This window comes from Rhamphochromis sp. 'chilingali' (genome assembly GCF_963969265.1).
Source record: "Rhamphochromis sp. 'chilingali' genome assembly, chromosome: 21".
In the NCBI taxonomy this organism is placed as follows: Eukaryota; Metazoa; Chordata; class Actinopteri; order Cichliformes; family Cichlidae; genus Rhamphochromis; species Rhamphochromis sp. 'chilingali'.
In genome coordinates this window covers 21,059,367-21,181,262 of record NC_137949.1, presented here as the reverse complement: position 1 = coordinate 21,181,262, position 121,896 = coordinate 21,059,367, and the positions used below count along the sequence as shown (strand labels likewise).

General features: G+C 40.3%; 1 protein-coding gene across 1 annotated transcript; it reads right to left on the bottom strand.

Annotated features, from left to right (window-relative positions):
- Positions 1–214: 214 nt before the first annotated feature.
- On the bottom strand, positions 215–95,468 carry grin3ba (glutamate receptor, ionotropic, N-methyl-D-aspartate 3Ba). Its single transcript, XM_080871410.1, has 12 exons — positions 94,676–95,468; positions 46,271–46,971; positions 39,807–40,303; positions 38,459–38,730; positions 37,607–37,843; positions 31,201–31,347; positions 29,782–29,927; positions 26,878–26,993; positions 6,757–6,908; positions 5,375–5,539; positions 4,032–4,099; positions 215–3,251 (listed from the first exon to the last, which is right to left on the bottom strand). Exons 1-12 carry the CDS (start codon positions 95,207–95,209, stop codon positions 2,297–2,299), a joined length of 3,990 nt encoding a protein of 1,329 aa, XP_080727536.1. The 5' UTR covers positions 95,210–95,468; the 3' UTR covers positions 215–2,296.
- Positions 95,469–121,896: the final 26,428 nt, after the last annotated feature.

Sequence of the window (121,896 nt, the reverse complement as noted above, 5' to 3'; positions counted from 1 at the left end):
ATCTGTAAAAAGCATTAAATAATAAAAACAGTTAAATACGGCTGACTAAGTTCAAATCCATTAAAGCAACTTGCTTACAGTGTTTACTGCTGTTTCCTGTCCTTAAATAATAAGAAAAGCTCGACATTTTTTGCTATCCTTTGTTTCCATTCAAAATATGAAATAATGCCAGAAAAATAAGTATATAAATGTTTATTTCAAAACATGAGGATGACCATTTATGGTAAAATTCAATAATATGCCCTATATAATTTTTATGACGGGTAACTTTAAAAGTATTTCTTTAAATATCCAGTACAACAAGCTCTTTCTCAATAAAGATTTAAAATGGTTTTTTTTCCTCATAGACACCATGGGATGTGAACACAACCACTTCACACCACACCAGATTTTGAAAAATTTAAATGTACATCAGTACCATCATCAGCCATGTTAACTTTCACTGCTATCAATTTTTTCTTAAACTTGCTGTCACATCCCCAGTGCTTGCTTAAAGAACTGAGAGACACACAAGACTGACTATCCCAATACAGTTAGGTTTCGTTACATTGTATAGTGCTGGAGCGAGTTCGTAAAACCTTAGTTCCCAGATCCTCTGCTCTCCATGAGAACTGCATGGCAATATTCAGTTTCTGTCTGCCATTGTTTCTTCAGAAGTTAATTGCTTAAATTCATCTGTTTGTCATTTTGCTGGAATAAAACCTGAATCCACACACTCGCCAGTGTCCATAGCCGCAGGAAGCAGGGATTCAGTGCCATCCAGTGGTGGACTGAGTAACTGAAAGCGAGTCCCACATGCAGCCAGTTTCTGAAGAACCTCAGATCTTCGTAGCTCCCAATGGCTGATTTAAAGCATGGAACTTAATTTACGTTATAGAAAAAAAGTGGAGAAGAAAATGTGTAAAAGCATACATCTATTTCAAAGATATGTTAAAAAGATGAAATCTCACCTATCAGATCTGCAGGTACTGAGTAAATTGCAATCCACACTCAGTGTTTTTTACATGATTGTTTTAGTAATGAAAAATAGTGGATACATTTATTCCAAACCCATACCCCAGACACACTATTCAGAAAATTAAAGGGGTTTTTGATTTAGTATTGCACTTTTATAAAGGTGGTGTAGTCACGTGAGGCAGCTTATAAAAAAAGATGCTAAAAACTCAGCAGAGGCTGAGATGAACAGCTCTAGCATTGGCCAAACTAGAAAAACACAACACTAGAACCCGCATTGTCCTGACTGCATCTTTTTAATAGACCTTCCGTGGCCTTAAGAGCTAATATTTGTGGTACAAGCTTTGCTGAAGCTGAAATCCCTTATGTCTTTTAATCACTGGGTCAGGGGAAAGTCACTTTTTTATAACTAAACTTTTCAGGATAGTTGGGTTTAATGGCTTTAAACTATTTCACTCTGCAGACTTTCAAATTATTGCAAATTCAAAAACAGTTTGTTTTTTTAAAGTTACTAGCAGAGGAGAATTACCATCTCACAAAGTGACGTATTGTAACAGGAGAGAAGCATATAAAAATATCCAAAAAGAGTATTTGACTCGTTGGGTATATCTACTGCAGAACAACATAAGCAAAGATGCAAAGCGTCAATGCACGTAAGGCTTGCTTCAGTTTCATGGGATCTGGATTGTTGCCCCAAAAGAAAATTGTTTTGGGATTGTGCAACACTTTTATTTTCATCATTCATAATTTTAGGAAATTATTATATTGGTTAATTGAAATATGCTAATTTGTTTCTTTTTCTTATCCTATGTATTGGATGTGTATGTGGATTCATTCAATTTAGTTAACGTTAATTGTGATTTTTCTGTGCTTTTGCAATTATCCATATGTGCTTGTAGGCCTTTTCAGCCAGCACAACACACCACATTTTTGATTTATTATAGTTCCTACAGCGATTCCTCATGTGACCTACTGTTTTCCACAGTAAGCACCGTGGTTTCTGGATTCCCATTTCAGTTTGTCGGATCTGGTATGTCGGGATATTAATGGGGTTATGTTCTGCTTTTTATTTAAATATTACATTGCTTAATTAATATTTCATGGATGACATCAGCTCTTCACTTGCAGAAAAATATTTTTAGTTGCATTTTTAAGTAAGTGTGGAAATAATTCTCAGCATGAAAATTATTAGGTTGCAGTAAGTAACATTGTGAGTAAACACGTACTGTTATAGTTCAGCAAACGCCACATAAATGTAACCCATACCAATAAAGCCATCTTCCCGCGGCTATGCAAGCAATACCTCACTAACCCTGTTGCAGTCCTACAGGTCAGGAGTTAATCAAGTCTCACTGCTTACAGTCGACTGGTTAGCATTTGTCCTCTCCAAAGTGTTCAGTGCACGTGATAGGTTAGCCTTCTGTCTGTCCAGGCTAGAAGTATTCCGTGTTTGGATAGTTGTATTTCCAGCACCTTGTTGGTTGGCTCGACTTCGCTCCAAACTAGTGGACGTGCGCGACTGGACAGTCCTTTCTCCTGTCAAAGTATTAACAGGGCGCACTTGGTTGGCTCTGCCTCTGTCCAAACTGTTAACTGTGTTTAACTGGCTGCTTCTCCCATGCTCCACAGTCCCAGGCCCACCTGACTGGTTAGCCCGCCCAGTCTGCTGATTATTCAGGGTTTGCAGCTGGCTGGTCCTGTCTCTCTCAGGGAGCCTGGGCTGAGTGGAGCTACTTCTGTCTGTATTAATAGTTTGTATCCTCTGTCTGTCCCTGTCCCTATCAAGACTAGTATCCCTGCGTACCAGTCCACTCCTCTCTCTCTCCAGACTGCTCTGGATCTCAGCTCTCCTAGCCAGAGCCTCTCTCAGCTGGGTGCGGAATATCTCGATCTTTGCTTGCAACTCCTGGAGCTCCCCTTCCCATAAGCTCGTCTGAGCACCTCTGGTTCCCATGGGAGACAGCACCAAACCTGTGGAAGCCAGAGTCGAGACAGGGCCCCCGTTGACATGGAGGCTAATCTGTGGAGGAGAAGTAAAACTCCCCAGGTTGCCAAGCCCCAACCCTCCGAGGCCAAGTCCAGGACGGCCAACCATCCCAGGCCTGCCGCGCACTGAGGCGGTGTGTGTGCGCAGGCGGTAGCTGTGAAGCGTTTCAAGGTCAAAGTGCACACGTTTCTCCTTGGGTTCATTGGATGGTGAGGAGTTGCCCGTGTCCCCAGCTGACGTGGGAGGGGATGGTGGAGGAGGCTGATGCTGTTTCCTGTGTAGGGTGCAGTTCTCCGAGATACAAGAGGGGCTGGTGAAAGAGAGAAAGATCACAGCAAAGGGAATACACAGAATCAGATATGCTGTACTGCAATGCAAGGACGTTTATATATAATGTAGGATAATTATACCCAGTAAACCAAATGTAGAGTGTAGTGATATTAACTGACTAAACACTACATCTTTTGTCTCAATTATAATTTATCTGTTAGGGCTTCTTTTTTAAATTAAATAAAAGATTTAAACCCATTACAGGACTTTCACAAAAAAAATATCTCCTTCACAATTAATTTTGTTATCAAGTCATAGAAATGTAATAATCTGCCACAGTAGCACGAAGGGTCTAACCTGCTTCTAATATGATTATTTAAGAAAAAAAATAGTTTGACGTTTGGGCAAAATATGCTTATTCATTTTCTAGCAGAGGGTTAGATGATGAGATTGATAAGACTCTAGACTGTACATATGAAATTGTCAGCAGCTGCCAAGCTCAGATTAAACAAGATATAACGGCTTTAATTACTGAGCTTTGCTGAGAGGTGCTGGTAAGTAGATTTTATTGTCCATTTCCAGTCTTTATGGCTTTATTTTTAGCTTGCTGCTTCATATTATTGTTATTAACCAACTTAAAGCAAGAAAACAAATAAACATTTGCCTCCCAAAAACAAAAAGTCACGCTCTCTTTTTTTATTTTTATGAAGTAAAATAATCAGTTTTTGCGCTTCCAACAACAAAGTGACATCTGTTAAACACACAAACAGAAGAAAATAGACAACATAGTGGTGCATTAATCACTTAGTGAATTCATTACTTTTGATCAAGGCCGGCCATTTCCTTTCCAACATCCTCATATGTGGTGTGCAGGGCTCTGTGAATTTTCTGCAAGCAGAGAAGATGATTAGTAACATGGAATCTGTTAAGACACCATCAGATTTGAAATAAATCAGGAGAGATGAATTTGCAAGGGTTATTATTCTATCCAGCTGCAGAGAACATCTGTGACAGCCGTTCCTGCTATAGTGCACTTTTGAATAATTTACTCTAATAATTGCAATTCAGTGAGAGACGGTTCCTTTCTGCTTAAAGTTAACGCGTCAGTTGCTTGAGGCCTTTTTCATTTAAGTATCAAAATGCTTAGGTTAGCATGATCAAAAAAACAACTTTAAAGTGTGACTATGCTTTAATATTTCCTGCGGGAAATGAGGCTTATTCTAAAGATAAGAATAATATTGAGGGTCTGACACAGATGCCAACGCCTCATAGCGGAGCTTCTTTTGTGATGAATGCTAGAGGCTGCCCACGAGTGGTTGCCCTTTTAGAGAGATGTAGCAAACGAATATGAGCAATATGAGCAGTCTTGATATTTACACTGCTAGTTCCATTATTCACTCAAAAAATGTTGCCACTGGCACCTCATTTGGTAATGGCCAGAGCCTCATAAAAAAAACAAAATATGACCTTTAAATATTCAATTTGTTGTTTCTTTGGTGGATGTTGTCATAAACACACATTTGCTGTCAGAAACTTCCTGCAATTCACATTTATACACTGACTTTGTGAAGAAAATATAACATATTTGAATTTTATGTAAAATAACGAATATTTAAAATTATTTTGCAGATGAAATCTGTATAAATAGCTTCATATAACGATCTGTCTCTTCATCTGTCTGAGAAAAGGCTAAACAAACAAAGGCACGAATGCATAATGTGTCTTTATAAATCAATTAATAAAACACTGCCAGTGGTAAGATTTATTAACTTTTTACTTACAAATTGACTATTCAAGAACCTAATTTGTATTAATTAATGTAATTAACTTAATGGAAAGACATGTTTAATTGAATATGTCTGCTATCACAGACAATTCAGCTTTAGGAACATTTAGTCTAATTGTTGACTTTTTAATTTGTAACCAGTAGAGGGCGTTGGTTATCTGCAAGAAAAGTGTGAGCTCCAGGGGGTAAGGATGTCTCACCAACAGCAATATACATATGAGCACACATGCATATAGCCTTTGACTGTGCTCCTATGCGTGTCTTTGGTGTGCACGAGAGATCATGTGAGTTTTAAATGTCTGAGCATAACTCTTTGTGCTCAAGTGCATGGCATGTCTTGCTAGCATGAAAGATGGTGTGGCCTTATGTTTACTCACCTGGCTGGTGTGCAGCCAGTACTGAAGTGTGTGGCTACGCCGGAGGCGAGGGATGACCAGGTGATAGAAAGTGTGTTCACCTGCCAAGGTCAGCAAGGCTCCACCTACCCCCATGCATAACAACACGAACAGGCCTGAGAAATGCTGGATTCCCATCTGTAGAGTCTGAGGGGGCGGTGACAGAAAGAGAGCATGAAAGAGAGAGAGTGAGGGAGAAGTTGGGGGAGTGACACAGATTACTGAAGACTTAAGCCGACAGAGAGGAAAATACAGAGATTGATGATTTATATTTACATAATTACCATTTAGGCCACTTTTTGTAAACGAGCACTTGATATTCTGCTGTTGTGTATCTAGTTTGGCCGTGTAAGCCCATAAGAATATTAGTCAAGAGAAGAGGACAACAGCGTAAAAGACATTTTTGGAAAGAAAAGGGTGCAGAGCAGCGCGGCAGCAGAGAAAACGGGGGAGGCATAAAAGAGAGTAATAGGAAGAAACAGCAGTTAGTACAGAGATGGTAAAAAGAGACGATGGTTAATTGAAGAGCAGCTTTTCCCTATTTGATTTGCCTAAACCCACCCTGACATAATGTCTATCTCGTATGAGGCATTCATCGGCCTGGAGGAAGTGGAAGAGGCAGGGACAAGAGCAATGCTCTCTAATCATGTTTCCTCCACCCGACTCATTTCTGCACTGTCTCCGATGGCAATTAGCCCCATGCTGACACCACAAATTCATCAGTGACAACACTGACCTCCTTTTGCTCCTAATCCAGAGGGCAGGTTCACACCAACGCCTACATTGTTAGAAAGTAGCCAGCTCTCTGCGCTTCAAATGGGATGAACAGTAATAGCTTTCCGATGCAGGGTGAAGTTAAGGTTTTCGTTTCACTGGAGAAACCTATGACTGCATAATTGCATTTGTTGCTATATTATGGTTTAACTTTGAAGTGGGATTTAAAAGAGATGGCCAAAGGGAGTTGAATAGCTTCTCGATTCGCAAACAAGAGATGTAGATACGGACATTTTGCTCTGTCTAGAGATTTCCAGTCCTTTAAAAGGAGTGCAAGTAAAAGGGAGGGCAAGAACTCAGAGTACTGTAGCACCCACACGATACAAATAAGAATCGACACTCAGACAGTGCGTGCCTGTAACTCTGGTTAAGGTCAGTTTATGTGATTGTATGTCTTTGTTTGTTTGTGTGTGTGTGTGTGTGTGTGTGTGTGTGAAATTGTCTGTCAGTGTATGTGTGCCTAGCTGGCAGGCAATCCAGTCTGTGTCCCAAAGGGAGACTCATTTATAGAAGTACAGCAGCAGAAGGCTTTGCTTAACACACAACACACGTACACAATTCATGAACACACACTCCCACGGATGACTTACCTCAGTGACTGCAAAGACTCTCTTTCCGCAGGGTACAACCTTATACCATTTGTCGTGTAGCATGTCCATGAAACCGTCAGACTTGTAGCGACTGACGAACTCTGACACATTACGGGTTAGAGGAGAACCCTGGGGAAGGCCAATACCATAGCCTGAAAGAGGACACAGACACAGATGTAAATACGTGTGCTAAAGGTAACCAACCTGAGAGCTACAGTCATGCCTCAGGAAGATAGTGTCTAACTCGGTGTTTTTTTTTTTGCAGTAAAACCAAAGTCAGACAGTTGCACTTTGCCAAAGGGCAGATGGCCTCTGGAAAAAGAAGATTTACGGTTTACAGTCTTCAGATTGAATCATAAATAAACTATGTTTTCTGGCAAAGTATTTCCACCTATAGAGTGCAAATACAGTGTCCCAAGATTCACCTGGACAACAGCTCTGTATAAAAGTGGAAACCCCCCCCAGCTAAAGCTGTTGGAGGTTGTATTACAGAACACACAGTGGATCAACTTTAAGTATTGCGTTGTTTGAAGCTTCTTTCGATATTACCCAAGAAGTTTATAACTACAAACTCTAATCAGATCTAAAGCATAGAAAAGATTAGATGTTATTCCCAGAGGTATAGCAATAGGTGATCAAGACACACAACCAAGTGGTCTTTCATGACCCGTGTGACCTTCAGGAAAATGTAGCAGTCGTTCTTCATTAGTCTTTCCTTTTTAAAGTTCCCATTCAATTAATTTTCCCTACTAGTGCTTGTTTTAGATGCAGAAAGAGCTGCCAACCATCAGGGTTTCAAATAATTATTCTTAAATGTTCTAATTTAATATCATCCCCGCTGAGACACGATTTAGTCTTTTCTACTCTTTTATGTTTGTTTGGTTTCAGACTTCAGGGTCAGAGTGTAACAAGCTGGCAGCTCTGTCTGATATCAGTCTGCTTCTGTGTCTTGAGTTTGGGGAAGAAAATTGCTTAAATGCGCATAGATGATTAATGATTTTATCTCAGTAACTTAGATGTGTTTCAGAAAGATTTCCGCATATGTTCAAAACTTCCTGTGATTTCGAAACATGTCAAACGCATCAGTGATGAGCTTATGGAGCGAGAATCGAGGCTGATTTAAGATAAAATTATTTTCTTCTTATTCTGAGAGTAGTTAGTAAACTGGGAACAACCTTTCTAAACTCTCAGCAGTGCCTTAGAACTTGGTTTTCAGACATTTTGAGAAAGAAAAAACATCCTCGTGTTGGAACTCTTCCTCCTTTTCCCATCTGGCGGAGCTGTATTAACTCATAATTCATAATCATATTTTGGTGGATTTAACAAATACCCAGCCTTATTAGAGGCTTCTTCAATGAGTAATGTTGTGGTGTTTCTTTCTTTTCATGTTTTTATCAGGAGGATGAATGCACGTGTTCTGTCCCCTTCTTTGCTGCTGAAATAAATATACCTGTGTGACATGGTATGAGATTTTTCTATGTAACAAAGTGGTTCTGGTGACAAACCCTAACAACATGAGAGTGGAAAGGAAAGAAATTTAAGATTATATCTCCACAGTCTACTTTACTTGCTTACACAGTCTTCATCAGTCTTGTAAGTCGAAAGCTACGTTGCTGGAGAGAAAATGTGCTTCTCGCCAACATAACTCAGAATGGAGTTTGCAGCTGTTTGGAAAGTCAGTTTTAGAAACATGTATGATTCTTGAATTTTTAATTCTATTTATGATAATGAAAATAGTTAGGTCTGCCTCTTGAGACCTTATAAGGCATTCTAGACAAATTGTATATGTCACATCTGATACTCATTTCCATTCCAAATGCTCCAACTCCACCCCATTCTCTGTGAGTCAGGCCATTTTAAGGCTGATATCAAATAGTCTGATCCCAGCTTAAGGAATGGAGTGGGATCAAATCTGACTCCACCCTTTAGAGTTCCTTCAGTGGCAAGTATGCAAATATACATATTTTACCTGACTGCTTCTTATGTTGGTTAGATTCCCTTTGGTTACAGTCACATGGCAGTGCTCAGACCGTGGTGATGAATTATTGTCTTGTAAATTACTTTTATGTAAATGAAATTCTCTTTATGAGGTCTTGGTCCAACACAACATCTTGGACTTCTGGTTCTGCTGTGAGGAGTAAATGTAGTAGATGTGAAAATGTCAAAATTAACTTCTTGTGTTATTATTCTTCACTTGTGCATCAAACTCCCTTCTCTTGCCCCTCTAAATGAATGTTAATGGTGTCTTTTTTCCATTTCATTTCTGCTTTAGCCTTTTCTCCCTTAAATTTCACTACATTGTGCTCCACTGTAGAAATAAGATTTATAACACTATAGCATATTACTTTAGAGGTTTTTATAGGTTTTACGCCATTTGCATATCCTGTTTGAAATATATTTTAAAGTGAGCACAATCTTTCTAAATCTGGAACTAGACTTACAGATTCTGTAAAAAATAAAACACCTTCCTCTCACCAAGCCTCACCAGAGCTACTAGCTGCAAAACACTTTTCAAAGCCTGATGCTGATCATCCACTCTGGGCTCACTTCACATTCACACCCTCCAGTTACAGATACAAGACCTTATTTTGTTGAAAGGCCAAACAAAGGTTGGTTCCACTCCATGTGCACAGGAAATTGATACCATACTGATATTATAGCCCTTTTATGAATCCCGTTCTTCTGGTGACACTAAAAAAGAAAGAAAGCTACCTTAGCTGCTCCCTTATTCACGAGGGGTCGCCACAGCGGGTAGCTCTGATGATAGTGTTCCTTTCTAATTATGTAAGTGTAGCTTTCTGTCGGAGGTAGTTATCGCATCACTTTCTTGACAGTATTAATAAGTACTTTTCACTTTCACATCATGGATGGTGAAGAAAAAACATCTTGAAGTGAAAAAAATACAGAATAAATAAAAGTATGTCTTTTTTTTTATCTGATTAAATATACAAAATGTCAAAATCAGGTATAGTTTTAGACTGTTTTTTCATACACTTCTGTGGAAGACTCTTAAGTCATCCTTCATGTCTTTATATTTTGCTAACAAGGAGCCAGAATATATATTTTTAAACTGGTGTAGAACATATTTCTTCAGGTTTTCTTTGACTCATTTTCACTCCAACCCTTGTATCTGGATATTTTCAGATGAATTTTGTTTGATTGTTAAGCCACTTAACACTGACTTACAAATCATTCAAGCATAAAAGGAAATTGGACAAATGGAGGACAAAAAAGGGGGTAACTACAACACATGAATACTATCTGAAAGTCATTTCCTCAAGAAATAGGAAAAATTCCAGTAAAGAACTGACTGATGCATCTGGTTAATCAGTTGATCCATGTACTGTCTGTAAAAGCCTCTCCAGAAATGGTCTCAGTGGAAGGGAGGCTGTGAAGAAGACATTCTTAAGAAATGGAAACAGGGAAAAAAGAAATTTGAAATCTCTGGTTTAGATCATTGTCAATATGATTGCAGGAGGTCAGGAAAGAGGTAAAACATGGAGCAGCTTCCGTTATGATTTGGGGTAAAATTTCAGCCAGTGGCAAGGCTGTGGGAAGTAGGGGTGCTGGGGATGCATCATGCCAAATGCAAAAAATAGATACATAAAGGTTTCGACTGCTGTGTCTTAAGATACCTTATAGTTGGAAGATACTATGAGGTTTCTAGTACACTTCACCCCCAGCTGTGCTCATGCACACACACGCATGAGTGTGCATAACACCCTCAATTCCAAGGACTTTTCCACAGCTCTGGCCAGTGGAGATCTTGTCAAAACTGATGGAATTATGAACAAAAAAAAGTTCAGTCAGATTTTGATCCATCATGCACTAGTATCTGAAAAGAACTTGACTGGCAACGGCTTAATTTTTTCAGCATGTCAATGATCTCACTGTCATTGCAGTAAAAGCATACCTGGCTAGAAAAACACATAATGGAACACTATCAGTCATAGACTGGCCTCCTTAGAGCCCAGCCCTCAACAGTATTAAAGCAGCGTGGGATCATCTTGACAGAGAATAAAAAAAAAAAGGCAGCTGACATCCAAAGAAGAGCGTGAATGTCCTTCAAGAAGCCTGGGGAACTATTCCTGAGGACTACCTAAAGATATGACAAGCTGGCCTGAGAGAGTTCACGCTGTGTTGAAGAAGAAAGGTGGTCATACCAAATACTGACATCCAAGCTCATAAGAATTGCGCCAACTCTGTTTCTGCCTTATATACTGATATACTATGTTTCCACGTATTTTTGCACACTTCATCACCATTTCTTTTTCCCTAGCAAAATCATAAGAATTGAGGGGTAGTCTGAGACCTTTGTATAGTACAAATCTTTTGCCCATTACATGCTATATACTGATGCAGTCATTGTTATGTTCCAGAATGCTGCCAAAACAAAGTTGAAATGTTCTGTAGAATATGAAAACAATAGATGCAATCATTTGCAAATAATTTGCACCTTATCTTTAGTTAATTTAGTTTCAAATATTGTTTCAAATATTGAAACAAAAGAAATTCATTTTGTTCATTTTATTTAATAAAAAAAGAAGAAGCTAATTTTAAATTTGACAGTACCAACATTCATGTACGCTGATGCTGGTGGAGTCCAAAGGTGATCCTCAGCCACACCATGTTTTCATGTCTATGAATTGTAAATTGTTTGGGGTGAATGACTCACCGAATGGTTGGTCTGCACCATAGTCTGCCTCTGCCATTTGAATCCATCTGCTCAGTGGTCATTCATCACCCAGTGATTTCCACGTCAGAATGGTGCCTGTTTTAAATGCAGTGCTGCCTCAGAGTTCGAAGATCACGGCCATTCATTACTAGTTTCAGCCTTATCCCTTTCAGCCTTATTTCTGGATTCTCTGAATTTTTAAATACTATTTACCACAGATGCCAAAATCCTATTTTGTCAAGTATTTTCCCATGCACCGTTTCAATAGTCATGTCCTAGATAGAATAGAAAGTAATATCCTCTGTTTTTCTTTTTATGCCAAATCATCTTAATTATCTAATTAAAGTTACTGTGTGTAAAAATGTCACCACTAGATGTCAATAGATTGCAGATTGGTGTTAACTGAGTTCTGTTTTCTTACCTTGCCCAATTCGAGTGCATTATCCCAGCTATGGTGGCTCCTATTAGGACAAACTTAGACTGTGCACAGACTGTACGGCATAAGAGCTGGGCTGAGACTAGCCAGTGTATTTGTACTGCTGTCTGGACCGAATCTGGATCAACCCTAGATTTGTTCCTTGACTGTGCAGGCTGTCTATCCTCTGTTTACGTCAGCTGCCAATGCCGGATGAGAAGCATCCACCTTTATTTACTCTGTTGGAAACTGTAAAACCTTGTGACAGGAGTCCAGTACGAGTCCAATATGAGTCAGAGACGCTCATTCTGACCGATGACAAGGATACTGAGGTGAACTGAGGATATGCTGAACTTTTCTGTCAGTAAGACTGCTGTTCTTGCTGCTCGTAGCTACTGTTAGTGGACTTTTTGGACACTCAAACCTAATATTAGCTGGCATAATGCTAGCTTAAAACCAGCTGTTGTTGTATAGCCAGCTCTTGTCATCTGTCCAGAAATGGTTGCATGTCTAATCTGCTCTTCTTTGCCTTTGGTGTACTATTTATAAGGGTGGTCTCTAGCCACATTAAGTTAAAAAGAAAAGACTTATTCCATCAAATACGATTAGTTGGAAGGGACATGTCCTTTTTGGCTGCTGCGTTTAAATTTAATGAGGAAAATGGTGGCTTCCACAAACCCGTGCCTGCTCCTATTATATGTGTTTTTTAATAGTTTATTTAATAAGATAAGATAAGATAAGACTTTATTGATCCCACGCCTGGAAAATTTTTGCGTTAGCTCAGCTCAGGTACAGATATCAGAAGGAAAATACAAAAAATACAAATAAAATACAAACAAATAAAAATAAGTAAGATAATACACTATATACAACGGTAGCATACACAGTATGTGATTATGGATATGGTTGTGGAAATATCCAAGACATAAACTATATAGCTTAACATAACTATTCTACCACTACTATTCCTATGCATAGACATGTACATGCACACGCACATGTACACACTTGAGACAGCATCAGTTTGTTGGGAGATGTAATTACACACTAATCTAAGTATATTTGTGAGCATAATATCTTTTTTCCTATTAAATAACCTAAATAAAAATTACTAACTGCACCTTTAAATGGTTGTAAGCTACTCCATTAAATGTGTTTTTTTTTTTTTTTGCATAAACACAAATTATTCTGTTTTTTATTACCCTCTTACTACTTCCTGAGGTTTAATGTGATTTGTTGTGTTTGTACAATTTTTAATGACTGCATGATTGTAGTTATATTAATTCTTTTACACATCCTCGCGGCTTTGTTTTTTTAGACAAACCAAGGGGTGTACAGTACAGTTCAACTAGAGTTAAATGTCACAGATGTGAAACTGATAGCTTAAAAGGTCTATCTAATTATGCAGCCAGTAATGCAAATCATTATTGTAGTGCATTAAATATTAATCTGTTTTTTATTTATAGAAATTGTTTCTTCTTCATCATCATCAATTGTTTGGTAATGCCTTAGAAGTTTCCCCTTTTGCTTAAAACACCAGCAGCAGCAGTTGGAATAATGAGAGCAGACAAAGCAATAAAATACAGAGTAGTTACGGCAATAAAATTATATAACTCTAATATTTTTAATTAAGTCACACATTTAAGTACAATCTTCCACCAGTGTTTATTGCTTTAATTTCTATAGCAGCACATTCAAGTGTTGTTTAATAGCTGGAGAGGATTGCCTCTCTGCCCTTCACAACTTACTCAAAAGGGATCTGTTTTGCATTACGACCACTATTTCTACAGGTGAAAAGTGAAAGAAATGTGTTCCTCAGCTTTGACTCAAAAGAGAAGACCCTCTTTAAAATTTATTGCTATACCAAACCTCCAGGGATTGTTTGTTTCATTTCATCTGTACTGCAGTCACAGACACAGTCATACCAACAGGGGTTTTGTGTGTGTCTCTCTGTGTGTGTGTGGCTGGCTCAGACTTGGCAGCTGTTTGTCAGTGTGTTTATGTGTGTGTATGTGTGTTATGGGGCTGTCAAGGTGTATGAGCCCGATGGGGGTTGTGGACAGAAACAGAGAATAGCGAAGGTTCACGTAGCTGTCACACTCTGCTTCCTACATGACAAAGACTGCCAAAGCCTCCATCCCTTTGCTCTTTCCTTCCTTTACCGACCCTTCCTTTCTCATTCTTCTTCCTTTCGTCTTCTCTTCCCCCCTCATCCTTTCTCTTTCCCCATCCAATGTCTTTTCTCTCCCACCATTGCCGCTGGTCTCTTCCTCTGTTAGTCCACTCTTTATCTCTGTCATCCCTTCGCTTTCGTTCAATTTCTGCTTCAGTTCATTCTTCTCTTTATCTCTCGGCTCCTCTCCCGAGTCCACTGCTTTGTCTCTGTATGTCTCGCTCCTCATGCTTTTTTTTTTCTTTCAAGCAGACAGAGAGCATTTTTCTGTCATCAGCATATCTCCATCCACAATTCTTTAGAGCACTCAGTCAAATACTGAAATGCAAGTGGGCAGTCACTTGTCATTTGTTTTGATTCTTTCCCCCAGACGTTCGCATTTTCACTGTCACTCAAATCCCCCCACACACTCAAAGACACACCGGTGCCCGTCGAGTTTTACTTAAAAGCACTGGGTTTGTAAAAAGCTCAGCTTATTTCAAAAACACAGATGATCTGTTCAAACTTTACAGTTAAATGCACTTTTTACAAAAAATGTAATATTGGGTTCATGTTCCCCTAAGCACACCAGCTTATTAGTGAGTATGGGTTGTATTAAGTCACTTTCATGGCTCATTGCCTACATTCATTGCTGTTATTGAGGTTTGACTATTTGCAGGTGTTTTACTCTTACATTGGTTACTGTTTGAAAAGTAAAGCACATATTTTTTTGTGCACAGGTGGGTTTTCTTGCTACTTTGTAGGTGTAGTTTTTCCAATTGTGTGAAAGCTACTAAGAAGGAAATTTAAAGTACAGTTGGAGGAATATTATAAATAAGGATGGGTATCGTTTAGGTTTTATCCGATACCGGTGCCAAATCGGTACTTTTGAAACGGTGCCGGTGCTCAAACGGTGCTCAAACCGGTGCTTAAAGAATGGAGAACACAAAATTGGTCCAAAACCCTCTCATATTCAGCTGGTTTTGTAAAAAGATAACAATGTTAGCCTTTTCTGCAGCTATGGGGCATATATGGTATCACTCTTAGCTGGAAGCAGTGCTTAAACAATGGAAAAAATACAAACTTTGTCCAAAAACCTCTCATGTTTAGCTGTTTCCCTCTTTTTCTTTGGTCATTTTAGCCTTTTTGGCCAGGGTGAAGGGAGTATCTGCCATCAAACAAGAAGACAGCCGCATGTAGCTATGATGGTGTTTGCTAGTTCACCTTACATGCATTAATGTAATAACGTGGTTAGCCTACTCAACATAAATTACACACGAACAACATTAAGCTACTCACGCAGAGAAGAACGGCTGCTGCTGCCATCAAATACGGCGCATTTCTCGGCTTTTAAAAAAAAAAAACGCTATGCGTCGCCAGGTGTTTCATCGGATTCTTGGTGTTACTTCCTTTGACAGTATCAGCTTGTAAGGAAGAGGACTCCCTTACTGCATTTATTTATATTGTATTGTCTGTATAGCACTTTAGAGCACACCTTTCACTTTATTAAAAGCACCTTATCAAGCACTTTATGTAGCATTGCACTTTAAGCATGGATTTGCACACAAGAAGTTTAAATATTTATTGACTATTTATTGGGAATTTTAAAATCAGTTGGTAGCCTTGTTTCAGATCCTGCACAGCTGCTCCTCATCAAGGAATGTGGTGGTTGTCTGTCAGGAGAGAAGAATGGTGATTGAGATTGTGATTAAGGTTTACCAATAAGGAAAACTAAGGCAAGTGTGTGTGTGAAATCTAGGGATAAAAGTGGTGCAAATAAGTGTTTGTAAGTTAATGATTACTCACCTTTCTTGCCTGTGTCCTCTTCAAGGTGTTTGGGCAAATGTTTCCCCGGGGGTCCAGACACCATTTAAAGGTTCCGGGAGAGTCCATTGGTAAAGAGAGTGTGGTGAATCTTTTTGTGCTTGGGTTTCTGGGTTTTTATAATATTGGGTTTTGTGTAACATTAAAGTGTGAAATATTTATTAATATGTAAATGTGAAGATGTATTTATGTATTTATTTATTCTTATTGATATATTGTATACTGTGGTGGAAGGTTGGGATTTAAGAATTTACCTGAGAGTGGAATAATGGTTAAGTCTGTGACAGCTGAACATATTTAAGGCTGCCAGTTGTCATTAGAGGTGGATTTTTTGTGCTGTGAAGAAGCTCGACAAGTTAATTGTTGTAAGGAGAGCCATATAGCAAATAAATACTTTGTTCCACTACACTTGCCTTGGTCTGTCTCACTGTGTTTCCAGCCGCGAAGGGCTGCCCTGTTACAAGTGGTGTCAGGAGTGTGTCACTCATGCCACAGTGAGAAGATGATGACAAGAGGTGGAAGAAAGCCAGGCCAAGAGGAGCAGCCTGATGAAGGAGTTGGAGCTTCATCTGAGCTAGAGGCCATGGCAGCAACAAGCCCTGAGGACAAATTGGAGGAGTTAACAGGGTTGGTGAAATCTCTTATGCGGTCTCAAGCAGCCAGAGACCAAAAGTGGGAGAAGGATTTGTCACGTCAGGAGCAAAGGTGGAAAGGCATGCAGCATCAATTTCAGCAAATCCAGCTACAAGTTAACGCTGTAACTGATAAGCCTGACCCACCAGAGGCGCCAGCGCCCCCTACAACATCTGAAGAACAACAACTTGGATTCAATGGTGAAGACATTCCAGTGGACAGTGGGTCCAGGTCTTTAATTGAACCAAAACTTTTTCCTCTGTCACCAGAAGATGACATTGAACATTTTCTGACTACGTTTGAAAGAATGGCAAATGTGTGTCGATGGCCCAGAGATGAGTGGGCTATTCGTCTTGTTCCCCTGTTGACAGGTAGAGCCCGCACAGCCTACATTCTTATGGATTTAACAGACTCTGAGAATTATGATAAGGTGAAAGAGGCAATTCTGGCAAAATATGAGACACCTACAGACGCCGCTTCAGATCTCTGAAAGTTGAGCCAGGTGAGACGCCACGTGAACTTTATGTAAGATTGAAAGACCTGTTTTCAAGATGGATTAAACCTGAAAAATCAACTGTAGAAGAAATATCTGAGCAGATAATTCTGGAGCAGTTTTTGAGAATGGTTAATCCAGAGCTGGAGACTTGGATACGTGAGCATGACCCGAAGACTGCAAAGGAAGCAGCTAGCCTCGCAGAGGTTTTCACTTCAGCCAGAAAAGGAAGCAAGAGCACCTACTTCAGCCAGGAGACCCACTACGCCCAACCAAGTAAGTCCATTGGGGGTGAACAGGGTTCTGGTCAAGTTCAGGCTAGAAATCTTTCTAGTTCTAGGCAGCTCCCTTCTCATAGACCTCACAATGTGAAGAAATCCTTTAAGTCTTCAGTTCAGGATATTAAATGTTATCACTGTCATAACTTTGGCCATACACAACAATTTTGCCCTGCCCTTAAGTCAAAACCATCTCTTTTGTGTGCAGTTCCAAGACCAGCCACAGAGCCAGTAGGAAAGAAAGCTTGTACTGTCCCTGTTTTAATTAATAGGCGTAAAGAGGAAGCTTTGCTTGACTCTGGGTGCTTTCAGACTCTTGTACACTCTAGCATAATTTCAGGAGAAAAGCTAAGTGGGGTTGGGGCTACAATAAGTTGTGTGCATGGAGACGAACACAGGTACCCCACTGCTGAGGTTTACCTGACCGTAGGAGGTCAAACCTACTTGTTAGTGGTAGCTGTTGTTCCTAGTTTGCCATATTCAGTGATACTTGGTAATGACATCTCCACTCTTTTTGATCTAATACATCAGTCAGATTATGACCCTCAAGTGAGTGCTGAGAAAGACATTCAAGGCTTAAGTGATGAATCTGGAAGCTCACTTCCTCTAGATATGACAGTTGAACCATTTAAACCCTGTCATGTAGTCACAAGAGCACAAAGTGCAAAGGAAATGATGCAAGAACTACCCTTTTTTGAGGAGTCTCTCGAAACGGAGCCAGGGAAGATTAGGAAGTCTAGGGCTCAGAAAAGAAGAGAAAAGTTCAAAGGCTCAGGGGAAAAAGGTACAGCATTGTTCCCTGAGCCAAATAACCAACTTGAGTTTGATGTTCCCTCAGATTTAGGTGCACTCCAAAGAAGCGACCCTACTCTAAAACCCTGGTTTGAGAAGGTAACAGAGGTAGAGGGGTCTAGTCAAGGTCAGGTAAGCTGTCTTGCAGACACTGTTTACTTGATTAAAGGAGGCATCTTGTACCAGAGAAAGGGGAAGTGCGAAGCTGTAGCACTCCCACAACAGTTTAGGAACAAAGTTATGGATTTGGGTCATTCAATTCCATGGGCAGGTCATATGGCTTTTCACAAAACACTGAATAGGATCGGCAGTCGTTTTGTTTGGCCAGGGATGTATGTCCAGGTTTCTGAGTTTTGCCGTTCCTGTGAAAAATGTCAGTTGACCTCAGGCAAAGGAGTAGCGCGAGCCCAGTTGCAACCATTGCCAATTATTGAAACACCATTTGAGAGGCTAGGCATGGATATCGTGGGCCCTTTAGAGAGGAGCTCCACCGGTCATCGCTACATATTAGTCATATGTGACTATGCAACACGGTTTCCTGAGGCCTTCCCACTCAGATCAATTAAAGCTAGTCACATTGCTAATTGTCTTCTGCAGCTTTTCTCTAGGGTAGGCATACCAAGAGAAATTCTGACGGATTGTGGAACGAACTTTCTATCCAAGTTGTTGCAGCAGGTTTATAAGCTGTTAGGGATAAAGGGACTTAAGACCACCCCTTATCACCCTCAAACGGATGGGCTAGTGGAGAGATACAACCAGACTCTCAAAAGTATGCTGCGCAAGTTTGTCTCTGACACAGGTGCTGATTGGGATCAATGGCTGCCCTACCTTCTGTTCGCCTACCGGGAGGTCCCGCAGGTTTCCACTGGCTTCTCGCCTTTTGAACTTTTATACGGTCGCCAAGTGAGAGGCCCCCTGGATCTGCTTAAGGACTGCTGGGAGGAATCCAAAGCAGAGGGCGAAAAAATTGCAGCCTACGTCATCACCTTGAGAGAGAGGTTGGAGAAAATGGCATCATTGATGCAAGACAACATGAAAGCTGCACAAAAACATCAAAAGACTTTGTATGATCACAAGGCCAGGGATAGGGTCTTCCTTCCAGGTCAGAAAGTACTGTTATTGCTTCCCACCAGCGATAACAAGTTGCTGACAAAATGGCATGGACCATACGAGATCGTCAGACAAGTGAGTAAAGTCACTTATGAGCTGAATATGCCAGAAAGGGTTAAAAAATATCAGACATTTCACGTGAACTTGTTGAAGGAATTCCACAGCCGACAAGAGCCGGTCTATCAGTTACTGGTGTGTTCAGTTGAGGATGAGGAGGTGACTGAGAAGTTCCTTCCAGCTAACATTCAAGTTTGTGCTTCAGTTGACCTCTCTCATTTGTCTCCTACTGAGCAGGCTGATATAAAACCACGCGTGGACCCACAGCTCTTTCGAGAAACACCAGGCTTTACATCACTGGTTCAGCACAAGATACGGGTGAAGGAGGATGCACCCGTTCGACAAAAGAGTTACAGAATTCCTGAACGGTTGGTGCCAGTGCTACAGAAAGAAATAAAACTGATGTTGGACCTGGGAATCATTGAGGTGTCAAGCAGTGAGTGGTGCAGCCCGATTGTTTTGGTACCAAAGAAAGATGACACCCTGAGATTCTGTATTGATTTCAGATATTTGAATGCAGTATCCAAGTTTGATCCCTACCCAATGCCCAGGGTGGATGACCTGCTGGAGAGAGTTGGATCAGCAACGTACATTACAACACTTGATTTGTGTAAAGGATACTGGCAAGTGGCTTTGGCACCAGAAGCGAGAGAGCTGACAGCCTTCAAAACTCCTTTTGGTATGTACCAATTTAAAGTCATGCCATTTGGGCTTCAAGGTGCACCAGCGACATTCCAACGATTAATGGACCATGTACTGAGAGATGTGTCAGCATTCTCTGCAGCATATCTGGATGACGTGGTGGTGTACAGCCAGTCCTGGGAAGAGCATGTCATTCACCTACAGAAGGTGCTACACTCCATCAGAATGGCTGGACTGACTATCAATCCCAAGAAGTGCTCCATAGCCAAGAGAGAAGTGGAGTACTTGGGCTTTGTAGTTTGCTCTGGGAAGATAAAGCCACAGGTTGGAAAGATTGAAGCAATTCAGTCCTTCCCAGTTCCGACAACAAAAAGGAAGGAGAGAGGTTTTCTGGGTCTAGTAGGCTGGTACCGGAAATTCATACCTTCTTTTGCAGAGCGATCCACTGTACTTAATAACCTAACAAAAGGCTCAGCCCCTAACAAAGTGCGTTGGACGGAAGACTGTGAGCGAGCATTCAGAGACCTCAAGGAAGCAGTTTGCACACATCCAGTTCTACACAGTCCAGACTTCAACAAGCCATTCATCTTGCAAACTGATGCTTCGGGAGTTGGCCTTGGTGCTGTCCTTCAGCAAGAGGTGGATGGTGAAAGAAGGCCTGTGGTGTTTCTGAGTCGGAAACTACTCGACAGGGAGACGAGGTATTCGACGGTGGAGAAAGAGTGCTTGGCCATGAAATGGGCTATTGAGGCCTTGAGGTATTATCTTCTGGGACGTCACTTCACTCTGGAGACTGATCATCGTGCCCTCCAGTGGTTGAACCGCATGAGGGATGCGAATGCCCGCATTGCAGGATGGTACCTGTCTCTGCAGCCTTATGACTTTACGGTCCAGTATAGGCCGGGGAAGTCAAATGTGGTTGCTGATTGTTTATCTAGGATGACAGAGGACTGAAGCACTTCGTGCTTAAGAGAGGGAGGAGGAAATGTAAGGAAGAGGACTCCCTTACTGCATTTATTTATATTGTATTGTCTGTATAGCACTTTAGAGCACACCTTTCACTTTATTAAAAGCACCTTATCAAGCACTTTATGTAGCATTGCACTTTAAGCATGGATTTGCACACAAGAAGTTTAAATATTTATTGACTATTTATTGGGAATTTTAAAATCAGTTGGTAGCCTTGTTTCAGATCCTGCACAGCTGCTCCTCATCAAGGAATGTGGTGGTTGTCTGTCAGGAGAGAAGAATGGTGATTGAGATTGTGATTAAGGTTTACCAATAAGGAAAACTAAGGCAAATGTGTGTGTGAAATCTAGGGATAAAAGTGGTGCAAATAAGTGTTTGTAAGTTAATGATTACTCACCTTTCTTGCCTGTGTCCTCTTCAAGGTGTTTGGGCAAATGTTTCCCCAGGGGTCCAGACACCATTTAAAGGTTCCGGGAGAGTCCATTGGTAAAGAGAGTGTGGTGAATCTTTTTGTGCTTGGGTTTCTGGGTTTTTATAATATTGGGTTTAGTGTAACATTAAAGTGTGAAATATTTATTAATATGTAAATGTGAAGATGTATTTATGTATTTATTTATTCTTATTGATATATTGTATACTGTGGTGGAAGGTTGGGATTTAAGAATTTACCTGAGAGTGGAATAATGGTTAAGTCTGTGACAGCTGAACATATTTAAGGCTGCCAGTTGTCATTAGAGGTGGATTTTTTGTGCTGTGAAGAAGCTCGACAAGTTAATTGTTGTAAGGAGAGCCATATAGCAAATAAATACTTTGTTCCACTACACTTGCCTTGGTCTGTCTCACTGTGTTTCCAGCCGCGAAGGGCTGCCCTGTTACACAGCTTAAAGCACTTGTTGCAGGCTGCTGATTTTGCATATTTTGCTGTGAAGTACAGCCAGACTTTTGACCGCTTCGCCTTGGGCATTTTTAATCTATAGCTCTGCATAAGAGAACGTACGTACCTGGCCCCGCCTACTGTCCTCAGAAACGTAAAATGATTGGCTAGAAGTGTATCACAGCTCAGGAAAAAAAAGCACCGAAATAAAGCACCGAAATGTGCGCTGCTTTTCGGTCTGGTTACTACCGTTTATGTCAGAACCGGTGCCATCATGGCACCGGACACCGGTACCCATCCCTAATTATAAAATATATATCAAGGTGAAGTAATAGATGATCCAAATGAGTAAAATAGAGAAAAACTGTGACCAAGGTGCTAAAGTTGAAGCTTCCAAACAATAGCCAATGTCATGGTGCCTACAGCCATCATTTATATAAAGTCTAAGAACGCAACCTAAAATTTCACTGAAGAAAAACAAATGGATTTGCTGTAAATTTGACTTGTGTTACATTAAACATCAAAGAGCATGCTCCCTATTTCATGTTTTTTTTTAATGTACTTTTACTTCAGTTTTTTGGAGATACAGTAATTTAATAAAAAAGTTTTAAATACGCCCTACTCTCCAAGCAAAACGTGAAATGTGCACTCTCTAAATAAACGTATAACCTTGTGTAACCCTGCATGAGTTAGGCAGTTACAAACTCAGGTGCTTCTGTGAGAGTGGTTGCATCAATTTAGTTTCAGCAGCATCTCCTAGGCAACATAAATAGCATGTGTTATCCCACCAACCTCTTAAAATATGAGAAAAATCCTGTTTGGTGCATGGATATGTGACCTTCAAGTGACACTTTCACTTTCAGCTTTAATCTGTAATTTTGTTTCTTCAAATTGGTAAGAGATGTGCAGGTAAAAGCAGCAGGGGCAATTTTTAAAAGAAACAACCAGCACATTTCGAACTTCAGCTATTTCTGTATTTAACTCGATTTTAAATAGCTAACTGAGAAAACAGGTTTTCAGACACTTTAAATATTGCTGGTTTTCAAAGTCTGAGGTCATGTTTCTCTGCTGGAAAAGGGGTTCTGGTGAGAGAAGCAGAAAGGGGAGTTCAACTATCCTGGGATCTTATTCATGAGTGATGGGAAGGTGGAATGTGAGGTGGACCAGCGGATTAATCCAGCATCTTTGTGGTTGTTTTGGGACTGTTGTAGTAAAGAGAAGGCTGAGCTAAGAGGTGAAGCTTTCAATTTACCAGTCCATCTAGATTTCAGACCTCACTGATGGTCATGAGATCTGGGTAATGAGTTTCCTCTGAAGGGTGTATGAGTTCAAAGATAGGCTGGGGAGCTTGAAGTAGAACTGCTGCTCCTCTGTGTTAAAAGGAGCCAGTTGAAGCCGTTTAGGCATCTGGTTAGGATGCCTCCTGGGTGCCTCCCTCTGCAGTGTTTCTGCACATATCCAAGTGGGATGAGATCCCAGGGTAGACCCACAACCCACAGGATAGATTATATATCTCATCTGGATTGGGAGGAATGCTCCAGGAGGAAATGGAAAGTGTTGCTGGGGAGAAGGACATTAGGAATATCCTGCTTAGCCTGCTCCAACCACAACTCAACTTTTGATAAGTAGAAGATGATGAATGGATGTTTGCTGAAGCTTCTGCTTATTTATACCTGTTGATCTCATGGTGTGTGCGAGTTTTTATTTCACTGAATTCCAACGTAAAAAATATTTTTTGTTATTGACTGGGGCTAGGAGGCATGAATTTCTAGCTTTTGAAAGAGGGCAAAACTGGATTCAATCAAATATTAATCTTTTCAGGTTGGATAAAAGATTCTTAAGGTTTGTGTCTATGTGTGAACAAGATCCACAGTTATAGGGTTGGATCAAATATATATTCATGATTATTTTTCTTGATTAATCTCTTCTTCAATAACACCCCCCCCCCCCCCCCCCAAAAAAAAAAAAACAAACAAACAAAAAAAAAAAAAAACCCTGTTAAGCTAGTCCTCTAAATATTTCAGAAGATGACATCTTTAATCTAAAAACTGCTGTCACATAAAATAAGACATCAAGCTGAATTATTATTAATTAATCACAACAGTTGCCCATTTCTACTAATCACGTAATCAAGTCAGTAATGCTTAATTTTGTTTCAGACTCTGCCACATTTCTGCACGCACGCGCACATGTCACACACAACTACAGACAAAAAAACGTGTCTGTACGTCACTCTCGTCAGACGTGAGCTGCCCGACCAACAATACTTTCACCCCGCCAACAGGATCCTTTGCCATCCTCGTTTTGATCTTCAGACGTGCTTTGTTCTGCTTGACTGAGCTTGTGCAGACCACTTATGCACGCAGGGACACATGCTCCGCATGCACACCAACCCCATACACACACATGCGTGCGGGCAGCTAGTGGCTGCGTGTTCAGTGGCAATATTATTAATGGGGTGTGTCTAGGCTGTCGTAAACATCTCCCAACAGCACTCAGCGAAAACAGACGCACGGCGACACCCCCGCATCTCCCTCCACTTAAGCAGCCTGAAGATTTCAGCAGAGCACCTTGCCTGGAGCGACTCCACAGTCCCAGTTCCAGCATCTCTCTGTATCTCCTGACCACAAACTGCTCTATAAATCCCGCTTGCATCCACATACAGACAAAATAACACTTCCTCTCTTTCTTTGCTCCATTCTTCCACTCTGTGTCCTTTCTTCCCCTCCCTTATTCCATCTGCTTGGGGTGAAGGTTTGTCTTGATTAGGAGACTCTGTTTGCTGCCTCTTTTATCACTAGCTGTGCAGAAAGGAGCAAACTGGCAGTGGGCAAATGAAAGCCCTCTATCTCCTTCTTATGCTCAACTCCCACCTCACTCACTGGCCCCCGATTTCTTTACTTTTGTTGTTCTTACTTACTTTTTAAAATCTTTTATTCCGTCTCGTGTTTTTTTTCTGTTCTCCCTCTTATTTGTTTTACTTGTCTCATGTTTCCTGTCTGTGTAATTTCCTGTTCTTTCTTTATTTAGCCCCATCCTACTCTCCCTCACTCCTGCAAAATAGCTACTCGAACAAGTGTAGATTCTTTGCATGACTTATTTGTGTAGACGGTGAATCAAGTAGTCATCAAACTGACACGCTCTACATATCAATGAGACCTGCTTTCCCTTCTTCACATTCATGAGTAATGGCTCAGCGCTGTCCCTGGGCTCATTTTGTACAATGCAATGAAGAAAGCACTAGATAATCTCCAGTGAACAAGGACTGTAGAGGAAGTAGGGAACGTGGGAGTGGGGTCTTTCTGAGGTGACACTTTGATTGACAGAGAAATAGTATCAAAGATAGTGTCTGGTCCCAGGTGGCACCCGTACTAGCTTCTATTTATCGTCTGTGTTTCTGTTTGTGCCTGTATCAGTGATATGAGGAGAAAAGAAGTCTGATATGAATCAAATACACAAATGCATGCACCAGCACACAAACGCACACCTACAGTAATATGCGTGGACATAAATAAACATATGTGGTCATGCGTGAGCTCCCAGCGCCAATTCTATCCTAGTAAAGAAAAACCTCCTGGTGACTAAGCTACAATGGGTTAGAGGTTAAATGTTTGATATATCCAATAAATGTGTTGCGCTAGCAGAAATTTCACTTCAAAGTCACCTTCAGAATGTGTATATGTGCAGACGGCATGTGACTAGAATACTGTAAAACTTGCTATAATAGCTAGAATGCTTTATTTATCTCGGCGAACGGCAGAACCTGAGATTTATTGGCGCTGGGACATAATTTCTTTCGGCAGGTCGTCAGCAGCGTTTATTTCTAAAAGTGTTATAATTTACTCCTGTGTGTGCGTATGTGTGTGTGTGTGTGCACATCACTGCAACTCCTACTACTGCTACAGTACTGCAACTTCTTATGTTGCAACTTTTTCCAGTATATGGGGCCATAATAATCACGTAAAGTAATCAGTTACTTGGCCAAAAAACATGAGTTATTGTTGATATAAATGATCAATGGCTACAGCACACAGTGTAATTTGTCTTGTATTAAAGCCTCCAGAAAAGAGTGATATAAGCCCTTTAGACTTTTTTGCAAATAGGGGCAATGCTGTTTACCTTGTAAACAGATATATTATATATTTCTTTGCATACATAAATCTTATTTACAATATTTAAAAGCTTCTATTATTGTTATATTTCTTCTTTTCCAACAGTACCTCAGTGACACGTGCAGAAGGAAAATGCCGGAAAGAAGGAAAAAAATTCAGATTTAGCTGCACATGTTTTCCGTGCACGTCTCTGAAAATATTATGGTTTTTGGGGCAGAAAAATAAAGTGTACCAAGAAAAGAATCACGCACACACATCAGTGCCAGACTCTCAGATATAAGCATGCGTAAGCCCACATATTCATGGAGCAGTGTGCAAGAACTTGAATCTGATATCCCCCTGTGGGGGTCATTAGCTATTTTCTGATTGGCAGTGGATTTTTTTTACATGTTTTTTAAATGTTCTTGGAATGTCTGAGCATCAAAGTCCAAAGTGTTCTGACTGGGCAGTCTTGTTAATAATAGATGGTTGAATACTTTTACCCTGGAGCGTTATAAGTACACACAGTGAATCACCGTGTTATTCTGTCAGTCATGTTGTTTCCTTAGCTACTACATGACTGACTACAGCATTTGAAATGAATCTGTATATATCTATATCTATATGGGTCTCCCATTGCCTTAAATTCACTTTGACCTGCCTTGAACAGTCAACTTGACCAGTGATAGCATAGCAAGGAGGAATGAGCCTTTAAAAATGCATGCATTAGCTAGGACTCTATCCTCACAGCACTGACTCTGGAGAGCAGGATCATGTGGCCCACACCTCATGTGTGGCCTTCCACACATATCCTGTGGATATATACTATAAGCAGTCAAAGAGCTAGACTAGCAAAGGTCAGTAGAAATTTTTAATATATCCCCCAACCCTGAGTTAAAGTCCTGACCTGAATTATTGTTTCAGTGGACCTCTAAGTGTGTGACTACATGAATAAATGTTACTGTTTTATAGAGTTTTGGGGTGTGCATGTGTATGCATGAGTGCTTTTCAACGCCTTTCAAGTTGTTTTTTAAAAAACTGGCTTCAAACAACAACCACGGGCCCTCACAAGTGATAAAAACAAGTGTGTGTGTGTGTGTGTGCTAGTGTCTGTACCTTCAATAGCAAATGGCTTTCCCACAGTAAGCAGTTTGCAGTCTGCATCGATAGAGACCTCATAGTCCAACAGGGCTTTATCCATGATGAATGCATCCAGGGCAGGAGGATCTGTCCTTCACCACCAACAACACACACACGCACACACACACATCACAAGAAGTGAGAGAGTAACATTAATTGAAGACGATTAATCTTCGGTTTTACAAATCAGATTCTGTTTCCACACAATTCCTAAATCTCCAGACCTGCTCAGGAACCTTGGATTTAGGGCTGTTATGCCACTGTGTCATTTATACAGGGGATACGATTAACTGCATTCTAATACACTATGTAAACACATACATCATTACCTAAACCAACATCCTCTGTCGCGGACTGATAAGGCATTATACACACTGCTGAAGACTTTCCTACTCTGGCAATATCGATCCAATTGACCCTTAATTATAGACTGTTCCTCTGTGTGCAGCCTGTGCTGCTGACCATGGTTGGCAGAGGATTAGTTCCAGGAAATAAGGCTCAACAGACAGGGTCTGAATGATAGACCTACACACAGATATGTATATACGTTCGATGCAGAGACTTTCAAAGTGATAATAATGAACAAATAAACTCAGATTTGAAAGGCATAAAGAAGACGTGTACAAATATAGTCAGTCCAATGGAAAAATAGACAAGACTGATCAAATTACCTGAAACTTGTTGTTATTCAGGACATTTACCACTAAACACAGGCTGACTTTACAAAGTCTTTGCAGTGCTGGGAAGAAGGAAAGTCTGTTTTTCTCTGTCTAGACCTGTCAAATACTATGCACAGGGAGAAAAGTGAGGATAGAGAGTTCTTTTGGGACTAAAGAGAGTTGGAAGCTACCCGATGCACGGCCTTGGAATAAGAGTTGTGTGTGTGTGTGTATTTGAGCATGCCTATAAATATATAGGCATGAGAGTGAGCAGGTACAACTGTAAGCTCTAAGCTTGTGTATGTGCACACGTGTGCCCAATTTCCTCTGAGCTTATATGTTTGTGTGCACCTGCATGTGTATCGTGCCTCTCCAGGAGAAGGCTTGGGATTTTTCTTCTTTAAGATTTGACTGCAGTATTGGGGTCAGTAGTTCTGCCAACACAGTATTTTACAGCCTTACTCCAGTTCTCTGCACTGCTGTGACTTCGACTTCTGCTTTGCCTCACACGCAAACAAATGCCGCCTTCATCTTTTCTGTTCTCATCCTCTTTCTCTGAACAAGCGCTTTCTATCTTCCCACTTGAATCACAAAGTCAGCACATGCACCATCTCAGTAGCTCTGCTGGTGCTCTCTGGAGTAGGCATTGTGTCTGAGAAGTGTGTGCGTCGTTGTGGTTGTGCTTGGTACAGTACATGGGCAGGATAAAATTATTATTATTATTATTTTTTTACTATTTTTGTACCCTGTGAATCCAGTCTAGTGTTTTTGATGTGAAGTTTAAGGGGTCCAACGTGGTAAAACGATCTGATTTTACATAAAATAAAATGATAAAGTAAAATGTAAAAACCTGCCTCAAAACAGAATCTTGTGCCCAAACATTTAATCTTTCTGTCATAAGCCCTTTTCTTTATTCAACAGCAAAACTATGAGCGATGAGATGCCACAAAAACTAAATGCGAATACTAAAAGTATTGCCACTCTCATCCTCGATTGCTGGTAATCTGATGGAGAAGCTAAATCCAGAAGACCGCTGAAGGCAAAACAGTTTAGGCTGCCAGAAACCAAAGTGGGTTCATCCTCAACTGCTTAAGGAAAGCCAGCTGGTACGGAAATAACAGATTTGCTAGATGTGGAGGAGTGAAGGACATGTAAAATAAATAAAAAAGTAAATATACAAAAGCAACATAATTTGTGAATAACTAATATAATGAATGACGAGTGTGAACATAGTCTAATTAACTGGTTATTCAGAATGATTATTTCTTGGATTCCTCTGTATGACCTTTTTTCAGCCTTCAGATCATCTTTATAACTTCTGTAATGAGGTTCATTTATTTCATCCACATCCTTTGCATGAACCTTATGAACAGAACTACTTTCTGTCACACTGACTTTTTTTTTACGGTTTTCCATTCATTTTTATTTTCCCCATCACTTAAATTTGTTTTTTAAGTGCAATTTGTTGTAGCTCTTTCTTTTCATTTTCAATGATTTATGCAAAGCATTTTCAATTTCCTTTGTAAATTAAATGCGATACAAAAATAAACTTGTCTTCTGTGCTTGCTTTCATCTGCTTTCTGTCCCCATTCGACATCAGAGTGAATAATTTTTTCTCAGCACTCCCTACATCAGCCTGCCCCTGACCCTTATTCATCCCTCATTAAAAAAAAGTCTAATTATTTCTTTCTTTATAAACTACAAGGACTAATGAAATATAATTTATGTGTTTTTACCTCGGTTACACCTTATGCTGAATTGTGTCTAGATAAGGAAAAGCTCATGATTATGCATGGTTTAAATACATGCGGCTAGAGCACTGAGCACTTCTTCATATTTCTGTCGCATGCACTTGCAAAACAGTGTGTTCTCTTAATAAGAAAACGCTGATAAATGGGTTGCACACAACAGCACTGCAGGTGTAAAGAAAGCAGAAATCATCCCCAAAGCAAAACTTACATTAAGCTTGTAGCTTGTTCTTCATAATAATTCAAAATAAATATTTAAGAGAGAGAACGAGTAACATGCAAATTGTTGGTGCAATTAGTAGAACTGTTTTGCACAATGTGCATAGAAAATAAGTCCACTGAATATAGAAAGCCACAAATACGAGATGTGAACGTGACTAGATTTTTTTTTTTAGGTTAGCAGGAAAGGAAAAGGGTAAAAATGGTTATTTTCAATATTTCAGACAGTGTCCATGGATTTGATTGTTTCTTACTTTAACATGTGTACACCTTCTGGAGTGGTGGGTTGGTTGAAGCGTCTCATGTAGTCGTGCATCTCCGGGAAACTTTTCTTCATGTAATCCTCAGCACTGCTCTCCCTCACTGTACCAAAACGGAAGCCCAGGGACGGATGGTGCAGCTGTGGAGATGGAATAGGAAGGCATGAGTATAAGAGAGGGTGGATATGTAATTTAAGTGATGAATTCAGGTGATATCATCCTATTTAGGAGTTTAGATAAGGTGCTCCCTTATTCCCAAGGCGTTGCTACAGGAGATGGATCTCCGCATTTGATTTGATATCAATTTTTATACCGGATGTCCGTGCTGATGCAACTCTGCAACCCTCACATTTATCCAGGCTTGAGACCAGAAATAGCGTTGGACATCCTGAGCCTGGGTTTTTGTCTCCTTTAGGTCTTGAACCCAGGATCTTTCAGATGCTAAAATAAGTAAAAAATGTACTTGAGCTGATTTTCTTGACTACAGTTTTGATTTAAGTATTTATTTACTTTGATTCCTCTCTTGAATAAGCCCCTTGCTCCACCAGGCGCCACATTTTGCTCTGATTTCAGGGCTGAACAACAAGTTTCCTTGAAGGATGGGAAACAGTGTATATACCAGGCTTTAAGGTATGTTTTCTCATATTGGTGAGTATGTGAGAAGTGCTACCCAGTCAGCAGTGACATCTATATTAAAGCCCAGCAATTTTAAAGGAGGCAGTGCACACAATGGATCAACTGCCATGGGTGTGTTTCTTGCACAAAACACAACAAACAACACACCACTGCATCCATTTAAATAATGGGTTTACTGCATTTTGCTGGGGCAGAACACAGCCCTATTGTCGGCAGTGGGTCTCCAGTGGGAGTGGAAGAAAGTATTTTTCCCTTATTAAAATTAAGTCTTGGTTGGATAGTTTGTTATATAGATATTGTGCATATTCAAGACCTGAATACAATAAATTCTGCATAACTTTAATTGTCTGTTTTAATTTACCCTTGCCATTAGCGGTATAGTTTGGGCGGGAAGCTTTTAAAGTTATTGTTTGATTTATGTACCGTTTTAACTGTGGGCTGGGAACCTGCCTCAGTGAATTTCCTTTGATAGGCTTTCTTCGATGCATATTGATGTTTGGAAACAACAACAATTTTGGTTCTCCAAAACTCCCAGCTCCCATTTTGATCATCTTTAGCCCAAGAGAGGGCAGCTATCACGATGGGGCACATATTAAATTCACAGTACTCCTGAACTCCCTACAGAGTTTAGGGAAATGGAAAGCAATAAGCCTTCACAAATATTTCACTGTCTTCTCATTAGTTCATCCTTGTGTAAGATTATTATGTGTGTGAATATATGTGTAGCACGCTAACATTTCTGGAGTGGCATGTTTGTGACCTCGAAAGTGGTCTAACCTTGTCATCGTGAATTCCGGAAACCTGCTCGAACGTCTTCTCCCCCACCATTACTGCAGCAAGGTTGGCCGTATAGCTGGACAGCACCAGTAAACAGAAGATAGCCCAAAGGTTCATCAAGAAGCGTCCTGTCCAGCATTTAGGGGTCTGTAGAGTGGAGACGTATGACAGGTGAAACTTGAGTTTGGCTTACCTTTGACAGAAACTAGGTTTGAAAACATATATGTGAGAAAGGACAAAAGCAAAAAAAAGAAAAAGTGTTTAAAAAGGTCCTTTCAAATGTGTCCCAGCTTCAGATATGTACCCTCTTCATCCAGTTCTGCTCCCCAAGGAAAGGCAATCCCATTTATTAAAACAGAGCAAAAGAACATCTAATGCAAAACACAAAATCTAACAAAATGTGACTGTTAGTGTGACACGTCAAAAATATCTCTCCGTGAAATTGGCTGCTTCGGGGAATGAATCCACCTGAACACTGTGATCATTTATTTATTCCACCAATTAAAATCCACTTAAAAGAAGAAAAGAGATGAATTTCCAGTGTTGTAAGGGCTCGGGATTAATGAGATATTAATTATACAAACAAGGTTGTAACCCATTATAAAGGTTTTTGAAGTGTTTCAGAACTCTTTGCACAATTAATTGGGGAATTCAAAAGGGAGAAACAGAGAATGGCGTGCACAATACAAGCATAAATTGTTGTCGTTCTATTTGTTGTGAGCTTTTTGTTCTATAAGCCTGTCGCACTAATAATAACGGCAGAGTTACAAGTGGAAATTTTGACTGAGGAGCATCTTAAATAATTTTTTTTAACATTATCATTACCCTTATGCCCTCGAATTGCAGTGTAGCAGTGACAATCTTAAAACATGGATTCAGAGAGTCACAGTTTCATGTTTAACAAACCTAAGGAACCACTGCCATTAACCTGCAGTGTGGAGCCAACGGTCAGGACAAAGTTTTATCAGTCCTTAGCCACACGTAATTAGCTGCTTAATAACTTGGTCAAAACTCATGTTGTCTAGATACTCTCAATTCACTTCACAGCTCAGGATGAAAGTCTTAACAGCATGGTGGTACGCTCCTTTCTTTCTTCTTGTTGTTTCCACTGCTGCACATGTGCATGGAGCAGCACAAAATAAATGCATTGCTCAGTAAATTATGGTACTCAAACTAACACTACTAGTAGCTACTGTTAGTGCAGTAAGGGGTTCACAACTAGTTTTAACTCATCTACTGTATATGCTTCTTTTGTGTTCTTTGCTAAGTTTAGCTCTGACTGAGCTAAAGTAAACAGAGCTGTCACAAGAGCTTCAGGGATTATATTTTTTTTAAGTTCTGTTATTCTTTTCTTCCCCTGACACAACAGAGCTGGATTTTCATTCTTTGCACTTTTCATGGTAGTCAAACAACATGACACCAGAGAGATACTGCACATGTACAGGTGCAAATTGATTGTCATAGTCCACAAATGTGCGTGACTGGTCTCTTTGATAAAGAGTGACTGTTGTGATCGAGACAATTACAAAGTACCATCCTGAAATAAATCTCATTTGTCAAGCATATGATGGAGCGAGACATTTGAAACGCCAGTATGCATTGTTTATTCACTGTCATGTGCACAAGTTTAACGTAGCCCTGCCTCAGGGAACAAACAGTTTTAAGAAATTAAAATCTCTTTTTGCCTGTCGTTACAGCTTTCACAACTTTTTCAGCTATTCAGATAAAAAGACAGTGCTATTCACTGAGGCGGACAATAATACCCGAGAAGATGGTGGAACATAAGAAACCTGGCTGTGCAAGCCGTACATGAGGTTTGAGATAATAAAGAATATTGCTTTTAACACCATGTGTTATCATTAGGCCTGGATGGGATCTTGCCCTGAAATAAAAGTGGAATGACTTTGATTTCATTTTCATGCCTGAGGTTTTTTAAACCAGGTCATTCGTGTGTATGCCCACTTTTACAAGCTGCCGGATGAGCTGCTGGAGACGTTCATAAGAAATGAACTGACCGCTGCTTTAACTGAAGTGTGCAAGCTGCTGAGGCTGATGCTCACCATTCCTATTACAAGCACATCTGCAGAGAGGTCTTCTCCCTGCCTGAAAAGGATTAAAGTCTACCTAGAAACACCTGTGGACAGGAGAGACTTGGCAACTTGGCAACAAGTTCAATGAAACCTTTTGATTTCATTGACAGAGTTGCTGAGAAAAGTGAAAGATAGGAGAATGCCCTTCATCAAAAAGTAGAGGTGAGGAACTACACATACTTACATGGCCTGTCAGATCTCTGTTCCAATATTGTGAGTTTGCTTGCTAGCAATCCACTTTGGTTGTGAATGGTGAGCTTTTTAAAATGCAACTGCATTTGTAAACTGAACACCTTTTAAGATTTTCTGTTGCCCCCATGAGGCCAAGCTAGCAGCCTTTTGCAGCCATTGCTGACAGATTGGGAATGTAACACAGGTTGTAAAAAAATAACTAAGAAATAACATATATTGTGTGAACTTGGACAAAAGCATTCTTCTAACTGCTAAAAATGCAGCTTTCACTGACATTTTAGCAGTACTGGCTAGAAAGCTAATTGCGCTAACATTGGCCCCGCGGGATGGCTGACTTCTGTGATGTTTCTAGCTGACTGGTTTTAAAACATGAATCATTTAAAGGAGCTGTAACTGAAAGTGAACTTGATGGATACAAAAATGATACTATGGACAACTTGTGATTTTATTATTAGCCTAAATAATAAGGCTAAAGCTGTATTTCCTAGGCAAAACTTTACTACAATCCTGCAAGTTAATAATGCACAGATAAAATAAACCCCTGTTCAATTTAAAGGTCTAGTATCACTTAAAAGCGACTGCTAATTCATTCTAAAAGCAACAGTTCATCATCTAACACACTTGTTTCCAATCTCAAATGGCTTTTAAGGTTAGATATGTTGACAAGAACATTGCTATCTCGGTTATTTTTACCTGGGGTTGCCTGAGTGTAAAATCAAAAGGAAATGAAGAGCAAAACAGAGCATCTAATGTTACTCTAAACCCTGATAACAATGGCAGCTTCATATAGTACAATACAGTGATATCCTTGTTGTGAAACACAACCACACAGATTAATGGTTCTTGTGCTTGGCCTGCGGAAGTGATGCTCAGTTATTGCCAGAGGTGGGACCAAGTCATTGTTTTGCAAGTCTCAAGCAAGTCTCAAGTCTTTATCCTCAAGTCTCAAGTCAAGTCTCAAGTAATGTCAGGCAAGTCAGGGTCGAGTCTCAAGTCACTGGTGTAAAAGTCCGAGTCAAGTCACAAGTCTGAAACTTTGAATTTCAAGTCCTTTCGAGTCTTTAAAAAAAACAAACGAAAAAATAATGTTGCAGTTATATGCTAAATGTAAATATTAGACCATGTAATTTTAAAATCTGTGTTTTTCTCAACACATACAAAATAGTGAACTTAGAAAATATACACAAATTGTGAAATTGCACCTCTTTAAAATGCAGCTCAATTAAACTTAGCTCCAAGAATAATTTTCACCGACAGTTCTGAGATAAGCTGCATGTTATTCTTGGATGCGGTTGTAGGACCAGCTTTAAAATCGCATGACAAAAATATCATACACATTAAAAAAAACTGCATCACCAACGTAGCCTGGAAAACATTTGCTAGTTAGATGAAGTCAGCTATCTCATCTTAGCATATTTATATGCATATTTATAATTATACGGTTCTTGTGAGTGCATACACTCATGAAGTTTAGTAACTTCCGGTCACTGCAACAAGCCCAGGTACAGTTTACCGACGGATGGGTGCAGGACCTTGAAATGCACCGTGTAGAACGAAAGACCATCGTACGTATCATAAGTTTACCAGTCTCACAAATCGTCTTCATAAATACACATTCGTTAACCGTTTATTAATATAACCTTTGAGCTCAATGGTAATTAATTAGTAGTGGAAATAATTTCTGGTAGCATCACAGAAATGTAGCAGTGACAATAATATTGTATGCTGTAATCGTACTGGGCAATTAGTGATACAAAAAACCTGTTTTATCCTGTGAATAAAAGTATGTGTTTTTGTCAGTGTACCATAATAACAGAAGCGAAACGCAATATTGTGTCAGGACAATTCACTATTTATGCACAATAAATAAAGGAGCATAGCGCGACAATTTCTGTTCAGCGCCAGACTTGCTTGTAACCTATATCACCAATTATGTTAAGAAAAATGACGTATTAACTACAACAGCAGACTGACCTTTGTGTAAATGCTTGGAGCAGACTAACCTGTGAGCTGGAGTGTTCTAGGACGTTATATTTGATCTTTGAATGGCTGCAATCCAGTCGCCTCTTTGTTACTTCGGAAACATGGCTCGAACAATTTCTCTTCAACGACGTAATCCGATAACAACCGATCTCTTTACCCGTCGGCTTCCCGTGGCTGTCATGCGACCGGCTATTGCAGTTAATAATACAACAGCTTCTTGACATTTTTGTGTTTCTTTTTATCGCTGTGTGACTGATTTTAATTGAAAGCCTGCGTGCGCTAGTACCGCTTGCCACGAGTTCCCAGAATCCTTTGCGGTTCTACCCGTGAATGACGTCACATTTTCAATCTCCATATAATATGCATGTTAAATTTTATATTTGGGGTAAAATATCAAGTCTTTTCAAGTAAACCGGTTCAAGTCCAATTCAAGTCCCAAGTCATTGGTGTAAAAGTCCAAGTCAAGTCACAAGTCTTAGAACATTTTTTCAAGTCAAGTCTAAAGTCATAAAATTAATGACTCGAGTCTGACTCGAGTCCAAGTCATGTGACTCGAGTCCACACCTCTGGTTATTGCTATCTGTAGTAGTCAGGTATGTTGAGGATAACAGCTTATGTTAGAAGAGGAAAACCTAAATATATTCCTTAAGCATTTGTATTGCAGAAAGACAAAAAAACAGACAAAAATTTTCAGTTGGTTTCCTTGTCTTGACATTCGCCTGATCATTAAAGTCAAGTTGTAAAACTCAACCCAGCAGTAAAGGTTTAGCAATCAATTTATTTCCCCCTTTCTTTCCCATAGCCTGAGTAAACCTGACGACTTGGCTGTGACCCAGCACACAGAGGTTCAGAGAGTTGCTCAAGGACATTTTAACAGGTCACAGGGCTGCTAATGAACACAACCTGTTAACTGACACATCGCCAATGCGATGATCAAACCTGTGACCTTTCAGTAATGGGAAGGTCTTACTAATCACTTGACCGTTCTTTCACTTAAGTTGTTTTCTCAGTTTGCTTTAAGGGTAAAATGTGGTTTTGTATTTATTTAAATATTATGAGCGGCAATCTCACTATAAGGACAGGAATAATTTAAGGAAAAGATGTTACTGCACGGAAACTTGAAAAGCAAGCAAGTTATCTTAATGATTGATTCTGGAACAATGTGAGGCTATATAAAACAAAGACTGCAGAAGACAGAGTCGTTATTCACTGGCAAATACATTGAGATTGTGTTTGTGCACCAGTGTGACTGTGGGTGTCACACGATCTGTTAAATCTGACAAGGTTTTGAAAAATGCTGTTACTCCAAAGGTACATTTAATATTTGTAATTTACATTTTCATACCAAACAAATGTCATGAAAATAAGTTGTCTTTTTTTTTTTAAATCTCTGAAGTAACAGACATTGTTTTTCAAGTTGCTTTCAAGTTATTAGATAAATTTGCCTCAGTCTGAGGATTTGACTTCCATTTATCTTTCGCAATTCTGTTTCTCCCTGATATTAACCTATGTCGCCATGTTTCAACTTTGCCTGCTCGCATGCCCCCCCTCCTTTACATCATCCCCTTTCTGCCCACCTCCACGTCACTGTCAATCTGTTGCTTTTCTCATCCCTGCTTACCCACTTACCCTTTCAACCCCATCTCACCATCCCTCTGTCAGCCTTCCTAATACCGTCTTTTTGAAACCTATTTCCTGATTCGCCTTCTCACCTTCCTATCCCCCTCACTGGCCCTCTTCTCCGTGCCTTCTTGTTTTTAACTTTGGGTCTGATTGCGTTGGGGAGCTAACCTCAACTTGCTCCCATTTTCACCACCTTCATCGAACCCCATCATCCTCACCATAACTCCTTCACTCTCTGTCACTCACTTACCCTTTCACCTTTCTGTCCCTGTATGCGCATTATCCTCCCTGTACCTTTCTACTTCATCACTGCCTACCTTCTTAACCTATCCACTATCAATCTTTTCTTCTCCCTAGCCATCTCCATCATTTTTCTCTCTAGCACCCTCTTTCAACTTTCCTTTGCCATTGACAATAAGCATCCCATAAAGCATCCCCTCCCCCTCTTCTTTGCAATGACTTTTCCTCGCCCTGCCCCACATGATGCCAATTAATCACAGAGAGAAGAGCTTTGTTACCTTGGTGGCGACAGTGCGTCCAAACAGTATGGCGTAGCAGAGATTAAGAGCAGAGGAGTAGGAGAATACACGTAGTCTGTTCCGGCCATGGGGTGTCATGCCAAAGGGGCTGTTCCACTCATACAAGGTGAGGAAGAGCGCTGTGAGATGCAGCGTGACAAAAATACCCACCCACATGGACCAGTGGAGGGGCCACATGAAGGCTCCAATGGGAGCTGCAGTGTCCCGGCTACGGACCTGTTGGATCAAATGCAAACACAAGAAGCAGACTTGAGACCGTTGATTGCCATGCATTGTTTGTATAAACTTCTGTTAATGACTCCTCGGCAAATTAGTTTAAAAAGAAATGCACACATTGTTTTTTATTCCGTGCTATTTATTATTCAGCCAGGAGAAGAAATCACTTTTTAAAATGATGAATATCTCATTTTCAAATGGAGCCGTATTGTCAGATCATATCATGCGTTGCAGATTGTCAGCTATAGAGGGAAATGCTAACCAATCAAAGAATAGCTACAGCATGTTTGAGGACTCTGTCTCTCAAATGCCTCTTAGACTCATTACACACTCTTAAACTGCATCCAAGTTCAGTAATTAACATACATGCTCAACTAATGATCTCCCGCTCCTTACTACAATACCAAGGTGAGGGGGCTTAGGGTGAACAATAAGTAGCTGCAGGCCAAATGATTAAATCATACCGGCAGAGGCATAAAAAGTCAAAGTAACACTGAGGACTGCAGTGCTTTAACTTAAAACAGAGCACATTTTTAGGACATGCCATGAATTCTACAGTCGTAAAAAATCAAGTTTAAACCTCCAACAATTAATGATGACTTCAAGCAGTTGTACCAGAATGCCCAGGCTGGTGGAGTAGAAGGGTGAGGTGAAATCTATAACTCTGCTCCTGGCAGAGTTAATAGAGAAAGAGGCGACGGCCATATCGGCGGTTCCGCTCAGCAGATCTCCTACCAGTCCCGTCCAGCGTCCTGTCCCACTGAGCGCCCCATACTTTCCATCTCCCACAATATATAAGTCGAATGTGAAGCCCATATCTTCTGCCAGCTTTTCCAACAAGTCAATGCAGTACCCATAGCAGCACTTTCTCAGGTCCTCTGGTAGTTCTGAGAGGAAAGAAATGATGATGGTGTGATATCCATCCGGACATTCATATGCATGATTTGGATGTGGTTGCACATATGGGAATTGCCTACAAACAACCATAGCTGAAGGAAAATGTTGATAGATTCTTACATTACACTTCAGCTTTGGCATTTTTTATGACCTGGCATGGACTACATTTATTCACATTAAGTACTTGGATAAAAAAAAAATTAACAACCCTGAAACTCATTAAAGAAAAGTAGAGCTGGCAAGATGTAATGGAGCTGCTCAATATGAATTTTTAAGTTCTTGCCATGTTTGCCATTTTAACTGCTCTGGCAAACATTTTCCTTGCAATATCGCTTAATCAACATCAGCAGCGTCCCCGTTGCTCTTGCTTGGCTTCTGGACCTCTTTTACAAATGAACCATCATGAATTTTATTTTCAATATTTTGTAAGTTATGTTATGTAAAGGTGTAAATACCCCTCTGCATTGAAACGATTAATCCTATCAATGGCAACCGAATAAATTCACAGTACACGTCAACATTTAGTACCTGCATCATCGTGAAAAAAATTTACATTTTCCTATAGCTTCCATATGCAATCGGCTGATTAAAGTTAAAGAAAGTCAGGTTGACTGTTATTACTATGCTGTGGACTGGATGTATAGCTGCAGATAATCTCATGTGTGAAAGAAAGATCGTAGTAGTACATCTTTGACAAGATACTCTTGATCTCTTATTGATTGAATTCCTATATGCTCTTCATTCATGAAAGATGTAGCTGGTGAGTGTAGCCCTTGACCCTGACCCTGTTATATTTTCAACTAAACTGACCTGGTGCAATCCCTTATTGATTCTACCTCAAATTTCCATATGTGCTCTAGAGACATGGCCAGCCAAATACAGCAACACTGAAACTGAAAGGAAAAGATCTGAGGGTTTATGTAAGCAAAGCTTGGAGAGGCCATAAATTAGAAGTCATAGATGCTCACAGTACAAGTTAAAATGTTTCTGACAAGTATTACACTTCTACAGTATAATGGTTCTATAATGACAGTATTCTATGGACAAATGGCAAAATAACACTCACCTGTGCCATCCCAGTCTACTGTTGTAGTATTTGAGTTGTGAAGCTGGTTAAAAAGGCCATGTATTATACTAGACTGGTTAGTTTTGGGGTCCAGACAAAGCTGTCCAGCTGGACACAATCCATCCTCGTCCACCTCCCGTGTGAAGACAAATGGGTGTTCCACCAGGGTCACAACCCTGAGGCGGTGCCCTTCAACCGAAAGTCCCGGCCTCCAGCGACCTCCAAAGTTGCCGTCACCCTGGCCATCCCCTCCCCTCACCCCGGCTCCAAGACCTTGTCCCTGGCTGGTCATGAACCCTCCCACCAGTCCCAGAATGCCACCCTCCAACTCCAGTCGACCTCGGGTCCACTGGCCTACAGTAACCCAAGCAGGCTGCCCCAGAGCACCTCTCTTCAGACTCCATACATGAAACAATTGGGAGGACAGAATCCGAGAAACACCAGCATCGACCTGGATCAGGCCTGTGGCCCCGGTGAAGGAAGTGTTGGAGAGAAACCTCGAGGGACAGAGGACAAAGAACAAATAATAAGTGGAAGCCAACAAAATATAGAAAATAAACTTGACATCCACCTTAAAAAAGTACAGCCTGCAATATTATACAGATGACACTAAACATAGTCTATGAAAAAAGGCTTATGAAAAAAGGAAAATGGGGCTAATGCAAGAAAAAAGTTACAGTGTGGTTGCAGAGCTTAAGCAAGTCTGGTCTCTAATGGGTAATTGCATCTTCTAGAGAGTCATAATTAAAAGTTAATGCAGTGCAGTGAGGGTCTTCTCCTCCTATCTGCCAGTCCATACAGACAGTCATTGCTATTCGGCTCACTCGTCTCCACACATTAGGAGGAGCAATCCCCATTCGCACATAAATCTCTCCTGGCCTCTTGAACCACGCAGGGATTTTTTTGCACATGTCTTAGCAGTCGATCACGTGGACATCATCAAGCCATACGAGCTCTGTTTGATCATAAGGGATTGTCATGAGGTCATTGTAAATCATAGGGGTGGTTGTTTAAATGTTAAAGTATGCAGGGACCACTTCAGTATGGGTGTTGAACCGTGCCGGGACTGTTGATGATGTCTGGGTCAAGGCTAGAAATGGCAAGTTTTCCTTCCATATAATAGAAACGGGTGGTTGAGCCGGAGTCCTTTCTTAGAACAGAAAACAGGTTTATCCTCTTGCGCTTAGTTCCCTCCCCCATCTTTTCTTCTTTTCTCACTCTCATCACTAGGTTATATGCATGCATTAGCTTAGATTGTGGCAGCTGAGAATATTCTTCATTAAATATGGAATATCCAAAGGATAATGAAAAGGCTAAATTTATCTTGTGGGCCATTAACCTGTCCTCCAAGTTTAGCCTTTACTAAAGCCTGTCTGCCCCACACAGCGACTGATATAAAAATGTGAATATATGTAAGGTATTATGTATTCCGCTTTAGTTCCTTGCCCTATATCCTCTCATTGTGATTTACTATAACATCAACATAATTGTAAAGAACTTGATTAAAAATGCTTCTGATTGGAAGCCATCCCCGTTCCCTTTCACATTAACTTATGTTTCCTCATCGGCAGCTCCCTTCTGTCTCTGTGGCCATAAAGCGAAAGTGCTAGCCTTGCCTTGAGCTGAAATCACTCATGGTAATAGCACGGCTGAATCATCATATCCAATAGACAGCAGATTCATCAAGCCAACCAACTCCAGACTCTTAGTCTAAGCTGGCCAAAGAAAGAAAAAAAAAAAATAGCCACACTGTAAGCTTTACATCTTTTATCCAAGGAGAAAAGTGCAAGGTCTCAAAGGGTCCTCTCCCACTGTTTGTGACACGTTTGGATTCATGCCCAGAGATAAGAGGTGAGATAGGAGTGTGACATAATATAGGGATAAGAGCAGTGGTGTAAAAAAATGTACTGCACACTTTAAAGCTGCACCACCTTTTAGTTATGGGTCCTGCGGATTGTTTTTGTAGCATCAGGCCAGAGGCTGTATTTAAAGGATGACTCTGGATTTCACAGCAGGTTGATAAGTCACCCAGCTATGTCAGAGAGGGATGGCTTCCTTCCCTAACACCTGGCCCAGGTTTACGCACTCAGAGTAAATGTCAGTGGTGTGGTCGGTAAATGATGACTCTATAAGACTGTCCCAAGCATGCGTCTCAATCTCTTGTCAGTCCACCTCCTTCAGTTTGGAGGAAAGTTTACTCCCTTCGTCTTTTTCTGCCTGTCTGTCGGGAATGATACAAGGCCTGCTTGTTTCATTGGTTTTAATCTCTTCGGGGGAGATGGAATCAGCGTGGCAGCTTGTGTCGAGTGAGATGGCACTGACTGGCAGATTTCACTCTGATAACAACAACCCGCTATCTTTTTTCCTCCTTTTTCTCCTCCCTCACATCCTATTCCACACAAGTGTGTCCTTCTTTTCCTTTGTTTTTACTTCTATTTTTCTTTAGCTGTATCCTACTTCCTCTCTTTTATCTATCTGTTTGTCTTTGACCACATTCTCCCTTCTCTCTAATGTACTTTTGGGAATAAGCACCTAGGGATTCTGTGATTCTGGACATTCTGAAGAGCAACATCAAAAGTGGCTAGTTTCTCATATTTTTATCTTCATTGCTTTGAAAGAGTAATTTTGTAACTTTTATTTTTGTAACCTCTCATCCTCTCATACCTTCTTTACTTGCTAATATCTCAAGACATCCTCCCTCCCTCCCTGCTTTCCTCACTCTGTCCCCAGGGCATTGAGCTGTTAATTGCCTTTTCCATGTGGAAGTCTCTCACTTCCTCCAGCTTTGTTAAGGCTCTCCGGAGAACTGCCGTGTCTGGCTGTTGGAGGCGAGGGATAAGAATCAGGGAGAACAAGTGCATGAGTTTGAATAGTGCAATAGAACAACCCCTTTTATCAGTCTTTCACTGGCCATGAACAAAGGTCACTGAGACTATTTTGTGGAGAACTCTATTGTAAATAGTTTAATCTGATAGGCTAGACCATGTGCCAATTGGTTGCCCACGAAAAGATTGCATTTTTCCCTAGAGTCCTGATGAAGTTTGAGTCATTTAAAAATGTCTTATTTTCTTTTCTTCTTTAAATAAAAAAACAAAGCAAAACTTATATCTTCATAGAAATAGGCTTAAGTTGAACTGATAAAATATATACCTTGGATGCAGTCTTAGTTTAGCATGCACAATACTTCATTAATTGTCTCTAAAATATAGTGTAATAAAGAGTTGCTTGAAATGATATTCATTTGGCACATGGGGAAAAACTAAAGTGTTACGCAAAGTAAAATTTTGACTTGATACAAATTTAAGATTAACAACCATGGTGTTAAAATTCATACAGTCGTAAAAGAGGAGAAAAACAATACAACATAATTCAGCCAATAAACCAATAACATATAAAACACAACTTATAGAAAATCAAAGATTTACTAAATAGCCGTTACTAGTCATGATGTGATTGTTTGGTGTGATATTAAGATGAAAATAATGTTGTAGTCCCCTGGGAGGCCTGTCTGTCCCTTACAGCATTCTGCTGTGTGTTTTTATATGCTGGTATCCTTTTACTACATTGGCAGTGTGTTTGGGATTATAGCCATCCCGAAAGATGAAGCGGTTACCAATCAGATTCTTTCCAGATGGTATTACATAGATCAAAATCTGACTGCACTTTTTTGCATTCATCAATTTCATTTCATCAACGCCACCCACCCAAAAAAAACCTGTACCACTGGCTAAAACACTGGCCCAAATCATGACAGAGTGTTATACAGATGGCCGTAGACACTCTTCTTACGTATATGTTGATGATTATTTGAACCAAAGTTTCACATTTATATTCATCACTCCTTAAAGAACTGTTTCAGTCCAGTTCTTGTATAATTTGTCATACCTCAGCCTTTTTTCTTCCCGTTTTCATTCCTTACAAATTGCTGCTTGAAAGCCAGTCAGACAATTTCTAATGAGGTTTCTGATAAACAGTAGATGGATCATGTGAAAGGCTAGATGCATCTCTCTGGTCCCGTGCCAGGTCTTTGCTGTATGTCTTCCTATTTTAAGGATATTTTTAGTCCTGCCACTTCTTCTTTTATCCTCCATTTGTCCATTTTATTCTAATTTTTTTAAGGGCCCACTATGCAGGGATATGCCAAGTTTCCAGCTAATAGCTCTTTGGAAATCACCTTGATGGTGAAAATGTAATTTTACACCTGTCAATCCGTACTATTTTTGCCAGTTTTTTGTAACTTCAACTGAATGAATAATTGATAGGCCAGCGATAAGTGATTCAAGAGTGAAAATGAGTGAAAAACCTTGAAGACATTCAGCAGCCATTCAGAACTTTTGCACTTAACAAAAACTGATGAGTTAAAGTCTGGCTCCTTGGAAACAAAATATCAAGAAATGAGAGGCGGCTAAGGAATTTTGCATAATACTTTACAACATATTAAAAATATAGATATGATAATATCATAAACGGTCCATCAAAAGCCGGTTAGGGTTATAAACTCTCTTTCCAGTTTACCTCTTCAGTCTCTTCTATTTCAGTAACAGCCTTGCACTAAGTAGGACTACACTACAGCCTCAGCTTATCAGCGCATTTCATGCCTGACTAAAGTAAAGTGACTACCACTGTTGCATGTTTTCTGTCTCTGCAGCTTCTCTGTCACACATCGCCTGAGTCATTTAAAGCTAGTCTGTTAAACTGCACTAACATCTGCATGGTTGCTGGCTTGATCGAGTCGCTACAGTTTGGTGCTCTTAAATTCAAACTTTGTATACATACTGGCCCCTGCTTTCATCAGCGGCATTTGTTTGTAGTGATTTAGGCAAGTAATTTATCAAAATGTTTGCCCTATTATCATTATTGTGAGTTGTTTTGGCCACAATAACCATGAAGTGAAAAATCTATCGTGGCGGCGCTACTCTGAACCTAATTAACTTGTTTCAAACTCTAATAATGGATGTTCAATAACACAACTTCCACAAAAGCCTGTGGCCCTCCATGCCCCATGGTTCTGAGATCCCAGTGCTCAACTAAACTGCTTTGCGGACAGAGTGCTGTGAGAATCCAGCTTGTGATTATGTGGCTGTTGTCTGTGATCACTCTCAGCTGGCAGGCACCACGTGGGCTCAATATTTGCTGTGGACCCAGCTCCTACCACAAATCCTTCCCTCACCAGTATCACATGACTTGGATGCATGCTGTTTTATCCATTGTACCCTTTGAAGTATATCCATGTCAACTGTTAGAGAAAAATATTTAACTTTGCAGTGAGTTTATTGCAGCAGGCTTCAGTGCATCATGCACTATCAGCCACATATTGCTCAAGAGGATTTCTAGAGTATGCGAGTGTGATAGGTTTTTGCACTCCATGTCCGAATGCGAGGATTTACGTTTTTCTGCTTCAAATGAAAATGTTTAAGGTTTAATGTGTATTTCAATCAGTTTTTTCCCCCCATGTGTCAGTGGTTATCATCGTAGACCACACCTTGTCAGACCCGTGAAAGCTGTCAGAAGCCTTTTTTTGAAAGCTGCAGGAGTTGGAGCAACAGCAAACAGAAACACACAAAACCCCTCTGGTGTCAGTCTGCCAATCTGTATGCCATAAAGACCTCCTCCCCACCTCCAGTATGACAGTGCTATTCAGAAATTACCACCCCCATGGTGCAAAGGACAGACAAGGGCAGCAACCAGAGCATACAGTACCACAAGTGGAGCCAGTAACTCCTCACAAAAATGTCAAAATGTCACTCAGAAAGCTAACGGCCTAGCATGTATTTAGTGATGTGACCAGCGAATTTTAAATGCAGTTTTTCACTGTCTTCTATGAATCATTCGGTTATTTAAATAGTAAAACTATGTGCAAAAATTCAGAAACCCAGGAGTCATTTAAGATGAACCTGTAGCTGCAGGGAAGTATAGAGTGTAGACTGTAGAGAGTATAAAGCTAGTCTTATGCCATTTGAAACAATACATTTTATTTTTAGAGGAGGTATTACTATCATCTCTAAACTAAACCATAAAACTCTGGAGTTGATCTCAGTGCATCAACATTGACAGAGAGTGGGGTTTAATGATGATCAAGTAACACTAGGCACTAATTCTAGACTTTGCTAAACAACCAAATTGAGATTAAAGTAAAAGTGAAAGCTTATAGCCAGCATCAGCATCATCAAATCAACCCATACCCCCGACTGTTATCTGTAAGGGTGCCTATAGCAACAAACTACACTGCATAGGACTAATAAGAATTACCAGTTCCTGCACTGTCAGTCTGTATACCAAAAAAATATATACTTGCTGTCTCTGTCGTGTGTACTCACTAGTCAGATCAAAGCTGCCAAATAGAGTAATTTGTTACAAAAAACCCTATATAGCTAAATATTATTAGAGGTGAACAAAGACATTATTTTAGCCATTTTTATGTGAAGTAACCCTTTAATTAGTTGGTGTATCCTGTACATTCTTACCTGGCTAGATATTGTCCAGAAGAGGGCTGTTCATGTCGGTTTGGTTTGTCATAGCAATTTACCATGTTCTGAGTGAGTGCCAAATCTGGCCTCACCATGGTTGCTGCAGTGACCGCCCGGCCAATCAGCTGCAAAGCATCCCGTATATAGAAGCTTATTGGCTTGCGGCCGACCTCCCCATAGGCTAACAGTCCAAGAGGACCTCCTAAAGTGTGCAGCGAATCTGGAGACAAGGGATATCCCATGATCCACTGCAGTGCTGGTAGTGATGGTGCGAGACGCTGAGCAGCCCGAAGGACGGAGGATAGACACTCGGGGTCGGATCCCAGGAGGAGAACAGACGAAACAGGTGAGGGGGAGCGCAGGAAACGGGTGGAGATGATCTTCAAAGCCTCTTCTTCCATCTGCTCCTCCCTTCTCTCCTCACTGCTCCCCCCTCTTCTATCTCTGCTCCCTGTGATGCGAGTCAGGTTGATTATGTCCCACAAATGCCAGGTTGAACCACTGTACTTCTGAAGGTGGGTCAGTAAGCCATCACCGCCTTCGTCCCAGCCTGGGCAGATTACAGCTGCTCCTCCCCAGCTGTCCCCCCGACTTCCTCTATCCCTATCCCCACCATCTCCCCCCTGCAAAACTGCAAGGAGCAAACTTCCCAGGGTTGATGGAGGCACACGGGCTGACATCTGCAGGTGAAATCGGTTCTGTGACAGAGGATAGGAGTAAATAAGAAGAGTTGAAAGAACCAAAAGAAAAAAGTAGATCAGTGAAAGAGTTAGGAGAAAAAATACAAAAATATAAAAACAGAACAAATAACAAAAAGAGAAAGAAGATAAGAGAGGAAATAAAAAGCAAGATCAGACCAGAGATTAATAGATATCACCAAAACTAAACACCTCTGGGCTGAATAACATAAAATCACATTAAACGTAGCTTTTGTATGCACCAGAGCTCTGCAAAACAATTCCTGATGCGGCAGTAATTTACAGCAACACAGATCAGAAACAATCAGTCACATTTGTTCATTATCTCTCACTCTGAATGAGAAGAGTCGCACTGATACAAACAAGGAGTCAATGATTCGCATCTAATCTGCAACATCACAGTTGGCTTGGCAAGACAACAGTAGCATCCACAGTTCATCCAGAAGCCCACATTTCCAAACCCCACTGAAAACACTAGCTTGTTTCATACTGTTCCAAAATGGATAACACTGTTGTCCTTGAATGCAGCTCACAGATGGACCTTCCCCTTCCTTCCTTTGGGGTTTCTATCCATTTTTCATCCTATCAGTGCTCCAGGCAAGGTTGAGGGGGGAGACTGCTTTTATATAAAGAGCTCAAAGTTTAGCTTAACATGACCTGAAGTTTGCTTTGAATGGCTCCACCCAAATGAATAGAAGAACATCCTCTGGCACAAATGCATACACATTTTCAGGATCTTTGTAACATATATCCAGAAAGACGTCTGTGCACTATAAAATAAAACACACACAGAAGTTACCTAATTGAATCTGTATACTATTAATCTACGAGCTTATGTCCAGAAACACTTGTGGAAAGCACACACATGCCTGTATATCTGAAGATAAGCTATCTGAACACAGATGTAACCCACACTGAGACACATTTATTCAAGTGGAAATATCCCACCCAGGAGTACAGAGTAAACAGCGCAACCCTCTGCTGAAAGTCCTTGAGTCTCTTAAGAGAGTCAGAGAAAAAATATTTGAAGTCTGGAGAGACATGGATGAATTAATGCCGTATGTTTGTCTTCCCGGAAAGGCCCAGGTGTGTGCAAGGGGACAACTGAAGATAGGTCTTCTCGTTTGAACTCCGCAGGGGAGCTAGAAATGTGGGGGTATCTGGTAAGTGGGGGTTGTTGGCGAGATGGTAATGGATGACAGAGACTAATAGAGATGGGAAGGTAGTGCCTACAGGTGCAAGTTTTATTCAGTGTATTTCTGATAGGAATAAAACTAATATTATGCATATACAGAAAATGTGACGATAGAAGATCAACAGAGCGCCTCAAGGCGGCTGGAGGAATTAGTATGTAAATCTATATCTGCTCTCATCCTAAATTCCTCTGAGTACGATCTATCTAAGCTAGCGCTTAAATATTAATATTCGACTAAATGTATGGTTATGTTATGATTCCTGTCCTGAAAAAATTGTCAGAGGCTACAAAAATCGGAACAGACTGAGTCTGCATAATGGAGAAAAAGCTGTAAATTATGTTCCTTGTCTACATAGCTTGTTAGAAAACGAGAGACGAATTGTTGCTGCATTTATCACTGTCAGATTAATTGTGATAATGTTCATCTGCGGGATATCTCACTGCTGCGTCAGCTGTTTTGTACCAGCATTATTTTTTTTCCTAGCACAATCATAGATAGCTTGTTTGACTTTTAAAGAGATTCTTTTACAATTTCAATTACATTTAAGGCATTTAGCCTGCGCTCACGATCAATTTACAGGGAGCACGACAGCAGAACTACTTCAAGGGTGAGGACGTGAGAATAATAGCAAAAGCTCAGCAAGGCGTTAAAGAAGTTGTGTTTGTAGTTGCTGGTGTTAGAAGAGAAAGCAAATTAGAGAACTCGGAAGAGGCAGACATGGGGGCCGTGATGTGATTCTGGAGAGATAAGGCGATATGAGCCATTTCGAGAGGACGTGAGTTCCAGCCCATAAGATAAGGAAGCACTCTGCTGTTTTGGCTTGAGAGGGAAGACTTCTGAAAATGTTTTGTAGGAAGTCGAATGTGTGATCCACACAAGTGGACCCAGTGAGAAAGTTCTTAAAAAAAAGAAAAGAAAAAGCACATCAGTAAGGCTTATTCTGGTTATTAATATAATCCTTTCTTGTCTGCATTTGAATGTTTCATCACAATTGTGGTATTAGAGTAAAAGAGACATGTTTTTGATGTGCGTATTGGTGCAAAGGTGATGTAATGTAACATGAAACAACATCAGAAAAGAAGGATCACCAACAAACAGACACCTTCAGCTTTGTATGCTGAAAATACTCTAGCCTGATATAACACCATTTTATCTCACCAACTCCTTTTCTACTTTTGCAATAAGATCAAGAAATTCTTCTGTAATGCAGTTTTGCTATAGCCAATCCCGAGGAGAGATCTCTCCCTGAGCCTGTGTTCAAGGGTCAGGGGTAGCAATGACTCGCTGGAGAACACACACAGACACACTGCTCTTAGTGATAATTGTGGAGAGAACTAAAATTTTAAAAGTGTGGTTACACTTCACTGGAGTAGATAACAATGCTCATTTCCACGGGCTTTTGCAAATTGGCAAAAAATGAGATAAAAATAAACATGGGCAGCATTAAACACATCTAAACAGAGCGTGGTAGCTACTAAACTTTGGCTTTTAGGTAAGGAAAAAATCCAGTGTTGTAAATGAAACAGTTGCACTGGATTTCCAATGCAGGAATGAGAGCATCATTGTGAAGCAGAATGTAGCACATTTTTCTAACCTCAATTATCTTGTTTTCAGAAATTTTGGAAGCCAAAACCTTAATTAAAAATAAAATGTAATTGCGATTGCCAGCCTTAAGGACTCAAGCAAACAAAATTCTTCGAAAACAACTCTTAGTAAGGTAAGTTGGCAAGGCACTGCACTGGCCAAGCAAATACATCAAACACACCTTGCTGCGTAATTCAAACTTTTGAATCTCATATCTTCCTGCTTATGTCACAGTGTTGCAGTGTAAGATAAAATGATTCAATGACCTAGCTGCTGATGCCAACTCATAGTAAGCTTCTAACAGCTTACTGCCAGTCAGCCTTTTATTCGTCATTATGCTTTTCTATTAAACACACATGCACACTGTGTTCTTTTTTGGATTATAAAAAGGAGGCATTTGCCACTCATTCTCAAAAAAAAAAGAAGCTGAAAAGCTCTTCAAAACCCTATATATAGCATTTTTAAGTATTGCAATGTATCCAGAACAATGAAAGCTCTGCCAGTCAGCCATCGCTCCAGCTTAATCCAGTGTGTCTTCAAAATAAGCTGGAAACATCAGTGTTTATCCCAGTGACACACCAGATTTAATGTATGCATATGTATATGGTTGCATTCTGGCTTGTGAATACTTACAACAGTCTTCACTTCGAGCTGTCTGCATGAATCTGTGTTGTTTTTGACATCCCGGTGTTCTTGCCTCGGTTTGAGTCTGATTTTATTATTTTACGTACCAGACTTTGAATTTAGCGGACCTGAGGACACCTGAGTCATTATCTAGAGGAATACATGTGGCATATTTGCTACGATGTCAAGATTAAAAGTGGCTGTGCTGTCTGGAACTAGGAAGTTTAACGTGTGTTGGCAGGCTTCTTCTGAAACACAGATTCACTTCTGTGCTATTTTGTGGAATTTGCTTTGGAGTGCAGGGACCAGCTACAGACAAACAGTCCTGATCTTGCTAGCTGTAGTTCTGAGCCCCTCTGTGCGACTCAGGTCCAGACCCAGGTTTATCTTTTTGTAAAGTACACAGGACTTTTTCAGGCTGAGTTAGAACTGTAATGGATTCGCTAAGCAGCGCTAGATTTTCACCTGTAAGGACCTCCAGTGTGTGTATGTGTGTGTGCTTTTGTGCGTATGCTCTTATCTTTTTCTATTCTCAGGTAAAAGCTCTATCCACAAGCATGAGGTTAGAAAGACTCAGAACTAAGGATGCAAGATAAGCAAAGCTAAAAGAGTGTCAGCATTATTCCAATGAAATATAAAATCCATAGCCCCTTTCACACATCTGCAAATTAGGATCCTTGAACTAAACCTTTGCTTCTACTTAACAGTTCCAGTGTGCTGTTAGCCAATGATTTTCAGGTCTTCAAACAAACTGCAAACCTAACACTCCCAGGCAGCAGAGAGGCGCACACGCAGTAGGCAAAAACAAGCAGACACAGATACAGTGCAAACACACCAAGGTGTGAGCATAAACCCAAAAGGATCTTTGGGCAATGTGGAGTAAGCAAACCGACAGGAGTGCGTTGAATCAGAACAGGAGGTAGCAGCTCTCAGTTAGTTAGCTCATTCCTTATTTAGGTCTCCATAAGAAAAGCTGGGAGACTCAAAGGCGTGCACTCAGTTGTAGACTTTCGAGAGCCAAAAATGGGGGAGGAAAAAAGATTTCCCTGAACAAAAAAAGAAATAAAAAAATAAGCACAGAAAAAACAGCAGCACCTGCAGTTTCAAAGCTTATTAAAAGTAAGTTGGAAGGAAAAGCAAAGGGGTGGGACATGGGAGCAAGTGCATTTTCTGTGTTTGTATTTGAGAATTTGGTTTGTTGAAGGAGGCAAAAAGGCCCAAGCTGAAGCACTTAAAAACCAGATGTCTCTGCTTGGCCTTCCGTCACTGCTTCAGGCAACGGATCACTTTACCTTGCTGCAGCTTGATTTATTGCAAAAGCACACTCTAGCTCTAGTTGGGTTTAACATTGCGGTCATTACTCATTTGCATTGAGCTAAGCAGTGGTGGATAGAGTGAGGCCCTGCTTGGAGTTGTCCTCGCTGCTACATCGGGACCTCTGCCTGAGCCTCTGAATGGCTGCTTAGCTTTTTCCTCTGTCCAGGAACAAAGCTCATGGTCAGGGCAGCACTCCAGACAACAACACTTCACTGAACACATTAATATTTTACCCCGACTGTCACCAGGCGAGTTGCCTGTACGTAGGGAGGATGGAATGAGAGATAGGAAGAGAGACAGAGGAAGAGAAATTCGGATGTAGATGGGAATATATGTTTGAGATGAAAGCGGGAAGAGAAATTGATATGTGGTTTAATATCCGTGTTTGTGAAAGGAGGTAAAAGGCGATAGTTTGCATCTGAATGTGTCTGCAACACAAAGGAACACGAGAGATAGTGATGGTAGAGTGCATGCGTGTCTTGAGGAAGACAGAGAAATATTTTCTCTGCAGGATGCCAGCCTTACATTTCAAACACCTGAGATGAAAACTGAGGATTGAAAGCTGAATGTCAGACTAAAATGTCAGCAAATGCAGGTTTACACGCACACATAAAATAATCTAAATCCAACTTAAGCGGAGCGATTTAACCCTCAGTGCACAACTGGCGAATGAAAACATGGGCACTGAACATCATACACTTGCATTAACGCATACACAATGAATAAAAAAGCTGTTGAATTTGTGCAATTTTTTACCCTCACAGTCCAAATAACACCCATGACTGAATAAGGCTAGTCAAAGCTGTTTGCATAAAGCAGCACTGACAGCCGCACTTTTTAGTTGACCAGACAGTGGCTAACTGGGCTGTTTGCTTTGCTGTTGAGTAATTGTATGCAAATGGCATTGTTTAATTTTCTTCTAATTTCCTTACGTCTCCTGGCGGTAAGTGTAATATGGGTGACTTTAATCTTACTCAGCCATGCTGCCGGGGACTGGAGCTAAGCTTGGTGTTGGAAAGAAGCTGGCACTGCTACACAAACATATGCAGCTGAGGCAAAAGTGGCAATGTGCGCACACCTAACTGCAATACACACGCAGGCGAGCAAATTACATTTACGTGCTCACACATGCATGAAAGCATGGCACACACTCACACATGCACGCAAAACACGACTGTGAAGCAATCAGCCACTTAACACAGCAAATGACTATGGTTATCTAAGCATAACAGCCTGTTGGCTCAGAGAAACAGTGATAAGCAGTAAGATACACACTATTAGGCTCCACCACGGGACTGGCCACAGACTAAAGGATGGCTAAATCTTGTTTCACAGTTAACTGTTGATGGAGACAGTGCCATGTCTTTCTGATTGTCACCACTGAATTATATATGCAAAACCCTGACTCCATCCAATTCCACCCACCATCTTCAATACGGTGATCGAGCGGAAAAGTATACAAGAGACTGTGGCCCTTGGGGGAGCAGGATGAAACAGCAGGCATAAAGTGTAAAGCACACTTTGAATTAGGTTTGATTAGAGGGAAATGGTTGCTCATTGCTTGGGCAGCTCGTAGCTATGACGATTTGAAGACCGCTGGAGGTATGAGCGTGTTGAGCCCATTAAACATAAGGGCCTTGTTAGTTTCCTTGGTGGTGTGGCGTGTTAGGAGAATTGGGGGCTGTACTGCAACATCATAAAAATACCACTGTAGTCCTGAGCGATTGTAGGAAAAGCCATAAAAGCCTTGACAGGCCATGTCTTCTCTTTATCTCCAGGCTCTCGGTTTATGGGAATCGTTCTGCGTGGGGGAGAGAGAGAACTGAAATAAAAGGGGTTTCGTTCATTGTGCATGTTGGTGGCAAACCAACTGTAGCAGCGTGGAAGTGTTTGTGTGAGTTAAAACATGTATACGTGTACAGGTATGCTAACTATTTGTCTGGGTGTGAGGGTGTCTGCAAGAGTATTTGCGTGATGAATGTGAATGTCTATAATTTACAAACCATTTGATGGAATATTGTTCTCAGCGTGGTTTCAATTTAATTTGAATGCTCAAGACACAGAGCACATCAGCGTTTTGTTTTTTCTCCATTCCCTGAAGCCTTGCGAGCTACTGTAGAACAGAAAGGACCAGGAGGATACAACGCACACACAAGCACATTATGACACACAAATCCAGACAGACTGATCACATACTCAAACCAGCCAAGTGCTTTGGGCTTTACTCATGAAGAAGTTTTTGCTACATGATTCCACAGTTTAATCAAATGGCGATCCAGGGGGAATAGCTAAAAAGCAAGCACATATCAAAGCATGCAAATTCTTCTGTGATAGTCGTGTTGAGTAATCCAGTGCAGAGTGTTCACTTTCATTATCAGTTGACTTCTGTTTTAATGAGCCTCCACGGGTTTGCGAATGTCCTGATGTCATCAATAATAATCAGATAGAGGAAACAGCAGGGGGGGGACTAAATGTGCTGTTCTGGACTGGTTAGTCAGGTCTCTAGTCAGCCAATGTTAGTGCTGAGTGCACTTCTAGCATTGGTGAAGGCTGTCATCTCAGCACGCTGCATCTGCGCCTCTTTTGTCAGGAGATCCTTTGATCCCCTCAGTTGCAGAGTTACAAGCCCACAGCAGAAATATGCTGAATGGATTCATGTATCATCCTCCCCCCTACAAACAGCCTCTGGCCCCCTCACTATTTATGATCATAATAGCTGCCGTTATTTATTAAAGAGAGCGATTGTTGTCCTTGCTCTATAGACAATGTTGTTTTCTCTACCAGAGAGAATAATATTTGTCCTTTTGGTGCGGCCCTGTGTGTGATATGAGGCAGCGTAGTGAATGTGATGGTGATTGATTCCCGTGTTGAACAGTGGAGAGAGGTACAGAGGAAGGCTAATCTGAGTTATGATTGCTACTGTAATCGCATTTTTCCCCCTGCCTCATCCATCTGCCCTACAGTAGCGGATACATGCTGTATTCTGATTACGCCGCACATCTGTCAATAACCAAAAGGAAGGAGCGGCAGCGTGCGCCTGCTCTTTCATGAACACCTTTCACTGGCTTCCCATCACCATGATTTCCAAGATCATGACTCTCTCACTTCTTGCTGTCCAGTTTTATCTTCCTCGCTCACTGATTTGCTAACCTGCCGGAGGTGGCGTCAAGCATTTGGAGTAATCATGCCATCACGTTGGGGGTAAACTAAGCTGTTTTAGATGCAGTGGCGCAGGGCAGAAAATAGCCTCTCGCTTGGCTGTAATTTGACCAGCAGGCAGCTGGACTTGTGAGATGGGAACATTATTTAGTTACCAGGAGTATGATACTAACAGTTTCCCAAGTACAGATGCAGAATGGCGCGATGTCATTAACAGTCAGCCCACGGGGAACAGAGCTGCAAACAGCAAAAACTTCAGGAGGGACGCATTCATTCACAATACCCCAGCGATGAAAGCACACCATGCCAGTAATGAGATGTCTAGAGCTTTGAGCACGGGGTGCGTGCCTGACTATGTGTGATATTTCTTAGTCTTAGACCATGTGTGCATTTTCGTTTGGGTGAATGTGCATGCTCAAGAATGTGTGAAAGAACAAATTCCCGATGGAAAAGATCCCTTTGCTCCAGTCAGCTTGAATATTTAAACTCTGGCCAGGCTTCCTAGGAGTGAAATAATACACCTAGAGAGATGGAAGTAATTTAGACGCAATGTGTTTGTGGGAAAGTATGAGGTGAGTAAAGGTATGTGTGCGTGTTTTTAAGTGGGTATGTGTGGGTTTCAGGATGGATGGGCTTGTGGTGAGTAAATGACCTGCCTTGATTCAGCCTATCAGCTGAGCTCTCCACCCAGGCTCCCTGATATCCCCTTTCATCCATCTCTATAAGAGAGAGATGACAGAGAGATGGAGAGGCAGTGGCAGACAGAGTGTGGGGGTGAATATGCACAGAAGAGAGTGAAAGATTTCAAGTGCAAGAGCAAGCATAAAGGGGCTAATTAGAGAAGAGGGAAAAATTTGGGAGCAAGTGTGACAAAGGCAGAAGTGAACAAAAAGACTATTAGCCTCAAGTATAAATCTTGAGTAATATGTATGACAAATGACACGCTGCTCGCACCAGAAGTGCCTCTCTAATATGACTCTGAGTTCCAGTCGATTAAGGGATCATTTGGGGTGAGTTGATTTGGGGCGCATACGGGTACTGTGCAAAAGTCTTGAGCCACATTTCTTTATATTTTTCCAGGAAAATGGCAAATAGCTGCAGTGATTCAGTGAATGATTCGCAAACATAAATGGAGATATACTAAGGCAAAAACAGAGTTTGCACAATTCTAGCAAGCTTGAAAGTCAGTATTTGGCATGACCTCCTGCTTTCTTTGGCAAAGCCTGAACTCTCTTAGGCAGGCTTTCTAATAATTTCTTTAAGTAGTCTTTAGGAATATTTCCCCAGGATTCTTGAGGGACATTATAAAAGTCTTAGTTGGATCCCTCATTGCTTCATTAACGTTGAGGTCCAGGCCCTGGGGAGGCCAATCCATGACTAATAGTGTTCCATTGTGTGTTTTTCTATCCAGGTATGTTTTTTCTTTTCACAAACACACAGTGTTTGTGATCATTGTCATACTCATAATTGAAACCACTAGGAGTCAGATGCCTTCCAGATGGTCTTGCATTTTCAATTCAAATATGATGGTACATTTCTGCATTTATAATTCCATCAACTTTGACAAGATCCCAAACACCAATGGGTGAAATGCAACCCCAAACCATGACAGAGCCTGTGTTTTACAGATGGCTGTAGACACTCACGCTCTCTTCTAGCCAAAAATTTCAAATTTGGATGTATCACTCCATTAGACCTGTTGACACTCATTTCGCTTTCCTTAAGAATTACTTCTTGAGAGCCACCCTTCCATTCAGACCATTTCTGATCAGAAATGGTCTGAATAGCTTCCTACAGTAGATGGATCAACTGACAGGCCAGATGCATCTCTCATGTCCTGTGTTAGGTCTCTTCTGGATTTTTTCCTGATTCTTGATGACATGACTTTCAGATGCTGTACATACTTCTTTTGTCCTCCACTTGCCAAGTTTACTCAAATGTTTTTAAGGACACACTGCCCAGAATCACCTTGTTGGTACAGAAAAAGACTTCATGCCGGTCAGATGTGTTATCATCAGTGTTGGGTAAGTTACTTTAAATTAGTAACTTAGTTATATTACTAGTTACTTCTATCAAAAGTAACTCAGTTACTTCAAGTTACTCGTTACTTTCAAAGTAACTAGTTACTAGGGAAAGTAACTTTGGTTTTACCCAGAATTCTCTTGTTAATGTGTTGCTTCCCTAACTGGATACCCAGCAAGATTGCCAGTCTTCTAGCTTGCTTACATGTTAGCACTATCCTGCCACAAGTGCACTGTGCTACCTACCAACAGAAAGGAAAAAAATAATGTGCATATTTCCACGAGAGAAATCCCACGCCTGGACCGTCGTCGACTGCTGCCATGATTCTAGCCTACGTCACAGCGTCACGTGCACTTTTTACATCCAACACAAAAACTGCAGTCGTGGTGCTTTCGATTGTACTCAGAACTCGGAAATTCTGCCTTCCGAGTAGGGAGATGTAGGTAACTCCAGACTGCAGATGAGCCACATACAGGGCTGGACTGGGACAAAAAATTAGCCCAGGCATTTTGACTAGAGACCGGCCCACCATTATAGGAAAAACCATAAAGCCTTTGAATGAAAGCAAATGCTGTTGTGACAGTGATGTACACTGTCTTGATGGTATATATGTATCAATCTATCAACCGTTTGTTGTAAGATTCAGATAATTATTTGTTGAAAGTAGATATTTTAAATGAGAATAAGAAAGAAAAGTATTTCTTTGTGCCCCCCTTTCCCTGTTAACCCTTTAAGACCTACCATAGAACCAAGGCCGCCAGAGCTTACTGTATATTTTTACATGCTGTAGTGCCATTTTTGGGAGCATTTCAAGTTGCTATACATCAATACAACTGTTACAGCCCATGTTTTAATAATATGTATGCATTAAGTCCATAGTAACTACATTAATTGCAAAAAAATGTGCAATAAACTACAAAAAATTTTAAAATCGTTTTTGTTTTTTTACATATATTTCTACTTGGAGAAATTTAAGAGGCTTATCCCTCAAAACTTTAAATACAAAAAAGTTGCAAAAAATAGTTTACAACAACAGCAAATTTATTTTGAGTGTCTTCATAGTTTTATTTTTGAGATACACCAATTTTTATATACTGCAGGAAAAACGAAAAACAATCCTATGATGCAAATCTGCAAAGAAAACAGCATGTGCATCAAAATAAACTATTTTAAGCAGTGCAATTCGAGTTCTAAGCATCCCAGCAACTATTCAGAAAAGCATAAAGTCAACCATGACTTATAAAAACACCAGTATAGGCTTTTAAGGTAAAAAAACTACATTTTCCGCGAAAATGACGTCACTTCCGGTTTCGGGCAGGAAATGGCGGACATGCGATCGTTCGCGCTGACATCGGTTTCAATGTGGGAAGTGTTACAAACAGCTGATCAGATTGGCGAAGCATGTTTCTGGAATATTATGTTTTTGTTCCTGCAAGCACTTTTTATGCAATTTTTGCAAAGCTATATGTGGAAGGAAACTGTGACCTAGGACAAGCTGATGGCATAAGATGTAAGTACAACTCCCCCGGTTTCATATGCAAAAAAAATTATTGCGCTAGCTTCCACGGTTCTGGTTCTACAGGGATTTAAAAATAGTTACGCAAAACGGAGCGTGCCCACTCCGACCGGCTTTAAAGGGTTAATGCCCTACCTGGCCCCCTGGCAAAACTTTGCTAGACCCGCCCCTGCACAGTTACCAGTAGTCAGCTACATAAAAAAAGGATCCTGGTGTTATTTGTCTCTCAGAAATAGTTCCTAACTTCCTTTCAAGTCATTTATGTCACCTAAAAGCTAAAAACCTGTTTCTCCATCACCTGTTCAGCAGTGATGATTCAGTAAGGACATCTCCTGGTATCATCTTCATGCTTCCCTCTCACCACATATTCAAACTGATATCATGACCAGCAGCTTTTACAGCTCTGGCTCCAGCAAACATCAGCTGATACTAAAAGGTAATATTAACAAAATTTTAACAACAGCTGATCAAGCTTAAATGTGGTGCTGTTGTTTAGCGCGACATCCGCTGGTTTCCTCTTTTTGGCGCAAAGTGGGAGATAAACAAACAAGAGAGAAAAGCCGATCAGCTGATCATTGATCAGTTTCATGATTGAAGTAGCAGCAGGAGAGGGAGGGGAGAGAATGAGAGAAGAAGAAACAGCTGTGCAGCGTAAAGACACAGAAGGACTCCAGCTTTGTGTCTTTTTCCATTCTAGCTGAAGTACGGGACAAACTGTGTTCCTTTTGGCCTCAATACGAAACGCGTAATATTTTCTCTTTTTACGGGACGGTTGGCAACTCTACTAACTAACCTTATGAATAAAATAAAGTTCACTATCAGTAACATCATAGCACCCACCCAGTCATGCTAGTTAGTGCGCAGTACGAGTTATTCTAACTGACTGTAAAAGTCAGCACAACGAAAATAAACTCCACCTAAACTTGGTTTATATCTGACCCAGATAGACTGCAGGTCATAACTTCTTACCTGAAGATCAGTTCCCCTGACACTCGGACCGAAGGCTGCCTCGGGTCTAATTCAGAGGCTTAGTAAATATCACTATGAATATAAGTTAGATGAGCCTGATAAAATCTATGAATATCCTTTTAGTAATTATTAGAGTAATTGACTACCATGAGCCTTTTTCATAGTTTTGTTCATTTAAAAAAAAAAAAATACTCTGAGCTTTTGTGTTTGCTCTCCTGGTTTGCCATTTATCCTTCAAGTATGTAAGGCTCTGAGCTAAAAGGGAAAAGGCTCTTGTCTTTTTAGTGCTTGTTTATTTCGAGTTATTGCCATGTTTATGAAAATTTAATTTTTGTTTGGAAAAATGTTTAACATGTGGTCATTTTTCATACATGTATTATGAAACACATAACTACATATTAGTTTGTTTGTTTTTTCAGACTTTTCAGACCAGTGAAATATAATAACATTCCTATTTGAATGTTAGGGGGTGATCGTGGCTCAAGAGTTGGCAGTTCGTCTTGTAATCGGAAGGTTGCCAGTTCGAGCCCCGGCGCCGACAGTCTCGGTTGCCTACTGCCTACTGGTGGTGGTCAGAGGGCCCGGTGGCACCAGTGTCCGGCAGCCTCGCCTCTGTCAGTGCTCCCCAGGACAGCTGTGGCTGCAATGTAGCTTGTCATCACCAACGTGTGTGTGAATGACTGAATGATGCACACTACTGAATGTAGTGCAAAGTGCTTTAGGGTCCATAGGGACTAAGTAAAGCGCTATACAGATACAGACCATTTACCATATTTAATATTAAGTACAATTTTGATTACATTCAGTTTACAATATTAAGAAAATGGAACAAATTTTTGGATTAACTGACCATCTATATTTCAGTTACATTGACCAAGCATGTCAGTGTTATTTACTCAATTTTTCATGTTTGTGTAACAACTACAATTATTAATTTCAATTTAATATTTTTAAGCTTTAGTTATTCAATTGATCAAGTATATTGAACAGATTTGACTGGTTTCCAATCTACTCAATATTTTTAAGTGTAAAAGTGTTGCCTCAAAAATTTTAAGTAAATGTCAGTTTTAGTTTTTAGAGTGTACTGAATCTGTGGAAGCTCCGCGATAGCCACCACCAAACAATTGAGTTATTTTTACACATCTGCCAACATCTGGCCAATCCACTACCTTTCACTGTTTATACCGTTACGGAAAAAAAGAAGAAAAAAAAACATTGGCCCATCAAAACAACAAATCACCATTGGCCCACCGAGTCCAGCTATGGCTGCATATGTGTTTAGTAGTAATTTCTTTTTGTAGAGGGCTAGCAAAACAACCGTTTTCGAAGGCATTGCCATATTGGAATCCCGACTTCTCTGACGAGGCTAACCAGAACGCCGTTTACTCGAGTGTGACATCATTCCCAGGTCCGTGTTCCGATTTCCGAGGTAAGTCGAACGCAACACACGAAGTAACGAATAACGACCCTATCTAAATCCCAGTAACGATTAACACGTTCCTGATTTTGGCATAATAACTAGTTACTGTGCTCGTTACCACAATAATAACGTAGTTACTGTAACGCGTTACTTAGTAACGCGTTAGTCCCTACACTGGTTATCATTGATGTCTTGATGCATGGTCAATCATCCAGGTAAGTAAATCCCAAAAGGTTGATTCTGTTCACCTGGATGTAGCGTTTTCAGTGGGAGAAACATTTCATCACTCATCCAAGAGACTTCTTCAGTCTCATTCAGTCCATTCAGTGGGCTGGTTTCAGTGCACAATAACTAAAACCAGCCCACTGAATGGGTTTCAGTTTTTGTGCAAATGCACTGTTTATAAGGTTGGGGAAACCTGCAGTCTGCTGAGACTGAAGAAGTTACTTGGATGAGTGACTTCCAAATGCTAATGTGACCACTGAAAATGCTACATTGAGATGAACTGAATCAACCGTTTAGGAGACACAACATTAGTTCAACCCTTGAGTTATTGCGTTTTTAATTCTTGATTGATTCATACATTAGTTTTAATGAGTCTAACAAACAAGCCAACAAACAAAACCACTCTTCTGGTTGGATACAATGACCAGACTGAAAGTAAGTGGGGTCAATGTCCAAAGTAAAACTTTCAGAAATCTGAAGGACTATTGCTCAAGACTACTTTAAACATAACAAGGGGTATGGCTCAAGACATTTGCACAACACTAAATGAGTATGCTGTTTGACCTCACACCACCACTTGTGCTACATGTTCAGACGCAGTATTAATTTCAGAGGTAGCGAGAGCAGAATGAGCAAAGGAAAATAGGCTATTTGGAAAAAGAAAACAAAGAGGACACCTCTATACTATAATAATTTTACCATAAACATGAGTCACCTGAATGCCTTTGCTTAGAAAATTGTTTTGTTTACTAAATGAATACAAAGTAATTTAGAAAGAAATGCATCCGGTGCTGAAATGTCCTTGCTTATCCAAACCAATCTTCTGGTCCTTGTACCTGACCCACCAACCTACCCGCGGAGGTACGACTTCGAGAGTTGTGATTTGTTCTGAGTGTCAACTTTATTTTTAAGTTGAAGACAATGACTCAGAGAAAGTAATTTTAAAACACATAAGCTCTATATTAGAAAACTGTGGACAAGGACGGCGATGCGTATAAAAATTCAAAGAGTATGGTTGCCCTGATAACACAGAGAAGGAAGCTCAAAAGCAAAATTGCAGATTATTACAGGTTTTTCCTATCGGTTCTGTCAGTTATACAATGCTCTCCTAAGTGAGGTCTGAGATTGGGGAGCACAGAAACCCATTTACAAAGTCTGATGAAGGAAAGACAATCAGACAGACACAGAGGTGACAAACTGACAGTTTAACTAAACGTATCTAAGACCCTGTTGTCTGGTAAAACTTAAATTAAGCAGGCTTAAAATGACATTAATGATCTTTCATTGTATAATAAGCCCACAACTAAATATCACATTGAAAAGTTTAATTCAGTAAGTTAGTCTAAAAAATGGGAAGTATGGGTAACAATTTGTGTAAAAATGTGTTTTTTCTTAGACATAAATTTGGCCAGTCCAACAGCTGAACATTTGAACAAGTGGGATCAACCCAGCTTGTATTAAACTGGCATTTCCTTTGAAATCAGAGCTCTCCTTTACCGGCTTTCCTATCCTGCCACATGGGCAGACATAAGGCACATAGCCACATAAATGTTGTGCATCTGTGCCTGTCATTAGCTCAGCCTGCCAATAAACTGTGAGTAAACTGTGCTAATGTTGTTCTAATGAATAACTTTCGAGAGGGGATTACTTGCAGTGCCTGCTATAGCGCTAATTCAAGATAGATGTTGACATTTTTCTACAGCTACAATTGCGATATCTATATTTAAGCCCTTATTTATCCAGGGATGATTTGCAGAGCATGCTGAGACTGCAGGTTCCTTTACAGCAAAGCACAGCTGACACACATTCATACACAGAGAGCTGCACAGCCCAACCGCATCACAAGGGTCAAGAAGTGTGCATTCACTTTCCAGTCTAAAATACTGTGGGATTCCAACCAGTGACCTTGGCCACCAGCTGCTTGTGGCACTAACAGCTGTGTTATAATTATATATCCTTTACACTATGGTTTTCATCAGAGAGCAAACCAGAAAAGATAAACTACAGCACTGCAGCTGTCAAATGCAGATTTCAAACTACAGCATTTGTCTCTACAGTATTTTTGTCATGTTAGTCTTATATTCCTTTGGGTAATTGCAAGCAGTCATATTTTTAAAGGTTCCTTGATTACTCATTCAAACACAAGAAGGAATGCAGATTACTCCTCTTGGTTTCAAGGTCAAATCTCTGTAGGAAAAAAGTAAACCCGCATATACGGTGCTTTTGTAAAATGTGTGATGTTGTAAAGAAACTAGCATTTTATTTATGAGCCTAGAGCCCCAGTGACTACAGATTAACGCTACACAATTAATCGAATTTTAATCTTGATTAAATAAATGTGACTGAGTGATACAAAAAATGCATGCTTCACCAGTAGAATGCAAAGCAAAAGCAAATCAAGCAAGATGGAACAGCAGGCATAAAGCGTAAAGCACACTTTGAATTAGATTTGATTAGAGGGAATTGGTTGCTCATTGCCTGGGCTGCTTGTAGCTATGACGATGATGATGCAGCTTGAAGTTTCCTGGGCTAAACTCAATGAGTAATCCTATGTTAAAAGATATACAACAAAATTTTAATGTAAGAAGGTGAAGAACATCTCCCTCAAAGCAGGTCACCATCTGCTGCTTGGGACAAGTGATGTTAACCAGAAACAAACCATATGCAAAGAGTGCTGTCGAGGTGTCTCTGCACTGCAAAGCAACACAACTTATTAAATCCCTCGAGAATACACCATACACTACAGTATAATTAATGCATGAGGGCCAAGAAAAACAATGCAACGCTTGCTAACGTGAATCATTCAACGTCAACTCAGACATCCATAAAAGTGAGCCTGTACAGCATGTCAGGATATTCATGCAGCTCACAAAGGCTTACTGAAATCTCCAATGCAATCCCATTCCATTTGGGCAAAGATATGCGTCCTCTAAAGACGGTGAATAACGCAGACAAATTTCACGACAAAGGATATGGTTTCCCTCCGATCAGTTGTTTTTTCTTTTTTTTTCTTTTCTTTTTTTTAACAAAAAAAGCAAAATTTAAAAAACAAACAAACAAAAAAAAAAACCCAAACAAAAAAACAAAGAACAAAAAACAAAAGACAAAAACCAACTACCACAACAACAACAGAGAAAAAAACAAACAAAAAACCCCCCAAACAAACACAATAAGCAGTCTGAGACATGTAAACGGAAAACTAATACAGTATATATAATTCGGTCTACCACTCCTTTACACATTCGTCCTGACAAACTCAACCCGCCATTGGAGTGGGGCTGCCCCTCTCCCTATGGTTTTCTTCAGATCATCAGGTAAGTAATCCAATAGCGGGTGCCATATATCCAAAAAAAATATCATTGCCACTTAATTTTGCACTCAGTCTTTCCATTGGTAAAACTCTAAAGATTTCTTTATACCACTGAGTTATTGTTGGTGGTTTTTCATTAATCCAATTGAAAAGAATACATTTTCTGCCAAAGACAATAATTTACATAGTAGCATATATTTGAATCTCTGAAATATTACACTTTTCATTCCCGGTGTAAAGTGCCAATTATTTCTAAAAGGTGTTAGATAACTCAGTATAGGATTACTTTCAGGGATCTCACACCTCTCCAGTAATTTGCTACATGTTTATGTCACGACCATCATGCAGGTGCAATGAATGGAGTGAAAGATTTTATATTTTGCTTTTAGCAGATGTGTTCAGGCCAGGTGAACAAACACCCTTATTTGTTTGCAAAGATTAATTTATAGAGTGGCAGCTCAATCTATAGGTGAAAGCAGTGGTCTGTTGATTTAATGTTGTGCAAAATTTTGGTGCATTTTTATTAAAATGTATATTTTATTTTGATGGAAAGATTCCTACAGATGTAAAAGCTGGTTTTTGTTTACATGCCCGCTAGCTTAGAGACTTATTCATCATGAAGAAAACAAGACATAACAGAACATCTTCAACCGTTTTTTTCACTCGCTAACGAGGGAAGTTTTTGGTCAAGAACCAGCTCTTGGAGCTCACGCTCCTAACCTGTCTCATGCCCAAAATCCTTCCAAGATAGGGCTGAACGATTATGGAAAATAATCTAATTGCGATTTTTTGCCCCAATATTGCGATTGCGATGCGATATGCGATTATTTTTTAAGGTCTTTGTCTTCTGTATTATTAAACAAAGACAAGCAATACATCATATAGTATGGCCAATACTATATTACATTAATTTTAAACTGTTCTTTCCTGGAAGACAGACCTCTGTTATGATGACATGAGGTGATGCATGAATTGATGACTGACATTTTTATTTAACTTCTTCAATCACAACAGTATATTTGAACATACACAATAGTTTATTTTTAGCTTACAAACATCTGAGCATAAAGTGCTGACAAGGAACCCTGGTGTAAACATTAAAATGAAAGTCAGTACAATGTGCAGATTGCAGAAATATACATAAACAAAATCAGTGGCTTTACCACACTCAGTTTTTCGACATATGTGAACTACTAGACAGTCATTCAATTAAAAAATAATATTAAATAAATAAAACTAATAAATAAAAAATACACACATCTTACTGATCTCTGCAGTCAGTAACATTACACATAAAGTGCAAACATAATAGCAATTGTATAAACACACACACAAACACGCCTTTAAAATTTAAAGGCGTGAAATTGGACGGTCTAGTTCTGATTAGCGTCACCGCTGTCTCGGTGGAGTTTAATAAACTCGGCCGTCTGCTTCTTGCTATCTAAAATATAACCAGACACTGGCGTAAATTCTCGACTGTCTCATACTTCTGTTTAATAAGTTTTCTGTTTGACGTTTAGTCAGCTGTGTGAAAACCAAGGAGGAACCCACCCGGGGGATTAATAAAGTTTTATTTTATCTAATCTAATAACTTTAATCTCAGCCAAACCGATTTACTCACGAACAAACAAAACACTGAAAAAAGCCCAACAATAACATTTTTAGGTTGTCTAAGTGACTTATATATCACGTTTAACCCGAGCAGCGAAACTCCGCGGTGATCTGAAAATGATGTGCCGGGAGTTGTGCCGTTCTCGGCCGCATCAGTAACCCTCGAGCTCCCGGCTAGCTGTCGAGCTGGTGGGTAGCAGACGCCTCTGAAAACGTCGAAGCACTTTTGCAAATATGGGATATCTTGATAAACCGAGCAGATATTTGATGTTTACACAACTACTTTCTCGCCTGAAAATATTTTAAAAGTTTATTTTGTGACCCAGAAAGATTAGTATGAGTAATTTTAAAACTTAGTAGCGGCCGCCATTGTTGGAAACTGGAGTTTGGCTGGGCCGCGCTATGAATTCTGGGATATGGTAGTAATTTGGACAGCCTTCGGCGCGTCGCTGTGACGTAATCGGTCTACAAATGCGGCCTCAGGAGGCTGCAGCCCATGAATTTGGACATGTCCAGAGTATAATCGCAGCCTTTGCGGTTAGAAAATTGCACTTGATCATGTCGCGATATTATCGCAAATGCGATATATCGTTCAGCCCTATTCCAAGAGCAGCTTCCCTCGCAGCTATTTATTGACAAACTTTACAACACAAGCACCTCCCTCTGTAACACCCCCCCCCCCCCCCCCCCCCAATGGTTCAAAGACAAGGCACCATGTGTGTGTATGTGTAAGCACGTATGTGCATGTGCAAGAACGTGTGTGTGTCATGTGAGAATGTGTGTGTGTGTGTGTGTGTGTGTGTGTGTGTGTGTGTGTGTGTGTGTGTGTGACCTCCTGCTGACCAAAAGGGTCATAAAAGCAGGAAGCTTACAACAGAAGAAACAGATCTGTCAGATAGGATATATCTACATTAAAACCTCTCCAGCACAGAGTGGCTGGAGAGGTGGTCAGGATCAAAGGAATGTCTTGATCCTATAGCTTGAATTCAGAGTTTACAAATGTAAGAAACCCAATGACAACATTCAACAATTAGACTTAACACCTACTACAAATAATGTCATTATCAGAGGAAAGAAATTCTGGTGCAGCCAAATCCTAAACGGTAGATGTAAATGGTGGAAGTTCAGCAGTATTAGAAGCTGTCGCTGTGCTCACTGTGGGAAGCTATTAAATAAACAAGGACTTTTTCAGGGCTAAAGTGGTGTAGTTAGCATACTCTGGAGAGATGAATGAGGTTAAAAAAAGTAATATCATAAGAACTATGCACTTAACATAGCCCCTGAGCCCCTTTCTCCTTGTGAATGTGCCATTAGTCATTTTGATGATTCATCCTGCATACAATGGTCTAATTGTCTGTAGCAACCGTTCCCTTTAGATGTGACCTTTATGCAACCTTAAAGAGGCAAGCGCATGGATTTATTTATAAGACACAAATGTGCCATTGTTTCATTCCTGCCCATAACACCTGCAGCAAACACCATAGACGAAATATACCCCAAGGAGAATGCCTAAAAGGACATTTCAGTGCTGTCTCTTTAGTTATGACGTATCATTACAACTAACCTTGTTTGATTCATCCATGGTGGTTAATGCACACACTAGGGGCGGAGCTAAATGACCTACTATAGGGGCTTTAGGCTCATTTGGATTCACAGATATGGAGGACACGGTACAGTGACTATCTGAGGTTAACAAAAATCAGACTTCAGCACAGGGGGATGTTGGTCGACTGTTTCCTCCTGACAAACACAACTGATTTCTGTTAACCTCTGACATGATTATCTCTAACAAAATGGGTGGGTAAAGTGAGAAATGATAAAGCAACACCTCTATGTGTAATTATGCAGGGCGATGACAAACGATGTCTTTTGTCATTTAATATGGGAGACTTGACGTGGCTGTCAGCCTATAAAAGCCAGCTTCATTATATTTTGAGTTATCTCATCTCTGCCCTTGGTTTCTTATTTTCCAGTTAGTTGTGGAACTTGATTAAGCTGTTTATCCAGGTATCCCTGTGGGGGGTATAGTGCTGAGTCTGAAGGAAGTTGGATTGGCTTTTCTTTTCTTTTCTTTTTTTTTACACTATACCAGTCTTTAATGTGGCTTGACTGTTCCCACAATATGAGTTAAAATGAACCATTACCAAATTTTCAGCACTGCTTATAAAATATTTTCCTCTCTTCTTTCTGTCTTTCTTTTTTTTAATCCTGCATTGAAATTTTATTATGCTTTAAGATTGATATCTGCAGGGAAGGTAAGTGAGTAAAGGAGTCTGTGTCAGGCTTCTGCTAGTTTCCTTCAGGCACGATCTCATGCACCAATTTTTCTCATGCTAATCTGTTACTGGCCAAAATACATAAAAACTGAGGAAGTTCTACTCAATCAGTCAATGGTGAGGAGAATATGTAGACATGCCATTGCTCCAATGATAAATTGCAAATTTTAACTGAAATCTGTCATAAGCTAGCAGTAAAGATAGACACAGACGTTATAAAAAGTCTATAAAAAACACAATAAAATGAAAAAAAAACTTAAATGCCAGATGTTATTCAAGTATTACAAGTATTAGTCCAAATTTCTTTATTTCAAATTTTGGTTTTCCTTTCTCTTATTCACACATTGTATAGCATGTACGTTTGCTAATACAACAATTAAGCCATAGAAGACCTGAAGGATTACCATAATGGATTGGGACTTGGGAAGCCAGCAGTGGCAGGATGTGACTGGGGAACAGATGGAAAGCTTCTCTCTGCTACTGCTGACTTTGGCATCCCGTGCTGCTGCACTTGGCTCATTGGAAACTGGGTCCCAGTATGGTTGACTACCTGCTGCACACACTGCACAGAATGCATAAAGTTTTGGTTTTGCAATGACTTTTCTCTTTTTCTAGGAAGATTAGATGCAACATCTGGGCTCATAATAGCTGTGAATCCATACCCTCAACGTACAGAGTCAGAACAAACCAACTCCCATGCAGAAAAACTCATAACATACTTAATTTTGGCAAGATATTTAATTTTTTCCTAATACCGTATGAAATTCTTCAACCTTCATTCTGCTCTGCTGCTGTTATGTTCTGTGATGTTAAATCAGTAAACTTTCTACTTTAAAACCTCAATTTGGGAAACTGTGTAAAATACTTATGACACATGCTGCTCTAAAACCTGTGTATACCTTTTAGCATTGATGGTGCCTTTCCAGATGTGCAGGCTGCCAATGGGCACTAATGCACCCCCATACCATCTGGCATGCGCTCCTTTGAACTGGATGATGACAACAAGTCGGATGGTTTCTCACAAGAGGTCCTCCAGACTAGAGACTAAATATCAGTCTTCAATGTGAATTTTTTCACAGGACCAAACCCCCAAAATTGACATTTCAACAGTTTTCCCATGGTGCATCAGTCCATTTTAAATGAGCTTGGACCCAGAGAAGACAGCAGCATTTTTAGATCATGTACACATATAGCTTCTTCTTTGCATGTCAGACCTTTAACTAGCTTTTTCAGGTCCTGAAGATCTAGTATTGATTTTTAACCTTTCCTACAGAGATTTCTCCAGATTCTCTCAATTTTATTTGTCAATATTCAAATTTGATAATATGCGTGTGTTATTCTGTAATTGTTCCACAATTTGTTAATGCTGTTTCTTTCAGAACCTGTAACCAGCTTTGCTAAATAACCAATTTACCAGTTAACCTAACTGAGTTGTTTTAATACCACTTACTTTTCCAGCCTTATGTTGCCCACATCCTAACTTTAGAATAGAATGACAGCAGTGACAAGAAAATTGGATTGGATTATTGGATGACTGCAAAAAAAGTTAAAAATGTTAAATTTTATGATTAATTTGACCAAAATGATTGGTTATAATACGTAATAAACACTATGTTTTAACAGTTGTAATTTATGTAACAGTTGTTACATTAATCAACTAAAAAGAAAAGAACAGTTAGATTAAGTTGGAAAACTAGTCATTAGGTGGTGCTCTAGGCTATGTTATATGTGTCGAGAGAAGGTCATATTTAACCTTCTCTCTGAGCTGTGCTATTCGTTGTCAGCTAATTTGAGTTGTAATGCTAGCGTCTTGATGACCCCAAGCAGTCAGTGTAGTTTTAAGCTTGGATGAGCAGTAAGTCAATAATATTGACAAAACTGCTATCAGCAATACTGGAGGGTAAAAGGCCTGTTTTAAACAGGCACAGACCTGGTCTGTTGTAATATTCGGAAAAAATCACTACGGTAACATAGTTAGAACAGTAACACTTGCGCTGATTAAGTCGCTAAAACTAGATTTTCGCAAACCTTCTCAGCATTCTTTTCACAATAGTCCCAAATTGCCACAAAGCCTATATATCAAACTGTTACGTGGGACAAAATCCCGGAAGGCTGGGGAGGAGGGGAGTGGAATTAGCCTGCCTTTCTTTTTCCAGTCTTGATCACGGACTAAATATCAGTCTTAATTCATATATGATTTGTAATGGAATTTCTATTGATCAAGCATCTTTTCTGTATTTTGTACAGGCCAAATTCACTTGCCTTTAGTGTTTCCACTTAGTGTCTTTGAATGCAGAAATGGGAACAAACAGAAAAGAAAGTTCTGGCACAATCAGCAAGATTCTGAGCCAACAGGACCCCCCCTCCATTTGTAGGGTACAAATGTAATCACTGTGCCATTTTTGTCCATTTCGCCTCCTCCATTTGGGCCACAGGAAAATTAAGTAACTAATCTGTCTCTCTCTTACCTCAGTTTTCATCTTAATTGCTGCATCAAATAAATAGGACAAATCTCTGCACCAGGTCCTAATCACTTATCTGCCATTAGTACGTCTAGCCAAGGGGTGTAATTGTAGCAGAGGAAAATAACTTATCATCAACACAGATACAAGGGTGGCCGGCTATGTGCAAAGCAACTATTGTCAGTTCAGAGAAAAATAAAGGGATTATGCTGTAAATTCTGCGGTGGTGTAAGCTAAATGTGCTCTCATGTAGGAATGTTTGTGAGCTCTGCGTTAACTTGAGTGAGCGGATGTCCACACGTGTGCGACTTATCTTTAATATTTGTGTGACTATATCACAGGATCTCAGCGCACTGCGTGGATGCTGTGTGTGCCGTCATTTTTCGTGTATACTGAAAGCCAGTAGATACATCCAGAAACAAAGTCAGCTAGAGATAAGACGCCTTGGGGCTAGAAATTTCGCCTGTCTCCTGACAAAACCCATTGATAACTATAGCTCAGCTCCTTCAGGCTGAAGAGCAGAAAAGAAAAGGAAGAAAAAAAGAGAGAAGGCAATAATCTTTCTGTAAATGCCAACTCAGAGTTTAACACTCTACAAAGTCACCTCTAATTTAGATTCATAAAAAAGATTGCATGCGTCAGATCTTTCTAAGTAGATAGACATTTAGGAGCCAAACTTAATTTCCTTAGTTGGCAAACACCTCTGCAATGTGTGATCGTTCAATTAAAGGGAGCAGCTGTGAGTCTCAATGATTTGTGTCTGCGTGTGGTGTGTGCAGGTCAGCAAAGTTACTTTGGTCTACAACATTTAACCCTATTATGTTGCAAGTGAATGGAAAGCAATATTCACTGATGTGTGAATATTCCCTCCCTCCCCCTCAGCAGTTGTATTTTTCATTCTCAATTAATATGACGAGCCGCATTCCAAGTGTTGATTGATGTTGATTGAAACATGTAAAGGGCATCAAAGAGCAATGAGAGCTGAATTGTCGGCCCACATACGCACACACACACTGGGCAAAGTGAATTTCTCTCCACTGTGTGTATATGTCTGTCAGCTTGCGTGCATGCCCCAGTGTGCACACCCTTGACTCAGTGTGCCTGGGAAGGAGCACATAATTTACAAAATATCACAGATAATCGTGTCGGGATTAACGATCTCATTTTGATTAATGCCTAATGTTTAATTAACTCAACTTTAGGTCTTCGGCTTGTCGGAGGTTCCCCTGCATAGCAAATAGGCTTCTTGCTCAGTGTCAGGTACACCACGGGAATGAGTACATGCCGGTGAGGAAGTGGGACGGATAAATTTCATATTAATCTTCTGGGATGATATTTGTGGGTGCCAGTAGCAATGAATAATTAATATTACCTAAACAAAATGAAGAATAACAAAATAATAAATAGTACACGGCGGAATGTGTAAATGTACAGTAGGTGAGAGATTGTGTGCATACTTCTATAAAATATGTCCCACATCTCTGAAACCATATTTTACATTTGAACCCTTCAAGCACTGAAATTCTATGTCTAATGTGAAACATACATAAAAGTTTGCACACTTGAGTGTGCAGCCATATGCCAGAGCAGGGGAGATTATGCCAATACTGGGTATAGTATGCACGAGCATGTGTGAGCGCATAGTGTGCTGGTGATTATACGCACCGCCTTTTATCTAAGACTTTTCTTTGAAGCTTACGTTGGCATACAAAACAAAGTAACCATGAAATTGACATGCCATCCTTTGGTCCGACCATGTGCACATCCAAATTATCCATTTGGTTGTCTGGAAGTCCTTCTAGTAATAATTCATCAATGTAAAAATCTCTACCTTTCAATATGTGTTATGTTCTGTAGCCAGGATATGAAAGCCTACAGTTGTCTCAGACATTTCCCCCCCTCCTGTCTCTCAGCTCCTCCTCCTGCTGCTTTCTTCTCCCAGCTGGCATACCCTGCACCAGTCTGATAACGTGATTTCACGCAAAAGTGAAATCCTCCTCATGTCTGATGTGTGCATCTCTCACTCAATTCCCTTCTTTCCCCAGCATCAACCTTTCCTCTTCCTTCACCTCCTGTTATACCCCACCTGACATATTTAGGGAGTCTGCTCAAAGGGAAAAGATGCTTTGTGGCACTGGCAGGTCAAAGTGTGTGTGTGTGTGTGTGCGTGCATGCACATGAGAAAGGAGGTGGTGGAGAAATCAGTGCCTTTGGCAGGTGTGTCCCCATATGTATAAAATACTCAGCAAGAGAGCAGTTGCAGGGAAGAGAGAAGAGGGAGTGTAATTGGCAGGTATGCATGTGTCGTAGTGGTAAATGGGAGCTCTGAAGGGTAGCTTCGCATTTGGGAGTATCTTTAATATCAGATTAAGCATCTGACGGATAAAGGAAAGGGAGGGAGACAGAGGAGAGATTGAATGCGTGCAAGTGTGTCTGTGAAAGGCTACACCCTTAAGAGAGACAGAAAATGAATTTTTGAAAGATAGCCAAGAGATAAAATGACATTTACGGATCAGAAATTCACAAGTCTTCCATTCTTGAACATCAGGCAGTCTGTCCTTTCCTTGGGAGCGATCTGTCACCTCAGTTGGGCCCCTGAGCTTGGTAAAAATCATGCAGATGGAAATGGTGTGCAAAAGCAGCTCTACTTTGTGCCAGCTCTTCTGATTTACAGAAAAGAGTGGTTGTGGTGAGTAGAGCCTTTTCAGAAAAGTTTTTCTTCTTTTTAACTGCATTTTAATCCAGGAACCACATTCAAGCTTTGTCACGTTCGCCCTATTTCTCAATTTGCCTCTTTCACGCCACTTCCACTTTGCTTAAGAAGATCCTTACACTTTACTCCCAACACATTTTTTCCAAGCAGTAACAGTCCAATTCAAACTTGTATCCATGACCACAAGAGTTGTACACCTACTGCTTTACTGAAGCATGAGCAAATCGATCCACGGGGGTGTTTATGGTTCTAGGACTGGCATGGGATCCTTTCAGAGTGTGTGAAATGTTTGGAAGTGAGTATAAAAGCAATAGAATCAGGACCTCTGATTCCTTTTCTGTTTGGTTATCGAACACTGAGTTTGGGGGCACCACAGGGAGCATAATCTACTTTTTGTTTTTATGAGTTGGGGTGACCAACTTGTCTGTTACCAAACAAACCTGCACAACACTAGAGAACGGAGATTTGGCAAAAGCATAAGCATCACAGACAAAATTTCTTTGGATGCAACTTCAAAAGCCCTTCTTCTGGTTTATTTACTTTACTTTACTTCTGTGACTCTGTTTTTTTCTAGTATCATTGGTTTGCAGCATAGCATAGCTACAAACTGAGCAGCTGTCCTTTTTTTTATCCTTGATCAAATACACAAAGGTTTTAAGAAAAATGACCAAAACCACCACCCGAGGAAATTCCACCCCATGAAACATTAATCTAATAATGCTGAATTATTTTACAAACTGGCAGTAAAACACACAGACAATCAGTCAATCAAAATTAGGACTGAGTGGCCATAAAAGAAGAAAAAATCTATTTAAATTAAAACCAAATTATTCCTTTATTTTAATATGTTTCTTAAAAATTAATCTACAATCACAATATTAGATAGTTAAAAACAACAGCTCCACTAAATCAACAAATCAATATGGCCAACTTGGGGCACTGAAGAGTGCCCGGGGCTGCTACCCACTACTCACTAAACGGATCTCACTGCAAATCTTACTGGTGCACTTTATTTTTGTGTCCTGGAGTTCTTACTGACATGCATAAGTGTAAAGAGGGGACCTTATCAAAAGTGCCTAGCCTAGTAACAAGCTGATGTTGCACCATACAAAAAGGAAAAACTAAAAAACATCAGATTGCTAACTCTAAAGCATACAAATTAACAAGACAGGGCAACTCAGTTAAAATGCAGAACATAAAAAGGTGGACATGTGATTAACGCATTAAACACAGTCCGGCTAAAATTATCATTAGGAAATATAAGAGACAACCCATGAAAAGCAGAAAAATCCTTGTTATCCAGGGTTTGCACTACTTTAGCACCCTAAGAGAGCCTATCCCAGCTCTCTTAGGGTGAGAGGCAGGGTAACACATACAGACAGACAACCATTCGCACTCACATTCACACCTATGGGCAACTTAGAATGAACCTATTCCCACTAACGGCATGTCATTGGACTGTGGGAGCAAGCCGGAGTACCTGGAGAGAACCCACAAAGACACGGGGAGAACATGCTCCACACAGAAAGACTCTGGCCTGATGGTGGAACTGAACTCAGGACCTTCTTGCTGTGAGGCAAGAAGGTCCTGAGTGCTGCCTCGAGGCAAAACAGTGTGAATCTATTCACTGTCAGGTAATAGACAGCATTTCTTTCTGTACAATGCTGATGGGCCAGCTGAAACCAAGCCTATCCTAAAACCAAACGACAGTGGTATATGAGTCCCTAAATCCAAACCTGTAAATGAATTAATACGTTTATCATCATTCATTTGTCAGCCAAAAGCAGAGTCGGAGTTGACTTAATATAATATGTGATACACAACAGTTTTAAAATATTTATAATATATATGTCAGGCAATGCTGGAGCGATGAGAGAGAGAGAGGGGAAGGTGTTTTTTAAAATTCATTCCAAAACACCACTGCAGATAACATTCATCAATCCCGCAATCACAATAGAGAATTTCTGCCTAAGTGAACGTCTGGTGGACGGCTTTTACAAGCCAGTGAGAAGGTGGCAGCTGACTAAAAATAGCCCTGCAGCAGGGTCTCATAAATGGGAAGGAGAAACAGTAAAGGGGAACAAAACGAAAAACACACACACACACACACCCAAGTGGTGATTTCATTTCCCTACCTGTCATATCACGGCTAAATAACTCTGGTCAGGGTATTACAAGCGCTCGGCTCGATGGCTCTGAACAGCAGTCCCATACAGGTGGGAAATGAGTAGGAGGAAAATAGGGGAAAGGAAAGCGATAAGCAGGAGGGAAGGGTGAGTGAGGCAAAAACAAAAAGGGAGAGTAGAGAAGATGGATAGACCGAGAAGTAGAGGTGGAGAGGGGAGAAGAAGTGAGAAAAACGATGCTGCGAAAGCAATGAGGAAATGGAGAGGAAACTGAGAGAGACGGAGAAACAGAGAGGTGAGAAGACAAGTCTTAATAAGAAAGAGAAGGATGAAAATGGGACGAGGAATCGGAATGCCCGAAGGAACAGGAGAGAGTCCTGCTGTGCGTGCTCGTGCGCGGACACACACGTAAAACACGCACACACACAGACTGAGGTAGACTCTGACAGATGGAATTACACACTCCTATAACTCTGTAACTGTAGTGGAACACACACAAAGGTGACAGTTGACTTTCTGCAGCCAGAGTTCTCTGGGCAAGGTTACATCCTCAGCAAGTTTACACATGTCTCTCTATCTCTCACCCTCACACAGACTCTGTCACACACCCACGCACAGATAGAGAGAAACAAAGGTACTCTCACTGCTTCCAGTACCATATTGTGACAAACTGCAGTGGTGTCCTGCCAAGAGAAAGACGTGTGCATGTGAGTGGTAGAAATGAGAGGTGGATGTGGAGAGCAAAAAGTGTGGGAAGGAGTAGAAGAGAGTGAGGCTCACTTAGAGGCAATGACAAAGAGAAAAAAATGAAAGTAAATGGGGTACATTTTGTATTTGTGCCCAAGCACAGCAGGGACAGGACACTATTTGCTATTAAATGACAGGGCTAGACTGACAGTCATTAAAATCTGTGCACACAGTGGGCAGTGCAGGTATTATTATACTTAAAGGTATCCCAGTCTTCGAGCCAGGATAAGAGTGCATGATCTGGGTGTATTTAGGCTTCAAGGACACTTGATTGAAGTCATAAAAATGAAAGATGACTTGTTGGAACGGAGTCACTGCGGAATCTCTCCCTTAACTTCTCTTTTCCTCCCACCCCTCCTGCCTCCACCCTTCTCTTTCCCCTCCCCTCTCCCCTCTCTCTCCTCTGCGGGCTCTTTATCCTGCCAAAACAGTGCCTTCGTCCCTCACCCTCAGAGGTAGAGGCAGGGATAATTGAAAAAGTTCTCACACTGGGAGTTTAGTAAAGGAGATAAGAGGAGAAGTTGGAGGGTGTGAAAAGTGTTAACTGCACAACAAATATACAGGATGAATGTGTTTGTTTGGTGAGAGGGAGGGAGACAAAGTAAGAAGAGCAGGAAGAAATTTTTTCTGCCTTGAGTAAAAAAAGAGGGGGAAAAAAAGTCAGTAAGCAATAAATGGAGAGTTTGTGTGTGGCAACCGGGCAAGGGAGGGAGCGAAAGAGAGAATGAAAGCATTATCTTATCTACTTTAGCCATCGCTACTGTCCACTGGCTCAGAGTATAATACCCACTTATGCAAATACATCCACATCTCTGTTCCCATGATACAGTGGAAGCCCTAACACCAGTTTAACAAAGTGTGTTTTTGTGTCAGCATGTGTGCAAATGCACCTCTTGGGTCTGTCTCTAGTTGTGTGGATTCTGTGTGTGCAGGAAACTGCCGTGCCAGAAAAGACGCCAACATCCCCTCCTCTTTCTCTCTACTCATCCCTCCAGCCATCTATCCATGCCTTGCTTCCCTTCATCCCTCATTCTCTCTTCCTGGCTCCATACAGTACTTCCCTCCCTGCTGATATCCCTCTCTCCGCTTTCCTTCCATCTTTTTTCTTTCCAGCCCCCTCTCTCTCTGCTTTCTTCTTCTCCTCCTCTCCCATTCCCTCCTTCTGTAACTGTCTTTTTTCTTTTCATGGCCACCTGAAGATCAATCAAAGGCATTCACCGGAGTTTGTTAGTGAGCCTCTTTTGTGAGAGAAAGAAGCCATGGACCCAAGGGTCTGTTGCCCTCATAATTAAATAGCTAGAGGACTGAATGTTTTCCCTCTGGAGGACCTCCTGCACTCACCGCTGACAATCTACTTCAGAGCGATTTGTGCTGCTGTAAAACTAATCACTTAGGCTTGTACAATCCCAGGCATGCTATAGAGAGAAACCAGCAATATTATTAGGTTTTGGAAATGTCCACTGTTAATAAAAGCTCTTGGAGAAGCAACTGATGCTAGTTTGAAAGCAGGGTTAAACCTCTGGTAGGCTGGAAAGTGGATATAGGTATCAACAGTCAGTGGGATGGACAGCTCCGGGTCCAGAAACTGTCAATCACAAACTGATTTACGTAAAGCTGGAAAATAAGTTGTGTGTGTTGCAATCAATATCTCATTCTTTAAGTGCCACCAAGGAACAAGAATTGACCAGCATTTCTTTTAGTGTATGGCCTGCTGTACGTATATATCCACAAATATGTGCACTGACTTTGTTGTTGAAGCAGAAAGGAGCCAGGTGAAATCACATTTGTTCAAAACTCTGAGCTGAAATTAATTGTTAAATGTGAATACTTTTGAATCGTTCATGGAATACATTTGGCTTTCAACAATTGTAACCAAGTTAGAAATAACATTATCAGCAGTGGATCAAATTAGTATGTGAAAGCTGTCACTTGTAGTGACAAACCGAAAGAGAATTGTCACTCAAATCTATTCTCGTTTGATGCTCATTCTCACGGAGCATCAAATACTGGTGTTTTTTAAAAACTGCTGTGTCACAGATATGTGCATGCAACACACTGGGTTATTGCAATATTAGATCTCTGCTCCTCTTGGCGGTCACTCATGAAAAAGAGATTTTTAATCTCAATGAGAGTTTTACCTGGACATAGTGATAAGATAACTGACCAACCAGGAACCATAATCTGTGATTTCTAGCGAAATGTCTATTTCATTCATGCGCAACATGCACACAGCAACTCAGGTGTACACTCACAACCACATGAGAACACGTCATTAATGTGGAAGCTCTTTGTTGTTAATGAAGACTCGAACACTGTGAAAATGTTTGTAATAGCAAATGTAATTAGACACTTAACTCACCCTCACCAGGTTTAACATGTAGATTTTAATAAAAGCTAACAAAAGAAAAGTGGCTAAAGCTAAAGCTGTGGAGACAAGTGATAAAGAGAAAAGGATTGATGTCCTTTATCTGGTGAAAATTTAATTTATAAAAATTAAAATTATGCAAGTACATGACATTTATTTAGTTATATCATTTTGTAATATAATTTGTTGCACCTTTTCTTGTTTGGTAAGGTAAAACGTGTCAGGTAAATGTGGGTGTACAAGAACTCATATTCAGGGAATTATTTGTACTTCTTTCCTGTAGCAGAGCTCTTTATTATCCAGTGAAAGGACATCTGGTACCTGAGATTTTGGCTAAAATTGTAAGGTTTAATTATTTTTGTAATTTGTATTATGAAAAAAATATTTTACATTGAAGAAACAATGTTTTTCTCCGTATATGCTGCACGTTAGAGTTTTTAAAAAGAAAATCAGAATCAGGAAAAAATAAATATCAGCAGGGTACACTTCAGCCATGAATATTGCAATCGGTGATAAATAAAGGATAGATGGATCTCTCATTTCCACTTAATAATAATGGATTGGATTTATATAGCGCTTTTCAAGGCACTTTACAATACCACTATTCATTCACTCTCACGTTCACACACTGGTGGAGGCGAGCTACAGTTGTAGCCACAGCTGCCCTGGGGCAGACTGACAGAAGCGAGGCTGCCATATCGCGCCATCGGCCCCTCTGGCCAACACCAGTAGGCAAGTAGGGTAAAGTGTCTTGCCCAAGGACACAACGACCAGGGCAGAGAGCCCAGGGATCGAACCGGCGACCTTCCGGTTACAGATGCGAGTCCCAACCCCCTGAGCCACGGTCGCCCACTTGCTATGAATATACAGTGGCTTGCAAAAGTATTTGGCCCCCTTGAATTTTTCCACATTTTGTCACATTACAGCCACAAACATGAATCTATTTTATTGGAATTCCATGTGAAAGACCAACACAAAGTGGTGTACACACGAGAAGTCAGGGCAACAATGGAACGGTTTAAAACAAAACATATCCATGTGTTAGAATGGCCCAGTCAAAGTCCAGATCTAAATCCAATCGAGAGTCTGTGTCAAGATATGAAAACTGCTGTTCACAAACGCTGTCCATCTAATCTGACTGAGCTGGAGCTGTTTTGCACATTAGAATGGGCAAGAATTTCAGTCTCTAGATGTGCAAAGCTGGTAGAGACAGACCCTAAAAGACTGGCAGCTGTAATTGCAGCAAACGGTGGTTCTACAAAGTATTGAATCAGGGGGCTGAATAATTATACACACCCCACTTTTCAGTTATTTATTTGTAAAAAATGTTTGGAATCATGTATGATTTTCGTTCCACTTCTCACGTGCACACCACTTTGTATTAATCTTTCACGTGGAATTCCAATAAAATTGATTCATGTTTGTGGCTGTAATGTGACAAAATGTGGAAAAGTTCAAGGGGGCCGAATACTTTTGCAAGCCACTGTAGATGCTTGCAAAGAACTACATCAAGAGACACCAGTAGAGCACGACCAGTTCAGTAAGGAGAGGTCATATGGAAGAACTGAACATGATTTATTGAGACAGAGAAATGTATGAATGTATTTGGTGATTAGAATCCGATGACCCATCATGGCAGATCCATATCCCAGGGGTGACAGGACAGGACACCCCCTAGATGCAGAGGTGTGGTGAAGATGAAGACTGAGGCTTGGATGGAGCTCTGGGTGACTTGGTTGAGGTGGAGATGGGAGGAGGTGGGTTGCACAATTCTGAAAGGGAGAGTGACGGAGAGCACAAATTTAAACCATGCAGAGTGGAGGCTGATTGGTTCAATGAAGGCAGGCAAGAAGATGACTGGACTAGGGTAATGGTGTTAGCACTGAGACTGACAGCATGGGAACGTGGTAGTGATGTAGAGAACAGACTAGCAGCCAAAAACTTAGGAAATATCTTCCTTCCTTATTGAACTTGTGCATACACGTCATTACAATAATATGCAGGATTTATGTTTTAACACAATATATTTTAACCCACATCTTGATCTTTTCCTTAACCTAACCAAGCACAGTGTTCCCTTCATCCAATGCAGCCAGCCTAGGGGAAACACTGAAGTAGTGTTTGGTGCCCAAGCAGTGAGTGGAAGCAAGTAAAAAAGCAAGCAACAGTCACAATGAATCAGCATATGAAAACAAAATGCAAAACACTTAGGTCCTTAATAGGCTGTGAATTGCGATACCCTGGCGGGCAAACAAGTAACTTGGCATCACTCTTTAAAAGAGGACCGTTATCTCTCTGTGTCTAAGACACAGACATCACAGAGCATATCTCGCTGTATTTCCGGAACACCAGCACAAGTGACAGAACATTGGTGACATTTTAACATCCTGGAATAAGAACGCTTTGAATTTTTAGTCCCATTTAACACCAACTCTTTATTTGATAAATCTTCCTTTCCAGACGCTGAAAACAGACTCTGATTAACCCACTGTACTCCACCTGTCCATCACCAAATGCCAAGCAAATTAAATTTGGAACTACTTGTTCCAAACAAGATCAAACTACATGTATGCAAAGAGTGACTGTTAAGCTTGCATTAGTTAAAAAGCCATTAATCCAGATAAATGCTAAGTGTGATCTTTAGTGTCTGCTGGGCAACTCGGTGTTTATTTTCAGCTTGTTCCTATCTCTCTGGGTGGCTAAAAAAATCAATCTTTTCAGAAACAAAAGTAAAAGTCAGCCTTAAATCCAAAATGAACACGACATCTATAAAGGACTCACAGAAATGAACAAGTAAACATTATTATTTCAAAAGATCCAGGCAATAAAATCTGCCGAGGAAGCTCGTGTGAAACTAAAATAAAACCTGAGCTCAAACTCAACTGTTTATACGGTAAAGTGAGGACAGCGCATTCATGCCAAAGCTGACACAACAAACATTTTCACACCCAATATAACAACAAAAGACACAGGCGCACAAACAGTGCTATTGGCAGAGCTTCTGCCTTGGCAGTCAACTTGTAACCCTCTCTGTTGATGCAGCGGCGATGGTTGGATTGAGAGTGACAGAGTGGACAAGGAAGTGGAATGTACAGATCAAGCACGTACTGGTCTATCAGGCATCCTTTAACTACAGCTGAAAAGCGTGCCAATGAACTCTGCATCTGTACTATGGTGCCATTTGGAAAATTAACACTGTTAAACAAAGTCTGAGAGTGACTGCTGCGGGAATGTCCAATGCCACAATTGCTTTGCTGACTCATAAGCTATGCTTTGTTTCTTTGCGCCATAAAAGAAAAGCAAAAAACACAGATGGCAGGAAAGTCCCATTTCTCCTTCTTGACTTGCATGTAAATCCAACTATTTATTAAGCATGAGTAAAAATAAAACTCAAAACTGTAATTTCAACACTTAATCTCTCTTGCAAAATGAACCCCATTTGTCCAGCAGGAGAATTGTGGGACTTGTATTTTAAGTTTGCGAGTTTCAGAGGATTACATTTATAATGCCTTATGTAACCTTTGCCCAACTTTGCTGTTTCATAATCATTTAATTAATTTGGAAGCTGTAAGCCTGCAATTGATTATTTCGATGTATAATTTTAGATTGCTATTGATATTCAAGCACAATGAGCCTTTTGGACAAGGACAAAGTGTGACTTCTATGCCTTTCCCATTTTTTCTGTTGAAGGAGTCATTTGATGAAAGCTAATTTTCTTCTTCTGTGCACTGCACTAAAAAAGGAATTCATATTTTCAGATACTGCACTGCCTTCCTTTGCTTTTCATACCCAGCTAGGTGACAAAAGGCGACATAAAATGCTTCTACTCTGAAACAGTTCAGTCGTTTCAAATGTGTTTCATTATCACACGTCGCATGCCAATCGTCCTAAATGAGACTTTACATTTTTAAAGGACAGATTTCGATCCACTCGTTCTGCGGGCATCTCAGCTAAAATTGAGATATCGCTCCTCCAGTCCAATTTAATACCTGACAAGTCCCAGTCAGCAGTAGTCAACGGCGGGCTGCCTGAAAAAGATATATCCACCCAACCATTTTGCCCAGCTGTCCTGCCTGAAAAGGATCTTTCTACCAAACCATTCCACCTGCATGCCTCAGTGCCAGTTCACTCTGGTGTCATGAGTTGGGAAAATATAAACAGTTGGTTTCCAGCAAAACCTCACGGCCACTCTACTGCTGAAACACACAGAAAAAAACAATGCCACAAGCTGCTTCTTTTTTTAAACAAAAGAAAGAAAACAAAGAACAACACAATTCAATATTTGTTCATTCCCTTTTTCTCAATTAAAAAATCTTGACTCCGTTTCCTTGCCTGAGGTACTTCACAACTTATTGATTCTGCTCAGTCTTGTACTGTTTGCCGGTGCAACAACCTTGTTACATCTCAGGGAATCTGTTTTTTATACAGCATAAAAATGTTATGACATGACAACCCAAGTGAAGTTAGTTGACTGTTCACACCTACACGCCTACACTGTTGTACCGGGAAAATATGGCAGTCAGGCATAAAGTTATCAAACAAAAGTGATTTGTTTTCTTGTCATGCTATTTGTCATTTTATCTCAATAAGTGTCCAAACAGTCCACATTTTGGTCATACAATTTATCTTGAAAGGTTTTACAAATAGTAATTTTATGGTGTTCTTCAGTTGTCCCTCAACCACAACAAAGAAAATGAGCAGCTAGATGCAAGATATATGCATGCTACTACCTGAATTAGAGTGAAATATTGCACCGCTCTCTTGCGTGACTTGGCAGGAGATAAGTGCGACAGGGAAGCTGCTTTAGCGCTATCTGGAGGACGGACTGTCCTCTATAGTGAAGGACAATGAAGAAGGAAAATTGATCACATCCTATTTCTCTTCTCTCTATCGCACTTTTTTAGCTCTTTATTTCTCCATCTCTTTATTTCTTGTGGGTCATCCCATTTAAACTCACTTTGAAATTCACACATCACTTGCCTTCAATACTCGCCCTTTTAAATTTTTCCCTGCTACCTTGTATATTGTAGTGACTTGCTCTGTTGTGTCATGTCTGCATGTCTCTTCTCATCCAATAAATAGTATTTATGTGTTAGATGTTGTGCAAATGAATATCAGATCATCTTGACGTTTCCCCTGCACCTGCAGTCAGACGAGGATTTATCTGTCGTTCCGCTCTGCTCTGCTTTATGGAGCCAGCTCAAACGCAGAGGTCAATACAGAAAGCGAGAAGGTGAGAGAAACATGACTTCCCAAGAAATGACAACTGCTTGTGTGTGATGGATGGTCCCAGATACAGTTTGACTGAGGCATTCCTATCCACGCATGTGTGGGGCAGAGCTGTGGCTGCGACTGTCGTGGCGTTTGAACACTAGAGTTTATGTATTGATTTGCATCAGTAGGTCCCTGCAATCATGGGATAGGACATGCGTTTTACGGGGAGATCGTGTCAATATTAATGTAAATGTGGAATTGTGTGAGAGTTTTAGAAAAGTCCGAAGCATGTGCCGTAATTTTGCATTTGCCGCTGAAACAAGAGCCAAGTTTACATAGCTTTAATTTGAGGGTGTTTTCACTCACGTCAGACATGCAGTTCCGATTTATTTGTTTTTGGTTGCACTTTCTAGTGCAGCTTCCAGTGATAATGTGGTAATAGGGGAACAACAAAGTGGAAACAAAAAGGCAAGAATGTGGAAATAGTAGTTTATTACCACTTAATTGCCCAAATAGATGGTGATCCCAAGTGACTACTGTGCACAAACAGTGGTTCTACCTGAGTAATATTACACTGAACTCTATGTACATGGTTAATCAGAATCAGAAAGACTTTATTTATCCCCAAGGGGCAATTAAGATACAACAGAACAGCATGACATTGAAGATAAGGACAGGGCATAAACAGACAATAAGAGTGAGATAATGAATACACAGAATATACAGTATATACACAGTTTTAAAATTAAAGTGACTGAATAATAACAGGTTAATTAATAACATTAATAACAGGTCAGAAACTGAGGGAAATGATAATTTTTCTACACTGATGCTTTGACACCATGACACATTAGAATGCTATTAAATGTTTATATATATATATATATATATATATATATATAATTATCATTTTATTGTAATTACATGGTAATAACATTCTATGACCTTAGTCTTGTTCCAACCGTATTACTCCACCTTTACCATATTATTTCTAGGCTTTAATAAAGAAAAGTCCTACCACAGTTATTTACATTTTTACTACAGTCAAGCTAAAAGCAATAATCAGCAAACTTGAAATATTTGACTTTATGTCACATGAATGTAAAATATGAAAAGGTCTGCCTTTTTAATTAATTTAACAAAAAAACAATTTTCATAATATTTTAATTTCTTGAGACATACTAGTACAATTTAACCTGTATTAGTTTTTTGTTGTTTCTGCAGTCTGACCACAAACACCACAAACTGATTTGAAGAAAGCGAGCTAATGGTAGTTTGACACCGTGAACATACAGAGCACTAAACGTAGCATCCGAGTCTATTCAGGATTTGTAGTAAAACCGTTGTTTGCCCATTGGCCCAAACCAGTTTGATGGACAATCCATTATTCAAAACAATGCACTGGAATATTAGCTGTGCTGAACTGTGAACTGTGTTCACAAATATCGTTAACAAAATTTTCCACTTAAAAAATTAAAAACTAAAACCTGCAAGCTAGTTACAGGAGCCCCACTTGAGTTAGATGCTGCATTTAAAAAAGCAACACACAACCAAATGGAAAGGGCCCTTTCAAGCTCATGTTCAACCAAGGCCAATTCCCTGATTTTTGTAATTTTTAAACAAGATAATCCAGATTTATGCCTAATTTTAAAAGTTCAGTTTTGGCCGTGCTCCATATACTTCTTCAGGTTTCATAAAATCCAGTTCTGTAGTTTTTCCTGTTGACAAACAGACTGACAAGCAAAAGGCAGCGATCACATACCTCAAGAAACCCTTTCAATCACAGCGGTGTACTTAAGCTGTCAGTGCTCTGCTCATTCTTTTGCTGCATGCCTGCACACACCAACACAAATCCCTTCTCCCTGCTGAGATGAGTAGAGTGTTTCCTTGTGGGGAGTGGCGAGGTCAGAGTGTAGTGAACAAAAACGCTGCACAAATTCCAGATTTCCATAATCATCATTCTATTCTGTGATCTGGCTAAAGCGGTAGTAGGCTTATAGTTTTTATGGTCATGCCTCATTGCATAAAGATTTTTATTCCTTTAAACAAGGCGATCAAGTTTTCCATCCACAAACATAACTGGTTTCTCTTTTTTCAGTGCTGTGACCTGCTATGCAACCATTTTCATTTTGCCCTTACTCTTATCTTTAGCATCCAAAACATACACTAAATTGGACCAAAATATAACTTTATGATATCGTTTATGTTTAGGATCCTGTGCATTGCCCTAAATCCCAGCATTTAGACTCAAATTTAAAATGCCAAAACTGGAGGAGAGCCAAATCGAGGGAAATGGTTCCATTTCTACACATGTAACTGATGTAACGAAGCATGTTTGAGTGTGTACACGAGTGCCACTGGTGCACTGTTGTATGTCTCCTTACAGACAGCTTTTCCTCTGTGGGCAGGTGGTGTTGAAACCTAACCAGATGGGCTCTAAATCATGCCTGTTTTCTTGCCAACTCCCAACATAAATATCCCAGAAGGAACACAGAAGTTACCTTGGGGTTTACCATCCTTCAATCTTCTGTCTGTGCCTCACCCGCCTCTCAAATAACTTCATCCCTGACAGCTCTTGGCTCTGTCACACTTTCTCTGACACCGCCTGGTCCCCCCTTTCCTTTTCTATCTCTAACTTACTTGCTCACTTCACTTTGCTATTTCTTTCTCAGTTTTTAATCTTTCTTTGTTTCCCACCCCACCCTGTCGGAATTGCTATCTGTCTAATTCTGTTTGGTTCTCTATCTGTTTCTCTTTCCTACTCTTTTGCTTTTATTACTTGAATTTTGTCTTACCCCTTTCTGGACATTTACCCCATTTTCTCATCTTGTGTTTGGCTAACCTGTCTCTCTGGCAGTGGCTCAGCTATGCCCCAACGCCATCTGTCAGCATCTGTTTAATCTCACATCAGCGCATGTCTTTCTCACCTTCTCTCCCCTGTCTCGCCACTGGTCTGCCTCTCCCGTCTGCTTGTCTTTCACCCCTGACCTATGCCTATGGGATCTCCTATAGGAGGTCCTAAAATGTGTGTGTGTTGTCTCCCGATGTGCCCTTATCACTGAAGCCCACCTGGCCTAGATTTGTGGTGTTCTGCCTCAGTTGCCACATAATGAAAAACTATAACACACATTCTCATGTGTGTATGCAGGCAAACAACTGCTGCACAATCGCAGGTTCTGCAGAACGGGAAAGATGGCACTAACTTTAGGTGAATGGAATTAGAGCAGGGTGATATGGCCAAAAATATTTATCACGATATATATTTGAAAATTTGCGATAACGATATAACCGACGATATAATTGATGCGAGACAAAATACAACTCCACAACATTACTAGCGCAAAAAGACAACCTATCATTTATTTTCACTTAAACAAGAAGCTGGTTTTTATGTACATTAAAGCTTTATAAAAATGTAACAGTGCAAATGCAAATTCCTTGCTGAAAGTTTAACCAAAAGGCATTTCCAGTAGAAATGGGCTGACATATCCTGAGCATAACCATGTATAATATCCACTGAAGTTAAAAAGAGGTGCTTTGCAACATTAAACTGCAGTGTGCAGTACGTATTTTTCGGACCGTAAGGTGCATGGGATTATAAGGCACATTAAGCGAAACAAAGCAGTCAGATAAATCAAACTTTATTAAACTCATTCTTCTTGCTTCCTCCACTTCTGTACCATTGATTCATTAATGTTGAATTCTCTGGCAGCTGCTCTATTCCCATGTTGTTGCAGTATATTAATGACTAACCTCGTATTGTGGATGGATTATCTCAGTTGTTCTCCTGACTGAAGATTGGTCCTTTTACAGCATCCTGCCATGCGATTGCATTTGTCTCTAACCATGAGGAACCTTAACGTTAACTTTTATAAGTGGGAAAGTGTTAGTGTTTGTCCTCCAGCTTCACTGTTTATGTTATGCTAACATAGCTGTGTCGCTAGCGATCACGTAGCACATAATTATATACCAGCTAGCCCAACTTCAGTAACCCTACAAACGTCACTGCTGTTTAGTTTCCTGTCTTCATTTATGTTGGAAGTGATAGCAGAGCTGTACGTTTGATTTTTTTCAGAAATCTCTCAGTCAGAACATGCAATATCATGCTTAGGTAACTAGCGAAACTAGCGAGCTAACTTCCGCTAGCTTCCTGCTAGCTTCTAACTCCGTTAAATGTAATACATTTTGTTTTAATGGATGCCTGGAAGTTAAACTTCATAGTTACACCTGGTAAAGCAGCAATGCTGATCGTTTTATTAAAGATGAAAGAATTTAGACAGTTTTTAACTCTTAGTGATGCTGCAGTGTTCGTTTGACCTGAAGAATACGGAGTTTAGGACCCAGATTACTCCCAGATTTAAGGGCATCTTAGTCCGACGGCCGCTTGCATGTTCTGCAAAAAAAAATGTGCTTTGTTGTGTATCTGACGGACAAACACCAAACCAGTTCCACATCACTGAAGTTGCACCATTTTTACAAACCAATTCTGGTTCATCTGTTTCACTCAACAATCGGCCATGTGCGTATGAAAACAAAGGCACTGCGCATGCGCGTTTTACTCATATTCTATCGCGATATTTCATTTTCCTATCGTAGCCTAACATTATACCGGTATTACCGTGAACGTTATAATATGGCCCAGCCCTAAATGGAATAAGTTTGGGAAGTTGAATAAGTTTGCATGAGTACAATCTATATGTGCACAGTGTGTGTTCGTGTGTAAACAGAATGTGTGTGTACATCTGTGCATGTCCACGTGTGTGCACGTGTTGGAGTGAAGGTGTTTTCAATCACAGATAACTTTTAGTTATCACTCACTAATCCTCTAATGAACCAGCACAGTGTAGATAAAACTGCCTCCATCAGACTGTGCAAAGGAAGAGAAAACACAAGTCGTGGGACTGCTGTCAGCCTTCCCCAGCATTACCACTTTCCCTCCCAGCACCTCCACCCTCTCTTCTTCATTTCTTGCAACCTTTGAACTCTCCTTCCTCTGCTGATCCCTCTTCTTTTTTTCCACCCTTCACTAGTTTTTCTATTTATTCCTCTATCCCACTTCCCTCCTTTTGCTTTCCCTCCCTTTTTTCTAAATAACTACTTTCTCCCCATGCCTCATTCTTTCATTCCTGATTCTTTCCTGTTTATTTACACTAAGTTTATTCCCTTATCTCTTTACTTTCCTTGTTTTCTACCTGGTGCCTCCCTTTTTCCATAGTCACGTTCTTATTCTCTGAAATATACTTCCCTTTTTCCAAGATTCATCCTTCAAATGTTCCTTAATTTTTGCTTGATGCGTAGTTTTTTCATGCGATTTCTAATTCCGCATATTCTGTCCATTCTCATATTTCCTAGCACCTGATTACCACTTTCCCCTACTTCCATATTCTCCCATTCAACGTTTTCCCTTCTTTCTGAGTATAGAATGGACCAATTCCTGCTTTCTTTATCCCTATATACCTCCATCAGTTCCTTTATTAACTCATTATAATGAAAACCACATCTCCTTTGCTTGCTGATATATACAGCCATTCTGGTGCTTTTTGCTTCCATCCATCACTGGTCTACTTCATTTACTTTTTAGCTCCACTGAGTAACATAAAATTGTTGTGGAACTACTGGAGACATTTGTTTTACCAGAGGCAAAAACACAAGACAAACATTAGAACACTAACTTGAATGCCATAGTGAGCAGCTCAAACAAGCCCAGAGTCCTTTTGGTAATACATACTCCGCTGTTTCTGCTCTGCTCAATTAATCTGGCTCAGTCAAGACCGCGCTGAACTGTCATCATAGTACTAATAAAGAAAAAGCTTTGAGCTGTTTGCATTAAGTGGCCTGCTTGTCCCAAGCTGTCAGTTTCCCTGCAGCGCTGGCTAGGCGCAAGTTTTTGTCCCTCTCTTTCCACTCGTTTATTCCACTGTGGTTTTACGGCACAAATCCCCTCATCATCTCAAAGAAAACACTAAAGGCAGCATGGCCTTGTAAAGCCTCATTAGGCTTAATAACCTTTAGTGAGCACAGGGCAGACTCTCTGTGCGTGCATGAATCTCATAAATGCAAGATACATTTTTTTTTGCGTGAGGCCAGTACTTGCATTTCTCTGCAGATGTGCATGCGGGAGTGCAGATGTGTGTGCGAACGCGTTTGCAGCATGTGTGTCCTCTGAGAGCAGGGCTAGCTCCGAGCCACAATGCGTCTTATTCAGCAGGGTCCCAGGATTAAAATGTAATTTCATTCAAAGTCGCAAATTGGGTTTTTTACTGTACTAATCTTCATTTTACTAAGCAGAATGAGGTATGTCATTAAAAAAAGAAGAGACTTAATGAAAGAATGTGGGATGGATGGATTGCAGAAGGGAAAGTAGTTCACCAACAGAACGATAAAGGTTGTTTCAAATCATAAACAGTAAAGACCTCATGAATAATACACTGCATTACTTTGTGGTGTGTATTGTGGTAATTACAGTTTAGGGATAGTCAGCATTTGCAGTTATGGCGTTCTGTTAATGCTGCGATTCTGTGGGACTTGAGGTTCAGCAGCTCAGTTCAGATTGAGATTTAATTATCAGCATCACTAAACACACTGGCAATGTAACAGGTGCAAGCTGGGTCAAGCAAAATATGCCTTTGTACTCATAATGCATGTATACAAGGCTAGTACAAAATAGGCTTTATGAAATAGGAATAAAACACCGTTCTTTATTGAAAGGAATATAATAATATGAGGAATGCCTTGTGGAAATAATTGAGGTAAAGGAACTACAAAGGGGAAAAATATGAATGTTAGTCAGGATTAAAGTCTGTGAAATAGACTTCTGTACATTCCACCTTATGGGGGAAAAAAATCCAAGGTTTATTTCAATGGCAACTGGGAGTAAAGTGAGCTGCAGGAACTCAGTTCCAATTGTGGAGAATGACAAATAATGGATTCACTTCATACCACCCCTCTCACCTAATCACACTCAGAAATCAGCAAAACCATTTCCTTCGGCTCTCTCCGCTAATACACTTTCAAAAAAAGAAATCATGATCTCACTAAATAATTCCTGTGATATCATCAGCAAATCCAGAATTGTTTGGTAGTACTGTGCATGAAAAAAGGCTGGCCACATTAAAAATGCATAGATGTTCTTTTCAATTATGTCTGTTGGCAAATTGCACCAACTTTTAACAAAAAAAAAAACAGAATTAAATTGTTACTATTACCAACACACCCCAACATATCCATAGAATGCCGATTTCAAACCCCATCCCATTTTATAATGGTTTAATCAAAGCTATTTTTGGACTTTTTTGCTTAAATATCAAATATGCTCAATTTCATTACTTACTTTGAATCAATGAAAAGCAACTGATGAAAAAATCAGCTTCCAAAATGCCCATAATGGCCCTAATGGGAATTAGAAGTCCATTTCCTTTTCGTTCCCCACCCCTCTCTGTCCCTTCTTCCTTGCTCCTCTCCTCCCATTCTGCATGCCATAGATGGATGAGAGAGATTTACAGTTAGGGGTCATACAGTGGTTCTAATTAGCTTAAGTAGGTTGGAAGAATAAGCACTTCCTTACTGAGACACATCACATAGTCCCAGAGCTCTTTCTGACTAAGAAGGGAGAGGAGAACGCAGACGGACAGACGACCCCTGTCTCTGGCTGTCTTTCTGTCCCCGTGTCTGTCTGTCTGTGCCCTTTCATGTCTCTGTTTCATCAGTGGTGCCAAATATTTTTCAGTCTTGTGACATGGGAATAATTGACAATAGAGAATTTCATGTGACAATTTGTGCGACAAATTTGCATAATGATGACAACCCTTCAACCCCTCAGCATCTGGTTGGTTTGAGTTTTTTGGGCGCACTTAAAGGTAGTCAGGAAAATCTATCGTCACAACCTCCAAGAAATGTCACGCATGCTACATGACGCCCCCGACGTGGAAGAGTATTTCTTTTGTTGTTGTCGTCAGATGAAACATGAAATATGGCAAATTAGCTGTCACGAAAGAAAAATAAAACTGTGCCACACACTAATTAATTTGTGAAAGACTGTATTTTCTTTCCCCTCACTGACATTTTCTTTGACCTTGAGGAAGTCTGTTTAGCCTGTGAGGAAAACAAGTCAACAAGTCGCCTTTTAGCTTTCTGTGGTGTTTTAAGATTGATGTAGTATTCTTTTGGCAGGTAAAGGGAAGAATTAGTTTTGGGTTTTTTTCTAAATGTGCATGAACCTTTCTTTCTTTCTTTCTTTCTTTCTTTCTTTCTTTCTTTCTTTCTTTCTTTCTTTCTTTCTTTCTTTCTTTCTTTCTTTCTTTCTTTCTTTCTTTCTTTCTTTCTTTCTTTCTTTCTTTCTTTCTTTCTTTCTTTGTGTCTTTCTATCCCTCTCTGATGTCCAGGAAAGGTATCTGTTCACCAGAAAAACATGGGCTCAATTCCCAGTAGCCTGCAGAATTTCCACAATTTAAAAACCCCAGGAGGAAAGACTCTCTTTTGAAAAAACAAAAACCCTCCCCTTCTCATTTGGATCAATCTGTGACAGATTTTTTATTATTTTTTTTGGCCAAGCCGTTTGTTTTGTCTCTGCTGTTCTCCAGCCCACCTCCCCCATCTCTGGAGCTCTCCGCCCTCCTGATGCTAGAATGTAAATAGCATCTTTAATTAGAATCATATCTTCTGATTTGGGTGTTTTCCCCCTATCAGCAGTGAAACCTGTGCACTGTTCCCTGTTTGTACAGGCTAACAATTTGCCTCCCTGTTGACCTAACCCACTCGTCATTGCCCTCTCTGTGTGTGTTTAAGATCCTGTCCCACCTCCTGCCAGCGTCCTTTAAATTCCCACATTGCTCCCTTTCTATAGAGTTGCACCCTAGGGTGTGAGAGAAAGAAAACACACTACGCTCCTTCACAGGCCATTCTCCTGAAATTCAAACTGTTTTTGGGCTGTGACTAAAGGCTATTTTATCGTCACCAAACCAACTGTATTTTTTAATGGTGAAATTATCCTGATTTTAGTCTCATAATTCAGGAAATTTGAAAATCTGACCTTTAAGATTTCTTACAGTCTCCTAAAATTGCTTGATTTGTCCACCCACAGTCCAAAATCTATGACAGTAATGAGAACACATATATAAAAACATGAAATCACAAAAGAAAAGAAGAATCACAAGAAACCAGCTATTAACTAACGAGCTAATGTTTTCAGCAGTCTACCCAATTGACATGAAAGTTCGAAAAAACAAGATCATAAAGGAGGTAGAAATGTTTTACATGAAGTAGATGCAGGGTTTTTTTTAAATAAGTGTTTCAAAATGGCTGTATTTGTCTTTTTTTGTTTTGGAGAGCACTTATTGGTCACACGCTGTACTCAGAACTATTCTCTGGGGAGTAATTTCCACTTTCTGGTCCTTTTTTTGCCATCATAAGATTGGACATTATCTTCAATAAAAAAGAAAGATTAGTCTGACACCAAGGAGAAAAAAGAGAAGCTTTTGTGTAGCATTAAACACAAAAATTAACCAAAAAAGGCTTTCATTTCACAAATGCCGCTTGAAATTATGGCTAAAAATACTGGAGCGCTACAACACAGAGAGACAAAGAAAGAGAGTGATGATTGTTGTTTGCCCTCTGACTGCTTGGCACAGTTCTATAGAAAAAAAGAACCCTGTTCTCTCTTCCAGCTCACCCCTTCTATTCCCCCCTTCATATCTCCTAAATTTCTCTCCTTTTACTCTCCTCTGCTTATCTCCCTGCTCTGCCGACACATTCATCAAGTGGTTTGACTTCTCATTCATGCAACCTTTATTGAAATAAGCAATCCATTGTTGGCAAAGAGAGGTGGCAGGACAAAGATTTTAGACTTACCCCCACCCCACATGATGGTGATAGTTAAATATGTGTGTGCAAAGTGCATGCATTCATATGTTTGTGGTGACTTAGAGATGCAGTTGGCTGCTCAGTGGGATAGAGACATTTTTATGTAGGCAAATGTGACAGAAGCTGCACTGACTGACTGGCAGTTCTGCTGGGAATACTAACATTGCACACACACATAGATCTGTGTTGTCTACCTAATTTGCACGTACACACATAAACATAGCATATATGTGATCATACTAATAGAGTGAGCCACACTTCTCCGTGACATCTGTCTATCAGTATTTCAACTGCTGGAATGGGCTCAGAAAGGTGCCAGAAGCAATCTCTAAGTACACACATCCTTTCTGGCACAAACACACACATACGCACATAGATTCACAGAGAAAAGAGCTTAGAAAGAGAGAAATTTTCACCTCGCTCGGGGGTTCAGTCCAATACCAAGTCAGAGTGACCAGATATTAAACATGCATGTTAAGGGCCTGCAGGTTCACCAGAGCTCAGTTAAAATCAGTCTGAACAGCAGACATTGCTGGAAGAAGGCAACAGTGCTAGAAGTTAAAGTCTGATACACTAAAATGTCTCTTTATTTAAAATTAATTATCCATGTAACATTATCACCATTTCTGTCTGTATTATTTTAATCATTCTTTAGTGTAACTGCTCTGATGATCACAGTTCTTTACACTGTCCATTTGCCTTTAGCCTGCCTTAAAATCTGGCTAGTAGGAAGCATTTTGCACCAACTCAGATAACAAAATCCATGCCACAGGCTAATGGGTCAGTCAATGACTTACTGGTGAATGTCAGCTCTTGGAATCAGATGAAATTATGTTAGGTCATGGCATGCTGCTAATTGAAGTGCAAGATGCTGGAAAGATGAAAGCCATGATATATACACACATAACCATTTTTCACTGTCATCTTTCAAAGATGATTGCTACAGGTGCACAGTGACGGCCAGGAAAGACACACAGCGTCAATTCCTACCTTAGTCACAAGGGGTTCTGTGTCCTCCAGGATAGATACGAAGGGGATCTCCAGGAAAGAGGAGAGAAACTCCACCTGGATCAGCTCCTCCCTGGAGCGGGGAAAGGCGAGCACGGCTGACACACCCCTGACCACCAGGTCCTGGCAGGCACTACGGGACAATGACTCAGGGTCCCCTCCCGCGGGCGATCGAGCCACCATTTCCAAGCTCAGGTTGTAGGGCAGCAGAGGAGGTGGCTGAGAGGTTGTTGTGGAGGAGTCTGCCCCTCCGCCTTGATGCCGGAGGCTGGCCAGGGCGCGGTTGAGCGCGTTTTGTATCCGTGCCGGCTGTCGGGTAGGCAAGAGCGCACCGAGACGCACGGTGTGTCCTATCCGGGCGAGAATGTGGCAAGGTTGTGGGTGAGGGAAGCAGGCGTCCGGGGAGGAAGAGACGGTTAATAAGAGAAGCAGCAGGAGCGTTCTGGCAGAGAAGGAAAGGAGATGAGTTCTCCCCGGGGCGAGGCAGTAGGTCCAGAGTCCAGAAAGAGACACCATGCTGCAGCTCCGACACACAACACTGGAGGACTGGGCTCTGCTCGGCGGGAGATGGCATAGCTCCCTCTTTCTCCCGGCTCCACCGCTTTTCTCAGACTTGATGGTTCTTTTCTTTCCCCCTTTCTTCTTTGTTGATGCGCGCTGTCGACGGTGATTTGTCGGCGTTTTGACGTTTCGACTCTCACCTCTTCAAAGTTTTTATGTCAACAGTAAAAGACGCGCTTGGTGGAGGAGAGGAGAAAAGAGCGCTCACAGCTTAGTGCGGTCGCCCCGCTTCTGTCAGTCTCTGCTGGAGGAAGGCACACCAGCTGTGAAGTGTGTGTGTGAGCGTCTCTCCAAGTGTGTGTGTGTGTGTGTGTGTGTGTGTGTGAGAGCCTGCCCGCCAATAATCTAACCTCTCACGGAGCTTGCCTCTTGTTGAATTTTAATGAAAATTCGTCGGGTAACATTTTCTTCCGCTTCTTCGGGTCCCGGGGAAAATTTGCCGTTAAATAGAGAGAGAGAGAGAGAGAGAGAGAGAGAGAGAGAGAGAGAGAGAGAGAGAGAGAGAGTATTACAATAGTATTAAGCCAGCCAGACAATCAAATACAGAAATAAGTTTGCTGCTTCTAGATGACTTAGATTTGTACAGAGAGCTATTGATGGCAAAGATCTTTCGGAAATGCACAAATTCCGAGCACAAAAAGTATTAGACTGCTGTGAGTGTCATAAAGATTGATTCGAAGCAAAAAGAGGACTGAAAGTTGTTGTTTTTTTTTTCAAATTGAATCCTTTTTGAAAAGGTGGCCATTCATTTTCTGATGTAATATGCCACTTTTAAGCACCTCTGCAGGCCGGATCGCGATGTTCCTGCCAGGTCCAAGTAGAACATTACCCGTTGTGTAACCACGTCTTTTCAGCACCACGGACAGCGCCAATGCCATAAAAGAGATCTACTGTGCATGCTAATATGGCTTCATGCAAGGGACAGTGCTCAGTACTCCTTTCATTCATTCTGCACTCACTTCTCTGTCCCCCGGATCTAATTTGCCATCGTTAGAGCGGAACATTCAGCAAATCTTTGTGTCCACCGGGTGAAATCTGGGCTGGTGGTGCTGTGGTTCTCATAGTCCCCGCACACCCTTTTTCTGATAATTCCCTGTTTGTCAAACACCAGTGATGCCTTTAATGTCCCGTCTCTGCTTTTCTTTCTTTCTCACTCTCTGTGGCTTTGGCATGGGGTGAAGTTGCAGGGCCGTTTCACTGTGAGGTCTGGCTTGAAAAGGTTTCCTTGGCGAACCTGCAGATAAAAGTATCACTGCCTCTCGCTGACTGTCTATCACTAACGCACACACACATATTCCCGGGATCAACAAGTCATTTCACAGCCTACTGGGTGACCTGATGTGATACCAGTGCGATTTACTGACAAATATGAGACAGTTGGGGAAAAGAGTGTTTCCTTACCTTTCCTCCTTCGCCTCATGCTCCACTTGCTCCAAATAGAGGAAAGATGAAAACCAACACTGTGGGCTTTGTTGTACGGCAGAAACCGGCAGCATTAAACTTGCATGACTCTTCACACACTCTCCCTCTGGTACCTGTTGAAGCTGGGCAGAGGAGAGGGAAAAACGCGTTTTTCCAAATATATTTCTGTTTGTTTACGTAGTGAAATGTGATAATGTTTGTCTGGAAACCGAGTTCATTATAATGTGGAAATCTGAGCGGACCAGGGTGTTGAAGCTGTTATGTAACCAAATGATATATTATCAATTTGAGCAAACATTTTTCTCTTTTCTTTGGTTTCATTTTACATTGTTACTTAGGGCTATTTGTAGTTATGTGCATTAGATAAAAAGAGAAAAAGAAATGTTAAAAATTATTTTATATTTTGATTATGTATGGCTTCTTGGCACTTATGAGACATATAACTGATGACATAAAACATGCACAGTAAATAATTTGGATAATTTAAAAAAAATCTTACAATCTTCTTGTTAGGTGTCACCAACCACAGTGGCTCATCATCCTTCATCGCACCCTATTGTTAGCACCCTAACCTCCACTGTCCTCTTATGTGGTCATTCTCTTTTCCTTCTGCCTGACAGCTCCATATTCAACATCCTTTGTCCATTAGATCCACTATCCCTCCCCTGCACATGTCCAAAACATCTCAGCCTTGCTTCTCTAACTTTGTGTCTTAATTGTTCAACCTGATCTGTCCTTCTAATTTTGCTCATTCTGGTCACTCCCAACAAAACAACTTAACACTTTCAACCCTGCCAGCTCTGCTTCCTGTCTTTTTATTAGAGCCACCATCTCCAAACTGTACATCACAGCAGGTCTCATCACCATCTTGTAAACCTTCCCTTTCACTCTTGCTGCTGTCCTTCCGTAACAAATCACCCCTGACACTCGTCTCCACCCACTCCTCTCTGCCTGGACTGCCTGTTGCTTTGACCCCAGGTGTGTAAATTCATCTTCCTTCACTCACACTTGATCTACTCCTTGCAACCTTACAGTTACACCCGTCTCCCTCTCATTCACTCATGTATTCTGTCTTGCTTCTACTGACATTCCTCTTGTCTTCAGTGCATACCTCCATCTCTTAAGGCTCACTGCCACCTGCTCTTTAATCTCACTATAGATCACAGTGTTGTCTGCAAACATCACATTCTCCTGCCTTACCTCATCTGTCAACCTGTCCATCACTCTTATAAGCAAGAAGGGGCTCAGAGCCGAACCCCACCTTGAACTTGTTCTGTCACTCTTACTGCACACCTCACTGCTGCCTCATGTATGTCCTGCGCTATCCTTACATACTTCTCTGCCACTCCTGACTTCCTCATGCAGTACCACAGTTCCTCTCTTGGCATCCTATCAAATGCTTTCTTCAGCTCTACAAAGACACAGTGCAACTTCTTCTGACTTTCTCAATACTTCTTCATTAACACTTTCAAAGGAAACATTGCATCTGTAGTGTTCTTTCTTGGCATGAAGCCACACTGCTGCTTGCTGAGCATCACCACTCTTTGTAACGTAGCTTCAACAACTCTTTCCCATAGATTCATGGCATGGCTCATTAACTTTATCCCTCTATAACTTTATCCCTTCATCTACTTTTTGCAATGTATTGAGTACTATGATGGCATTACAACATTATAGACAATTTAAAAGTAAGAGGGAAACATAATATGCTGGGAGAAGATTTTGCCATACCATATGTAAACGAGACCAGGGATGTTCCTAGGGTTGTTTCTCACTTTGGCTGAAACACAAAAATCATAAAATGGGTCAAAATTCAGTAAGTGCAGTTGTATACAAGTACTATGCGCCTACTACCTTGTAAACATGCACTGGGAGACATGACTGCCTGGTAACAATAAGAAAAACTCGATTCAACTGGGAGGTAATGAAGCTAACAAAATGCAGGCTGGCTACAAGCATAAATATGTTTTATTCTCATGAGAGTTAGTAGCAAACAACAATGTCGCACACATCCTGAATTTTAAGCTCATCTTTGCAACTGGACCAAACCACAATAAGTCATATGAGGAGGATTCCCTTTTTCAAAGCTTAAAATGTATTGTTTTGCATGTATAGTTATAAAAAAAAAGTTCCAGGACAGAATTTTATATTATTATCATATAGTCTTATTAATGATGCATTGAGGAGGGTTAAATTGTTATTTACCTGGAAAAAGAGGAACTGGAGTCTCTCAACTTTAAGGGAGGGGTGGTACAAATAAATGCCCTTCCTAGTTAGGCCCATCCCATAAGTGTGGTCCTCCAGTCCTCTCCTCTGCCCTGTCAGTGTTTGTTGTTGTGCTTCTGTTTCTCTCTCTCCTCCTCACTCCTCCCCCACCTGGGGGGTACTCTTTTTTGCAGTTTCCCACCTTTGGCAAACACACCTGGCTGCAATTTATTCACCTGCTGCTCATCATCTTCATTTGGGCTTACTGGGTGATGTTCTTCACTGGATCGTTGTACTTATCACAGTTAGTGTAGCCTCAGCTCTCTTTGTAATTCCTGAATCCCTCATCGTGCTATGCTGATTCTCTAATGTGTGTTTCCTCTCCTATGCAGACCCTCCTGGAACCCCTCCTGTTTCCTCTCAAACCCTGTCGAGCGAGCATGAGTGTGAGTGGACATCTGTGTAGAGTGAGTTTGGATGTGTGTTCCCTTCCCTGGATTCCCTGGAGCTCTCTTTCTTCCCACCCCCACCATATTTGCTGTCTACCTGTAAATAAACTCACTTAATTGCATTATTCAGAGTCCTGTGTTTGAATCCTCCCTGTTCGATCGTGACATGATGTGTCAATCAAACACCAATAAAGCTGATGTGTATTCGTTATAGTCGTTTAAAAGTAGTTTAATCTTGGATTTGTGCCAATACTGGGATGATTTGTACATGGTCATATTGTATTTTTATATGTACAACATTTTTACAGCAAGACCTTAGAATTTACTTCGTTAAACAAGCTGGGCAAAATAAATTAAATACAATACACAAACCACTCTAAAAATTTATTGAAAGACTTGCTTGATCATTCAAAAAAAGACACGAGCACAAATCCGAAACCTGAATAAAAATAATTAACTGTGAAATATGTTACATGAATTCTAGGTATAGAACACTCTAGAGGCTAGTAAGTGGCAACATGACAAACTAAAACACTGGGAACATGAGTGAGAAAGAGTATTTTTTCAAAATTGGCACAAGCAGAGCTGATAAACAAGGTCCCCAAAATGGATTTTTGTTTTGGGGCAAGTTGACTTATTTCCACTTGTTGCTGCCTTGCATGGATATAAACCATTGTTAAAGAATACAACAGTGATACAGTTATATTTCATCAGCACGATATGTTCCTGGGGCAAGATGTTATTTAGAGTCTCAAGTGTGATTTCAAACTCTATTTGGTGCTCAAAACACTGCACGGGGGAAAGATGAATGAGACACGTCCTCAGTGTGTCCCCAAAGGTTGTATACAGGTGTCCCACATGCACTCTTTATCTGCATTACGGTTTCCTATTAACAGTTTCTCCCTGTGGATGTATTTATTATGATTATGTACATTGTAAGGGATTAATATTGAGGATAGGATTAAGCAGGAATCAGAAACCCAATTAAGCACCCCTTCATCTTTGCTAGCGGAGCTGTGTCTCTGTTTCACAGTGTGAGATCGCTTCTCCTGTTCGCTCAACACCTACTGCCCTCTATTTGTTCTGGCCCTCCTTCTACCAAACCCTCTGTCTCTGCATTTTAAATGTGCACACATCCGCTCTTGATCCGTTTCCTTTTCGTTTATCTATCCAGCTCCACCCATTTCCTCCTGCCTTCACCTTCATCCTGGTTTTCCTCTGATCTTTTCCTCCCACTGCCTTACTCTTCCTTTCAAATTTCATGTCTCTTTGAGGTAGACAGCAAATTTGCCATTTTGCCCCCAAAAATACAACCCACACTATTAAACCACATCAATGATTCATTCCCGAACCGAAACTTCAATTACACTAGTAAAAGACTGCGGGAGAACATAGTGGTTCAACTGAGGGGTGAGCCAACAACGACTGCCAATTTGAGTAAGGGTGAGTGCTCTTCTGTGAGGAGAAATGGTTTATGTCTATGCATGTGTGTGTGTCAGTGTGTCATTGTGTGGCTGTGTGCAAATGTAATCCTAAGTAATCTGGCAGTACAAACCCAGGTAGCACAGAGGGTGCTGAAATGCTAGGAAGCTGTGTGTTAGTATTCCTGGCACAGCTCTAAAGGCATTAATATCACCTTTTAGCACAATATTCACAAACAAGTAGCAAGACAGTGACACGAGAGGAGAAGAACGGTGGAGAAGAAAGAAAAGAAGAAAGAATACAACAGAAAAAATAAAGACAATCGATTGTAGCAAAGCTGGAAAGGCTGTAGGGAGTACACAAGTGTGGAGAAGTGCGAATGTTTACGTGAGATTTGGGCTTGGCATGCTTTGTGTCTTTGGAGTTGAAACAAATTAATGACATGAGTTCATTTCTCTGACTTCCTCTCACCCTCTGCTCTCTCCACTGTACAAAGACAGTGGTCTATGGAGAGAGACTTATCTAGAAGCAACAGAAGCACTCTGCATGTGTATGTACGCCCAGTGTGTGTGTCTGTGTGTGTGTGCCTCTATTTAAAAAGTGAGTGTGTCTGCGTTTGTAATCGTATATGTGTACAGTCTGGCAACATTCTGCACATGTCTGGCAAATCCACATAGTGTGTGTGTGTGGGTGTGTGCATGCGTGTTTCGTTCTGTGAATGCGTTTTCTTGGTTTATTTTAAGTCATGAATATATATTCTGATACATTTATATGTAAACTCATTGGACACTTTATTAGGTACACCTTGCAAATGTTAGGTTGCACCACCTTTTGTTTTCAGAACTGGCTTAACTCTTTGCGGCACAGGTTCAACAGGTTGCTGGAAACATTCCTCAGAGATTTTAGTCCATATTGACATGATAGCCTCACACACAGTTGCTGCAAATTTGCCTTCCTACAGTAAATGGACTGGTTTTTATATTGTGCTTTACTACTCAGCTTAAGCACTCAAATCGCTTTATAGTACAAGTCTCATTCACGAATTCACACACACGTTCAGGAATGTACTTTTTTTCTATGCCTAAGTGCTTTCTATCTAACATTGATATATTCATCAGATTCAGACTCTGATGAATGCACAGAGAAACTAGGATTCATCTTCTTCAAGGTTCGACGTGCTGGGCATTCAGAGAGGTTGTTCTGCATACCTTGGTTGTAACAAAAGGCTATTTGAGTAACTGTTGCCTCCCTATCAACTTGAAGCAGTCTGGCCATTTTTCTATGCCCTCTGGCATCAACAAGGCATTTTCACCCAGAAAACTGCCACTCACTGGATATTTTCTATCCAAATAAACACCAACAACTATAGCACATACAAAGTCACAGAAACAAAGTTTCTTCCCCATTCTGAGGAATGGTTTGAACTTCAGCAGGTTTTCTTGAGCGTGCCTGTCTGCCAAAGTGACTTGAGTTGCTCCCATGTGATTGACCGATTAGTTATTTATGTAAACAAGCAGTTGAACAGGTGTACTTAACAAAGTAGTGAGTGAATATATATGGAAAACACTAGATCTTTAAAAAGTCTAAATCTTTATCTTTAAAGCAGCTGAGATTTGCTGGTTGTTTTTTTTTTTTTCAAACATCTGGGTATTTCTGTATTGGTATGTCAGTGCTTTTGTTCACTCAGTCCACAGCTATGATTCATAATTATATAATTTTATAATGCCAAATGTTTCTGATAACCTCTAGATTATAATTACTTCAGTGGGCTTTTTTAGACAAAAATGTAGAAACGGTAATGTTATGAAATACACTTACATGGAGTGTTCGCACTGCATTTGGGGCAAACAAATATTGCTTCCCTCAGGCTGAATTGTGAAAACGTTCCATGGAGATGCCTTAATTTTTTATCTAGTAACATCACTGTCACAGTCTGGCGAGGGCAGACTGTATGAATTGAAAAAGGACCCAAAATGCAGACTCCAAGGAACAGGGAACAAAACTTGAATGTTAACAAAAAGCGAGCCGTTTAATATGGCTGGTAAAAAAGGTACAAACAAAGGGCAAGGCAAACTGAAGCAAAATTAACACAAACCTAAACTGGGAAATCTAAACAAACAATAAGAAAAACCTAGACAAGAAACTTGGAAGCATGGCATAGGAAACATGGCGTGGACAACAGACGACCTGACAATCACACACTGAAAACAGAGGACTTAAATACACAGGAGGTGATTAGGGGAAGTGGAGACACATGAGGAAACAGCTGGCACACATGAACATAATGACGTCACAGTGGGAGAGTAAAACTGAACATGATGAACACAGAACACCAGACCTCTTCACAATAAAACAGGAAACATAATGAGACATAGACATGACAACCCGAACTTGACAACGTAAGACACAGACATGAAACGCATGAAGAGCAGGGGAGATTTAACATGGTTGGAAACACGAGGGGAAAATAATAACTAGAAACACTTAGGCATAATAATACAAACTTGATAACATAAGACACGCAGCATGAAACACGAAGGGTGAGGGGAAGCTTAAATACAGGGGAAGAAAACACAAGGAGTCTAATAACCAAATGAACTTAGATAACCTAATGAACAAAATAAACTCAAACTTAAAACGCTGGGTCAAGAGACCCAGGACCATGACAATCACTGAGACAAGACTTTATTTGTGCAACAATGTGGTTTCTGTCTAAATACCTGCAAAAACAGTGGCATTCACATCAGTGTTAACAAGGCTTTGTGATTATTGTTAATTAGCCAATACTAGCTAAAGTAAACAATGAACAAGACAATATTAGAGATCAGCATGATCAACTTTCTGTCCTTACCCAAGTCAGGATGAAGATTTCTGTTGTTGTTTCATAAGAAATCCAAACAAGGAAATGCTCTTAAGTAGTAAATTATTTCACACTAAAAAGATTTTAATGATTAAATGTGAGATTGAAGTATGCAGAAGCAGAGTTTGAAAATACTTCAATTCATGCATATTTTACAAAAGGTGTACATTTTTTTATACATATGAGCTGAGAACTGAATTACACTTGTTTTTGCATCACACTAAGTTTGCATTTCCCATTGTGCCTTCTGGTCTGCTATCCCTCTGTTCTTTTCCAAAGAGAATTTTGGCTGATCAGCAAATCAGAATACATTTGTGTCCTCTAAAAGACCTTGCACCCTCAGAAACAGAACAAAAGAAAAAGAAAAGAAAACACTCACTGTAGCTGTAGCTCTGCACAGAAATTGAATTCCAAAAATAATCACTTACTCCTGCAAATATAATCTAGAATCACAGTAAAGTGATATTCCGCCACACAAATATCAATCTTATCTTAAGCCAGCCTAATAAACTGTCATCTACGCTGCCACCAGTTTTTCATAACAAATCCCTCACCAACACCACAACTCATTAGCATCTTGCCTGAGGTTTTAAAAAAAGGAGGAAAAAAAGGACATCTTCAGCCCTCCTGTGACAACAAATGTGGCTCAGTTTTCATGATCGAACTCACAAACACATTAAAACCCAGATCTTCAAGGTAAGAAGAATATTTATTTATTGTTGTTCATGAATTCTGAGTTTCCTCAGGATGACTAATGGCAGGATAGTAGTAGATTCAGTCAAGGACCATCTGTGGTGGAGAGCTGCACTGATTAGCCCAAATAGTCTCCCAACCTGCTGTGGGCATAAGCAGCTGCCAGAAAAACATGCACACATGTATCCCGACTCAGTGTGACAGTGTGTGTTTAAGCTTGTATGTGTGTGTCTCTAAACATGTTAACACACATCAAAATCTGAGCATCTGTGTATTCAGGAGAGAAGAGATGTGTGGGAATGTGCGTTTTTCTTATGTGAATGTATGCATAGATGTGTGTAATTAAGTGTGTGTTTGTGTTGGCATCCGCTTAATCACCTCCCTGTGAGACACCGAGGGTTTGTACAGGTGATTGAGGTGAAGTGTTAATCAGGACCTCTGGAAAGGTTTCAGTGAATATATTTGTGCAAGACAGAGGAAATATGCACTCACTGCCCAGGTGAATTATTGTTTGTGCAGCTGCATGCATGAATATAAGTGATTAATATGTGCATAATATGCTGTTTTCCACATTAAATTCTGCAAGACTGCATTTGCACGTTGGTATCCACAAACACGTTTGTTCTTTAGCCTCTGTACTGTAAATCAAACCAATCTGGTTGTGTAAAACAGTCTCCTTCTAGAGGATTAGAAAGGCCTAATTTTCCTGCACTTTTGTTTCCTCCAAGGGTCTCAATTGACATTCAGAGAGGAGGGACTCAGTTCTAATTAGGTTGGCTGACACATTCCAAGATTCAACCAATCAATGATTCGCTAATGGGCTGTCAGTCAAATGACAAAGCCTGGGACAGGTCAGGGTCGCTAGAGGAATGCCTTAATTTCTCAGCAGAATGGGACAAAATAGGCCAAATAGGAATCCGGCCAATGAGGGCAATTACAGAAAATGATGAGGTCCAATAGTAGGACATGAGGCATAATGAGCCACGGGATGGTGGAGGGAGGGCTGCTGTGAGCTTTTTAATCATTTAAACTTTCCCAAGGTAGAAGTTTGAGCTTGCCTGCAGCTCTTTTTGCTTTTATGTTCTTTGCTGGTCTTTGATTTTCACAGCACGTTCAGATTAATGTCTCCAGCACATTACAAGCTCGCTGTTATCATAAACACCAACAGAAAGATACACGTGTATCAAGTGACATCTGCAGATTTTCTGGTGTCTTTTATCTCAGTTGATGCGTAACACCTGTTGCTGATGTACATAAAAGACAAAGACGAGACAGATGCCGTTTTGTAGTAGGCCAGGACTTGAAAAAGCTTGTTTGGTTTTGTTTCATCGCTACGGAAGAGGATTAGGGCCACTGGAAAAAAAAAAAAAAAGAATTCTGACTTTAATCTCAGAATTCTGACTTTTTTCTCAGAATTCTGACTTTTTTCTCAGAATTCTGACTTTAATCTCAGAATTCTGACTTTTTTCTCAGAATTCTGACTTTATTCTCAGAATTCTGACTTTTTTCTCAGAATTCTGACTTTAATCTCAGAATTTTGAGGTGGGCACCTGCAGGCTTCCAGCTTCGGTGACAGCGATGTGTCCAGTTTGGCAGGTGGAGAACTAATTCACTAAATATGGTGGATATAAGTGACTTTTTGCGTGGCCGAGGGGTCCCCGAAGATGCTATTTTATTAATGGAAGAGCAGAAGGTGAGTAACAAAAAAGAGAAATAGTTTGGTGTCTCCTATTTTTACAGGAAAACAGTTACGGTACAGTTACGGTTAGCTGTTAGCATGCTTGTTAGCTTATAATGTTATATAGGAATGAACGTGTTTCACGATGTTACAGTATACTAGGTGAATTGACGTTTTAACTGTTGTTGATCGCAGGATCATCCCAGATGGGTTCGTTGCATTTTATTTTATTGTTCTACTATTTCAGAGTTTTTCAAGGCAGTTAAGCGGAGCTGTGTTACAGATGCTAGCCGCCTGCCAATATCACTGATATATTTGATGTGTACAAGTAAGTTACACTTAGTACAGCGGAGGAGAGAAGCTGTAATGAATGTTTATGCGGATATTTCACTCAGAAAAATGGGTGGCGTTCATACACAGCCACCGACACAGCCCCGGTTGTTGTTCTGACGGTGGCCGACTGACGATCCCCTCACAACATGTTAGCTAACACAAACTAATGTAGTGCATGTAACTGTGTATACGTTAGTGGTACAGTGTCGGAAGAAATGAGCAAACTGTTTATAATGTCAGAATGACATCATCTTTCTCCTATATATAAAAGTGCTGGCTGAGGAGCGCTGCCGGGTTGAACTTTGACCTCGGAGTGACGTGACGTTTGTTCGCACAACCAATAGAAGTGCAGAAAGTCGCAAATCAGGCATATTGTTCGCATAAACACAAAAATAAATAACGAAATAATCCCGATATTGTGCCAAAGACTGATTTACAATGTTACTTTGTGTTCTATGTGTAATACCTTTGCTTAAATGACTAAATGGACTGTGTATTTATGACTCTGCGTTATAGTCTTACATACATAAGTAACATTCATATGTACAGATAAAAATGTACAGAGCTATGTACACAAGCGTGTACACAAAAGTCTACTGCTGATCGAGCTGCTCAGTGGTCGTACAGTCTCATGCAGAGAGCGTGGAGGTGTTGTCCATGGTGGATGTTAGCTTAGACAACATCCTCTCCTCCCCAGTCTGCTCAGTGGACTTTAGCAGACCGCTAAAGCTGGCCCTCCCGACCAGTTTGTTAAGTTTCCCCCTGTCCCTCTCTGCCATTCCACCACTCCAGCAGACCACAACATAAAAGACAGCAGACGCCACCACAGTGTCGTAGAACATCCTTAGAAGACGTACTACCTACATCATAACCAATCAAGTCCCGCTTTTTTTTAAATACAGAAGAGGATTTATTATTTACTGAAAGGCTATGCCTTAGTTTGCTTCTTTCATTATTGTGTTTCGCCCTGCATAAAATAGATAGCTTTTCTGATAACTACAGTCAATACTCTCCTACTGGCATTAGCGGTGACCTAAGAGGCTTAACTTTAATATTGCTTTGCAGTGTAAATGTTGCAGAAAATGACTGTCTTTTCTTTCTTCCTGTGTGCAGATTGACTGTGACGTCATAGCGCTGATGGATGACGCAACTTTGGCAAACTACATTCCCTCGTACGGAGACCGAATTGCCGTCTTCAATTTCTGCAAAAGCAAGCAACCACTGTCAAAAAGAAAACTAGGACTTCTGCAAAAACTTCGTGAGAAAATGAAAACCAGAAAAGAAAGTCCAAAGGAGAACACTTCACATACAGATGCAGGAATAAGACAGACAAAGAAGCAAAAAGCAACACGCAATGTTGAGATAGGATGGATACATTGTGATGGAAAAATAGCCAAACAGGTGAGAGCGAAGCAGGGAGGTGGCACTAGAAAAATTCAAATGGCCACTGATGCTGGATTAAAAGATATTCTTCAGGAAGGAAAGAAACTTTTTTTTCCTAATGGCATATCTCCTAAGGGATGTGAAACAGATTTTGAGTTTGAGGTTTGGGACTTTAAACAGAACCACCTTACTGATGATACCTGCCAGTCTATTGGCAATATGTATGAGGCAGCGAGACTGACAATGTTACGCTTCTACATTGCAACAAAACCAAAAGATCCTGAAGAAGATGCCAGCGAGACATCTGAAGTGGTGTTTGTCTCAGAAAGCAGTGGCAGTGATATTAATCCATTGCAAGTGGGGGAAGTCAGGGGTAATTTTGATGAAGTCATCGCTGGTTCAGAAATTTTAGATGATCCAGAAATTACTTTTGGTCCAATTTTTGATGCTGAAGAAGATACAGAAGACACATTAGTCTATGAGGGTTTTCTTGTACCCCTCAGTCCACCTAATTCAGAGAACATAATAACAATCACCATACGTCATACTGACACTTTACATGACATGATTACTGCTTTCTCTGATGAGGAGATTTTGACCAAAACACTGAATGTGAAGCGCATACTTCCAGACAACACAGAAGAACCAGGCACTGGATCAGGAATACTAAGAGATGTACTCACATGCTTCTGGCATGAATTTTATGAGCGATGCACCCTAGGTGCAACCATTAAAGTGCCATTCATTCGCCATGATTTTCCTGCTGAAAAATGGAAGGCAGTTGGGCGAATACTCCTGAAAGGTTACCAAGAATGTCAGTATTTTCCAAATAAACTTGCAATCCCTTTTATGGAACAAGTGCTTTTCAGTGGTGTTTACAGTGATCTTAAAGCACACTTTCTACAGTTTGTCAGCAGCCAAGAATGTGATGTTTTGATGGAAGCAGTAAAAGATTTCTCTGCAGTTGACTTGGATGATCTTGTGGAAATTCTTGACAGTTATGGCTGTAGAAAAAGAATCACTGCTGAGACTCTTCCTACAATCCTTGATGAAATAGCACACAAAGAGCTTGTCCAAAAACCAATGTTTGTTATTGACTGCTGGCGGGAGATCATCGACCCCCATATCTCCCTCAGTCCGGAGGGACTGACCAAGTTATTCTCTGAACTGCAACCAACTTCAAAAAAAGTGTGCCAGCTGCTGAAATTTGCTGTGGATTTGACTCCACAACAAAAAGAAGTGAAAAATCATCTCAAAAGATTCATCAGAGAGCTGGATAACATTAAACTTCAGAAATTTATGCGTTTCTGCACCGGATCTGACCTTATAGTAACAAACAGTATTTATGTGGAATTTCAAGATATGACAGAGTTTACAAGAAGACCAGTCGGACGCACGTGTGGGAATGTTCTGCAGCTAGCTAACAGCTATGAAAACTTCCCAGATTTTCGTTCTGAATTTAATGCAGTTCTTGAAAGTAATGTCTGGGTGATGGACATTGTTTAGACTCTCACAGCAATGCGCTACATTTGAACTGCTCATGCACACTAGAGCATAACTGTAAAGAGATGTTAGGAATATGTATTTTTATGTATTTTGAACTTATACAGTATACTTTTTTTAATTAGAGAGAAGTTTCTCATCTCTGTTAGAAGTCTAGTTTTGGCTAATATTTCATTTTCTTTTATCATTTTGAGTTTTACATAATACAGTCACAAAACAAAACGAACAGGTACACTGTTTACTACCATATCCAGAGCTGTCTTCACCAAATCCAAGCTTTCCAGCTGTAAGACAGAAACCTTCAGCAAAAGCATGAAGAAAGATTACTTAAGATCTATAAACTATAATTAAACTGCTCTTAAACGTTCTTTAATGCACCATGTGTGGTGTGAGAGCTCAGCACAGTCAAATACTTTTGTAAGTAATTAGTAGAAAGACTAATTCATTCAGATGGTATTTTCTTATTAAAGAAAAAAAATGTTCTAACCATATTTATATTTTCTATTTATGCAGCTAAGACATTACATAGCATGAGCACATGCTTTTACCTGAATAAGATTGAGAAAGCAGAATTGGATAAGACTTTTGTCCAAAAAATCCCCTGTGAAGTGGCCATCATCCTGAAAAGTTTGAAATAAGTTCATCCAAAATTGTGCACTCTGTTTGCGTAGGGTAGCCCACCATCCTTCTATACGTTGGTTGGCCGTACTTCTTCCGTAAAGGAAACTTTTCTCACCTGCAAAACTGTCTGTGTGGTTTCTCCGTAAAAACATCTGCATTTGTTCGACACAACCATTTTCGGTACCTCGGTCAGCACGTAACCTTTCTGGACATCCGCTGATGCATGAAACTGTTTTCAGAAAATAACTTGCAATCAATTTAGGGTCACTGTTTGTAGTATAAGCCTCCATCCATAAAACATAGCGGCTAAAACCATCTATGCAGCCACTGATAGCAATACCATATGGTTTCAACTTGTCATAGCCATCCATGTGCCAGAGAGCATTTGGCCCTCTGCAGCTGTACTGTCGTCTTCTCAACCGTCGAGCTCGTCTCAGTTCCACACCTTGAGGGTCAAGCAATTTGATTATGCATCTTACAGTATCTTGTGACACCACAAATCCATGTTGAATTGCACGTAGATGTAGCCAACGATAACCTTGCATCTGTCCATTTGTCATGATCTCTTGTTGGACAAAGGCTAGCACTTCCTCCAAGTTTGATTGATTCTTCCTTCTAAAAAGCCCAAGTCTTTTACAAATTCTCTTTAGAGTTCGAACACTTATAATTGTCTGATGACTATGTGCTAAAATTGAAAGTATTTCTTTGTTACTGAAAGAAAGTCTGAAATACAGTCTTATTAAGTCATCCAAATCTGACATGTCAGCCACTGTTTCTCTCACTTTGAGAGGTGAACTTTTTGCAGAAGTCCTAGTTTTCTTTTTGACAGTGGTTGCTTGCTTTTGCAGAAATTGAAGACGGCAATTCGGTCTCCGTACGAGGGAATGTAGTTTGCCAAAGTTGCGTCATCCATCAGCGCTATGACGTCACAGTCAATCTGCACACAGGAAGAAAGAAAAGACAGTCATTTTCTGCAACATTTACACTGCAAAGCAATATTAAAGTTAAGCCTCTTAGGTCACCGCTAATGCCAGTAGGAGAGTATTGACTGTAGTTATCAGAAAAGCTATCTATTTTATGCAGGGCGAAACACAATAATGAAAGAAGCAAACTAAGGCATAGCCTTTCAGTAAATAATAAATCCTCTTCTGTATTTAAAAAAAAGCGGGACTTGATTGGTTATGATGTAGGTAGTACGTCTTCTAAGGATGTTCTACGACACTGTGGTGGCGTCTGCTGTCTTTTATGTTGTGGTCTGCTGGAGTGGTGGAATGGCAGAGAGGGACAGGGGGAAACTTAACAAACTGGTCGGGAGGGCCAGCTTTAGCGGTCTGCTAAAGTCCACTGAGCAGACTGGGGAGGAGAGGATGTTGTCTAAGCTAACATCCACCATGGACAACACCTCCACGCTCTCTGCATGAGACTGTACGACCACTGAGCAGCTCGATCAGCAGTAGACTTTTGTGTACACGCTTGTGTACATAGCTCTGTACATTTTTATCTGTACATATGAATGTTACTTATGTATGTAAGACTATAACGCAGAGTCATAAATACACAGTCCATTTAGTCATTTAAGCAAAGGTATTACACATAGAACACAAAGTAACATTGTAAATCAGTCTTTGGCACAATATCGGGATTATTTCGTTATTTATTTTTGTGTTTATGCGAACAATATGCCTGATTTGCGACTTTCTGCACTTCTATTGGTTGTGCGAACAAACGTCACGTCACTCCGAGGTCAAAGTTCAACCCGGCAGCGCTCCTCAGCCAGCACTTTTATATATAGGAGAAAGATGATGTCATTCTGACATTATAAACAGTTTGCTCATTTCTTCCGACACTGTACCACTAACGTATACACAGTTACATGCACTACATTAGTTTGTGTTAGCTAACATGTTGTGAGGGGATCGTCAGTCGGCCACCGTCAGAACAACAACCGGGGCTGTGTCGGTGGCTGTGTATGAACGCCACCCATTTTTCTGAGTGAAATATCCGCATAAACATTCATTACAGCTTCTCTCCTCCGCTGTACTAAGTGTAACTTACTTGTACACATCAAATATATCAGTGATATTGGCAGGCGGCTAGCATCTGTAACACAGCTCCGCTTAACTGCCTTGAAAAACTCTGAAATAGTAGAACAATAAAATAAAATGCAACGAACCCATCTGGGATGATCCTGCGATCAACAACAGTTAAAACGTCAATTCACCTAGTATACTGTAACATCGTGAAACACGTTCATTCCTATATAACATTATAAGCTAACAAGCATGCTAACAGCTAACCGTAACTGTACCGTAACTGTTTTCCTGTAAAAATAGGAGACACCAAACTATTTCTCTTTTTTGTTACTCACCTTCTGCTCTTCCATTAATAAAATAGCATCTTCGGGGACCCCTCGGCCACGCAAAAAGTCACTTATATCCACCATATTTAGTGAATTAGTTCTCCACCTGCCAAACTGGACACATCGCTGTCACCGAAGCTGGAAGCCTGCAGGTGCCCACCTCAAAATTCTGAGATTAAAGTCAGAATTCTGACTTTAATCTCAGAATTCTGAGAATAAAGTCAGAATTCTGAGAAAAAAGTCAGAATTCTGAGATTAAAGTCAGAATTCTGAGAAAAAAGTCAGAATTCTGAGAATAAAGTCAGAATTCTGAGAAAAAAGTCAGAATTCTGACTTTATTCTCAGAATTCTGAGATTAAAGTCAGAATTCTGAGAAAAAAGTCAGAATTCTGAGAATAAAGTCAGAATTCTGAGATTAAAGTCAGAATTCTTTTTTTTTTTTTTTCCTGTGGCCCTAATCCTCTTCCGTACATCGCTGTCACGAGGAAGAAAGAAAATGTTTGAATTGGAAAGTGGATAAAAAGGTAGAATTAGCAGAATCCAAGGATGAATGTACCATAGAAATGACTGTATAATCTTCAGAGGAAGCTGTACTGCATTTGCTCAAAAACCGAGCAAGCTGTCAAAGAAAAGACACGTTTTGTGTCATCAATAATATGACACACAGATTGTTGGGTGCAAAATGCGATCAAGACTGCTGGCATTTATTGCATTCTTTCTTGCTTTGTCACAAACTGAGTTTGATTGGCTCCTGAAAGTTCCCATGGCAAATCCGGTCTTTGACAATTGGACATGACTGCATTATGAAAACATTAGTTCAGCAGAAATGAAATGTTAATTTAATTGTGACATTACTGGAGGGAAATGTTTGACAGCTCATAAGCAAATGTGACAATTAAACACAAATGCTGCTGAAACAATAGTTACTTTGCATATTTTATTTAAATGTTCAAAGTACATTTTGGCTGCGTGAGAACAGAAGCAGCACTAATGTGTATTTTCATATTTATATTCGATTATATGTGAAAGGGAACACGCAGAGATTTACTCACCTGAAAAGTGCCTTTTGATAATAATTTCTTTTGTTTCTTTGCTCCAGAACTTTAATCTTGTAAAATCAATTCCCTCGACTTATCTAATATGCATGGGGGAGGGGGAGGGGAGGGGGGGTAATCATAAAAGCTATAAAGTGATGGTACACAATCTATCATAGCAACAAAACACAGACATACAAAGTTAACAACTTCTAGGTGAACATAAAGGGTTCTTCACTGGACCCAGTAGACTTCATTTGCACATTAAATGCAACTATACAACACAAAATACTTTAGATCTAATTCATTATATTACAAAATAAAGAAAATACAAAGGTGGATGCACACCATTATATACATCATGTTACAGCACACAACTGACGGAGGGAGAAGCTGAACTTAATATGCAGATGTCAGAATGAATGAAAAGCTTAGAAATGCCTCCAACACCTTCATCCTCTTACCAAAAACATTAAAAAGAAAAAAGCAGAAAAACAGGGACAGGGAAATGCTAGGCAGGAGGAGGAGAAGTGACTAGTTGCAGCGCCACTTTGCTGAAAAAAGTAATGAATTTTTATGGGAAATGTGATCTTAATTTAGAGATGCACCAACACAGACCGACCGCAGGAAAATAGAGGCTACAGCAATCCTTTCAACCATGGTTTCATTTAAGTGGGATAATTAGGCTACAGCAGGCTTTAAGAATTAATTTGACAATGATATACAACACATAACGTTTGCTAACGCGTTTCTCCAGTTCAGTTGCTTATGCGGTGTCTGTAAAACATATAGGATCTGCCCTGAAAATGCTCCAATAAATAATGTTTCGATACGTCTATCTACTTTATCACACACTGCTATTAAAAGTCTGTTTGGTCTGAAATTCCACACTTTCTGTTTCTCTCTCTTAGAAAAAAAGCTTGTGTTTCTCAAGAAGCTTAATTTCTTAATTTTCATCATTATGCTCTTCATTTCATCATCATATTGTCTTTGATCCACAATATTTGCCCATTTTCATACAGTCTTTGCAGATCCATTTAAAAGTCTCAAAGTTGTGCGTTTTCATTTCATGCCTGAGGGGTATGTGGGTTAATTACATTTTTCGCTCATTTACAGGCTAGAAAGATTAGCTATACCTTGCAACTGTTCAATTACAATTTCCTTAACTGTGGAAAAATAAATGTTCCCACTGTTTTCTCTCTAAGACAGATATTCCCCTGGCACAGCAGTATAGATTCAGCCCATATTGAACGTTGGTGGATCGGTTTCTCCACGGCGTGACCGAAAGTGGAAAAAAAGAAAACATCAGGCTGCAGAAGATGTACATGTTGAGTTCCACAGGTTAATGTCCCTCCTGGCTACAGTGAGCTGTGATAATAGGTAAGAGCTGTGCCCATTACTCCCATTGTCATAAGGGAGGCTGTACTGTGCTGAGCTGGCAGTGCTGGGTGCAGGGGATTACATTAATATAGGCCACTATGCCTCTCCCCAAGCGTTCGCAGCACTTTGCAATGTGTAGAGTGGGTGAGAAGAGGATGAAGAGGAGGGGAGAGTGGGGAGACACAGCTCACCTCAGAGTGGGAACACAGGCCAGCTGGGTAATAATGTGAGGTCTTGTATGAGGCTAATATGAGCTAATCTGTGTCTTCTATGATCTATTTCAATCTAATCAGTCACTTTTCCATGTAGGCCATTTGTCACTGCATTAACATGGGACTTGCTAATGAAGTTGACAACAGACTGGCACAGTTCCTGGCCATAACTGGCCCAATGTAATTATAGCTTCACAGAAGCACATCCACTCCATCCAACTACTGCTACTCGTCCTTTCGTCTTAACAGTCTGAGCTCCTTTCACCTTTATCAACACACACACACCCACACAAGTGACAACAGCCCTTAACAGTATTTATGGTATTAAATTCTTCTTTGCTGTTTAGGATATTGCTCAGGATGATCTAATTTACAATACAAGGTCAAGTAAACATCCCTTAAAATCTTTGCTGCCCTTCAGTGGAAGTGGAAGCTAGCTTTAAATAGAGCAACGACAGTATGACCACTTTATAAAGTAGATGTGGGAATGTGTTAGTTATTAGTTTTTTGTATAGGAAAGAGATATGGAAAACATCTGCTTTAATTTAGAACCATATCTCTGACTACCTGCTAAATAAAAGACCATTATTAAGTCTCATTTAAAGACAGTCTTTGCCAACTCCCAAGAAAGATATTTGGGACCTTAAGAATTGAATTTCTCACCCTTTCACAACCAGCTGCTAACATTTGGTGAGCGCCAATCATTTGGAAGCTTGCAAATGGAAATAAGTTGATCTGTTGAACCAAAACAATAAAAGTTCAGGCTGTAAAACCAAAGCAATGAACTGAAATACATTTGTATGCATTGTACATGTAATAAAATCTTTTGATACAGGTTATATTTCTATTTGTTGGCCATGATTAACAATTGTTAAAACTTCACAGCCCTTTGAGCCATTGTGAATATAAAATCTCTCCTCGGCACAGCTTTGAAAACTCATAATAGTGCTTTGGATGTGTACTGCACCAAAGCTCCAGCTGTGTTTTATTTTCAGCTTTACTGTAAGACATTCATTAGTGCTCAAGAAGCTCTGATCAGCCAATGTTGACAAGAGCAATTACATTACAATTTGACCATCAAGCATAACAACATGTCATTCATGTACTGTACACCATAAACCTGACAAAACTTGATTGCAGGGTCACTCTTTGTCTCACTTAATCACTGACTCACTCAAACACTTAATCACTCTTTTTTCTCCACTTCATTCCATTTTCTCCTCTTCTTTTGTCCTGTCTTCATTTTCATCCTCCTTCCATCTTACTTTTTCTCTCTGTTCTTCATCTCTGCCCACATTTTATAGCCTCCTATTTTTAATGTACTTTTAATTTACTGTTCTCTTTTCCTTCTTGCCTGTTTTTCCTTTATTCACTCACTCACCACCTTTTCTACATCTGTTCTTTTACCTGCAACCCTAATCCGTCCTTGTCACTTGTCACTTGTATCTGGCTTCCTTTTGTCCTGCTTGCCTCCAACACCTTTGCCAGCTCCTTACTCCTCTTATACCTCTGTGTCCTGGTCTCACTCCCTCTAATGATACACTCTTTTGCTTACTTTTCTGTTTGTTTTTTCCCTTTACTTTCATTTGCTTTTGCTGTTTCTCCCTTCCTTTCCCTTTTACTCCCCCTCTTCCCCAGTCAGCCCTTGCTATATATTTCTCAATGCCTCTCTGTGTCTCTTCTTCTTTCTACTCACTCTGAGCGATGGCTCTATTGATTCTTTCTGTGATGATATTGCCCAAGGACAACCATGGGGCAGAAAACCTTTTTAACTTACCTGAGTGTCTGTGTGTACAGTGTGTGTTTAGTATCTGTGTATGCATGTGTGTATGTGCAACCAGAGGCAAGTTTAACTTTTAGGAGTCATCACTAATCACATGTCACAAAACAGCCTCTAGCCTTCATGGGTCCACTCTGTGTGTGTTGTGCAGGTTTTAAGGCCCGCTGAGTGTCTGCAGGTATTAGTGTGTTTTCATACAGATGAAAGAAGTTGTAGAAGTGAAAAGTTTTCTCTTCTAATTTTTCAAATCTCATGTTGGGGTGTGGCCACAAATCACCAACTGGCTTCATGGCCACACATCAAAAGCTATCAGTCTGTGTTTGTGATAATTTCTCTCTACTCTCCAAACTCTTGGAAAGCCTTCCGTACTGTTGGCTTCCACAACAGGTGGATGACTGCCCTCATAGATGCAGATGCTTCTCAAGCAGCCAGATTGTGCCTGTGAGCCTCCTGCAATCAGGATAACACACGCTAAGTCACATGCAGGCATGCACACTGATACTAAGGCATGATACATATTGCAATGACAAAGCTCAAAGGAAGGACATAGAGAGGAGGACCACAGATGGCTACTTCAATGTCATCTAAATTTCCACATTTATAACATAAGTTTGGGAATATACAGTGCAAAAGTCTTGACCATCCTTCAGTTCTTTATATTTTGCTTCCAAGGAGTGTTTTTGAGCAGTAGTTCTCCTGACTTCCTGAAGGTCTCTTAAAAATTTTATTCAGACATCGGCTGGTTTTTTGTTTATTCTGTCTTTGTACCTGATCATTTTCTGATGAATGAACTTAACACTGACTTGCGAATCATTCGAGCATAAAAAAGACACCTAGACACCTATCTGCACATAACAGGCAGCTTAGTAAAGAACCACTTTTAAATAGTTTCTTTAGACACTTTGTTATTAGCAACCTGTTGTTATTTATTCTCGTGTCTTAATCTATAAAAAAAAAATACCAAAGATAATGTAGGTTGACAGGCATAAAACAGTATTTTTGTATTTTGCCCTAAACTTGCCATATCTGGGCATCATGTACAGTGTGTCTTTAAAACATTCCGCAAACTAGACAAGTGGAGGATAAAAGAAGAAGTGGCAGGCCTAAAAATCTGTCTACAGCAGATGAACAATATCTGAAAGCCATGTCCTTAAATCTGACACAGACCTGAGAGATGCATCTGGCTCTTCTGGTGAGCCATCTACAGTTCATCAAAGCCTCATCAGAAATGGTCTCAGTGAACGGGTGGTTGTCAAGAAGCCATTCTTAAGAAAGGGAAACAGGGAGAAAGGCTGAAGTATGTCAAATTACACAAAAACTGGACTGAATATCAGTGGCAACAGGTCTTATGGAGGGATGAATCCAGATTTAACATTTTTTGCTCAAATCGTAGGAGGTCAGAAGAGAGATACAGCAGTGAGTGTCTACAACCAGATGTAAAAGACGATGGAAGAAAATGCCCTTCAAGAAGCCCAGAGAACTATGCCTGAAGACTACTCAAAGAAATTACAACAAAGCTGAACGTTCAGGCTCTGTTGAAGAGTATGGTGATACCAAAAGTTGGCTTTTAAACTCATTAAAATTGTGGAAAATGCATTTTTGTCTTATGTACCAAATTCCCATGTATATTTATACATGGTTCAATAAATCAGTGCACCAATTTCCCATTTTCCTAACAAAATATAAAGAAAAATAAAGAAATTGAAGATTGTTGTAGGACAACTTCCTCTTGGATAAGCAACATGTTAGGGTGTGTATACATAAGTGAAAGAAGAACTGTGGTCTAAAGCAAAGAATGCACACAAAAAAACAATCCAACAACCCAAATACGACTTTTTAAAATACTAAGCCTTACCATCACAACCATACACACATGTGCAGATGATAGCATCAGATCAAGATACGAAAAGACGCCAGAGATGGAACAAACAGTAAAAAAAAGCAGTGTGCAGACTGAGTTTTTTTCTCCCTTGGTGTACATTTATTTAAGTTCCCTGACATTTTGAGCTGCGCAGCAGATATTTATTCAATCCACTGAAAATGAACCTGCTGCGGTGGCTATTGTAGAAATTCCGCCTTCCGTGCAGCTATCCCGCATTAGTACTGCAGGATAGCTACAAGGAAGCAATTTGTTTTGGTTACTGTATTCCCTCTAAGTACAGCAGTGGTGCGGAAAGCATCTAAAATGTGCCTCCCACAGTTCATCTGTATTCATCCCCATGGGCTGCATTTAATTCAGTAGCATTATTTCGACGTGTAAAGTAACTATCCATAAACCTCAAAACTAATTGAAAACATTCAGTAAATATGCTGAATAAGCAAGAATAAACTCATCTCTCACCACCACTGTAAGTTAAGAACATGAAATAGGAATACGTAGCAAAATCGAATCTCTATGAAATAACTATTCACATTGCATGACTAATTGTGCATGCTCAGTACCCATATCACTTGGAAATTTGTTGTGAGACATTATTTCACTTGAGAGCTTCCATTTTATTGATAAGCTTTCACAGCAAACGGATCACTTGTTGAAAAAGGGGAAATAGTTTTCTCGTTAATCCATCGGCATTAATGTTTTGACTGTAGAGTGCACCAGTGGTGTTTCAGTGGAAGTGGTAAAAATCATAGCGTTGACCACTGAGCAGTTCTGCCTCACATGGACCAAGCTTGTATCTACAGTATTGAAGAGTGCCAGGGGAGTCACATCATAATTAATTGAGTTAATTGCCTTTCAGACAGAAATTCAATCATTATTTACCAACTCCTTCAGGAGATTTGAAGCAAAAAAGTATTTTTTTTTCCCCGGAAGCCACCAATGACTCTCCCATTCACCTCTCTAGTGTTCGCTCAATAATTTCCATTGTTTGAGATTGTGGATTATTCATTCTAATATAATACGATGACCTTTTCTTTGTTCAAATCCCTTCTTTAAGTTATTTCCTACAAAAGTGCGTGAGCCGTTTGAAAGCCATGCCAGTTTTTATGCATAATACAATATGTTGCAACATAAACATTTGTTTGCATGCTGTTGCTTAAAGATAAACGTGGACGACCCAAGTTATGTTTAATTTGTAAACCCCCCCTGAGATATGGTGTACTATAATTGCTCTGAACCACGGGCGATTTGGCTATTTTTCCAAGATAAGATAACACGGTGCAAGCTCTAATGGAATTCCCGCTGAGAGAGTGAGACAGGGTGCGAGGGGGAGAGAGAGAGAAATCGGAATATGTGTGATGAGGGGAAAACCCTTACTCTTTACCTCATTCATGCTGTGGCTGTTACTCGCCCACACACAGTGCATACGCACATTCTCGAGTATGTTCCTACGTTCATTCATGCTTCATCACAAACACATATGGCCACGCACACTACAAAGCACACGCGTATGCATGGCTGAGCACACGTATATGCACTCGTGCTGTTCTAACCCAATAACACAAAGTGAGAGCTTGCATAAATTGTTGTCAGTGGTGGCAGCTTGTCCCGTGAAGGTCAAAGAACTGTTTTTCAGTGAGCCTGCCGTTTGACAGATCCCTGCTTTCGCCATCTACATCTGTGCACAGCCTGACTCTTCCTCTTTGTCTTCCTATTCATTTATCTTCCTTCATCTTCACGTTCTTAAAAAAAATTCTCCTTCCTTCTGCTTTTCATTCATTTACCTTGTCACTTTCCTTTCATTCATTCATCCATTTTCAGTCCCAGCATTTTTCTTATTCTTCCTTCATGTTTTGGTTTCTTCAAAAAAAAAAAAACCCATCCTCCTTCTTCACTCTGTCTTCTTTTTTGGTTTTCTGAACCTCACTCCTTTATAGTTTCTCTCTTTGAGCCATAACAAACTTCTGATCACCGTAACCTCTCTCATTGCTGATAGAGTCCGTGAATGTTTCCTGGTTTTCTGTCCCTTTCCGTCACACTCTTTCTCTTTATGACCAACAGGCAGCACAACCAGGGATGTCAGGGTTTATCTCTAATGATGAAATGGAGGCCAACAAAAAACAGGTTTGAGCAGCTCAATGGCATGGGCTACATCCTATCGCTACTACTGTCTCTCTCTTTCCTCTTCCCTTTTTATATTATATCTCAGTATTTGCTACTGTCTATATGTGTGTGATCTGAGGATGCTCTGTGTGTATGTCTATCAAACACAGAGCTAATTGAGGTCATTGGTGGTGCACATGCTGAAGCAGGGAGATGGAAAAAAAAATCCACAGCTTTGAACCTTCTCTCTGCTCAGCACCCTGCCAAAAAATCTCCCCCCTCTCTCTGCCCCTCTCCCTCTCATCATACACTACATTATACACACTGGTTAATACACACATAAACAGAAAGGCACACATGTTTAATTTGTGACCAAACAGAAGCTTTTAATCCTCAGATTTCAGTGAGGCTGTGCATATGCGCTTACAGTGGATGTGTGCATATGTGTATATGTCTGGCTTTGTAAATGAGTTTGTAAGTAACTCCTTTGAGGTATGGTTTGAAATGAAAATACGTCAGAGAAGGTCTACATCCTCTGTTAACCTCGGGGTGTTTCTGTCCTTCTGCTGATGTCAATAACCACACAGACACAGTTCCAATAAGACCTCTGCACCCGCCAGTGCAGTGGGGCAGCTGATGGTGACTGATAACTCACTGAGGTGTGGGTATAAACTGTCAGAGTTCATTTAAAGACCAGTGCTTTTATTCAACCCAAAGTGCTTTGGAAATCACCTGGGACGATTCTAAATAAGGCCCCGCGTTTAAAAACACAGACATACACCCATACACCTAGCAGGAAGACAAAGAGCACCATCTCTTTGCTACAGCTGAAGAATACACGTTTTCAATCAAATGTTAAAGCAACGAGAAACCCGGACCACACCAACACCCGTAGATGCCAGTCCCATGCCACCCCATTAAACTGTTTATCTCAAATTTACAGCTCGCCTTTCAAACATTTGGAACAAAAGGCACATCTGAAAGCAGATTATTTGAAAAAGAAACTCAAACAGGACAAATAGTATCGTCAACCTTACAAGTCTCCATCCTCCTCCTTATATTTCATTTGTTACTGATTCAGAGTTTTAAGTAAGCTGATTCTGTTTCTTTCAAAAACTCGTAATTTCTTTCTTTTCTCCATATGTCTTGATTTTTGCATGCATTTCTTTTCCCTTTAGACACTTTTTGTCGAGGGGCTAAATAATTTGAGTACAGTCAGCTTACTCAAGAAACCAGTCTGATATGGTTTGAGATCTGTGACATGACGTGCTATCCTGATGGCAGCTGTCTTTAGAAGATTTGTGCAATGTAATCATAAGGGGGTGC

Coding starts and splice junctions, on each gene's coding strand:
- grin3ba (XM_080871410.1), bottom strand. CDS start 95,209: ATGGTGTCTCTTTCTGGACTCTGGACCTACTGCCTCGCCCCGGGGAGA. Junction 31,348..37,606: donor GACGCACTGTCGCCACCAAG/GTAACAAAGCTC, acceptor TCCACTCTACAG/ACCCCTAAATGCTGGACAGG. Junction 6,909..26,877: donor AAAGCCATTTGCTATTGAAG/GTACAGACACTA, acceptor GTCCTCTTTCAG/GCTATGGTATTGGCCTTCCC.